The sequence below is a fragment of the Saccopteryx leptura genome, chromosome 11 (assembly GCF_036850995.1).
Source record: "Saccopteryx leptura isolate mSacLep1 chromosome 11, mSacLep1_pri_phased_curated, whole genome shotgun sequence".
NCBI classification, from domain to species: domain Eukaryota; kingdom Metazoa; phylum Chordata; class Mammalia; order Chiroptera; family Emballonuridae; genus Saccopteryx; species Saccopteryx leptura.
The window spans coordinates 35,885,002-36,025,659 of record NC_089513.1 but is presented as its reverse complement, the minus strand read 5'-3'; the positions used below and the strand labels follow the sequence as shown (position 1 = coordinate 36,025,659).

At 41.6% G+C, this 140,658-nt stretch overlaps 2 protein-coding genes and 1 pseudogene across 3 annotated transcripts; 2 read left to right on the top strand and 1 right to left on the bottom strand.

The window, feature by feature from the left end:
- Nucleotides 1–25,217: 25,217 nt before the first annotated feature.
- Nucleotides 25,218–26,383, top strand: LOC136383418 (ferritin light chain-like; annotated as a pseudogene).
- A 10,462-nt stretch (nucleotides 26,384–36,845) lies between these two features.
- Nucleotides 36,846–43,426, top strand: TTR (transthyretin). The gene is made up of 4 exons (XM_066352643.1): nucleotides 36,846–37,001; nucleotides 37,917–38,047; nucleotides 40,011–40,146; nucleotides 43,175–43,426. The coding sequence occupies exons 1-4, from the start codon at nucleotides 36,933–36,935 to the stop codon at nucleotides 43,280–43,282; spliced, it is 444 nt and encodes a 147-aa protein (XP_066208740.1). The 5' UTR covers nucleotides 36,846–36,932; the 3' UTR covers nucleotides 43,283–43,426.
- Nucleotides 43,427–67,193: 23,767 nt separating this feature from the next.
- On the bottom strand, nucleotides 67,194–138,603 carry B4GALT6 (beta-1,4-galactosyltransferase 6). Of its 2 annotated transcripts, XM_066352834.1 has the most exons (9): nucleotides 138,091–138,603; nucleotides 112,991–113,107; nucleotides 106,454–106,567; nucleotides 91,098–91,222; nucleotides 83,849–83,965; nucleotides 75,854–76,041; nucleotides 70,386–70,508; nucleotides 70,002–70,103; nucleotides 67,194–69,509 (listed from the first exon to the last, which is right to left on the bottom strand). In XM_066352834.1, exons 1-9 carry the CDS (start codon nucleotides 138,203–138,205, stop codon nucleotides 69,362–69,364), a joined length of 1,149 nt encoding a protein of 382 aa, XP_066208931.1. In that variant the 5' UTR covers nucleotides 138,206–138,603; the 3' UTR covers nucleotides 67,194–69,361. The 2 variants fall into 2 exon arrangements, with proteins under 2 accessions (XP_066208931.1, XP_066208932.1); XM_066352835.1 differs by lacking the exon at nucleotides 70,386–70,508.
- Between the last annotated feature and the right edge of the window lie 2,055 nt (nucleotides 138,604–140,658).

The following is a 140,658-nucleotide window of genomic DNA, read 5'->3' as shown; positions in this document are numbered from 1 at the left end:
CTTTATGGTTTCATGACTTACATTTAAGTCCTTTATCCATTTTGAGTTTATTTTTGTGCATGGTGTAAGTTGGTGGTCTAGTTTCATTTTTTTACAGGTAGCTGTCCAGTTTTCCCAACACCATTTGTTAAAGAGACTGTCTTTACTCCATTGTATGCTTTTACTTCCTTTGTCAAATATCAATTGTCCATAAAGATGTGGGTTTATTTCTGGGCTCTCTGTTCTGTTCCATTGATCTATATGCCTGTTCTTATGCCAGTACCAAGCTGTTTTGAGTATAATGGCCTTGCAGTATAACTTGATACCTCCCACTTTATTCTTCTTTTTCAAGATCGCTGAGGCTATTTAGGTTCTTTTTTGGTTCCATATAAATTTTTGGAATATGTGTTCTACATCTTTGAAGTATGTCATGGGTATTTTAATTGGTATTGCATTGAATTTATAAATTGCTTTGGGTAATATAGACATTTTAATAATGTTTATTCTTCCTAACCATGAACACAGTATATACTTCCACTTGTACATGTCTTCCTTAATTTCTTTTATCAATGTTTTATAATTTTCTGAGTATAAGTCTTTAACCTCCTTAGTTAAATTTACTCCGAGGTACTTTATTTTTTTGTTGTTCCAATAGTGAAGGGGGATTGTTTCCTTAATTTCTCTTTCTGACATTTCATTGTTTGTGTATAAAAATGCCTCTGATTTCTGTATATTAATTTTATATCCTGCCACCTTGCTGAATTCATTTATCAGGTCCAATAGTTTTTTGACTGAGACTTTAGGGTTTTCTATATACAGTATCATATCATCTGTAAATAATAATAGTTTTACTTCTTCTTTTCCAATTTGGATGCCTTTTATTTCTTCTTGTCTGATTGCTATAGCTAGGACTTCCAGTACTATGTTGAATAAGAGTGGTGAAAGGGGGCACCCCTGCCTTGTTCCTGATTTTAGGGGGATTGCTTCTAATTTTTGTCCATTAATTATGATGTTGGCTGTGGGTTTGTCATAGATGGCCTTTATCATGTTGAGGTATGTTCCCTGTATTCCCACTTTGCTAAGAGTTTTGATCATAAATGGGTGCTGGATTTTATCAAATATTTTTTCTGCATTTATTGAATATATCATGTGGTTTTTCTCCTTCCTTTTGTTTATGTGGTGAATCACATTGATTGATTTACGAATGTTTTACCATCCTTGCCTCCTCAGAATAAATCCCACTTGATCATGATGTGTGATTATTTCCATGTATTGCTGGATCCAGTTTGCTAATATTTTGTTGAGGATTTTAGCATCTAAATTCTTCAGGGATATTGACCTATAATTTTCTTTTTTTGTGTTGTCTTTGCCTGGTTTTGGAATCAGAATTATAGTCACCTCATAAAAGAAACTTGGAAGTGTTCCTTCCTCTTGAATTATTTGAAATAGCTTGAGAAGGATAGGAGTAAGTTTTTCTTTGAATATTTGGTAGAATTCACCAGTGAAGCCATCAGGCCCAGGGCTTTTGTTTTTTGGGAGCTTTTTGATAACTGTTTCGATCTCATTTGTTGTAATTGGTCTGTTTAGGTTTTCTGATTCTTCCAGATTGATTTTTGGAAGATTATATGTTTCAAGAAATTTGTCCATTTCACCTAGGTTGTTTAATTTTGGGGCATACAGTTCTTCATAGTATTTTCTTACCATATTTTGTATTTCTGTTATGTCAGTTGTTATTTCTCCACTCTCATTTCTAATTTTATTTATTTGAATCCTCTCTCCTTTTTTCTTGGTGAGTCTCATTAAAGGTTCATCGATCTTGTTTACCCTTTCAAAGAACCAGATCTTGGTTTCATTGATCCTCTATATTGTTTCTTTAGCCTCTTTGTCATTTATTTCCACTCTAATCTTTATTATTTCCTTCCTTCTACTACCTCTGGGCTTTACTTGGCTGTTCTTTTTCTAGTTCTTTTAGATGCAGGGTTAAGTTGTTTATTTGAGCTTTTCCAAGCTTCTTAAGGAATGGCTGTAGTGCTATGAACTTTTCTCTCAGGACTGCTTTTGCTGTGTTCCATAAATTTTGAATTGTTGTATGTTCATTATCATTCGTTTCTAGAAATTTTTTTAATTTCTTCTTTGATTTCATTGTTAACCCATTTGTTATTTAATAACATACTATTTAGTTTTCATGTGTTTGAGTATTTTTCAGCTTTTCTGTTGTGGTTAATTTCTAGTTTTATGTCATGGTGATCAGAGAAAATGCTTGATATGTTTTCAATCTTCTTAAATTTGTTGAGACCGCTTTTGTGTCCTAACATGTGGTGTATTCTAGAGAATGTACCATGAGCACTTGAAAAGAATGCATATTCTGTTGCTTTAGGGGAAAAGGTTCTAAAGATATCTATTAAATCGAGTTGATCTAGTGTGTTCTTTAAGTCTGCTGTTTCTTTGTTAATTTTCTTTCTTGAGGGTCTATCTAGTGATGTTAGTTGGGTATTAAAATTTTCTACTATTATAGTATTGCTGTTGATCTCATCTTTTATATCCATCAAAGTCTGCTTTATATATTTAGGTGCTCCTATTTTAGGTGCATAGATATTTGTGATGGTTATATATTACTGTTGGATTGCTCCCTTTATCATTATGTAGTGACCTTCTTTATCTCTTACTAGAGCCTTTGTTTTAAAGATTATTTTGTCTGATATAAGTATTGCTACCCTAGCTTTTTTTTTTAATTTCCATTTGCATGAAATATTTTTTTCCATCCTTTTACTTTTAGTCTATGTGTATCTTTTGTTTTGAGGTGTGTCTCTTGTAGACAGCATATGTATGGGTCCTGTTTTCTTATCCATGCAGCTACCCTATGTCTTTTGATTGGATCATGTAATCTATTTACATTTAAGGTTATTATTGATATGTAGTTTATTGCCATTTATTGTTATTATTGATATGTGTTTATTGCCATTTTGTTCTTGAAAGCTATATTCCTCTTTTGCTGTATTCTTTTCCCCCTTTGTTCTGTTTATAACAGGCCCGTTAACATTTCTTGCAGCCTTAGTTTGATTGTAATAAATTCCTTGAGTTGTTTTTTTGTTTTGTTTTGTTTTTTTGTGTTTTGTTTTGTCTGGGAAGCTTTTTATTTCTTCTTTGATTTTTTTTTCTCCTTCGATTTTAAACGATAGCCTTGCTGAATAAAATAGTCTTGGTTGGAGGTTCTTGTTCTGCATTTCTTTGAATATTTCTTGCCATTCCCTTCTGGCCTCAAGTGTTTCTGTTGAGAAGTCAGATGTCATCCTTATGGGGACTCCTTTGTAGGTGATAGCCTTTCTTTCTCTAGTAGCTTTTAATATTTTCTCTTTATCTCTTAGCTTTGCTATTTTAATTATGATGTGTCTTGGTGTGGATTTCTTTGTGTTTCTCTTTAATGGAGTTCTCTGTGCTTCTTGAACTTGTGTGACTTTTTCCTGAGTCAATTTAGGGAAGTTTTCAGCTTTTCAGCTATGATTTCATTGAACAAGGTTTCTAACCCTTGTTCTTTCTCTTCTTCTTCAGAAACTCCTAAGATGTGGATGTGGTTTCTCTTTAGATTGTCACAGAGCTCTCTTAGAGTTTTCTCAGATATTTTTATTCTCTTTTCTTTTTGCTGCTCCACTTCCATGTTTTCACTTATCTTGTCTTCTAAGTCGCTGATTTGATCCTCTGCTTCATCCAGCCTGCAATTAATTGCTTCTAGTTAGTCTTCATTTCAGATATTGTATTTGTCATTTTTGACTGGTTCTTCTTTATTATTTCAATGTCCTTTTTAATACTTCTTATTTCTTTATTTATGTGCTCACTGTGACCATCTATTGTTGTTCTAAGATCTTTCAGCATTCTAATAATCATTATTCTATACTCTGCCTCCAGTAGTTTGCTTATATCCATCTCATTCAGCTCTTTTTCTGAGGGTTTCTCTTGTTGAGTCATTTGGATTGCACTTCTCTGTCTTCTCATTTTGTCTTTGTTGCCCTGGACTTCCCTGGTTGGGGCCTGGCACAGATCAGTGGTGGTCACTGCCTGTGACTGGTTCTTATCCACTTTTTGGGAGCTACAGGTTATCCAGATCTTGTGGCTGCCTCTGCTGGGTCCAGGTGCCATTGTAAATATAAGCTGCACTCCTAGGCTTGCTTTTATCTATTCTTAGCCTGGGAGAAGTTACTTTAAAAGTTCAAGTTTCCCTAAAATCTGCTTTCTGTTGTCTTTTATTGCTGGCTACTTATGGGCTCAGTACTGTAATTCAGTGATTAGGTACGGTATTAGATGTGGCCTACTTCTTAGCCTCAGGTGTCTTTCTATCTAGACATTTTAGCTCCCACTGTGTGGTCCATCTACCAGGCCACTGCTGCTGTTGCTGTCCAGGGCTTTTGGGCTCAAGTGCTGCTGGCTCCAGCCCACCTCTGTGACAGTTGCTGCCCCGGTGGGGCTCGTGCATGCCCGCACACCTGTTTGGACTGCTTCCAGGACTGCCTCAATCAGCTCAGATCTCAGCGGCAGCCTCGGGGGTCATGCCCACCCTCTTGGATCTCTGCCAAGGTTGCCCATGCTGACATTACTGCTGAGGGCATGTCCACACCTTGAGCAGGTTTGCACACCTCCAGGGTTCCTGCAGTAGCTGGCGCAACTTCCACCGTCGCTGGTAGACTGGGGCACACACCTACACATCCCCACTCAGTTGCCACTGGGGCTCCGCCTCCGTTCGGATCACTACCAAGGGCATGCCCAGCCGGTTTGCGTGCCTGCCTGGCTCCCCGCGGCTGCCTTCACTGGCGTGCTTGTGCATGCCTGCACGTTACCCCTTTGTTGATTCTCAGGCCTCTGCATCCACCTAGGGCTGGCCACTCAGGGAGCAGGGGTGTGTGTGAGCCTAGGCTCCCCCAGCAGCAATGGTGGTCCTGGGCTTCATGGGCCAGTTTGAGCGTGCTAGCTCGAACCTCCACAGCCATGCCCTGGGAAAGCACTCAGCAGTGCTTTCCAGTGGTGGGTGGTGTAGCTGAAACCTCTGCACTCCCTATTTGTGTCCCTAACATGGCGCTGGCGCTAAGCACCTTTGTTCTAGCTAGGGTAGGAGCCTGTGGACAGAGCACTTTCTCTCCTTTGCTGGTGATGCTGGTTCACTTTAAATCTGGAGAGTGACTCAACCCAGGTGTTAGGGTGCCCTCCTGGAGCCCCAGGAAAGTGGCTGTGAGTGAGGTTCTCCACGCAGTTCCTTTAATACAAAGCTTGGGTCTGAGAGTCTTGCCTCCTTCTCTCAAACTGTGTCTAGGCTTTTTTCTCAGCCAAATATACTCCATCAGCCCCTTCCCGGCTCTAGGGAAGGTACTGGGAGCTGGGTAGCCTTCTATGTGTCTCTGCCTCTCCTACCATACTCATTGTGGGTTCTTTGGTGGTCCGTGGTTGTGGAATCCTCCTAGTTTAGTCCAAAATTTGTCTTTCATGATGAATGTCCTCAGATTTAAGTAGTAATCCACCTTGGCTCTGGGAAGTGGGAGTTGGTGTGTCTGCCTACTCCATGGCCATCTTGGCTCCCTCGCTTCGTATGACTTTTTAATTTCCTCAGATTTGCTGTTGCACACAAGACTCTTCAAGTAAGCTAAGGGAAGCATAATGATTCTCTACTTCAGAATTCAATATAAGGGTTCATTTTTTTTCTTACTTGCTTCTGAGGCTCCTATTCATACCACAATAGCACTTCCCAGCTTTCTTTTGTACTATACATTTAAGTCAGTATATTCTTCTTCTATCTTCCATTCTAGCTAAACAAAAAAATTTATTCAAAGACCTTAAAGTAAAATGTATTGATCTGCTACTTCATTATGACTTCTGTTATAATGTCTGTGAGGTAATTCACTTCAAAATTACTTCAATAGAAGGCATGTGATAAACAAATGTAGAAGTTAATTCTAATGTATTCCTCAGGAGTGGTTAGTGTATGAAGACTTCTAATCAGAAACTGACAGTCCAGGGATGGCTACTTAACCCTTCAAATATCATTATCAAATTTCATATCTAACAGTTTGCTACTTAGCATAAGGAATAGAAGTTAATTTTTCATTGGTGAATGAATGGTTTTGAGACTAGTGATCGCTTAGGCATTGGGTAGATCTCCTCCTGCACTTCCATGAATGAGGCATGAGAATGTGGCAGACCCAGTAGTCTAATAGCTCCTGGGGAGCACTTGCCATCAAGAATCTCATCAGTCAACTGCATGATTCTATACATAGGTGGGACATATAAACAAGACTAAGAGACATGGACAAGAGTGTGATGGTCACCGGGGTGAGGGGAGGAGGAAAGGGAGGAAGGGGGGAGGGGAGGGGCACAAAGAAACCCAGATAGAAGGTGACGGAGGACAATTTGACTTTGGGTGATTGGTATGCAACATAATTGAATGACAAGATAACCTGGAGATGTTTTCTTTGAACATATATACCCTGATTTATTAATGTCACACCATTAAAATTAATTAAAAAATAAATTTAAAAAAAGAATCTCATCAGTCCTGTGTCTTCCCACCTCCGGAGGCTCCTGCCACCTGACCAACCACAGGGCTGGCTCCTCTGTCATCTGAACATGACTCCATCTACCTGAGAAAGGATTGGGGCCAGAATGAAAATGCCCTGAGTTACAAAATCGGGTCATATGACTGTTTGGGAGCCTGTCTGCTAATAAATATTTGTACGTTCTGTGAAATTGGTTTAATATTTGCTTGTTTTGTAATAAACCACTAGTATAGACCCATCTGTAAATAGCAGAAGTCATCAATATTTAAATTTAAATTTTTTTAAAGTTATTTGCTTAATGGTCTTAGGAAAATTAGCAACGATTATCTATTTAATTTAATCATTTTTCATGTAATTTGTACTGCCTGGGTTCAACCCCCTCTTTGTTTCACTCTAATATCCTCATTTTTAAAGAGTTCTTTTTTAAGTGGTATTTTACCAAAACATTTTAGTTTTTTCCATTACGTGTATTTGATTGCGAAAGATGCAAATAATCTATATTAGATTATTTTCAGAGCAAATTTTTTTCTGTATTTCTCTAATTGCCTCATGTATATATATTTTTTCTTATTCCCACCTATACCAGGAATTGAGATGACTGAATGTAGGAGTGGGCTTTTAAATAAAATCTTTATATTTTTAAATTACAGTTGACATGCAATATTAGTTTCAGGTTTACAAGCTCATGACTAGACATTTATATAACTTACGGAATGATCATCCTGATAAATCTGGTACCCAGAGATGTACTCTTTTGAGTCTTATCATGATAACACTCAAACAAGACAATTTTGAGTTTTAAAAATCCAACAAAATTTTTAAAATGGATTCTCTAAACCTGGGTGTGATCAATGATGTCAGTGTCTTTACATAAATTACCACCTATGACTTGCTGCATCCCAAACCCAATAGTGTTCTCAGTGTAAGTCTTACTCAATAGACTCTGATAAGGGTCTGAGGAGCTCTGCTATGAAGAGAACTGTACAGGTTTTAGCACATAATGGAAGCTGGTGTGGCTCAAAGCCTCTTCTGCACATTTCAGAGTTTTGATATTCTGGTTGTGTGAATTATCAGAGCTTCTACCTACTGCATTAAAGATTGGCTTTATTGGCCCTGGCCGGTTGGCTCAGTGGTAGAGCGTCGGCCTGGCGTGCGGGGGACCCGGGTTCGATTCCCAGCCAGGGCACATAGGAGAAGCGCCCATTTGCTTCTCCACACCCCCCTCCTTCCTCTCTGTCTCTCTCTTCCCCTCCCGCAGCCAAGGCTCCATTGGAGCAAAGATGGCCCGGGCGCTGGGGATGGCTCCTTGGCCTCTGCCCCAGACACTAGAGTGGCCCTGGTCGCGGCAGAGCGACGCCCCCGAGGGGCAGAGCATCACCCCTGGTGGGCGTGCCGGGTGGATCCCGGTCGGGCGCATGCGGGAGTCTGTCTGACTGTCTCTCCCCGTTTCCAGCTTCAGAAAAATACAAAAAATACAAAAAAAAAAAAAGATTGGCTTTATTATCCCAACCTTTTACCCAAGGCTGACCTTAGAGTGGAAACCGGGTGCCCTGCTTCCCCTCACCTACTGCTTTCCGCTTCTTCTAGCAAGCTTTACAGTGCTCTTGAATTGCACCCTGCTGGAGAGATTATGAGTTTTGTCATTCCCAACCCCTTCAAAGACCACCCTTCAGATCACCTCAGTTTTATCTGGGCCTTTTCTCAGAGAAAAAGCACCATATTTTATGCAATATTCAAATATTATACTATATTAAATACAATACTACAGGGCAAATGAGGTTGGGAAGGTACAAACAGCCGTTGGGGGTAGAACTATGAAAAAATGAGGACATGCACAAAATACAAATATCATCAATGCTTCTAAATATACTCCTACTAGATGAAGCCCAAGTTGAGTTGGCTTAGCAGTAAACGATGTGAGCATTCACCTAGTAATAATTTATATTTCTACACTTGCAGATCCACTGGACTACAAAAATAGATGGAATAACAGAAGCACCATTATCTAAACCTGTTCACACTCAAAAAAACCATTGCCTCAAGAGCATTAGAGTAAACAAATGTTACATGCTCTCTGGCCACAAGATGGCACTATGCACGCAGCAAAGGGTGCAAAGTTCCCTGGTATCGAAACTAGGAGAGAAAAAAATTAAGCAATTTAAATAAGTTCATAAGCAAGGGAAACTCACAAAGGCCAATAACTGCTTTTGTTAACTGTAATTCTCCCAGATAAAGTGTGATATGCTTCAGGATTACCTGGGAAACAATGTCCAAATTATGGAAGTCTTATAAAACTAGTAGTGCTCCTCTCGTGGCAAAATACAAAACGTCTCTCTGAAGGTCAGTCACAAGCCTTTGGTTCATTTTAAAAAGCTGCATTTTGGAGGAAATGATCTTGGCCAATGGATTTACAAATATCACACTAAGCCTGGTGTAGGCTAATTTTAAGAATAGATGTTGACTTTTTCTGCCAAACTAGATTCAGTTAAGCAAACATTTGTGCAGAGCATAGTAGTGCCTTTACGTTTCAAAGATGAATAAACTTGCCCTCCAGGGACCTACATTGGAGTGGAAGTGGTAGTTACAAACTCTTTCCCTGAAAACCAATACAGCCTATAATAAGGCATCGAAGATAGAAAAATGTCAAGAAGGTTGATTGGAAGATTAATTTCTATGTGAGGTCGGGGATAGAGACTAAGTGTTACAAAAGTGGGCGTTTTTATGAAACGTGAAGATTAAGTCAACATGGATCAGCTTGATAGAGACCTCATGCAGGTGAAAGTCCCAGTATTTGGAAAATGACATGCCCTGGACACTTCCACAGTATTTGGAAGATGGGCGCAGACCACAGGCTAGTACTGTGGGATTAGGATCTAGTCAATGGAGTGCCACTGAAAATTTCTGAGCAGGACCGTGTTATGATCAGGATCTCAGAAAAAAACCCTCAAGCTTCAGTGAAGGATGGACTGCAGGTGGGAAATTCTGAAGGAGGAGAGTAGGGAAAAGTTGAAACTAACTCCATCCCCTGTGAATGTTAAATATTAACTTTTTAGTTTTTTTTCCTTTAGCTTTAAATTGATTTTTCTATGTGCCAGTGCCTTTTTTCTTGCTGTAAAGTAAATTTTAAATGTTATGTCAACAAGGACACCGAACCAACAGAAAAGTGGCTATAGTTAGGGCTAAAATGTTTCCCTAAACAAAATGGAACACAGCAGTTGACCAAAGACTCTTTTTCCCTGACTTGTGACTGTATTTATATAAAAAGGGTTACTAAGTTAAGCAATAAAAATAACATTGAGCCAGTTATTTAATCTTTTACATTTAAAAAAAACAATAAAAGAATTTGAAATTAGTGTCAGAAAACCATTGATATATGTTTGTTCCCATGAAAGATTGAGTCCACTTTGGTCTCCCTTAGGAAATTGTAAGCTTTCTGAACCAAGCACATTATCTTTAGTCAACCTGTGTTCTCAGTACATAAAAAAGTGACTTAGATGTGGCAGGTACTCAATTACTTTTTGTTGTTGTTGAATTGCCCTGAAATAAAGCAGAGCTATTGCAGTTAATAGAATGGCATACCTTGTATGTCACTGGACATTCCCCCAACATTCTGTTCAGAAACTTCACACACAGGGCAAATTTGAATGAACTGTCAGCGGACACCCATATTCCCATCACCAACATTCCACCGTGATCATTTTCCTACTATTGCTTTATCACATATCTGTCTACCCACCCACTTCTCTACCCATCCAGCAACCCATCTTATTTTTTATACACTTCAAATTCATTTATAGCAGTAAGCACACTCCCTCCTTCTAAATATGTCAGTGTGCATATCTTTAACTAGAGTTCAGGATTTGTTTACATTTTTTTCTGAATAAAATTATATACAATGAAATGAACAATAAATTTTAAGTGTGAATTTGCTGTTTTGACAAATGCATATAGCTATGTAACCCAAACTCCTTTCAAGATGTAGAAATTACTATCACACCAGAAAATACTAATGCCTCTTCTTCCTGAGGCCGCACTTGCAACGGCAGAGGCAACAAGTTTTGTATTTATTTATTTTTGTGTTTTACGTCTTCTAAAGCTTTATATAACTGGAATCATATACTGTGTGCTCTTTGGGATAAGCCTTCTTTCCCTCAGCCTAATAATGCCTTTGAGATTTACCTGTGTTGTATCTGTAATATCTTTCTTTTTGTTGGCAGTTGTATTGTATTGTATAATTGTGTCAAAGTTGCTTATCCAGTCTCATTTTGATGGACACTTGGGCTGTTTTCCAGTTTTGCATTATCAAGAATAAAGCTCCTATAAGCATTCTTGTTCAAGTCTTTGTGGCAATATGTTTTCTTTTCTCGTGAGAAATGATTAGGATTGAAATTGCTGGGGCATAGGGCAAATGTATGTTTAGAAATTTTTAGGAGCAGCTTTTTACAAAAAAGCTTGCCAAGCTTGATCTCTCCCAGTTTAATACATTAAGAGAAATCCCTGAGTAAGGGTAACCATGAGGACTCAGTGAATGTGACACGCCTCACTCAAAATTCTAGAGTGTCCAAGGGGTCTTTCAATTTCACATGATACACACCTGAATGTCTGTGTCCTCTCAAAAGGCATGTGTTGAAAATCACTCCCCTAATGTGATGGTATTAAGAGGTGGGTTCTTTGGGAGGTGTTTTGGTCATGAGGGTGAAGCCCCCATGAACGGGAGTAGTGCTCTTATAAAAGAGAGTCCAGAGAGGCGCGTTGCCCCTTCCACCATGTGCAAGCATAGAAGATTCAAGCTCTCACCAAACACCAAGTCTGCTGGCACCTCACTCTTGGACTTCTCATCCTCCAAAACTGTGAGAAATAAATTTCTGTTGTTTATAAGCCACTTGGTATGCGATATTCTGTTATAGCACCCAGAACAACTAAGACAACATGCACGCGCACACACACCTAACTGACAGCTAGGTAGATGAGGGAAGGATGGCTTCTCAAGAGTAGTCATCTGTAGGCTGTTGGGAAGCCCAAGAGACAGACTGGGTCAGAAATCTTCCCACAACATGATGATGGTGAATAACTGGTCCAGTTTATTCTTCTCTCTGAGCATCTTAGATGGAGACACTGGAAAGAGGCATTTAGTTAGAAGTAAATACAGGAGGGGAAAAAGATACACAAAGCATTCTTCATATTTCTTTGAGAGCATCTAAATCCACGGTTAAGAGATAGATGGAGATTCACACTTTCCTAAGAAATGAGCTTTTCCATCCAGGAGTTTCCCTTACAGATGAAGAGAAAAATAATGCCCATGTATTCAGGAACATTCCCAGACAGGGTAGTATAGTCTACGGTATTCTTGCTATTGCAAGATTTAAAGTCTTCAAAATTGGTTTAGAGATCCACAGTCCAAAGCTGGGATGACACAGAAATAAAGACAAACATAAAAAGGAATTTCCCCCTTTCTCCCTCTCTCTCATACTCCAATGATATCTGGTCATAAGTACAAATCAGGAGCTTAGGAAGGAGAAGCTCGGTGATCCAAGAAAAAACTGTAAAAGTAGAAGAAACAGAGAGAGACAAAATTTCCCCAACCTTGACATGGCCCTAGTAACGGGGGGAGAGGAACACCTTCTACCACATGCAGCCTGTAATCATTCTAGTGGTTTATCAAAAGATAACCAGATTTTGCAGCTCACCTTCTAAGATTGCACCTCAAGAGATAATATTACAATTATGACAAAATAGATGTTCATCAAGATGGATGTTCATCCCAGCATTGTTGATCCTGTAAAAATTGTAAGCAGCAGGTTACTGGTAGAGTTCATTAAACATCAACTCTGTGCAGTGCTATGTGTAGACTAATGGGGCACCTTCAAGTTACAAGACGGTGATACTTCTGAATTGTTTATAGTAGTTGCGTGGATACAAGGGAGCCTGGAAGAGGCATTTCTGCCACTCCATCTGCCCTTTCTGACTGTCTCAGGGACGGCTGGCTTACTGGCCCACTGTTCAGATGAGCAAAGGCGGAGCTCAGAGGTGTGTGGCCCAGATGCACAAACTGCTGGGTGAATCTTTCCAAGACGTGCCCTTCCCTACTTGGCATTCTCACCCCGTTCAGAAAAGGCTGTGACTGTAGTCCGTCGTGAAGAGAGGAAAATAAATGTGCATTTCCCTTTGGAATAATGCTCTGAAATGACAGGGAGACGCTGACCTACAATCATGGTGGTAGTAACAATAGCATGCAATGTATCCTGGGTACTTTCTGTGGCCAGGCATGATGCTAACTAAGCATTTCTCCTCCTATTATCTGTCTTTATCCTCAGGACAATCCTAGAAATACACCCTATTATTTTCTTCCATTCTGTGGATGAATAAGCTGTGGGTTGTAGCAGTTATACAATATGTACAGTTGGGTGATCTGTCTTGTGCCTGCGATGACATCAGACAATCAGCTCTAGCTGAAGAAATGATCGAGATGACAAAAAAAACACAAAACTTTTATTGCCTCTTCTAGTCTTTGGGTTTGCTGGGACAGAGAGGGGCTCTTTAAAAACAATTCAAGAACCAGAAACATAGAGGAGCATTGTTATTCTTCCCCCTCCCAGCCCCATCAAATACTCGAAACTATTTTTCATCAGTACAAACCAAAGCACAGGGCAGAAATTTCCATTCACCTATGATCTACGATGGGTTAATCTTCTTTAGCTATCACTTAGCAACAGGCAACAACAAATGGAGGTTGGCAAAGCCTGGCTGATTAGCATTCTTTTTTAGTCAAAAGATCAGAGTTATTATAAGATACAGCCAACAGCCGTCAGGCTTACTGGATTTTAAAGGTCAGATAAAGTTGTTGGTTTGTTTTTCTATGGGTTTTTTTTTTTTCCTTCAGTGCAAAACAAGTTTTCTTTGCTCTTTGGGTTGATGAAATTCAGATGGTCTTTGAAAGGGAGCAGAATGTGGGTGGTGGGAAAGGTCCTAGTCAGACTGTGTTCAGCAAAGTGGAGCTGCTGGGGGTACTGTGGGATCAGAGTTAGTAACAGACCTGAGACAAGCATGGGAGGTGCTTGGAAAACAGAAGGGGGAAGTGAGAGTGTCTGAAAATTTTTCACTGTCCAGAGTGTCGTGTGTGTGCACACACCCGTGTGTAGTGGGTGAGAAATTATTCTTTCTTGAGCCAGCGTTAGAAAAGAAACAATGCTAGTGGCACCCCAATAAAATTCAATCAAACATTTTTTAAAAGGAGGAGGGGCAATGGGATGGAAAGTCACTGAGAATCTTTCCCAAAATGCCATGGATGACCTGCAATGTGCCAGAACCTTCATGTCATAGCTTTCTTGGGGTGCAGGTTGCATGGTGGCTGACTGTCTGTGGGAGTGATTGGTTCCCCCAGTCTAATCAAGTCTGGGGGTCCAAGGGGACATTGCATGAACTTGGACCCTGAGAGGTCCCCAGCCCTAGAGGCATGCCAGTTGTATGATATGGATTGTTCCTCCATAAATAAGGGAGTATGCCCCTGGGGAACGGGGAAATCCCTATATGTGGTCAGTGAGGCAAACTAGATTATAATAATTAAGCATAAGTGGAAAGGGTGAGATTATTCTTAAAGTTGGCCCAGTCATTCTTGCTGCCAATCAAAACTCATTTCTACCACAAAAAAATAAAACAAAACAAAACAAAACAAAAAAAATCCCTGCACACATATGTTGATAGCACCTCTGTTTGTTACTGCCAAAACCTGAAAGCGACCAAGATGTCCTTCTACAAGTGAATGGATAAACAATGTGGTACATCCAGACAATGAAATATTGTTCAGCCATAAATAAAAATGAGCTATCAAGCCACAAAAAGACGTGGAGGAACTTTAAATATATCCTGCTAAGTGACAGAACCCAATCTGAAAAGGGTCCCTATTGTATGGCTCCAACTCTATGACATTCTAGAAAAAGAAAAACTACCGAAGTAGTAAAAGGATCAGTGGTGGTCAGGAGTTTCGGCGGGTGGACAGGTTGAACAGGCAGAGCACAGAGGGTATTCAGAGCGGTGAAACTGTATGTTGGATATGTATCATTATATAGTTATCAAACCATAGACTGTATAGCACCAAGAGTAAACCCCTGCCTGACCTGTGGTGGCGCAGTGGATAAAGCGTCAACCTGGAAATGCTGAGGTCGCCGGTTCAAAACCCTGGGCTTGCCTGGTCAAGGCACATATGGGAGTTGATGCTTCCAGCTCCTCCCCCTTCTCTCTCTCTGTCTCTCTCTCTCTCCCTCTCTCTCTCCTCTCTAAAAATGAATAAATAAAATAAAAAAATTAAAAAAAAAAAAGAGTAAACCCTAATATTAGATATGGACTTTAGTTAATAATAATGCATCAATTTTGGCTTATCAATTGTAATAAATGTACCATACTAATGCAAGATGTTAATTAATAATAGGGGAAATTGTGGGGTAGGGAGTTTCAGGGGTATATGAGATTTCTCTTTACTTCCCACTCATTTTTCTCTGAACCTAAAACTGCTCTAAAAAAATAAACTTCATTTTTTAAACCACTTTTTAAAATTCTAGATGTTTCTCTGTAAATGATGCTCTCATTGATTTAGTTAAGAAGCTTTCTATATCTCAAAGAATGTATATCTATATCTCAACTACCTTGAAGTAGTTCCATTGAGGGTGTTAGAAATGCACCCTTTAATAGAAAAAAAGGTTGAATTTGGAGAGAGTCTATGAATCTATTTTAGTCACAACTCTAGTTTCCTCACTGAAGATGTGTGTGACTTTGAGTGGTATAGTGTATAGGTCAATTGCCCAAATCTTTCTTTATTTCTCAGCTATAAAAAGTAGATAAAAAGAGGCCCTGGCCAGTTGGCTCAGTGGTAGAGCGTCAGCCTGGCGTGCAGAAGTCCCGGGTTCGATTCCCGGCCAGGGTACACAGGAGAAGCGCCCATCTGCTTCTCCACCCCTCCCCCTCTCCTTCCTCTCTGTCTCTCTCTTCCCCTCCTGCAGCCGAGGCTCCATTGGAGCAAAGATGGCCCGGGCGCTGGGGATGGCTCCTCCGCCTCTGCCCCAGGCGCTAGAGTGGCTCTGGTCGCAACAGAGCAATGCCCCGGAGGGGCAGAGCATCGCCCCCTGGTGGGCGTGCCGGGTGGATCCCGGTCGGGCGCATGCAGGATTCTGTCTGTCTCTCCCCATTTCTAGCTTCAGAAAAATACAAAAAAAAAAAAAAAGTAGATAAAAAGAGCAATATCCACAGGCTGCAGTAAGGATTAAATATAGAATGTCTAGCACATAGCAAACCCTCAGTCGATGCCTGCTGGACATTACTCTACGCAAGCTGCTGAATCTCAATTCTTTAACCGGTAAAGTGGGGGGCTTGTACTTGGGGGCTGCTAAGGTTCCTTCCTGGCCAGGCATTCTAGGTTTCTGTCATTCTGCAGCTGAAGAACAAAGCGTGGCTGAAAGTCAACACATTGAAATGAGGTGTCATGGAAAGCACTCAAGGGGAAAAAAAAAGGGAAGGGTGGACCTTCCCTGAGAGTTGGTTCCTGGGTAAGCCAGTGTGTCCCATACTTTGAGTCCTCCAATCTTCCAGATGCACGTGCCATCATCTCTCTGTGCCGAAGAGGAACTGGAAACTCCTCCACTCACCCCGAGGGCGGTCAGGGATGGTCTGAACGTGGGTCTGTCTGACCACAGCCCCTGTTCTCTCCTCTACTTCGTGCTACTCTTACCCACTCCCCCCACCCTTATATTCCACTTGGAATAGGAGAGAGGCATGGAAACACTGGAATTAATTTAACAATATGATGTTACTGCCAAAGGAGATTTTTTTTTTTCTACCAGAACAGAACATAATAAATCGTGTTAATGAATGAGAGAAATCCCAGAGGTAAACAGAGATACAAATATACAAAAAGGTTCACAGCCACAGTGAAGTACCAGCAAGACAGCAAGCACTGAGTGAGTCTCTTATGTCTTTTTTTTTTTTGAGGAGTGTTTTCTGAGAACCTCTCACCCCCAATTTCCTGCTGATCCAGCAGCCCCAGCCCTAGAGCTAAGAGGAAGCCAATTTTCCTGAGCTCTAATGGTGAGACACATCTCTTTCTGTGTGCCCCTCATTTCCCTTGTCCTCTCTGGCTTTCACCCCCTCCCATGGCTCCCTGCAGCCCAAGGGAGACTTGAAATTGCAATCCTCGTACATTCAAGTGCCAGATTATCCTTCTTAAAGGGAATCATCCATTGTTAAAATCTCCAGATAATCCCCGAACCACATTTGCACCATTTAAAAATAAATAAATACTGCTTTCCCAGAGAGTCCAAGCTTTAAATGGAAAGAACGAGAACGTTGAAGGTTTAAATGTCAAATCTCAGCCAAGAATCCAGCCAAACATAGTGCTTGGGCCCAAGGATGTCCCTGCTCTCCTTCCCTCATTCCCCACTGGCTCCTGACTCCCAATACCATTTCTCTTCCCACAGTCGTGGGCCTGTGCATACAGGCCCAGAAGCAAAAAGGCCACTTGTGGGCTGGAGGGCGTCTGGACAGGGGCTCGTGCAGCCCAGGGCAGAGAGCCCAGGGCAGGGCACAGGCGGGTGCCTCAGAGGTCTGCATCTTGACCATTGGTTTGGCTCTAAAAGCTGCCTGCGGAAATCACCCAGCACAATGACTGCAGGGCCCAGTAGGAAGAAGCAACAGAAAAGAGTCAGAGCAGTTTCTAGAGCAAATGTGCCCTTGAGGGCCCTAAACACTGAGTAGGTAGCCTGGGATGGTGGCAGAGCCCCTCTTCCCAGGATCCCACTTTAACATGGTGGCCCAGCTAAAGCCGAAGCACCTAGCAGCTGCCTCATATCTTTTGCGGAAGAGTTACCTGCCCTATGCTTCCCCTCATTTTCTGCTAAGCTCCTTATTACGTGCCTCTGTATAATCTTCACACACTCTCTCAGCAAGAGGTTTTAGTTGTTTGAGGACAAGTTTATCCTTAACATTTCCCTTGCCGCTATGACCTAGTAATGCCCTTCGCCATAAGATGTGATCTGACTCTGATTGAACCGCCTCCTGACATCCTGCTGTCATAGATGTGGGCATTGGCAGAAGAGCCCTCAAGAGCTCCCTCTAGAGGACCACCATCTGTGGCAGATACAGCAAAGGGCCTGCCAATCCTTGGCCCAGCCCCTGAAAGTGATCGAAATTGATATTTCATCCAGAAATCAATTACTATCTATTCATCATTTACTTGCCCAGTTACTATTTTTCAAACACACACACACACACACACACACACACACACACATTTGATATATAAAATACAAAATCATTTCCAGACATTGCTGACTTTTTATGAATATTTTGTCATAGCTATTTTTTCCTAAATAGGTAAATATTAGAAGTGCTGGTCAAGAAATAGTTTTACATTAAAAAAAATTCATCATATTAGAAAAGGTTGGAACCACGGAGTCATGCACCAAATGCTAAAGTCTCCCCCGAGTCAGTCAGGCAACATACTGCTAACTGGAGCCCAGGCTTTAGTCTCCATTTATGAACTCAGCCCGCCGCAGAGGGAGTTCCTTTGAACAGATATTTTCTGAGCCTGCCAAAAATGAGTTTCTGAAGTCACAAAAGCCTAGGGCAAAGTTTAAATGCTACTGATGCAACTATCACCTTGACCTATTTACTAGGAGCTGCAACCATATACAATCTGGAAATGTGATTTAAACAGGTGGTTCTATTTTAGCTTACAATACACAACAGGCCCAGTTTCAGCCCTCCCTTGTCCCCAATGCAGATTTTTCAAAGTCCCTTTGTCACATGGCTAGGAGGAGGAGACCACCAAGTTTCATGACAGTTCCTGGCATTAACAGAAGGAATAGGGTTCCTCTCCCTCTTTGACCTAATTCACTAACTACCTTCATTGCCACAGACCCTGGAGAGAGAGCCATTTGACATAGTGAGTCTCATTTAAGTAAATGGACATTGCTTGATTGCCCTGGTAATTACTTACCTTCCTACATGTTTCATAATCCAAGAGGCACCTACCAGGTTAACTAATAACTACCCAAATTCTAACAAGACTTCATATTTTATGGTGACATTTCTATTCAGGGCAAAAATAAAATACACATTAAACTGAAATGTAATGTAGTGATTCCTATCCAAAAAGCTGAGATGTGGAAAGAGACAGCCATGGCTTGGCAATTTTATTTGTCGAGTATCCACAACAAACAGAGCCAAAGATTAAATTGCTTAAACAAAAATCAAGGCGAGCTTGCCAACCTCCTCATCCACCTTTACCGACTAGACCAGCATTCATGAATTACTAAATGCCGAAAACAGCGCTGTGCTTCTTATCCATTATTGCATTCAATGCCCCCTAACAGGTAGATGCGACTCTCACTGCTGTTTAGCAGTAAGGATATTAAGCCTCCCAGGCTATGTAAGAAAACTCAGGTAAAATAGAGAGTGTGCAGCAAAGCTGGACTCAAACTGAGATTTTTCTGACTCCAAAGTCCATGCGTTTTCCACTATGCTACCTTATCTCTCAAGAGAAACAGACTATTTCTTTGCTTACGAGCCCTCATAGCCTGGGAGGGTGTGTAGCCGCTAGTAAAACAGAGTGGGAGATACTTAGAATGCTTAAAAAAAGGATGGCACCAAAAATTCAAACTCTCACCTTCACATAAGGCACCCAGCCTAAGGTTTTTAATCTACATTCCCTCAACCAGCCCTGCCAGCAAAGAGATTTCAAAATCCCAACATGAGCAGACATGTCCCACTGACTCATATGTGTAACGTTCTTTAAAAATGAGCAGCGAGCCGCCGATACAGAACTCTGAGTACAGATGTCCTGTCGACAGCCCTGAGGTAGCCTGCTGGAGGCTGTCAGTGGCAAGCTCTGGGGGGATGGGCATCATGCAAGATGAAGCAGTGTCCCAGTGTGGTGAGCTGCCTTCAGCCCCGCAGCTCCCACAAGAGTGGGGATTAGAGCCTGACCAGGCGGTGGCGCAGTGGATAGAGCGTTGGACTGGGATGCAGAGGACCCGAGTTCGAGACCCCAAGGTCGCCAGCTTGAGTGCGGGCTCATCGGGTTTGAGGAAAGGCCCACCAGCTTGAACCCAAGGTCACTGGCTCCAGCAAGGGGTTACTCGGTCTGCCGAAGGCCCGCGGTCAAGGCACATATGAGAAAGCAATCAATGAACAACCAAGGTGTTGCAACGTGCAATGAAAAAGTAATGATTGATGCTTCTCATCTCTCTCCATTCTTGTCTGTCTGTCCCTGTCTATCCCTCTCTCTGACTCACTCTCTGTCTCTGTAAAAAATAAATAAATACATACATACATACATACATACATACATACATAAAGAGTGGGGATTAGAAACTGCAAATGCTGTGTGCTGACAGTGCTGTTAGGAGCACTGCTAACCCAAACCAGCAGCAATGCCACCTATCCTCACGGTGACTTTGGAGCCGTTTCAGAACTGAACAGTGGGAAGAAGGCCCAGTGGGGTTGTGCACAACTCAAATAAAGCTGCAGAGATTTATTTTGCTTTTGATGTAAACATTTTTCCCAACTGAAGAATTATAGTGTTGGTATGAATGTGCATTAAAAGAACAGAAGCTGAGTTGTGTTCCAAGGGACTTGTATTGTCTAAACAGGCAGCTAATGACATGGTTTACTTCCCTGGAAGAATCAGCGCTCATTTTCAGAGTGACCTTGTAGTTTAAACTCTTTAAATTGAGAACACAATGAACAAGCTTCTCCACTGAATTCATAAGTAACTGAAACACAGCAGCACTGAGCCACTATTTGGGTAATTGTTTTGCCTGCTGACATCTGGGTTGATCATTAGTTGTGTATCAGTCTTTCTAAGCTGCTAATATCTGCAAACAGGTCTTCCTAGACAGGTTCAAGAGACCTTGATTCAATAGAACCGACAGGTCACAGATCATTCACTGCATCTCTCAACACAGAACTTTGACAAAGAGGTCAGGAGGTCCCTATATGCCCCACAGACACCTGGCCAAATGGATTGTTTCAAAGCAAGGTTAGTGGGACCTGAAAGTAGCCACGGACCTAGTCACCAGCTACCATAGCCTCTTAAAGTTCCTACTCAGCCCTGAAACTCTGCCCTGGAAATTTGTACTGTTCTTTGTAGGAGTTCGCAGAGCCATAGAATACTATGACTCCAATCTCTGATCAACTGGCTCAAAAAGTTTATCTTATGGAGAAAAAAGGAAGGTCCAGAGAGGTTAAGTAGCTTGGACTCCATGGCCCAGTCTCACATCTGAACATGGGTTGCATCTAAAACAACGGTTTTCAGACTTTCGAGCACATCAGAATCCTCTGGAGGCCTTGTTAAAACACAAATTATTGGGCTCACCACTGGAATTACAGATTTAGTTTTGCTTTTTTTTGGGGGGGTAGAATTTCATTTCTAACAAGCTCCTGAAGTCCAGGGCCCACACTGACCTAAGCTCTGAAATAAAGAAGAAGAAATCGTGCCTCTGACTCCAAAGGCACAAAACATTCATCTAAAAATACCAAATAAAACAGTTTGTTCCTGTTTCCCAATTTGTCCTGAGCCAAGTAAGCTAGGTGGAATTATCTTCTAGAATGCACATTTTGGAGACAATGGAATGTCAGGGGAAAAGGCTTCTCTGCCCGTTCTGCTGAATCACAGTTAGGGAGTTGTGGGTTTCAGTCTCAAATCACAGATGAAGGAATAAGCCCTCAGGCAAATACAGAAGCCAGATAGAAGCCCATGGAGAATAGCTCAGGCCAGTGGGCAGAAAAACAAAGGCGCTGGTGAGGGGGTGAACAAGCAGCATCGGAGTGCAGACTCCGGCTGGTTTAGTCTGACACGACATGTGTACCCGAGAACGTCGGGAAATGGCCATTAGACTGCTGAGCTGGGATCAGACACCCCACACGTGTGTGGAGGACGACACAGGGGTTCACTCACTGAGAAAAAGCACAACTGGGCTGCTAGTCCATGGAGGTGACTCTTCCACTCATTTATAAAATCACTCGGGAAATATTTATTGGGGCATTCCTCTGTACAAGGCCACTCACTAGGGACTGAGGATGCAAAGAGTCAGATGGCATCACCTCCATTCTCAGGGCTCTATAAACTGCTCCAGGAAAGACAGATTCTGAGTCCAAGCCACTCTGATGAACAGCATAGATGTGTAAGGGGCAGGGCAGGAGCTTGGGGGAGATACAAAGCTCTTCCAAAAAGAGAGGGTCGCTTCTGCCTGGGAGGTTGCTCTCTTTTCTCACCAATTAAATGTTAGTTTATCCCAGAGTTCTATTCTCGGACTTGTTGCTAGTGTCCGTTGGCGACCTCCAAATGCTCGAGTCCAACCGGCATACTCGTGACCTGGAATCCGCACCTCCAGCCAGGTTTCTCCCAGCTCCATCCTTTCCAACTGCCGGCCGACATGACACCTGGATACTATGTTTACTTTTGCTCACATTTCTCACTGTAAAAGTGAATTATTTTCTCATTTGGCAGCCTCCCAACCGGAAATGCTCAACTTCCTTCTCATTCACTTTCCCTTCCTGACGTCACCACGCTCTCATTTCTGCCTCCCAAACTGACTCTCACCTGGCCTCTTCTCTCTGCGACCACTGCCTTCATCATCACTTCGTTGGGTTAGTGAAACTCCTTCCTCTCTGAAACCTCTACCTAATCCTCACCCCTCCACAGGACGTTGTCTTTCTCACCCTACAAAGCTTTGTTAGAGGTAGGAAGGAGAATGGCTGAGGAAGCAGTAAGGGCTCAGGGGTGGCATGTCACAGGGTCTCTCCAAAATTCAGCTGCTGTTTGCAGGACCATAGCAATAAATGAAGATGGTGTCGAACCAAGTCTTGGCCATCTCTGAATGTCAGGTAGAGGACATTAGACTTTATTTGACTGGCCATGGAGAGGGAGGGAAAGCTTTTAAGAGAGATGTGAGGTAATCAGAGGTATGCATTAAGAAGATTACTTTGGCAGTAGCTTATTAAAAAGATTATATGGAAAAAAAGATTAACAATAAGGAGACCAGCTAGGACATACTTGCAAAAGGTTACATAATTAGAGCTGAAGTTTTGAATTTAGTTGGTAGCTGTGGAAACAAGAAAATAAAAAATGGGGGAAATGCTTTAGAAATAGAATTTATATTATTTTTTAAGTAACAGAATTATCTTAATCATGCCCTCAGAAAAATTAATTTAATTCTTATGTAACCCTCATTATAGCTTGAATATTCTTATATCCATATTCATACCTTACTGACTCCTTGTTCCATTTCTTACTTGTTCTTAAAGACCTAATTGAAATATTTAACTTTCATTTCTAATGTGAACTATTTATTCCTACCCCTCCTTCTGCTTTCATCTCCCTATTCAAAAAAGAGTTCAGTATTTCTTTCGGGTTACCCACCTATTTCCTATCTTCTTCTTTGAACTTGATCTTAGTTTGTCTTCTAAGATTTTTTACTAGGTACTCGTGATTGTACTTTCAGCGGTTTTCTCCCCACCTCTTTCCTCCCATTATGCTTGAAAATTAATTCACGTCACTCTAGTTGACACCTACCTCCCAACTTCGACTATAATTCTTCCTCTCTTGTCTCTATCACTGTTCAAGAGCAGTTGACCTTGCCCCTTCTCTTTCATCATGCATAGCAGTGATGACGTTCCTCTGGCATCCACCTAATTATCACTGCCTGTTGCATCTGATTGTCACTTCTAAACCAGCAACACCATACTAGCCCGTTGCTATTGCCGACATTGTAAGAGAGGCATTTGCTGAGGTCACTGTCTCCAGGTGGAGTCCAGCTGACCCTCACCCTAGGGATGTGCTCTAGATGAATTCTCCAATTCACATGGGCTGACCAGTGTCCAAAGTCAACCGTGGAGACTCAGAGCCATCGTTTCATCTAAAATCTCAGAGATGGACTCTCAGGAACCAAGCTCCAAACATTGAAATATAAATACAAATTTCAGTGTAGTAAAGAATTCCTTAAGAAATCCAATAGTCTCTCACAGGTCAGAGTAACTCATAGGTTCTCTGTCTTCACAGGAAGTCTTTGCAGCTCTCTTTCCTACTTCAGAGAAAGTCCTGTCCATAGGACTATAAATCTGGAATCCAAACAGCCAACTCTATAACTTTCTTTTTAACTCCTTCCACTGCGACCCAGTCTCAGGAATGGCTACTGTTATCTTTCTTTACGTATGCTAATAGATTCCATTACATGACCGCCAATCTGTGCTGGTTTAGAATCTATCTCTTTGCCCAGGTTCTTAACTTCATTGTGCACAAAATTAAATACAGAGGATTACAAAGATAATCACATTGAAATGACAGCTACTAAAACATTTCTCAAATTGTGATAGAGTAATATATGTACATCCTTATTAATTATAAAATCTAGCACCGGGTCGAATAACTACCATAATTTCAAAGTAGCAATGAGCCATGAACTCCCATCTCAAACCCACTGTGAAGCCCCATCCCAGGACTCCTGACTGATGGTCAGTGAGCTTTCACATGGACACCCTAGTGGCAGTGGGTTCCCCCACCTCGTGAGGCAGAGTACGCGTGAGTAGTAGCCATGACTTGCCAGAAAGGTGGACGTTCTTACTTATAGGAAAACACAAGCTTCTCAGAAGAGCATTAAAGAGCTGGCATGACCTCAGTCCAGACTGTGTTTGGCTCATCTGATACCCTAGACCCCTGGTCGGCAAACCGCGGCTCACGAGCCACATGCGGCTCTTTGGCCCCTTGAGTGTGGCTCTTCCACAAAATACCACATGAGGGCACTACCTCGATAAGGACCTATCTATACAGTTTAAGTTTAAAATTTTGGCTCTCAAAAGAAATTTCAATCGTTGTACTGTTGATATTTGGCTCTTTTGACTAACAAGTTTGCCGACCACTGCCCTAGACACTGCTCCACTCTGTTCTCAGGCCACGCTTGGTGCTCTTCCACCATCCCTCCCTCTGGGTCTCACAGTCTGTCAGGACAGATCATCCTGTCCTAACAGTTACTGCCCAGAGCAGCTCCCTTATTCCTTCACTGAGGAGGTTCCAAACACCAAATAAAATCAACAGTAGCGGCCCTGGCTGGTTGGCTCAGCAGTAGAGCGTCGGCCTGGTGTGCGGGGGACCCGGGTTCGATTCCCGGCCAGGGCACATAGGAGAAGCGCCCATTTGCTTCTCCACCCCACCCCCTCCTTCCTCTCTGTCTCTCTCTTCCCCTCCCGCAGCCAAGGCTCCATTGGAGCAAAGATGGCCCGGGCGCTGGGGATGGCTCCTTGGCCTCTGCCCCAGGCGCTAGAGGGGCTCTGGTCTCAGCAGAGCGACGCCCTGGAGGGGCAGAGCATCGCCCCCTGGTGGGCAGAGCGGTCGCCCCTGGTGGGCGTGCCGGGTGGATCCCGGTCGGGCGCATGCGGGAGTCTGTCTGACTGTCTCTCCCCGTTTCCAGCTTCAGAAAAATACAAAAAAAATAAAATAAAATAAATCAACAATAGCAACAGTAGGCAGTGCCCTGGGCAGTCCCCCAGATCTGCCTTTTGCTTAACAGTGCGGGACAGACCCAGGGACACCCCTTCTTCCAGCCTCCAACCACCCTCCAATCTCTTTTCCAGTCACCCTCTCGGAACATCTCAGCCACCCCAGCCTCCAACACCAACCAACACTGGTTTTTTACCCTAACTCCTTATTGCCGATCACCCATGAGCTCCCAAACTCGTCAGAATTATTATCCCACTGAGGTGGAAGCTGCTGTCAACTGCCCCGTGAGCTTGCATCTGTGGACCTCCCACACCTACCTCTCTCTGGGCTTTCATTTCCACCATGACGATGTGGCTCTGGGGGGCATGGGCCCCTTCTTCTATGAGTTGGCTAAAGAGAAGCACCAGGGTACCATGTGTCTCTTGAAGATGGAGAAGCAGAACGGTGGCTGCATTCTCTTCCAGGATGCGCTGAAGCCTTCCCAAGATGGGTGGGGTAAAACTCGGGACACCGTGGAAGCTGCCATAGCCGTGGAGAAGAGCCTGAACCAGCCCCTTTGATCTGCAGGCCCCGGCTTCTACCCACACAGACTCTCAGCTTTGTGACTTCTGGGAGAACCACTTCCTGGATGAGCAGGTGAAACTCATTAAGAAGATGGGCCACGCCTGATCAACCTCTAAAGCAGGGGTCGGGAACCTATGGCTCCTGAGCCAGATGTGGCTCTTTTGATGGCTGCATCTGGCTCGCAGACAAATCTTTAATAAAAAAAAATGTTAAAAATATAAAACATTCTCATGTATTACAATCCATTCATTTCCTACCGCTCATGTTCATGGTTGTGGGTGGCTGGAGCCAATCACAGCTGTCCTCTGGTGTGGACAAGTCCTGCCGGGGGTGAGGATGATGGAGACGTAAATCCTGACTCTGGAGACCAGGTTCAGTGACGCAGATCCACTTTATCCAGGAAATAAGCTAGCTTATATACATGGGTTCAGCCAATAGGGTGTTACAGCGTGTCCTTAGCCAATGGCTGAAAAGATCAGGGAGCTACGTGGTTGGCGCTAAGTCACTTCCTTATTGCGGGTGAGCTCCCTTCCTGGGTGTGCCCAGGAGGGTTCTGGGAACTGGAGTATTCTCACAGCATTGCATCAGCTAGGAATGCGCTCTGCGCTCCACCCACCCTCTGGGACAACACCAATTTTTTATTGGATAATGTGTAACGTACACAGGTCATTGTATGGGTCTCATGGAATTACATTTTAAAATATGTGGCGTTCATGGCTCTTTCAGCCAAAAAGGTTCCCAACCCCTGCTGTAAAGGCTGGCCAGCCCCCAGGCTGGGCTAGGCAAGTATCTCTTCAAAAGGCTCAGCCTCAAGCACGACTAGGAGCCTTTGGAGCCCAGAGGTCTTTGAGGGGCCCCTCTGTACTCCCCTGGTATCTGGCTTTTGCCTGAGCCTCTCCCAAAAACCACTAGGCACCCTTTTAACCACCCTGGAGCCCTCTCCCATGCATTGGACCAAATGAAAACCATAAAGCTTTTTGAAGAAAAATAAAAAGTAGCAACAACAAATATTATAAGTAAATACTTTTATCTGGGCCTCAGAGTGACATGGCTGAAACTCCCAATCCATGTGAAACAAATGGGATTATGTAGGGGTGGTCCCCTCTGCCCTTGGACTTGCCAGGTGGTGGGGCTATGAAAACTAGATTCCCTGGCTCATCACCTTCAAAGAGAGCAGCCTCTTCCATTTCACCTAAGTACTATTAGATATCTCATCCTTCTTACATGTGGGGAAGCAAAACATCTGGAACCTTGTAGGGTCCAGTTTCCATCAGACCTCGGGCTCTAGAATTTCTCTTACCCCTACTAACCTGTTTGCTGTAGTGTCTTGATTACTCTCTCTTTAATTCATGCCTGGCCTTAACCTCTCTTCCTAGCCTTTTTAAACTGATAACTCCTGTAGGATTCTATGTTTGGTTCCTAACCCTGGGTTTTGAATTTTCCTTTATTTGATGTACCACAGTAAGCACACCACTAACCTCTTCTCCCACCCGATTCAGCTGAGGCTCTCAAATGCCTCACTTAAAGAAATCTCACACATGGAGCCTTTTCTCCTATCTAGAGTATATTTATCCTTGGTGAGCAAGCTCAATCTTACCTCCTTACAGAAGTTTCCATGAGTCCAAAAGTGACTTCCTTCCTTCCTTCTCTGAATTAGTATCCATTTTAACTGTCTCCCACTGAATGGGAGAATATGTTTTAATAATTAAATTGTAAGAAACTTTAATACCTATGTTTCTTGATATCTCCCACGGCGATGGCTAATGTATTAGCTTACATTTGAAAGATGCCCGACAGTTGCTTGTTTTTTATTCAGTTGATAAATTTAAAATATCCCTTTATGAGTCATATTTCTGAGTTAAATGATATATATAAATGCCCCAAATATGGATCCTGAACCATGGATCCTCAATGATGGTTCTCAGCTGATTCTAAAAGAGATATAGGTATAGAGATAAAATCAATCAAGTAACTTTTCTCCCACTCTAAATGGTACAATGAACCCAAACCCCAGACCAGTCTCCCAGTAAACAGAACTAAGCTATGAAGCAATCACAGGATGTGTTTAGAGAGGAACACAGTCTGTTCCATATCACCTTTCCATCAGGCCCTCCCTTGGTTCGGGTCCATCCTTCACAGCTCATGGTCACATAGGCCCATCCAAGTGGGGCATGCAACTTTAGACCTGTTTTGCCATACAACTTGCATGACAGTGGCAGAGAGAAACGGACAAAAACCCAAAGAAAACCTGCCAATGAGGTAAGAGTCTTGAATCTCCTCTTCTGTCTGTATTTCTCCTCCTCATAAGTGAGTGAGGTGGGGTTGGGTAAGCTTTGTGTGACTCTAGAAGCAAAACTCTAACATCATTTAATGGCTAGTTCTAGATAAAAGTCCTTACCACACTTGTGATGGCTGAGAAAGATATTAATTCAGACCAAAGCATGGATCTACTGACTTGGAATCGTCTGTGCTACTGATGTAAGGCAAACTGAAGTCTCCCAGGAAGAGATAAGGTGGGTTCTAAGCTGAGGCGGAGCCAAGGTGGCTGCTCTTGATTATAAAGTCACCAAATATGGCAGCATGTAAGAAAAAGTTGTGAAAGATTTTTTTCTTCTTTTTTTAGTGCGAGAGAGAGAAAGAGGGAGAGAGAGAGAGAAACAGACAGGAAGAGAGAGAGTTGAGAAGCATCAATTTTTTGCTGTGATGCCTTAGTTGTTCATTGATTGTTTTCTCATATGTGCCTTGACTGGGGGGCTCCAGCCTATCTAGTGACCCCTTGCTCAAGCCAGCAACCTTGAAGTCAAATCAGCGACCTTGGGCTTCAAGCCAGTGACCATTGTGTCATATCTATGATCCCTTGCTCAAGCCAGCAACCCAGCGCTCAAGCTGGTGAGCCCACGCTCAAGCTAGATGAGCCCATGCTCAGGCCAGTGACCTCGGGGTTTCAAACGTGGGTCCTCAGCATCCCAGACCAATGCTCTATCCACTGTGCCACTGTTTGGTCAGGCAAGATTCCTCTACCAGGCAGTTCTCACCTGTTACTCCTAACTAGGTTGGCTACTAAGATTCAACTGTGGTAGGCAGTTAGACAGACACGAGCCAGGACAATGGGCCAGGTTGAGAAGATCACCAGGTTGGAAATCCCCAGTAGCCTAGCACTGGGCAAAACTAGAAAAACAAGGACCTCGGCCCCAGGGTAACCCTTCCTCCTCCTAGGCTATTGCTGGCCATGCGATGTAGAGCCCCTGACCTTTCATATTGCTGGTATTGTGGTTCAGACCCTTCCCTGACCTTTCCTCCCCTGGCGCGTTGCTAGTCATATGGGTGAGACCCCCTTAAAGAGGAACAAACAAGGGAGCCAGAGAATAGCCCTTAAGCACTAAGCCCTGAAGATGATGAGGTTCTGACCCACATCAAATAAACCTAGGCCTCAGTTGTGTTTCAGTTCCAGGCCCAGAAAAGTAGAAAAACCAGAGAAGTGATGCTACTGCCACAGCTGACCCAAGGACCAGCCACAATGACTAATGACCCTCTGACCTGCTGCCAATCAATTAGTGAAGATCGCAACCCTGAAAGGACACGCCTGAAAAGCTGATGAATATTCTATTAAGATCCTCCCCTGGGCCCTCCCCTAAACTCTCTGTGCTAAAAGCCCTTCCGAAGAGGACTCAGGGGCGCTCTTCCCAGACGCCCCTCGCCCTGTTCCCATATCTCCCTTCTCCTGCACCCCCACGTCCGTGCATTACCATTGCCTTTCTCTCTTTCTCCTAAGTTCCAAGGGTCCTTCTTTTGCCTCTGTAACTTATTTCTTGAGCCCATTTCTTATACTGCTCTTCTTCTACATCTGTGACTTTCTAAATAAACTTTCTCTTACAGTTTTAATCTTGGCTCTGAATTCTTTCTTAGCCAAAACTTAAGCACTGACATTGCTGAACAAAGGTCTGGTCTGACTCCACCAGTCTAACACCTGCTGATGTTTTCACACTGCCAACACAACCATGAAACTAAAATTACAATGAACAAAAAATAAAATGCAATCTAATTAACATATTCTACATAATATTTGCCTTTATTTGGATAGCTGTCTATATAGATAAGGAAAGAAGAGGAGACAAAATGAAACAGCCTTAGTGTTTCTTCAACAATTCCTGTGGGAAAGACGTGCTGATAGAGCAGACACAAGCATTCAAAGTGTTAGAAAAGCACACTTGGCCCTGGCTGGTTGACTCGGTTGATAGAGCATCAGCCTGTCATATGGATGTCCTGAGCTAGATTCCCTGTCAAGGCACACAAGAGGAGTGACCATTTGCTTCTCTCCCCCTTCATCTCCCCCTTCTGTGCCTCTTCCCCTCCCACAGCCTGTGGCTCGATTGGTTTGAGTGTTGGCCCTGGGTGCTGAGGATAGCTTAGCTGATTCAAGCATCAGACCCCTGATGGGGATTCCCAGGTGAATCTGGTCAGAACGTAGGCAAGAGTCTGTCTATTTCCCTTCTTCTCACCTAAAAAAAGAAAGAGAGAGAGAGAGAGAGAAGAGAAAAAGAAAAGCATACTCTACAGTGAAGTGAAAATTCAAAAAATTAGTCAATTCCCTTTGCTCGAATTCCTTGCTTACTCAGCAACCATCTGACTATTAATTAAATTGGTATTATGGCTTGAAAATGAGTCTTTTATGATTTGCTTAGCATTAATCAAACCCCCAGGGCTTATTAATTCTCAGGAGAGCTGACAAAATTAAATTCTTTAATGACAAAGGTTTAAGGCCCCAAAATACTGTTATTCCCCAAACCCCATGAGACCCGGTTCAAGCACCTGACCAGCCAACTCTCCACTCTGGCTAATCAGCTTACTCACAATAACATTAGGGCATGTCAAGGTGGACATGTCAAGACTAGGAGTTGACATGCACCCTCAGAAAATAAATGAAAGAAAAAAAAGTTCATCTATGATGTTACAAAGTTATTATTAAATAAACCTGTCCATTATAAGGGTGAGGGCAGAAGAACCATCAACTAAAAACAGGTCTGAGTTATTCATTAACCACTGCATATTCTGTAGCAGGAGGAAGAATGTTGTCATCAATTTAGTCTTTTTTTTTTTTTGTATTTTTCTGAAGCTGGAAACCGGGAGACAGTCAGACAGACTCCCGCATGCGCCTGACCAGGATCCACCCGGCACGCCCACCAGGGGGCGATGCTCTGCCCACCAGGGGGCGATGCTCTGCCCATCCGCGGCATCGCTCTGTTGCGACCAGAGCCACTCTAGAGCCTGGGGCAGAGGCCATAGAGCCATCCCCAGCGCCCGGGCCATCTCTGCTCCAATGGAGCCTTGGCTGCGGGAGGGGAAGAGAGAGACAGAGAGGAGGGAGAGGGGGAGGGGTGGAAAGCAGATGGGCACTTCTCCTGTGTGCCTGGCCGGGAATCGAACCCGGGACTCCTGCATGCCAGGCCGACGCTCTACCACTGAGCCAACCGGCCAGGGCCAATTTAGTCTTTTTTTTTTTTTTTAACTTCAATTAAGCATCTAGGCTATGCAAAGAAAACAGTACATGGCTAAGAAAGGACATAAATTTATTGCTTAAGTGTTTCACTGATGCTCCTTTTGTTTGCTGGCATTAGGCCCTTAGTGTTGCTGATACTCACTCTATAGAGGACACAGTTGCTATAGCAACCACTTAGGACTCCAGGAGTGTCATGATCCTTGACCTTCGTTGGTTGATCCCATGTAGCCATCTATCTAAGAGAGCTTTCACACACTCAAATAAATATCAGAAAGTCAGACCCCTTATCTTTGGGATCTATGTTTATCAACATAACCCTCTCTCATCACAAATTGCCTCTCAGGCAGGAAACATTGGACTTTTCTTGTATTTATGACTGCCATTTGTTGCACTCAAATGTTCCACCCACAAAGAATGTATTCATACTGTCTTTTCTGCTTTTTTTCCTGCCTATGTCAGCCTTCCCCTTTCACACCTAAAATACTGTCCACTTCTCCTGGGACTCTCTTACTTTTACTTTAACTGTACATCTGATCCTCAGGTCTCAGCCAAAATGTTCTCTTCTTTTCATGTTAAAAAGAATCTCTATCTCTGTTATCAGTGATTCAACAATCAGATTCAAGATGCTCCCTGTGCTCTGAATTGCCTCACTTTCCCTCCATTTCCTTGTCTTGTTCAAATTCAAATTTTATTCATGATTTCCAAATCAATGACAGTTCAGAAGACAAGCAAGTCAAAGTAGCCAAGGGCATGAGGCTTGGAAAGCATGCTAATGAAGTCAGTTACAGAATCAACTATTAACTGATGTCAGTAGCATGGAGCAGTGTGATAGAATAACAAGATAAGCCTGACCAGGCAGTGGCATAGTGGATAGAGCGTCAGACTGGGATGTGGAAGGACCCAGGTTCAAGACCCCAAGGTTGCCAGCTTGAGTGTGGGCTCATCTGGCTTGAGCAAAAAAAAAAAAAAATCACCAGCTTGGACCCAAGGTCGCTGGCTTGAGCAAGGGGTTACTCAGTCTGCTGAAGGCCCGTGGTCAAGGCACATATGAGAAAGCAATCAATGAACAACTAAGGTGTCACAACGAAAAACTGATGATTGATGCTTCTCATCTCTCTCCGTTTCTGTCTGTCTGCCCTTATCTGTCCCTCTCTCTGACTCTCTCTCTCTGTCCCTGTAAAATAAATAAATAAATAAACAAAATAAAGAATAACAAGATAAATGCATCAGGCTTAAACAAAGATTCTCATATTTAGGAAATTCATAAATGATGAATAACCACAATAAGATATCACCCTACAATTGTTAAAACGACTATTAAAAAGAAAAAAAAGAGTTAGTGAGGATATGGGGAAAGAAAGCCCTCATGCACTGTTGGTGGGAAAGTAAATTGGTGAAGCCATTATGGAAAACAGTATGGAGATATAAGGCCAGTAGTCACAGCCATTATGGCCATTCACACGCAGGTTCTCATTGGATTTGGGCAGATGGTAAAGAAACAATGGAGCCAAAAAATGGTGGACCATTCCTTTATTTAAGTCTCGCACCGGCTGATGAGCAAACACACAGGGAAAACACTTCACTTTCACTCATTCAGAGCTACCAAAACCCTGACACATTCTCCAGTTCCACAACCAGGACAATCTTCTTCAGTTTCTCCTAGAATCAAAGACCCCACCAGTCTTAGTGGAGCTCGCAAAGCCCCTCAGCTCTGGTCCCCCATCTGCACACCTTCTTTTTCCCTGCCAACATGGCTTCTTCCTCAGCACCCTGCATTGTCTCTGCTCTCTCTGCAAACATGGCTTCTTTCTGCCTTTTCTCCTTCTTCTCTCATTCTTTTCAAAATTTTCTGGCGTGAAAAACCTCTCCTTCAGCAAACATTAGCAAAACAATGGCTCTTCCCAAGCAGGAAGGTAATTTGCAATTTCACAGACCCAAGTATACCTGGCACTGCCCAGCCCCCAACGCAAACTATAAGTGAACAAACATAAAAATCACATTTTACAAACTTATTTGACCAACAGAAGACTTTTCAAAAAATTAAAAATAAAACTTCCCTGTGATCCAGCAATCCCACTTGTGGGCATTTACCCACAGGAAATTAAAAGATATTAAAAATATGTATATATCTGTACTCCCATATTCATTGCAAAATTACTCAAAGTAGCCCAGATATGGGGGGAAAAACCTATGTATTCATCAATGAATGAATGGATAACTAAGAGATTACTTATATATATTTATGTAATATATTATATATAAAGTGGAAATTACCCATGTATAAAACGCTCCCTTGTATAAGACACACCTTAATTTTGGGGCCCGAAATAATAAAAAATATATATTACATAGTTATTGAACTCAAGTTTTATTCATCATAAAATTCATACAACTCCTCATCACTGTCAAAACTCCCATCCCTTAGCTTGCCCTCATCTGTGTCTGATGACGAATCATTGTCTTCACATATTGCCTCGTCCTCAGTTCCATGTATGGCATTTGAAATGCTACGCTTCTTAAAATGCAAGTAAAAAAATCTACAACCACTATATAAGGCGCACCCAATTTTTAGACCCCAAATTTTTCGGAAAAAGGTGCATCTTATACATGGGGAAATACTGTACTCAGCCACGAGAAAGCAGGAACTCCTGCCATTTGTGACAGCATGGATAGATCTGGAGGGCATTATGCTAAAAGAAACATAAATATTGCATGGTATCACTTATATATGGGATCTTTAAAAGAAAAGGCAAAGAAAAATTCGTAGAAATATAAAGTTGAAAAGTGGTTACCAGGGACTGGGGAGTGGGGAAACAGGGAGAGGTTGATAAATGGGTACAAACTTCCAGCTATAAAATGAATCAATCCTGAGGACTTAACACGAAATGTGCCTGTAGTTGATAAGCCTGTGTGACATAATTGAAATCTGCTAAGAGTAGAACTTAAATACTTTACACACACAAAGATTAACATGTAAGGTGTCGCATGTGTTAGTTAACGAGATGATGGGAATCTTTTCCCAATGTATACATATATCAAATCTTAAAGCTGAAAAAAATAAAATAATATTCATAAATGGTAAAAGCTCAAGATGATATATTCATCACCATATTATCACCATATATCTATTAATATGGTGATTTATTACCCAGGTCACAACAAGTAGAGTTATGATCAAGTGGGGGAGGGGTCACAACTACTACAGTTACCAAGGTGCTTGGGGTACAACACTTCCAATAGAGTCCTTTTGCCAAGGGAAGTCTCAATGTCCTTTGTGCTGGCCTGATCCCATCTGGAGAAAGTGTCCCACTCAGAACATCCCATCTGAAGAGAGATATTAACCAGTGGTGTATATGAGGAGAAAGTTCTTGGTGGTAAGGATTCTAGGAACTGTATCTGAAGAGGAATCATTTAAGTGCCATATGATTTCACTTATATAAGGAATCTAAAAATAAAATAAAATAAAATAATTAAACAAAACCAAACAGAAACAGACACATAGATACAGGGAACAAGCTGATGGTTGTCAGAGGGGACTGATGTGAGGGAATAGGAATTTTTTAAATGATCTTTTAAAAGGATAGATAAATAATTGCAGAGCCTCTTGCTCTCAGAAATTTACAACCCAGAAAACTGTAGGACTAAGATGATGAGGGGTGAATAAAATAAAAAGAAAAAAAAAGAAGAATTGTTTGAAGAAGTGGGAATGTCTATTTGGCAAAGACAAAATAAGCTGTCATTCACTGTTTAAATGGCTATAAAAAGATCAGCAATTGCAAACTCAAATTTCCAAGAGGCCAAGTAAGGAAGAACATAGATGAGAGAAACCGGATATTTGAAGGGGAAAAAAATCTTGAACATGATAGTACCACTGGCAATGTTCCCTGGCCTCAAAGTTGGACAGGAAGCCCATGAGTTGTATCAACTGAGAGAGTGAGTCCACTGATTACCGTCATGTGTGAGTGTGGGCCTCATGCTGCCATCTTTTCTGATTTTTCAAGAAAAGCCAGAAATCCAAATTTCTGTGCAATGTGTCTCAATTTTTAACTGCAACAACCATTTCAAAACTTTTAAAGAAACATTCCACAGACCGAACATAACGTATCTACAGACTGGTGGCAGCCCAGGAGCTCCAGTCCACAATGTCTATGACGTTTCTAGGTTCCAACAGGACATCACGTTAAGATGCATGCATGAAACATTTACTTGAGATATGACAGAATTTGTAAATGTTTGGAATTCATACAGAAAACAAGTTCTCCCATTCAAGTTCTGAGCAATAAAAATAGGCAAATATTGGAAGACAATGGATGAGAGATGTTAGAGAAGGGACTTTCTCCTGAACACAGATGTTGAGTCAAATTATGTTATAAGTATACTCTACACCAGAGAAGTGTTTACAACTTACAAAGAGTTTTTAAATCAAATCACATTAAAAGTTATTAGAGCAATCCTTTACATAGGGAAGTTACAGGTTTTTATTTTACAGGTGAATAAGCTGAGTAACTGATGATTAATTAACCAGAGAGGGACTCTGGGAAACAAGACAGCAGAACTAGGAACTGGATGACCCAGGTCGTCTAACTCCAAATAGAACTCTTTCCAGGGCTACTTCAGTCTCTAAAGCTGGAAGATTCTAGTCCTGGCTATGCTCACCATTGCACTTTCCTGTGGTCAGCCCACTCTCCCCAAGTCTTCCTTGCACAGTTCCATATTCCTGAAGGCCTTCCTTTTTCTCCCACCATCTCTTTTCTTCATGATCTCTTGTTGAGTTTACTCCATCCAACCTGCGTCTGTCAGCTACAAAAATGTTTCTCCAAATCTCAGTGCTTCAAAATGGACTCACCTTTGACATGTATTCTTCCAAAATTTTTGTCTGTCTTCTTTATGTCTTCTACATACAGTATTTGTCTCTATTAGGCCAAAGCCTGTCTTAATGAATCCACGGACAGAGCCACATATGCATATGCAACACACACATACACACAAGAGTTGGCATTTCACCAATGCATCGTAAAATCATTATACCTCTTAGACTTCTAGGTTGGCCCGGAAGAAGAGAATCTGTTGTCAGCTGTGGCTTCTCCTTCTCACAGTCATCTCTACTTCCTGCCAGAAATTTTGATTCTGACAGAAGCCACCTGGGTGGCCTTGTTTCTGCATGTTCTATGCAGGAGAAGCTGTAAAGAATATTTGGGTCTCTGTACCTCAGGTTTGTCAGTGCCAGTTTGAAATATGTCATTGTTTTTTGGGTTGACATGAACCTTGTCAGGGGAGAACAATACAATTGTGGAGAAATTGCTGACTTAAAAATGTTTCCAAATAACTTAGTTTGGCTAAAACACAGATTTATTATTTTTTTAATGTAAGCATTGCCAAGGGTGTTTCCTTGATAACTAGTGGTCATATACCAGGTGCAATGATGCACTATCCCTGTGCAGCCAAATGTTCAATGTGAAATAAATTATCACAATGCGCATCTATCATCTAAAATGAAAAGTAAAATGTATAGAAAAGGAAAGACATGCTTAGAAATAAGTAAAGGAGAAAAAAATTCCAAGAATGTCTCTGCACTCAGCCAAGGAGGGAGCAGAATATTTTTGTTTTGCTTTGATTGTTTTGATTTTGGTCACCCAGCGGGTCAAATGACCTGTTAAGAATATTTCATAGTGCTAATGTCTGACGCTCTAATCTCTCTAGGCAAGGTTCATATTTGAGTGGGTTACTTATTCTCCCTTTGTTGACTAAGTCAATAATCAGAATCAGCAGGTTTGGAGCCAGGTTGGCAGGGATCCACAGCCTAGCTGGGGGAGAGTGAGTATAAAAGCCCCGGGCTTGGAGCGACCCTCATAGAGGCCCACTGGTTCTAGGCAGGATGGCTTCTCATCATCTACTGCTCCTCTGCCTCGCTGGCCTGGTACTTGTGTCTGAGGCTGGCCCTGCGGTGAGTGTTTGCTTCTGTTGAAGTCCCTCTCCTACATTTCTTCTGTACATTAAATGAAGTAGAAGTGACTTCCTCCAACTTTGCCAATCAGCTTTTGTTACTAAGGCAAGGGTTCCCAGCATCTATTTTTAAACATTATTGATTCAAACTTCCGAAAGAATGCGGTCCTGCAGAGCTCACTGGACTGGGGCTTGGGTTCTGGATGCTCTCCTGTCTTGCTCTGGGTCATGGGGGTTGCAATGCCTGCTGCCTTAATTTCCTCAGGTGGATGGTCAAAATTAAGAGAGGGTATGTATGAAGCTATTAATACTGAATTTTTAGAAAGACATCCTCTAATAAAGTTTATTTCCCTTTAGCTAATCAAAATATATGTATTTATTGATGAATCTCTGGAAGACTTGGCAGACACGATTGCAGTCAGATATGTAATTCTTAAGTCCTCCAGGAAATTACCTAATACTATAAAACGGGTCATAAAGTAGCCTGACATTAATTTAAAACAACTAGTAAGAGTGATTTACTACAGCAACAAATGACTAAAATGCTTCCAGAAAAAAAGTACTTGATTCTACGGCACCTTATACCTTTTCAGTCATTCTACAAAACGGCTGGCGAGGTTAAAGAGCTGGGCTCTGCGGCCTGTCTTCTCTCCTGAAATTCACTCTACATCCCCCCACCCCCCACGCCCAGCTGCTTGCAGAACTGCTGGAGGCAGACACCAATCTTGCTTTGGAAGCCATCGTGTCTGTGTTGTGCTGAGGAAGGGAAGCTCATTAACTGTCAACACTTATGTTGCTGGAAATGGGATTTGCATGGACTGCCTGCCTCGTTCCAGATTCCTGACACCACGAAGAACACAGATCCTTTCCCTCTGACCTGTTTTGTTGACTTCTCCCTTGTCCTCTTCATGCCCAGGGCACCGGTCAGTCCAAGTGTCCTCTGATGGTCAAGGTCCTAGATGCCGTCCGAGGCAGCCCGGCTGTCAACGTGGCCGTGAAAGTGTTCAAAAAGGCTGCGGATGAGACGTGGGAGCCGTTCGCCTCTGGGTAAGCCGCCCAGCGCACCCGGATGCGGGTCTTCGCCTTCTCTTCTCAGTCTCCTTCGCGGGTTGGAGAGAGGGCTCACATTATTCGCTGAAGAATCCACAGGAGATTGAAATTTTGTGCAGAGCTCAAGTGGACCCTGGGAGGGATGGGAGGGACGCCCTGCCTGATGCCCTCCACTTGTTTTGCTTAGTTGGGGGCGAGAAGGAACCTGAGCAGCAGGTAGGGTGGACGATGGGGAAGAGGAGCCAGCACTGCCTCTACCCCAGTGGTGGCTCCTCACCTTTCTGGGTCACAGACCACTTTAAGAAGGTGATGAAAACTATGAATTCCATGCCCGGAAAAATACACATATACACACGCATACCAAAGTGCATATAGAATTTCAGGAGCTTCCTTGGTCTGAAGTCTAAGTCCATATCTGGGAATTTTAGGGAAGACATACAATTTGTGTTCATTTATTAATGAAGAAAGGAATCAAGGGGCAGCATTGCCCAGGCAGCTATCTGTGGTTTATTTGGATTATCCAGAATCCAGGGCCTTCGTCTAGCAAACCCTTGTGGGGCACCTTGCTCTGCAATGCCGGGGGCTTCCTCACTCAGTAAGAAAGAACACAGAAGAGAAAGACATATCACGCAAAGCACAGCCACAGACTAACCTCAAGATTACCCAACTGTCGGGTGCAAAAATGACTTCTCATCCTCATCAACCGCTTTATAATTTTTAGGGAGTGTTTCCACCTCCACTGGCAAGAATTGCAAAGAAAATGCATATCAGTGACCCTAAGCCAACTAATTGAAAGAAGGGAACCCTCAGCAGAAAGTAATACTGCTAAATGTTTCTGTCCCCTGGGAGGAGAGTTTCTGTGGGTTTTAATTGAATCCCAAGGACCATTTCCTTTGGTGTAGTTTCAATTGAGTTTTTATTTCTGAATTAATTTACATTTTTTTAAAATGCCAAGCACAATGTGGAATGTAGTTAAGAGAATATTCTAAGTAAGAGATAAAATGGACACCAAAAATATTCTGATGTTCACGTGAATCTTTTTTTTATAACAAGACTAAGAAGGGACTTAAATATTTTTCTTCCTGGGAAAAAAGAAGGTGGAAGAGCAATGCTCAGAGTTAACAAAGACAACTTCCATTATTGTCTATCTTACATTTTGCAATCTAATGAAGAGTGATTTCAAACAACTGCTATTAAGCTGGAACTTATATGGAAATGAAAGGTGCCTAATTAAAAAGAAGTTGCCTAGTGTTTGTTTTTGGCAAAGAGTTACCAAAGAAATTAAATATATATATATATATATGAAATATATACTTAATTGATTTTAGAGAGAGGGGAAAGGAAAGAGAAAGAGAAACATTGATTTGTTGTTTCACTTATTTATGCATTCATTGACTGATACTTGTATGTGCCCTGATCAAACCCACAACCTTGGCATATCAAAAGGATGCTCTAACCAACTGAATCACTTGGCCATGGTATAAGAAATTAAATATATAAATGATAGAAGAGTCAGATATGGGTTTCTCATTGTTCTCTGGGGTTCCCATTGTGTGTAAAAATGATACCACCTCTGAAAAATACCCTCACATCACAAGTGAGACCCTGGTGTCATGGGGAACAAGAGTCAGAGTGACTTAGGGTCACATCCAATGGTTGCTATAAAACTTGACCCAAACACAAATACAGAATCACAATGACTCTTTTTGAAATGAAAAAGTATCTTGTTCTCTTAAGAGAAAGATACCTACAATGAGATTTTGAAACATTTCTGACAAATTTCCTGTCCATTAATTTCAGACATTTAGTAGCATTTTCTTTATCCTCACCTGGTAGAGAAAATATATATATTCACATATACAAACTGCTCGTGTGTGTGTGTGTGTGTGTGTGTGTGTGTGTGTGTGGTGTGTGCCTTGCCCTTAATGCCTAACTTAACTTAGACCTTTGCCTCTTTTAGGAAAACCAGTGAATTTGGAGAGGTCCATGGGCTCACAACTAATGATAAATTTGTCGAAGGGATATACAAAGTGGAATTAGACACCAAATCCTACTGGAAGGCACTTGGCATTTCCCCCTTCCATGAATATGCAGAGGTGAGTGTATAAACACTTAAGTTGGTTTGTATTTTTATTTTTTGTTGTTGTTTTCAATGCCCGGAGATGCACATTTTTGCACTTTGCATACCATGGTAATGCATACCATAAAAAAATGTTCTTGAACTAACATTGGTTCTTTTTCTCAGTTCTACAGTCAGAAATCCATAAAACTGAAAAGCAAACTTTCCCAGAAAGTTTAGTGAAAACTCATTTAGTAACGTGACCTAAACTTACATGATGCCCTTGATAGTCCTCATTCATTCTACTGAACATGAGGATGTGTTTGCTTGCTGAAGAAATATTAATATGCTGAAATATTAGGCAGCCCTCCAAACCTATTTAGAGTGTTATGTAATAAGAGATAGATGTATTATTATACTTCTCTAAAATCTGAAAAATTCTTCCTTCCAAAACACATTTGGAACCTAGAGGCTTGGTAAAGTGTTTTAGGGCAATGCATCCAGAGACAGTGAATTTAAAATAATAATGGCAATACAATAGATAACAGTCATTAAATGTGTATCACATGCCAGACACTGTTGCATTTTCTTCATTTAACCTATTTAATCTTCAGAAACAACCTAGTGGAGTCAGTCCTGCTTTTATGCCCACTGTACAGATGATGAAAACAAGGTTCTGGGAAGTTAGTTGACCTGTAAGGGTCACAGGACTAGTAAGGCGAGAATCAGTAATATTTACCAACAGGACCCAGGCTGAAACTAGCCTTGGGGTGCCTTGGCTTTCTTCTCGTGAGAAGCCGAGCTAGTAATAATAATAATAATAATAATAATGATAATAATAATAATAATACCAGCTTTGTAGCCTTTGGTTCGCACTCTTTTCCTCTACTTATGAGGTACTAAGATCCTAAAGTTATACATGGGCCCAATCTACCCGCCTTCTTTTCATCTGTAATTCTTTAAGTCACTTAAAACAGACGGCTGTCATGGAAATAGAATCCAGACATGTTGTTCAGAGTTAAAGATCAACTAATTGCATCAAAAATAGCTAAGCATGAAAGGGAACTATTCTCTCTGGCTTAGTCACGGAAGAGACTTTCAAAAGGCACAAAACAGTTATTTTAGTAAACAGTGTTGTCAGGGAAATTGGAGGGGCTTATTGAACTTCCCAGGCTCACAAGTCACCAAGGTGGCCCATCTACCAAAAGGCCTGTCTCTGGCTACTTCCCAGCCAGGCAGCGAGACCTGGAGCCTGGTTGCAGTGCGCACAGGGGTTCAGATGACGCCCACCACAAGACATGTGCCCCTAGCATCTTGGGCCCTATCTTAGAGCACCAGATCAGCCTCCCTGAGACCCTTGTCTGTCCTAGATCTCAGCCTGATGAGAAGATCAGAGGCGATTCCCTGCCATACTACCCAGGCCATGTTGCTCCTATTCATTGGACTGTTCCTCACTCTTTTAGTATTCATTCAACAAACATTTAAAAATAAAAACCTATGTGTTGAGCATTCTGCTAGATGCTAGAGATTCAAAAGTGAAAATACATCTCTGCTCTTGGAACATATTAGGCAAGACTGTGAGTCACCTTGGATCCTGAATGGATGTGGGGAATGAGAGAGAGCAGGTAGGCAAGCATGAGCCCCACTGTCACTCGGTGACCAGTGAGGGCAGCCAGGAGTTCCTTTCCTGCAAGCTTCCTCTGATGAGGACCTCCCCAAACATCGCTACCTCACAGCACTAGTCACCTCCTCCTTGGTCAGCGACCCAGGTAGCCATATTAGACTTACAGATTGAGTTAGGAATTTCCTTTGGAACTATTAGTCCTCTTCATTTCATATAATTTTGAGCACCAATTATGCCATTTACAATTTTTAGATAGAATAAAATGGGAATGCAGGCCAATGTCACTCTAAGAGATAAGTTTCCCTAGTTAATTCCAGACACTTGGCCTTTAAGGAGTGCCCCCTTCTCCTTTAGAGAGATTCTTAAGTGACTCTCACCTCCTTTTGCCCTGATGCTATTTTTGTTTTCAGTACAATTCAATCAGGTCTTTTTTTTTCTTCTGTTCTCAACTAATCAAGGTTTTCTTTTTCCATATTTAGAATAAAATGTACTTATCCAAGAGTTGTCCAAAGCTCAATCCGGGGCCTGTACACAAAATAAATAAAATCAAACACCTCTTCACTGTCCCCTATCTGTCTCCTGAGCTCAACTCTCCCTCCGTGCCTTAGACCAGGCACCTAACAATCCCAGCACCTGAGTCTCAGAACCTCTACTAAATTTGCCTAAAGTACATGACTAGCTGGAACAACACTTTGATTGAAAATTCACCCAATTAAAAAGTTTAAATGAGCTCCAACATACATATATATTTCAGAATTCCAACATGATCTTCCTATTCTGCTTGCATTGTGAATAGAACCCTATAATGCTTTTACCTTATATTTCATTGTTTGTTACATCTATAAAAATACACGTGATGCTCCCGGTAGAAAATGCAAAGGAATAATAGGAGAAAAGTCTCTGGCTTTGGACACAAGTGCCTTAACTTCTAGTCTAGTTCTGTCACTGTATGAACTCGGAGCAAGCACTCTGATTCAGAGCTTCTGCTTTCTTACCTGTAAAATGAGAAGAATGTTCCCTTCCAGCTCTAACATTCTAGGTCCCTTATGTTTGCGATAGGATTAGCAGAAATCATTCTCAAGACTTCAGGTTAGGAAATACCAGTTTCTACATTCTCCCTTCCTTTTTCTAAAACCAAGAAAATGGACAAGAGCATTTAGGCACTCTGATTTCCTTCGGTCAGGCTAGGGACACCCTGAATTTCAGTGTAAATTGTTTTGAGGGGGGGGAGACCCAGTCAGAGAGGCAGTAGAGAACTCTTGTCTAAGGATCGCACAAGGCTCCAGTGGTTAACTTTGCCTTTTGTTCTAACTGTTCCAAAAAGAACAAAATAATATAATAAAAAGAATTCGTCTGTCACTGGACAGCCAGTGTTGTCTCTGGCCGTGACTCACGTTGTTGACCTCTGTTAGAATCGCATCCTGTCTGTGTTCTCTCGCAGGTGGTGTTCACAGCCAACGACTCTGGCCAGCGCCAGTACACCATCGCTGCTCTGCTCAGTCCCTACTCGTACTCCACCACCGCCCTCGTCAGCACCCCCAAGGAGTGAGGGCCCCTCCTCTGCTCCGTTTGAAGGAGGGAATACAGGACTTCATGTTACCAATAGCATCCCGTTTTTATGAAAGCAGTGTTTTGACTTGATAAGCTATGTTACAAACGCAGGCAGAAGCAATAAAACATTCTTATTAAAGCACTTCCCATTTCATTTGAACTTGCTATTTTATTCCCTTATTGGCCTCTCAAATAAAATAAAAAAATCTAAATTTTACAAAGAAGCTCAAGAACTCAGAACAGTCACTGGCTAAACTCTGAGGGCTAAATTTTCATTGTCTTTCAAGCTAAGCACATATACAACATGGTCTGCAGCCATTGAAAACACACATTCTGAAAATGAGGAAGCTTCATTTTCCTTTATCCTTCAGTGAGTAGCAAAAGACAAATTCTAAGGGCCTACTTTTTTACTGTGTGCATTCCCTTGAAGTGCCTTGCTGATTGCAATAACAGCAAGTGCCACCTGGACAGACCTGCGGTGACTCAAGCCCTCTGATCCCGTTCAGACCAACCACAAGCCTCACCACCCCCACTCACGTACTGGGAGACGACTGTATGCGGAGCACTATTGTAGCTGCGCTGAACATAAAGAATAAGATTGAGTGCTTGCATTTAAAGAGCTCACATGCTTTTGAGACAGAAAACTATCTCAATGGGATTTGATAGTCTTTGGCACAAGACACAGCAAGGGTAGGAAAAGGAGTAGCAAACAGCTTGCAGAAGTCAGTGAGGACCCGGAATAAAGGTCGCATGATCTGAATCACTGCAGTTTATCAGGTAGAAAAGCCAGGAGGGGTTCTAGGTAGAGAGAGCGGGGATTGCAAGGCCAGACCAAGTGAAACAGCTTGGTAAGTCAAGGCAACAGATGGGAATTCAGAACGCTGAAGTGTAAGGGGACTAAGGTGTGCGGGGCTGTGCTACTGTAACAGACGACCCTGTATCAGTCTGGCTCAACCAATACAAAGCTCACTTCTCCCTCGTGCCAAGTCGAATGCGGAAGTTCTTGGTCTGGGTGGCCGTCAGAATGGCTTTTCTCCAGATGGTGACTCAGGGCCCCAGTTTGACTTACTTTGTAACTTCAAGGGACACCTAATCAGCAAACTAGAGGAAAAGAGAATGTATAGGATATTAGCCCCTTCTTTGAAGTAGCTTCACATGTGATTCCCAGTGGCATTTCCCCGACCAGAAACTGTTACACGGTCTCATTTTAGATTCACTGAAAACGTGGTTCCTGGGGTGGGTGGGGGGTGGGTGGTTACTTCTCAGAACAACCCTACAATCCCGGGGGAAAAAGGCACCATTGTGCTGGTCAACAGGTATCTCTGCCGCAGCAGCACTGGGAGTGGTGGGAAATGAGCCTGGAGTGGAGGGGGCTTTGGAAGCTGCCTGCTAGAGCTGTGGGTTGATTTTACAGCAATATGGACCCACAGATGGGAACCTCGTCATCAGCCATCCCCCGTTAATTCTTGTGCATCATTTCCGCTAGGATGGGGCAAGAAAACCGGGGTCAGACCCCATTAGGCCCAAACTTATGTAAACAAAACAAGCTTTCCATTTTCCTTCAGGTACAGATCTAATATTTTGCCGTGCTCTAGCTAGCTGTGTAGAGAGTAAGACTCGGGTTTGTTTGTTTGTTTGTTTGTTTGTTTGTTTGTTTGTTTGTTTTGAGAGAGAGAGGCAGGAGAGACAGATAGGAACATGGAGCTGCAACCAGGAAATCGAACTGGCAAACTCCATGCTCCAGGAAGACGCTTGACCAACTGAGCTATCTGGCCAGGGCTTAATTTTTATTGAAAGGGGAAAGAAGAGAGAGGGGAGAGGGAAGAGAAGCATTTGTTGTTCCACTCAGTCATGCATTTTTTGGTCACTTCCCTTGTGTGCCCTGACTGGGGGCCAAGTGCTCAGCCTTGTTGTTTTGGGCCAATAGTACAAGGTGTCAAAAGAGTGGAATGTAGGTTTGGACTTTTTAACATGTACCGAGTTTCCCCACAAATATATGTGATAAATATCAAAGCCTCTGATTCTGTTTAATGAGGTTAGCAAGTCTTTCTTCCATGTATATCGGGTTAATGCATATCAAGTTGCCATTTTTGTAAATTAAATGGTCAAATATTAGCAAATTTGTAAGATTTAATCTAATACCTACAATGATTATAATGGGCTCTGACCTGCCTGTTTATAAAATGCTACATTTCCATTTGGCTGCTATTAAATAGCTATGGATTTTTTATTCCCTAAGCAGTCTGAAAATGTGAATCTTCCATGAACACAAATCTCACTTTCCAGCCCCCACTTCTTCTTGTTATCAGCAAACTTAATCTTATCTGTTGAAATCAACTCAGTTTGATTTCCAGTTTAATGCTTGGCCTTTTCTTCCTTTCTCCATTTAATCTACGCCCTGGAAGCTGTGCAGCAGCACCTGGGCATAGGGTGGTCCGTGTTTTCTAGCCCCTGATAGTTCTCTGTCCATACTGCTTCCACTGAAATAATCCTTTTCTCCTTTTTCTCTGTTGTTATGTGTTAGTATCTTGGCTCATGACCTTTCATGGCCACTGTTCTGGGTGAATTGTATCCCCTAAAAAGGTATGTTGAAGTCTTAATACCCAGGACCTGTGATTGTGACATGATTTGAAAACAGGTTTTGCATATGTAATTAATAAACATGAGGTCATTAAGGTGGGCACTAATTCAATATGACGGGTATCCTTATAAGGAGAAAATTCAGACACAGACACACAGGATGAAAGCCATCTGATGACAGGCAAAGGATAGAGCAATGCAGCTACAGGCCAAGAACATCAACCATGGGCAGCTATCCACAGAGGATTCTCTTCTACAACTGTCAGAGGGAGTGTGGCCCTGTTGCCACCTTGGTTTTGGACTTCTGATCTCCAGAATGGTAAGACAAAGAATTCCTGTTACTGTAAGACACCTGACCTCTGGTACTTTGTTCCTGCAGCCCTAGGAAACAAATATAGCCTCCTATGGGAGTCTTCCAAATTTTATCTTGAGTTTGTATCATTAAAATCTTTGCCATTCTAGCCAAAGCAATCCTAAGGAAAAAGAATGAAACTGGGGGCATTACAATACCTGACTTCAAACTATATTATAGGGCCACGACAATCAAAACAGCATGGTATTGGCAGAAAAATAGACACTCAGACCAGTGGAACAGAATAGAAAGTCCAGAAATAAAACCACATATATATGGTCAAATAATTTTCAATAAAGGGGCCAACAACACACAATGGAGAAAAGAAAGCCTCTTCAACAAATGGTGCTGGGAAAACTGGAAAGCCACATGCAAAAGAATGAAACTCGACTACAGCTTGTCCCCTTGTACTAAAATTAATTCAAAATGGATCAAAGACCTAAATATAAGACCTGAAACAATAAAGTACAAAGAAGAAGACATAGGTACTAAACTCATGGGCCTGGGTTTTAAAGAGCATTTTATAAATTTGACTCCAAAGGCAAGAGAAGTGAAGGCAAAGATAATGAATGGGACTACATCAGACTAAGAAGTTTTTGCTCAGCAAGAGAAACTGACAACAAAATAAACAGACAGCCAACTAAATGGGAAATGATATTTTCAAACAACAGCTCAGATAAGGGCCTAATATCCAAAATATACAAAGAACTCATAAAACTCAACAACAAACAATCCAATAAAAAAATAGGAAGAGGACATGAACAGATACTTCTCCCAGGAAGAAATACAAATGGCCAACAGATATATGAAAAGATGCTCATCTTCATTAGCTATTAGAGAAATGCAAATCAAAACTACAATGAGATACCACCTCACACCTGTTAGATAAGCTATTATCAACAAGACAGGTAATAGCAAATGTTGGAGAGGCTATGGAGAAAAAGGAACCCTCATTCACTGTTGGTAGGAATGTAAAGTAGTACAACTATTATGGAAGAAAGTATGGTGGTTCCTCAAAAAACTGAAAATAGAACTACCTTATGACTCAGCAATACCTCTACTGGGTATATATCCCCAAAACTCAGAAACATTGCTACATAAAGACAGATGTAGCCCCATGCAGCATTGTTCACAGAGGCCAAGACATGAAACAGCCAAAAAGCCCTTCAATAGAAGACTGGATAAAGAAGATGTGGCACATATACACTATGGAATACTACTCAGCCATAAGAAATGATGACATCGGATCATTTACAACAAAATGGTGGGATCTTGACAACATTATACGGAGTGAAATAAGTAAATCAGAAAAAAACAAAAACTGCATTATTCCATACGTTTGTGGGACATAAAAACGAGACTAAGAGACATGGACAAGAGTGTGGTGGTTACCGGGGGAGGGGGGGGGGAGGGGGGAAGGAGGGAGAGGGGAAGGGGAAGGGGGAGGGGCACAAAGAAATCTAGATAGAAGGTGACTGAGGACAATTTGACTTTGGGTGATGGGTATGCAACATAACTGAATGACAAGATAACCTGGACATGTTTTCTTTGAATATATGTACCCTGATTTATTGATGTCACCCCATTAACATTAATAAAAATTTATTTATTTATAATAAATAAATAAATATATAAATAAATAAAACCTTTGCCATTCTGAGGTCAATGCTACATTTAATATTTGTTGTTCTTCCTTTTTTTTACTTAATGATGCTGAACATACTGTCTTATTATTATTATCAGTCATTTGAACCTCTTTTGTGAACTACATGCCCACATCATTTAGCCATATTATACAGGGTGGTTATCTATTAAATATTGATTTATAAAAGCTCTGTGTATATTAAGCATATTGCAACTGGTATTTGAAAAGTAGATGTGACAGAAGGAAGAATAGTTAAGTTGTAGAAAACCACATCAGCCAAGATACCTTGGTAGAAGTTAGTGTGATAATTGCAAAGAAGAGGGTGGGGACTACATTGTAAGAATCAGAGAGCTGATAAATCATGGGGGGATATTTTGGATGGGTACTTTAGGTCCAGGTAATAGAAGCAGTGAATTCTGGGTTTTGGAGGCATTGGGGGAATAAGAAAACCAAGATACAGAAGGTTAAGTAATTTGCTCAAAGTCGTGTGAACAGCTTTGCAAAGTCCCCAAAGGCAGAGAATAAACAGATTCATCACAGGAGTCCATGAGCTCCCAATTAATTCAGATAGTGAGGTACTGCTCACCAAAAGCCTTGAAATCATGATGGATGCTAATAAGAAAACACTGCCAATAAACCAATATCAACCTCAGTCAGCCTTACTCTCTTTGCCCAAGAGATAAATGTGTTAATCAAAACCATTAATGGCCTTACACACTAATCAGAAACATAGGTATCACATACTTCCCTAAAGCTAGAGGAATCTTCATCATGTTTTATCAATTTCCCTGTGACCTCAGGAATAAGGATGTGGCTAAAAGTTTTACCCTATAATGGATAAATTACAGGAGGGGAACTGTGATGATTAATTTAATGTGTCAACTTGGCTAGGCCATGGTACCCATGTTCCAACACCAGTCTAGATGTTGCTATAAAGGTATTTTTAGACATGATTACCATTTTCCCCCAGCATTGTTGAGACATACTTCACATATAACGTTGTGTAAATTTAAAGCAGTGGTAGTCAACCTGGTCCCTACCACCCACTAGTGGGCGTTCCAGCTTTCATGGTAGTGGAGCGAAAGTATAAATAAAAAGATAGATTTAACTATAGTAAATTGTTTTATAAAGATTTATTCTGCCAAACTTAGCAAAAATCTGACATAAAGTACTTGGTAAGTAATTATTATTATATGCTTTAAATTGCTGTAACTCTGCTTTATAAATTTTATAAAGTAAAGTTACTTTCCTTCTTTATAAATCACCATTACTATGGAACCAGTGGGCAGTTAGAAAATTTTACTACTAACAGAGATACAAAAGTGGGCGGTAAGTATAAAAAGGTTGACTACCCCTGGTTTAAGGTATAAAACTTGATGATTTGATTAGATATGTTGTGAAAAGATTATCACAATAACATTAGTTAAAACATTCATCACTGCCTGTCCAGACGGTGGCGCAGTGGATAGAGCATCGGACTGGGATGTGGAGGACCCAGGTTCGAGACCCCGAGGTCACCAGCCTGCGCGCGGGCTTATTGGTTTGAGCAAAGCTCAACAGCTTGGACTCAAGGTCGCTGGCTCGAGCAAGGGCTTACTCAGTCTGCTGAAGGCCCACGGTCAAGGCACATATGAGAAAGCAATCAATGAACAGCTAAGGCAGGAGTTGAGAACCTATGGCTCATGAGCCAGACGTGGCTCTTTTGATGGCTGCATCTGGCTCACAGACAAATCTTTAATAAAAAAATAATAATAACGTTAAAAATATAAAACATTCTCATGTATTACAATCCATTCATTTCCTACCGCTCATGTTCATGGTTGCGGGTGGCTGGAGCCAATCACAGCTGTCCTCCGGGACAACACCAAATTTTTATTGGATAATGCGTAACATACACGGGTCGTTGTATGGCTCTCACAAAATTACACTTTAAAATATGTGGCATTCATGGCTCTCTCAGCCAGAAAGTTTCCTGACCCCTGAGCTAAGGTGTTGCAAAGAAAAACTAATGATTGATGCTTCTCATCTCTCTCCATTCCTGTCTGTCTGTCCCTATCTATCCCCCTCTCTGACTCTCTGTCTCTGTAAAAACAAAAACAACAAAAAAAATAAAATAAAACATTCATCACCATGATCTGGTTACTTTATTTTTCTTTTTTGGTTTCAGATACAAACATTGCATAGAAATGGAATGCTCACCTTGTTCATACCTCTAAATGTATTTACATCTTTAGCCTTCCTCTCCTCCCTTCTTTAGAGTCCTGTGCTGTGCTTTGGGAGCCTCCGAGAATATGTTTTGGGGTTGATGCTGCCAGAGGACAAGAGGGAAAGTATCAGAGAAGAGATTATGAATGAATGGAGTCATATAAATTCCCACGGCAAGAAAGGAAAGCATGGAGATGGGCATGTGTGGTCAGCATTGCCGGAGGACGCGGGTCAGAGCAGGGAGGCCAGTGGATGGAGCAGTGACGGGCAGTAGACACAGTTCATGGGAGTATCTCTGGCAATGAGAGAGAGGAAGCACCCTGGCATCAGGAAAAGCACATAGAGTGCCATGGCTGCAGCGTTAGAGGCTGGTGATGATAAAGAACAGGACTCGATCAGAATCAAGAGAAAAGAATGGTGTCAGGGCTCTCCAGCCAAAGACCACTGGGAACACATCCATGTAGTTGGACAGGTTGAATGTGTTACTCATTCCAGCCAGAGAGAACATGTTCAGCAGTAAAATGCTAGAAATAGTCTATTTCAGGATCTGAGCTTTGGTTGGGTAATTTGGAGGAGACTCTAAGGAAGCAGGACTTCCCTTTGGATTGGATGCTATCAGGAAGTGGGAACGATTCTGTGGTTGAGTATCTCCAGGGTTTATCTGTAGGGAGGGCCGACAGGAACAGAGATAAAACTGTAATTGTTGAAGTAAAAGCAGTTACTCCTTCTAGTGAGAGGGGAAGTTTGGCATTTTTTTAAAGACTTTATTTATTCCATTTTTAGAGAGGAGAGAGATAGAGAGAGAGAGAAAGAGAGAGAGAGAGGAGGATTAGGAAGCATCAACTCCAATATGTGCCTTGACCAGGCAAGCCCAGGGTTTCAAACCGGCAACCTCAGCATTCTAGGTTGATGCTTTATCCCATTGCGCCACCACAGGTCAGGCAGGAAGTTTGGCATTTTGTGGGTATCACGGTGATTTTGTGTTTGTCTTACTTTGCTGTGGTCCCAGAGCAATCTGTTTGATATTGGTATTCTGTGAAGTTGTCATGTCTGCTGAAAAACACATGTCCCAGATGGGCTTGTTCAACACTGAGGCCAGGTCCCCGATGTCAAGAGCTGCCTCTTCGACCTTTTCCCTCGATGTCTATAGGTGAACTTAGAGCAGAAATCAGCAGATAGCAGTGGTAGCTTTGGTGTGGGCTGGGAGAGAGTTAGAGGAGGCCATAAAGTCGCAGGCATTCATCCTGGCTAGCAGACTGCATGTATGAGGCAGCAACTGAGCCCAGGAATATGGGCAGAAGAGCACATTTGGAGTCAGAGACAGTGAGTTCAATTCCAGCCATCCTGAGCTTGAAGTAGTCAAACCAGTTTTCAATTTCATACCTTGGAAGGTAGCATTGTGTGTACATATATAGGCAGAAAACAAAACTCACTAATAGTAAACTACTTTCTGGTATTGACATAGCACCTGTCAAACAATGAAATTTAGGGCATTTATGCCTCAAACTGCATTTTTCCCACAGAGGCAACCCTTCCTAGGAATTTGTATTTCTCACCCTCAGTTTTACAACCTGTCCCTTCCTTTTACCTCATTGTCCATAGAACATCAACTTCCCTTAGCACCATTACTTCTTACTGCCTCTCAAGATGGAAAGAAGCTTAAAATCAATTCCATCTTCCCAGCTCTCCATTCTCTGTGAGTCAGACCTGCCCCAGTTAATTTAAAGCCAAGGTAGATAATAATTCGTCTTTGGCAATCAATGCAAATGCTGGATGTCTGTTCCGGAACCACTGTCAGCCAGTGAGGAGAGAGGGCTTGCATGCAACCTGCTTAAATAAACACCGGAGATGTGGAGTTCCCTCCCAGCTCAGCAGTCACCCACCTTCTGTCACTGCCACTAATGTCACTCCCCAGGAGGTCAAAGGTTGTGGAGCTGGGTCTAAGACATGATGTGGAAATGCAGACGGCTGAGGCTCACATCTAAGTCCTGGGCAGCTGCCTAGAGGAAGACTCAAGCTGAGCTGAATGAACTGGACTCGACAGCCTTCCCCGAGAAAGTGCACTTGGGAAATACAGTGGAATGGATCTCCAAGTATCTGGAAGACAGTGTCTAGCACACAACACAGTAGAGCTCAATAAATAGTTTCTTAATAGATGGTTGAAAGGCTTGGCTCCGGGTAGGAAAACAGTTTTCATCTGAGCCCTTACAAGCCCCTTGGGTTTTACCAGAATGGTGTTTGCCCCTCATACAGACACGTGAGAAATGGCACCATGACCCACCAATACGCAAGAAATGGGCCAGTTTGTCGGGAAACACTCAAAGACTACCAGCTCCCGAGAATAACCCAGTTCAAATAGTGAGTGCCAGCTTCTGCATCCTTGGATTGATTTCAAGAACCTAGTTGCTGAGGATGTTTAAAAATAGAAAGTCTATTTAAAATGTCCTGCTGCCTAGGGCTAGGGCCAAAAGAACAAAAGGGACCTGTCATTCAAAATGACAACAAACCTACCGAGTGGGGTTTTTTCAGCGTCCTGGAAGGCAGAGACCCTCAGCTAGTCCAGGCCCCGCCCCACAGAAGCAGGGTGGAATGGGAGCCTTGTCCGGGGGGAGCACTGTGGGGGCGGGGTCCTACACAGGAAATCGAGGTCCCCCATGCGAAGTGAAGGCCTTGTCAGGAGCCACAGCCCTTCCTGAGTGGGGTTTCTAGAGGCAAACACACAGTAAAATCCAGGAAAGCTCTGTACAAATATTCTAACCACATTGCCAGCATCCTCCTCGTTTGCTCCTCGTACACTGAGTGCAAACACTCTCATCCTGGTTTCCAGGAGGAGGGGAGTGAGGAGCTCATTGGTCTAAACCAGGGGTAGTCAGCCTTTATATACCTACCACCCACTTTTGTATCTCTGTTAGTAGTAACATTTTCTAACCGCCCACCAGTTCCACAGTAATGGTGATTTATAAAGTAGGGAAGTAACTTCACTTTATAAAATTTATAAAGCAGAGTTACAGCAAGTTAAAGCATATAATAATGATTACTTATCAAGTACTTTATTTTGGATTTTCACCAAGTCTGGCAAAATAAATCTTTATAGAACAACTTACTATAGTTAAATCTTTTCATTTATACTTTGGTTGCTCTGCTACCACCCACCATGAAAGCTGGAACGCCCACTAGTGGGTGGTAGGGACCAGGTTGACTACCACTGGTAAATGGTGCTTAGTTTAGTTTAGAAATCTACTTAGTTAGTTTAGGGAGGCTCAGGGGATCTAAAATGGCCCAATCAGAGGGAAGCCCAGGACTTCCCTTTTGTGGTGAGATAAAACTGCAGTGCCTCCTGAAGAAATCAGCATTACGTTAGGTCACTCAGATAACCCAGGATAATTTCTTCAGCTCAAGATCCTTAATGTAATCACATTTCCAAAGTTTCTTGCATAGGTTCTGGGAATTAGCACTTGGACAGCTTTTTTTTTGGGGGGGGGCATTATTTATTCCATGACAGCATACATGTATTTGTTTTATTCTAGACATGTGTTGAGCCCCTATTCTGCACCAGGTGCTGGAGCTATAAGAATGAATTAGGCACAAGGTCCTGTTTCAAGGAAATGTTCTTATTGGAAACAGACATGAAAGAAAGAAAGAAAAGAACAGATGAAGGAAGGAAGGAAGGAAGGAAGGAAGGAAGGAAGGAAGGAAGGAAGGAAGGAAGGAAGGAAGGAAGGAAGGAAGGAAGGAGGAAAGGAAGGGAGAGAGAGAGGGACGGATGGAGGGACGGATGGAGGGACGGAGGGAGGGATGGAGGGAGGGAGGAAAGAAGGAAGGAACGAAGGGAGAAAGGAAAGCATTACCATAAAAATATTTAAAATGCTATGGCAGCATAATAAAAAAAGAAAAAACAACAACTTGTTCTGATTCCTGGAGGGCTGGAGGCCTCACGAAGGAGGGACAACCGAGCCTGCCCTTAGAAGCGAAACAGGAGGCACCAGGCAAATGAGTAGGAAAAAGCCGTTTCTGGAGAGAAGCACGAGTTACACAGGGACAAAAATGAAAGTACATTAAATATTCAGAGAAAGGCAAGCAATTTGATTCAGTTCGTGACTGGAATATTTCATATTGAGTGACAGAAGCTTGAAGGGTGATGCTAAGTTAAAGAGCCCACGGTAATGGGGAAGCTGGTGACGGTAAAGAAGGTAATGATCCGATCTGATCACTGTTCTCTAAAGCCCCGTCTTGTGGCTGAGGCGGGGTGGATAAAGAGGAACCTAAAGGCTGTTACAGTTTCCAGGGAAGGGGCAGGAATGCCCATTTATATTTCTCTTTGTTTTAATAGAGATCTAATAATATAAATAGAAAGGAATGAACTACATAAGTTTCTGTGGTTTCATGATTTTGTTCAATATGTTCTCCCAATGGGATTGGTAATTATAATACTTTAGCTTCTAGGCTTAGAGTAAAAAAAAAAAATTACATTACCCAAAACACTAATTCAAAAGAATATATACACCCCTATGTTCATTGCAGCATTGTTTACAATAGCCAAGATTTGGAAGCAGCCCAAGTGTCCATCAGTAGATGAGTGAATAAAAAAACTGTGGTACATTTACACAGTGGAATACTCCGTGGCTATAAAAAAAAAAAAAAAAAAAAAGGAAATCTTACCTTTTGCAACAGCACGAATGGACCTGGCAAGTATTATGCCAGGTGAAATAAGCTAGTTAGAAAAAGACATTTATGTGGACTCTAATGATCAAAATAAACAAAATAGAAACAGACTCATAGATACAGAGAATAGACTGACAGCTCTCAGAGAGAAAGGGGGTTGCGACTGCGTTAAAAAGGTGAAGGGATTAAAGAAAGAAGAAAAAAAACTCATGGACATAGACAACAGTATGGTGATCACCAGAAGGAAAGGGCGGTGGTGAGGTAGAAGAGCGTAACAGTGACAGAAGGAGACTTGCCTTGGGGTGAACACACAATACAATATACAGATGATGTATTATAGAACTGTACACTTGAAACCTATATAATTTTATTAACTAATGTCACCCCAGCAAATTCAATATTTAAAATTACATTTATTTCCAGGAAGTAATTTTTAAAGATGTTTTTAGATAAGTAGCTACTAAAAATTGTTATTTAAAAATTATTCAATTATTTCCTCCAATGTATCCTAATAAGCTGTTGGATAGCTTTAATTTCTTTACAAAAGTACAGTGTGAAAGCATTGCCATATTATTTGCAAATTAGAAGCAGCAAAAACCCTTCAGACTAGTCTTTAGAAAAACGCTTGCTGTTCCATTCTTTTTATCTTCTCCTTTTCCAAGTGAAAGGAGGAGAGAGAGAGAGGGAGGTACTCCCAAATGCTCCCTGACTGGGATCCCAACAACCCCCATCAGGGGCAATGCTCTGTTCATCTGGGGCCATGCTTGTAACTGAGCTATTCTGAGCGCCTGAGGCAGAGGCTTGACAGAGCTTTACTCAGTATCCAGGGCCAATGCTCTCCAATCAAGCCATGGCTGTGGGAGCAGAAGAAAGAGAAAGAAGGGGGAGGAGAGGGATGGAGAAACAGATGGTGGCTTCTCTTGTGTGCCCTCCCTGGGAATTGAACCTCGGACATTCACATGCCAGGCCGATGCTCTACCACTGAGTCAACTGGCCAGGGCTTGTTGTTCCTTTTTTTTTTAAACTTTAATATATTGTTAAACTTCTTTGAGATTAAAGCCTAAAGTCAAGAATTCCTTCCTAGAAAGTGTTTATATGATCTGTAAATTTCTAGGGTTTTCTAAAATTTCTCTTTTTACTGCTCCTTATCCCACTTCCTCTGACCTTCCAATTTTCCTTCCTCACCTCCACTTCCTGGTGTATCTCTAATGGGCAGCAGTACCTAGCATTTAACTTTTTCTCTTTTTCCAGTGGATGTCTTCCTCTGACTTCTCAATCGATCCTTACTTTCACTCCTTCAGTATCAAATGAGGTATACACTGAAAGGCTTGGAATGTGCTTGGTCCACTGTGAGCATGTAACAGGGGAAATATTTTTATCTATGCGAAACTCTTTATAGATGGACCACATTGCCCTACAAAATATTCTAAAAACTTGTCCAGATAACTGACTGAGTAATCTATTATTAGTCTTCAGCACTTTTTTTTTTCTGAAACAACAATTAATGACTCAACAAGTGGAGGACAGGGACAGGAACAAAGGCCAACTCCACAGGTTCCATTTGAGCCTGATTGGACCGCAAGCAGTGGGTACCAAACTTTAGTACATGTCAGGGTCACCTGGAGAGCTGTGGAAATACAGATCACTGGGCCACACACACAAGACTTTCTGATACAGTTGGCCTGGCTGGGGCCTGGGAATTGGCATTTCTAGCAAGGTCCCTGGATATACTGCTACTACTAGTCCAACACACTTTGAATAGCATGATCTCAAATCATCAGGCCCGGACCAAGATCCAGGGGTGGGATTCAGCTGGTTCGCATCAGTTCAGCAGAACCAATACCTAATTTTTTGTTGATTTTGGCAAACCAGTTATTAAAATAGCACTTGTAATCAGAGTTCTCTCTAAGGTTGGGTGCCTGGGCAGCTGCCCAATGTGGAAATCACAAATTTACATTCCTTACTCTTTTTTAACATTCATCTGCACAACAGCATATTCTAAGTGCCCATAGTAATGCTCATTCCGTCCATAGGTGAAAAGAATTGCAAGTGAGGATGCCAATCAAGAAGCAATATTGAGATATCTTAAATCACAGTTTTATTGTTTATCATGTATTATTTAATACTTTTTCGTTAATATTTTAAAATTTTCTTATAATATAATCTAGTTTTGTGTGCCTCTTTTATTGTTCTTATTTAAGTATTAAATGCATGAAATAATAAAACTACCTTTCAGTGTATCGGTTTTTTTACTTACAATGGTCATTAGGGCAGAGAACTGGTTGTTAAAGTATTTGAATCCTACCACTGCCAAGATTTACTTCTGTTTGAAAAGTCCCATGAATTTGCATCAGCTTCAAGGTCACATGAATGACATAGGTAGTATCTACCACCATGGTTTTGGATCTTAGCTGCATTTTAGAGTTGGTTGGAAATATTTTGAAGAATACCAATACCCAGGTCCCAACCCAGATCAGTTAATTCAGTTGGCTGGAGGTGTAGCCGAACTGGGATTACAACTTAAAAAGCTCCCCAAGTGATTCGAATGTCAGCACTGAGCCCCACTAGCTGAGAGTATCATGCATTTAACAGTTCCCAAACCCTGAACAGCCTGTGAATCAGTTCACCAGGACTCCCTGGCCAAAGGCTAATGAGGACCAGATCTCTGGGAAATTTTTCCAGAATATCTATAGTTCTTCATTTCGAATTCAAATTGTAACTGTATCCCCTGAGATTCTACGTTCTATTGTCTCAGAGAAAAACAATTAAAAGAAAAAAATGCATATACTGAGTTACAACTGAAAAAAAAAAAAGCTTCATTTAAGAAATAGAACTCCCATTTTGAAGTCCCATTAAGAAGTCCCCTTAAAGATAGAAAAGAAATGGTTCTTGTCCTCAAAGACATCTCACCCCAATAGGGCTATTTTTATGTATGCTTGAATATGCTTGCTTATAAATAGGTTGTAACTTTGATCGACAGAATTAAAATTGTTTTTTTTGTTTTTTTGTTCGTTTGTTTTTTATTTAATTTTTCTTTCTAATTTTTTTTTTTCCGAAGCTGGAAACGGAGAGACAGTCAGACAGACTCCCGCATGCACCCGACCGGGATCCACCCAGCATGCCCATCAGGGGGCGATGCTCTGCCCCTCTGGGGTGTCGCTCTGTTGCATCCAGAGCCATCCTAGCACCTGAGGCAGAGCCACAGAGCCATCTTCAGCGCTGGGGCCATCTTTGCTCCAATGGAGCCTCGGCTGCGGGAGGGGAAGAGAGAGACAGAGAGGAAGGAGAGGGGGAGGGGTGGAGAAGCATATGGGCGCCTCTCCTGTGTGCCCTGGCTGGGAATCAAACCCGGGACTGCTGCACACTAGGCCGACGCTCTACCACTGAGCCAACCAGCCAGGTTTTAATGAGGTCAAAAACCTTTCTAAAAAAGCAATAGAGTGTCTCAAGCAGGGGTCCAGTGAATTAAGATTACATACTCAGTCCAGCTAACTTGAATGATAAGGGATCCATTCAAGGGTTCATATGTGTCTCACAGAACACCCCTGGCGGGGATACCACAGGCCACCCGGGGACCAGGTCTGGAAGCAACAGGACTGGCGTGACTGCGTCTTTCTCTGTCTCTGGGCTGCATGATTCCCAATGTCAGTCCTCTTCACTCCCTTCGCAGACCAGCTTCTCTGCTCACTTAACCGTAAGGAAGATTTGGGTTTACCTCTTCCCACCACAAGTGAACTGCCCAGTCCCTGTGTCCCTTCAAATTGTTGAGAATCTAGTGGGCTCTGTTTGCCCACTATTGTGCTTTCTCTGGTCCACCCCTTGTCCAGTGAGCTGTGGCCAGGAAAGCTAGGTGCGTGGAGCTTCACCTCTAAGGAGGTAGTTAAGGCAGGTTCCTTGGGAAAGGACCAGGGGCAGGGCTCCCACAAAAGAGTAGCTATGACCTTCCCCACATTAACAATACAAAGTAAACTGTGTACAAACAAACAAACAAAAAAACAAAAAAACAGTAAAAGTAGGAAGAAGGACCCAGTAAAACATGAAATCACAGAATTAGTAACATTTATACAATTTAGCAAGAACAATAACCAAATAGGAATTGTTTTCTTTCTACTTGCTAAAGTTAATCATTGGTTAATGAAGAACAAACTCACTAAATATTGGTTCTCTTTTGTCCAAATAATTTTAAAAATGTGTTTCTGTTTAACATTGATATTAGAGTATGGTTTCATATTTTAATTTTTGGATTATATTAAAACATTGACATGGCTCCTGTTTCTAACTACGGCCACCCTCCCCACCACAGGCCACCATTTGCATTTGTTTCTGGTTTGTCCTGCTAGTCACCCTTTTGTAAAAAAACAAGGGAATACACACAGTTTTATTTCCCCTTCTTTCCTTCACAAAAAGCAGCACTATATATATATAATGCATCAATCTTATTTTATCTCATGGGACACCATCAGCCGGGAAAGCAGTATGGACCAGGGTACAAATTTCATGTCTCCTTTTTACATGGCCACAGGGCTCTGGTGTGGGGGTGACCAGAGCCTGTTCAACCAGCTCCCTCTAGATCAGGGGTCAGGAAACTTTTTGGCTGAGAGAGCCATGAACGCCACATATTATAAAATGTAATTCCGTGAGAGCCATACAACAACTCGTGTATGTATGTTACACATCATCCAATAAAAATTTGGTGGTGTCCCGGAGGACAGCTGTGATTGGCTCCAGCCACCCGCAACCATGAACATGAGCGGTAGGAAATGAATGGATTGTAATACATGAGAATGTTTTATACTTTTAACATTATTATTTTTTTTATGAAAGATTTGTCTGCGAGCCAGATGCAGCCATCAAAAAGCCACATCTGGCTCGTGAGCCATAGGTTCCTGACCCCTGGTCTAGATACTCAGCTGCTTCCATTGTTTTGCTCCTTTAAATAACCTCTGAATAAACATGTACATATGTGGTTTCAAACCTGGAGAGATGTGTCTGTAGGGTAGAAGCCTAAAAAAGGATTCGGGGAACAAAGCGTATATGCTCTAGGGATTTTGTGAGACATACCTCCATTTCCCTCCATAGACGTTGTGGCGTTTTGCATCCTGTGTAGGACAGAGCCTGCTGCTGTGCCACCTAACCAATCGTGGTGGTAAAGTTTCTGGGTTTGGGCTAATCTGATAAATCAGAATTGGTACTTCAATGTCATTTTAATCTATATGTCTCCTACTTGAGTGTTGATCATCTTTCATATAGAATTCTTTGCCTCTTTTTAAATTACATGTTTCAGTGTGAAGTAATTGCAGACTCATGTGCTGTTGTAAGAAGTAATACAGGGACCCCCGTACCCTTTCCCCAGCCCTCCTCCCCATGGTAACATCCTGCAGATACAGTGCGATGTCACAACCACCACCTGGACATCGATTATGAACATGCAGCACAGTTCCTTCCCTTTCTTTTTATGTGACATTCTGATGTGAGGTGGGGTAAACTCATTCTGTCTTCTCCCACTAACAACCAAAAATCAACAAAAAAACAAAAGCCCCCCCCCCCCAGGAAAAGTCTGTTCTCTGGAGCCTAGGAACCTAGAAATCTCACGTCTGCTGGCAGACACCTAAGTCAATATATTCAAATCAATACCTTCTTAAAAATATCCTTTTGGCCCTGGCCGGTTGGCTCAGCGGTAGAGCGTCGGCCTGGCGTGCAGGGGACCCAGGTTCGATTCCCGGCCAGGGCACACAGGAGAAGCGCCCATTTGCTTCTCCACCACCCCCCCCCCCTTCCTCTCTGTCTCTCTCTTCCCCTCCTGCAGCCAAGGCTCCATTGGAGCAAAGATGGCCCGGGCGCTGGGGATGGCTCCTTGGCCTCTGGCCCAGGCGCTAGAGTGGCTCTGGTCGCAGCAGAGCGACGCCCCGGAGGGGCAGAGCATCGCCCCCTGGTGGGCAGAGCATCGCCCCTGGTGGGCGTGCCGGGTGGATCCCGGTCGGGCGCATGCGGGAGTCTGACTGTCTCTCCCCGTTTCCAGCTTTTAAAAAGAAAAAAAAAAAAAAAAAAAAATATCCTTTCTTCCAGGAAAAAATGACTCCTCTATTATTTCTGGCAAATACAAGGTGGGACAAAAGTAGGCATATAGTTGTGAGTACATAAAATACATTTTATTCTTGTATTATTTATTAATGACTGTATTATTTTCCGTACTCACAACTGTAAACCTACTTTGCCCCACCCTATAGATTGGTGTAAAAAAATGAATAACCTAGTATTTCTTAAACAATAAAGGTTTTGATAAATATATGAAAAAATATATACTCGTCTCTTCTCCAAAAGGGAACCTTGAAAAAAACAAGGATGAACGCTATCCCCTCTCCCCCACCCCCTCCATGGTAACAAGGTGGTACCCTCTCCCACAGAGCCTGTGTGGGGAACCCTGTGTCAACTTCCCTCTTACGTGTCTACACTCTTACTCACTTTTCTATTGGTTATGAACTATCCTGTGTAGGACAGCGGTTATGAACTATTTAGAAGAACATGGAGTTTGCCCCTGGAGAAGCCCTTGGCAAGCATCCCCCTTACCTGGCTGAAGCCTGCTTAGAAGGGAGCAGCTTTTTCACCCTCATGACCCTAACAGTCAGCACAGTGCCTGAGACACAATAGGTGCTTAATAAATGCCCCCAAATTTTGAGTTTGAAGAAATTGGAGACAAGGCTGCCAGAGTTGCTAGACTGGTTAAAAGGCTACATAATTACCCTGTGCAAAATGACATTTATACAAGGTCAAGGGGTAAGAGTCTGATGAAGAAGTCTGGTTTCCATAGCGATCCTGTTCTGCTTGAACAAAAGCACTCACAGGATTTCTGAAAGTCCAGGAAAGCTAACAGCCACCAAGATCTTCCCCAATTCTAACCACGTGGTGGTGGAAGAGAAAAAGAGAAGACAGGGAAGAACAGGAGAAGGAAGGGCGGGGCAGGGGGAGGGCCATGTAAAAGGAAGTCGGAATCATCCTTGGAGATAGCTAGACGTATATTTTTAAACTAGCTCAGATGTAAATTATGTTCCAGGGGTAAATTAACACCTTCACTTATTTTGATAAGCCCAACAGATATTTTCAGCATCTGCTCTCAAACTTTTTTCTCATATTTGTGACATTTATTTTGCAGGATGACTTTCACTTTCCACGTTTGATTTTTTATTTAATAAAAGTTACCCTGGCCATGAATTCTTAGCTATGCTGTTTTTCCTTTTACACACCAATCTATAATTAATTTCTTAAAGCTTAGTAAATATTTTTTAAAAAATTTTAAATACGTTGAATAAAAATGATGAGCCTGGCCCTGACCGGTTGGCTCAGTGGTTGAGCGTTGACCTGGCGTGCAGGAGTCCCGGGTTCGATTCCCAGCCAGGGCACACAGGAGAAGTGTTCATCTGCTTCTCCACCCCTCCCCCTCTCCTTCCTCTCTGTCTCTCTCTTCCCCTCCCGCAGCCAAGGCTCCACTGGAGCAAAGTTGGCCCGGGCACTGAGGATGGCTCTGTGGCCTCTGCCTCAGGCACTAGAATGGCTCTGGTTGCAACAGAGCAACGCCCCAGATGGGCAGAGCATCACCTCCTGGTGGGCGTGCTGGGTGGATCCTGGTTGGGCGCATGCAGAGTCTGTCTGACTGCCTCCCCATTTCCAACTTCAGAAAAATACAAAAAAAATAAAATAAATAAAAAAATGATGAGCCTGGCTCTCTTTTCAGATATATTTGTAGGTCGGTCCAGATGATTTTGATGATGATCCTTAATAGTCATAATTAAGTTACTGATCCTACGTCTCATGGATCAATAAGTAGGTGTGCAAATTTTCACTAATGGAACAATTTGCTGTGGATTATTCTTTCCTACTAGATGGCCAACAGTGTTCCCAACAGGATTGTTCACTCACTGAGCACCGTGTTAGATGCTGGAGAACAAAACTGAATGACAGACACCACTACTGTCAAAGAGCTAACAATTTGGGGGAGGAAAAAAAAGTGCAAACAAATAAATGTAATAGTGTGACATATGCTTTAAAAAATTTTATGTATGGGCCCTGGCTGGTTGGCTCAGTGGTAGTGATGGCCCGACGTGTAGAAGTCCTGGGTTCAATTCCCAGCCAGGGCACACAGAAGCGTCCATCTGCTTCTCTACCCTTCCTCCTCTCCTTTCTCTCTCTTCCCCTCCCATAGCCAAGGCTTCATTGGAGCAAAGTTGGCCCGGGCACTGAGGACAGCTTCATGGCCTCTGGCTCAGGCGCTAGAATGGCTCCAGTTGCAGCAGAGCAACGCCCCAGATGAGCCGACCATCGACCCCTGGTGGGCACTCCTGGTGGATCCCAGTTGGGCACCTGCGGGAGTCTGCCGCCCCCTTGCTTCTCACTTTGGAAAAATACAAAAAAAAATTATGTATGGTAGGCAGGAGTGTAAAAGAGAAGCAAATCTTACTTGGGTTGGCCAGAAAAGGCTTCCAGAAGAGCTTATTGAGTCTTAAGAGACACGTAGTAGATCCCTTGGTCAACAAGGACAGAAAAGCTGGTGTGCAGAGGCAAAGGGGCATGATGCTGCCCACTGCGAGCAGTTCACAGGTGGCTAGAGAATTCGAAGGGTGCAGTATGGATGAAGGGTGAGGTATTGGTCTTGAGCAGGAAAGCATAAGTCAGGTCATTAAGGAGCTAGTATGACAAGCAGAAATACACGCACCTCATCCCATAGGTAAAGGGAGCCACTGAAAAATGGGAAGCATGGTAGTATTTTAAAAGACACAACTTTCTTGACAAAATGGAAGATGGATTTAAAGAAGACAACACACCTTTATAGTAAGAAAAGAGTGGGAGGATCCAGGTAGTTGTAAAAGACTAGATCAACTGAAGACTTGAGAGGTAGAGTGAATGTTGACTGGACAGAGAAGAGAGATTTGCCCTCGAGTATTAGTGCATAGTAAAAGATGAGAAAGATTAGGTTTTGGATATATAAATTCAGCTTAGGACAAACTGAGTTTTAAGTTCTGTGAACAAGAAGGAGATGACCAATAAGTTGATAGTGTTGTTCAGGAACTGAAGCTGGAGGCACATTTTGGGAGTCTCCTGCATATAAACAGAGGGACCATGTTGTCAAAGCTTTGCAAATACAAGAAGTCACCTTCTGTGTCTATTTAAATTTATTTAAAAGTCAAAAAAATTAAAAATCCAGTTCTTTACTTGCCCTAGTCACATTTCAAATTTATAATAGCCACATGTAGCTAGTGACTATCCTATTGGGTAGCATTGTCATACAGCATTTCCATCATCGTAGAACATTCTACTGGACAGAGCTAGAAAGTGGTCCTAGAAAATGAGTTATTGATCAGAAGAGAGGAAGAATGGTCTCCCAAGAAAATCAAGAATAGGTGAAAGAGCCAAACCCAAAAGCCAAGGTAAGAGAGGAAAAAGCAGGTGCTTAGGACATTAACCACTTCAGCTTCATACTGGGAAGGACTGAATGACCTCCACGAGCCAAGTGGTGTAGGTGCTTTCCACGTCATCTACTTAAAAATTGCACAACCCTCTGAGGAAACAGAGCCTGGTTCCCATTTACTACACTTCTTCTCATGACTATGACTGATAATTGCGCGCTTCTGCCATCTTTACTAATTGTTTGCATACCTTATCACGTATATAGGGTAATCACTGACTTCATGTCCTAATAGAGTTAAAGAATGTGATATCATTCTTTATGATCCAGGACAACTTGCACGAGAGAAGGTGGTTACTCTAAAGCTGAAAACTGACTTTAGTCTGAGACAAGTTTTTGCAAAGGGTGTCAGGCCCTTATTAGGATTAGCTTATTCAATCATTTCAGCAATCCTTGGGTCATTCCTATCATCCCCAACTGAGAGATCAGGAAACTGAGGTCCACAGAGGTTTACGACTTTGCTAAAATTTCACAAATAATGGTAGTGGATCCCTGAATTCAAACTCAGAACAGGCTAATTCCTGAGTCTTTGTTTATAACCACCACTTTCCACACAGCCCTCCTAAATGTTAACTGTAAATCCTCAGTGTCCACTGCAGACCTTTACCAATGATCTCAACTATCCTTCTGAAGTATAATGCTTATGCTAAGAAATATGCAGTTCCTGGGGGGGGGGGGAGCTGTTGGAGCTGCTCTATTAGCCTAGCACTGCATTAGTGAAATATAAAATCAATGTTTGCAGAGGCTAGCACTGAGCACCTCACCTTAGAGTATGTGGGTTTTCAGTTTCCGCTGCATCAGTTTTACATACAGAAGACAGGCAACTCCTTGAGGGCAGGTAATGTCTGATCCCTCTTGGAGAGAGCCTCTCAAGCACAGACTAATGGTATTGAGGAAAATATTTAAATACTACTGTGGTTTTCGTTTTCTTTTCTTTATCTTTTGAGGAAAAAGCTGAGTGATCTCTAAATGCATTTAAACAAAGCTGTTGCAAAGACAGAGGCTGTGGTTATCTTATGCTTAGGTTGCAATCCCAGTGCAACAAAGGTATTCATCAACCATTCACTTGAAATTTAGAAAAACAAACACAGAACAACAATGAAAAACCCACATAACCCCAAAAAGGTTCCTCAGGAAAAATAATTACACCATCACACGAAGTCTTTAGAACATTATATTTCATAAAAGACAATGATAAAAAAGTACAAACATTTCCATGAGAAGCAAAAAAAAAAAAAAATGAGAATACAAGAAATTACTAGCATTTATTTCAGTGCATTTATGCAAAAGCCTTTCAGATCTTAATAAATAAACTAATCTTAAGTACACTTCCTCTTTCTGATAAACACCTCTATGGCCACTTTAATTCTCTCAGTTGGCATACTTGTAAATACAAGGCAACAAATCTAGTGCACTAATATTTGTCTGAAAAAAACACATAAAAAAATAGCACAAAGACAGGCAAACATCAAATAAAATGGCACAAAATCTGTTTTCATTCATTGGAGGCTGCAAAATATGGAGAATATTGTATTGTATATTTTTCCATTTTCTTTTAAAATGGATATCAATCTCTTGGCTGGGAAAGAAGTATAAACAAATTTTAAATATGTAATCTTGTACTTACATAATATTGTTAGCAAGGTTTTCTTACTAAACACCTTTTAGCAAAGTACAAACAGAAATTTAAATTTAGGTTTTAAAAAATATATATTCATTAAACCCTAGTTTTTGGCAAATATTTAAATGACTATGTCCACTATGGATTAGACAGAATGTTATAGCAAGTGTCAACACTTTCTTTTTCTACAAATAGGCCCATTAATGATTATTATTTTCTCTAGTTGAAAAGTTCTATATAACTTTCCCACTAATGCCATGGGGACCTTGTAATAACTTTATGTCCACATATATATATTTTTTATTTTGGGACTAAGAAATACAATGAATAAGTTATCAGAGGATGTCTTCATAATTTTAGAAATTTTGCTTTACTTGATTTGTTTAGAAATGAAGTAATACTTTTTCTGTAGACATAACTAGCTAGCATTGCACTTGATAGAGTAGGCAAGAATACATGTTCACTAATATACCCACCAAACAACACTATAGAAAAGGTAGTTTGCATTTGCAATATATTTTTTAATTTTTATGGAATAAATTATTTTCACACAGTAAGATAACTGGGCAAAACTCTGTCACTTTTATTGAAACATATTAAGTCACTATAGACAATAATTAATTTTAAGTCTATAGTTTAAAAGCAAAACAAACAAAATGCAAAAGACAAAAAGCAAACTAATAAGACAATTTTCATAGAATGACACACCATATTCAAAACTGCAAAAAGCAAAATATTCATGGCCCACTCTGAAAACAAAAATTACTATTAGAGTTAATCCAATAAAATAAGGCCGATACTAGTAGAACTGAGTTCTCTTGAAATTGTAAAATACATATCAGAATGAAAAGATTCCAAAATGTGAGCAGCTCCACATTAAAAAAAAAAAAAAGTTTTTTTAATAAGACTCAGAAACAGCCCTAATTTTTCCCAAAACTGAAATACATAATTATTTAATTATTTTATGGATTAATTACGCTCCTATGCCTCTACTATCTTGTTAGTGATCAACAAATGGTAACTTTCCCAATTTACTTTCTTTAATTGCATTGAATTAAAAAAAAACTACATTGACTATGAGAGACAGAAAATGAACAGACAAATTAAGAACAAATTTACTTTTCAGAAGGTTTGATTTTCATTATTTTCAGTATGAACAAAAAAAATTAAAGACAAATATTTTGGAAATGTTTCTAAGAAAAAAATGTGGAGAAATTCTGTTTGGTATCATAGTAAAGAGCTATTAGTTTTCTCAAAGTACAGGCAGTCCCCAGGTTATGAATAAGATAGGTTAGAGGTTTGTTCTTAAGTTGAATTTGTATGTAAGTTGGAACAGGTACATTTACCTTTCTTTACATTTACCTATTAAATGCAACTTAGAAAGATGTTTGTCTTTTTTTTTTTTTTTTTTGACAGAGACAAAAAGAGAGTCAGAGAGAGGGACAGACAGACAGGAAGGGAGAGAGATGAGAAGCATCAATTCTTCATTGCGACACCTTAGTTGTTCTTTGATTGCTTTCTCATATGTGCCTTGACCAGGGGGCTACAGCAAAGCAAGTGACTCCTTCTCAAGCCGGCAACCATGGGGTCATGTCTATGATCCCATGCTCAAGCCAGTGACCCTGCGCTCAAGCTGGATGAGCCCACACTCAAGCCGGATGAGTCCATGCTCAAGCTGGTGACCTCGGGGCTTCGAACTTGGGTCCTCCACATCCCAGTCCAAAGCTCTATCCACTGCACCACCGCCTGGTCAGGCAGAAAGATGTTTGTCTTAAAATAGTATTTATTTCTACCTCTCTGTGCATATAAACACTTAAATATTTTCAAACCTACAGAAACTATCTTGTTTACAACCCAGAGACTGCCTGTACAAGAATTTCAATTATTTTACAATTTGGCTTGTGATCCTTTGTGTTACTAATATTGCCATAGAAAATACCAACCTCAAAAATTAAATGTACAACCTGAGATAAACAACCATATTTCTATTTTAGGTGAATAATCCATGAGGCAAATATTATCCAAATATCTCTCAAATACAGATTTTTATTGTTCTTCGTTGTTGTTGAAGATTCACTGTATAGATATACAATTTTTTGTTTTAAATTTGTGAAAATACCCTAAGATATTTTAAAGAATCTTTGGTTAACAATAACTGATAATTTTCAAAGTAAAAACATTGTTTGGTTTTCCCATAAAAACTTCATCCAAATTCAAATAATGTAATATTGATGTTAGGTAGTAAGACCTGTTTTCTGAGAAGTGCTTTATAACATCAATGTTTTTAAATAACTGATTATGTATTATAATTGTATTAAATTATGCTTTTAGTGAGGAAATTTTAATAATTAACATTAGAGATTTAATTTCTTAAAAGTGAAAAAAAAATGCAATTTGAATGAAATTGGCCAACATTAAAAAGAATCCCTCCAAGCTTAAAATTCTATGAGTCTGAGATTAAACCTAAAATTTATTTTTTATCTACTAAGTCTTTATCTTCATAAAAATAGAATATTTAATTTCTTATCTAAGAGTATAATTCATTTGTATATTATAAGTACTATTGGGTTTTCCATATAACTCATTCTTTTTAAAAATTGTCTTGATTTCTTTTTAAATAAAAAAAATTTTTGGCTCTTCTGAACTGGAACTAATCAAAGTGCTGTTTGCTATTAACTAAAACAAACAAACAGTGTACAAACACACGTAATCTTGGGAACATTTTTTGAGGCACAAAATCCCTGACACCAGAGGCACATGAAAAACAACATAAAGAGGTCCTTTAGGTCACGTCACATCACAACTTTTAAGATTTTCTTGGTAAGACTCATGCAATATGCATAAACATTATGGTTGTGACTTAGCAAAATCTGATGAGATTGCAAGCAAGGAAAAATATAAGTGATCCTGGCAGGAAGAAAAGCTGTTGAAGCCATTTCTTCTTACCCTTTAGGACCCTAAGTAAGCTGTGACTTCTCCCACACAGAAGGCTAAAGTTCTAAAGCTCAAAACTAGTATAACAGTTTACTGTATTAGTCAGCTGTCAATTATTGACAGTTCCTTCATTTCACACAAGGGTTAACCTTTGTTTAGTGACATAAATTTATTTTTTCCATGCAAATAAAAATTGTCTATAAAAGTCCAATAAAGGCATAACCAATTACATGCAAAACTGCAACACATGTTGTTTTTCAACATTTAAACACATTATTTTATATCACATATGTACAAAATATGTTTAAACAGAAATAAAGCATTCTCTTGAATTAAATTATAGATTTCAGTATAAAAATTTTTTCTTTGCAGGGAGCTCTTAACTTCCAGTCTTAAGCAATGGCATCTGGTCTCCACAGTGCTCGCCATGGGGGTGAGTCAGAGCCGAGGACGGGAGGAAGAAGGCTGACTGTGGGTAACCCCACACTGTAATCACGGAGGACTGCTGGCTCTTCTACAGAACTGGGCACTGTGACACCCCCATTCATTGACCTCCATTAAGAGTGCACTCTAAGTTTATGATCCAGCATTGTGGTCTATCCTGCCATGACAGCGACTTCTTTAATAGTCTTCAACTGGTGCTAACTCTGGCATGAGGTTTACAGATATGTTTGTATACAACCTATCAATGAGTATTTTTGGCATGTATGCTAAATTGTTCAATCCATCGATGTACTGGCGCTCTTTTGAATACCTTAGCAATTTGTACCTATAGTGTGAGAGAGAAACAATAAAAAGTGACAGAAACACATTCAAAAAGAAAAATTGGTGGGGAATATGCTCTTACATATTAAAGCATTCAGAGCTCTTTACAATTTTGGGTTCTCAAACATAATTAAGAACCTTTCTAAACCATTTTTTTAAACCATTGTTCTAAATTAGCATTTTTATGAGTCTTAAAATACACATGAAAAAATTATTCTGTACCCTTATGACTTAGACATCCTTAAGAAATAAAATGTATTTTATGTTTAGAAAACACTTTTTATATAAATAATTAGGCTCTTTAATATATTAACATAAATATGTATGTATGCAAACATATGTATATATCTTCAACACAAGCACAAAAATGCTTTCCTTCTATAAAAAATGCTATTGATAGAAAATTTTCTTTAGAATATGTTTTCGGGTGCAATGTATATTTTCAGTCTTTCATACATGAATAAACCTTGTTATCTGAAGACAATACTAAACTTACCGTCCTAAAAACTGGACTTCACCTCGATGATGATGAGGAATGGATTTGTACTTTCCCAGGTCTCCCTCTGGTCTTGTTATATTATATCCAGCATAGTGAACTCTATAAGACAAGGAAATAAAAATATAAAGAAATAAAATCTGACATAAACATTGATGATATGAGTTCAATTTTAAAAGCAAAAGAATGCGCTAATGTGTATGCTGTCAATTTCAGAAGACCCTCTTAGTGGACAAAAAAAAAGAGAAACACAAAGTAGGATTTAGGAATCTCAAAAATTTTCCATCCCAAAGAATCTTTTCTTGGAATAGCAAAGGACAATTTACCTAACAGGAAGAAAATTTAGAGAAATTCTGTTATTAAGCAATTTGTATCTCAACATACCTATTCCAAAGGTCATCATCTTCTCCTCCCCAGCCCCAGAAGGCATTAGGAAAACCATTGATTTTTCTAAATTGTTCCACTGTCAGTCCACTTACACCACCAAAAAACTCTTTATATGGGAGACTAAAAAGAAAGCAGAATATAGCATCCTAAAAATAAAATCAAAACAGTTTGCCGCATGAAATCAAGTTTTCAGTCTTTTATGTGGCTTGCAAAATATACCCCTACTTTCCAAATAAATAATTATGTTGATTAAATCACATTCTGGGAAATGTGAAGTACCCCAAGAAACAAAACATTTTTATATTCTAGTGAGAAAAAGTACATCTATATGTGTTACATAAAACACAAAATAAAATAGATGGTAATTGAATTTAATATATACTATTGCTACTTTATATAATACTCAAACCCAATGTTCAAAAATTGTTAATTTTTATAGCAAAGTAAACATGATTAAATTCATCAATAGCTGTACATGCAATGCTAGATGTTGCTAAGCTAATAAAATTTTCTAAGTTAATAGAACTTAATTATAAATGCATTATTTACAGACCAGGATAAATGTATATTAGTAAAGACAAGTCTGGTATTTAATTTTAAAATGACAAGCTTCCTGTTTCTATAATATATCTGTTTGGATTGTATTCCCAAAATATGCATGAATGTTTACAAATATATTTATTTCAATGTACTAATATTCAGGAGAAATGACTTTTTCTATTGAGATATAAATGAGATAAAACATTGTATTAGTTTTAGTTGTACAACACAGTGGTTTGATATATACTGCAGAATAATTACCAAAATAAGTCTAGTTAACAGTCATCACCATACACAACCAGAAAATTTATTTTTTTTGTGCTGAGAAGTTTCAGTATCTACTCTCTTAGCCACTTGCAAATATACAACAGAGTATACATTACATCCCAGAACTTACTTATCTCATAACTGGAAGCTTGTATCTTGAACTGCTTTTACATTTCACTCATCTCTTAACCTGTTCTCTGTATCTATGAGTTCGGTTTTTTGGGCTGTTTCTTTTTAGATTCCACATATAAGTGTAATCATACAGTATCTGTCTTTCTCTGACAAATGACTATATATATTCTTTTAATTTTGATTTTATTTCCTTAACTTTCCCTAACTCATACTCCAAGGACTTTATCAAACAGTTATTCATTTAGGTGCAGATTGGACTTCTGATATTGAAGTAGCATCCCTAGACTTGTCGACTTGAGTAATTCTTATGGCCCCAAGTGTGTGCTATTGGGAAGTAGTACGCTAGGGCCCCTTAAAGGGCCAGGCCACTTGGAGGGCCAGGAGAGAAAGCACAACCGTGCACAGCATCCGAAAACCCAGCTGAAGAAAATCTGGCCAGGGCCACAGCACAGTTGCCTCAGAGAAAGGGAGGAAGCAGATTCCACTTTTTTGCTGAAGAAATTCTCGCCTCATTCCCTGTGGGGAAGAGGTGCTGTCTGCCAGCTGGGATCTTTTTTTTTTTTTTTTGTATTTTTCTGAAGCTGGAAACGGGGAGAGACAGTCAGACAGACTCCCGCATGCGCCCGACGGGGATCCACCCGGCATGCCCACCAGGGGCGATGCTCTGCCCCTCCGGGCGTCGCTCTGCCGCGACCAGAGCCACTCTAGCGCCTGGGGCAGAGGCCAAGGAGCCATCCCCAGCGCCCGGGCCATCTTTGCTCCAATGGAGCCTTGGCTGCGGGAGGGGAAGAGAGAGACAGAGAGGAAAGAGGGGGGCAGTGGAGAAGCAAATGGGCGCTTCTCCTATGTGCCCTGGCCGGGAATCGAACCCGAGTCCCCCGCACGCCAGGCCGACGTGCCAGCTGGGATCTTGTGTGGCCACAAAAGGTGGAATAGGCCGCTCCTGCATGGAATGCGAGGGCTGCAGGAGCAAGCGATCTTGGCCCCATCCCGGGCCAAGACAGTAACAGCAACACGGCCCCAAAGACAGCCCTTGTGTTCCAGGAGACCTCACGAGGCTCACACCTGGGGAGTTAGCATTCTAGTAATAACACTGGTTGGGATTCAAGAGGGTCGATAAGCATTCCTGGCACAGTTGTTTCCCACACCAGCTGCATCATTCCTGCCCAAGCTAGTGGTTTGGAAGAATCCTGAGATCAGTAGATATGTATAACTGTATGTGTGTGTGTATATATTGACATTTGTACATCGGCAAGCCCATTAATTCCATTTATTGTTCTGCTTAAGTGGAAACAATCAATTGGACTATAACCAGAATGGAACGATATTAGATAAAATGAAGGCACAATAGATAAATTAAAGAATAAAAACATTAGGTCAACAAGCAAAAACCTAGTGGTGTTTATCTTGCACTGTCCACAAAGGAAAAGACACTAATATGGGACTTGAGCTTTCTGGTCAGCAGCCACGAGAGCGTGGGCATGACTGCTGGGCAGAGATGCTGCGTCAGGCTTCGGCCCATGGCTAAAGTTGGCACCACCCAGCCATTCCCTGACCCGCTACCATCTCCCCAGGCTAGCATTCTAATTTCTGTCCGAGATACCTTACTAACCCTAGGACTAGTCTACGTAGATATAAATATTTTATTCATTAGAAATTAATGTTTTCAAGTTAAAAAGATAATTAAGAATTCTTAAGTTTATATAACCTTTATGATATTTTTTAAGTGAAAATCAATCCAATTTGATTTCAGCCGGCTGACCAAAATCATTTCCAGAAGTGCTAAGAACCGGATCCTGAACCTGAATGACCTTCCCACGGTAATGCCAGACTTGAAGCTCAGATACTGTGATGTTAAGGAAAAGGTTTCTAATGATGACAACAACCAGCAAAACAAGATAAAGCCATTCTTTTCCTGTTTCAGTGCTGATTCACCTGGCCACAGCACTGCCTCTCTCTACTCTGTAGGTCGGGGAGCAGGCAAAACTGTCACAGGGGAATAACCTCCCCTGCTCCGGGCTGTTTTCTTTGCTCCCCACTTCCATTAGCAAATGAAAACTGTGATCTCTTTCCTAGATTAGACATGCATGCTTGAATGTCAATTTAGGTCACTGTCACAGCATCCCACCGAATGGGAGAACTATTTGTCAATGATACATCTGATAAGGAGTTAATATTCAGAATTTATAAAGAACTCATATAATTCAACATCAAAAAACAAACAATCCAATTTAAAAATGGGCAGAGACCTAAATAGACACTTCTCCAAAAAGGGCATAAAGATGGCTAATAAACACATGAAAAGATGTTCAATGTCACTAATCATCTGAGAAAGGCAAATCAAAACCAGTGAGATACCATCTCACACCTGTCAGAATGGCTGTCATCAATAAAACAGTAAACAGTAAGTGTTGGCCAGGATGTGAAGAAAAGGGAACCATCATACACTATTGGTGGGAATGCAGACTGGTGCAGCCACTGTGGAAAATAGTATAGAAGTTCCTCAAAAAGTTAAAAATGGCCTGACCAGGCGGTGGTGCAGTGGATGGAGCGTCGGACTGGGATGCAAGAGGACCCAGGTTCGAGACCCCGAGGTCGCCAGCTTGAGCGCGGGCTCATCTGGTTTGAGCAAAAAGCCCACCAGCCTGAACCCAAGGTCGCTGGCTCGAGCAAGGGGTTACTTGGTCTGCTGAAGGCCCACGGTCAAGGCACATATGAGAAAGCAATCAATGAACAACTAAGGTGTTGCAACGTGCAATGAAAAAGTAATGATTGATGCTTCTCATCTCTCTCCATTCCTGTCTATCTGTCCTTGTCTATCCCTCTCTCTGACTCACTCTCTGTCTCTGTAAAAAAAAACAACAACAAAAAGTTAAAAATGGAACTCCCAAAACAGAAAAAAGAAACTGCCATATGACCCAGTGATTCTACTTCTGGATATATATCCAGAACAACCCAAACAGTAATTCAAAAGGATACACAGGGGGTCCTCAGGTTACAACAGTCTCGATCTATGACATTTCAAGTTTATGATGCTCACTCCCATAAAGACTTAAAAATATTGAGACGTGAGTGTTTCAGCTTACGCCGTTAGCATCGTCCTTACAGACTACGTGGCGAACTAGCTGGGCTGTGCCCTGCAGAAGAATATGTGGTAACGGTGCATGAGTGAGGGAGTTGGCGTCCCAGTACACTTACCTAAACCTTTTGAACTGTTAAAAGCGCAAGTGTTCCATTGTGTGCTTTGGTTGGCTTAGTTGTGTTTTTATGTTCTAGTTTATGATTTTACAACTGTATTAGGATAGGTAAGCGACTTAGGCTAGGATGTGTTTCGATTTACATCACTGTCGTAGGAATGGAACTGTGTCATAACCTAAAGACCCCTAGAATGCACCTCTATGTTCATTGCAGCATTATTTGCAATAGTCAAAATATGAAAGCAACACAAGTACCCATCAATAGACGAGTGGATAAAAAAGCTGTGGTACATTTATACAATAGAATATTCCTCAGCTATGGAAAAGAATGAAATCTTATCATTTGTGATAGCATGAATGAACACAGAGGGTATTATGCTAAGTGAAATAAGTCAGGCAGAGAAAGACAAATACTTTATGATGTCACTTACATGTGGAATCTAAAGAATAAAATAAACAAATAAACAAAACAAAACAGACTCATAGAGACAGAGAATAGACTGATGGGTGCCAGCAAGGAGGGTGGTCGAGGGACTGGTTGAAAAAGTTGAAGGGATCAGGAAGTACAGACTGGCAGTTACAAAATAGTCCCAGAGATGTAAGGTACAGTATATGGAATATAGCCCATAACAGTGTAACATCTATGTGTTGTGCCAGGTAGGCACAGGAAATTCAGGGGGAACACTTTGTAAAGTATATGATTATCTAACCACTATGCTGTACACCTGAAACTAATACAGATTTTAAATGTAAACAGTAATTGAAAAAATAAAAATAAAAAAGGTACTGTCACAGCTCTGATGACTTTTTACATTACAATGTATCACCAGAGAATGAAAACATTTGTTTCTTATTATTGAAAGCATGTCAAGAATCCATAGCTTAGAAAGATGATACTCTGCAGAAGGTGAAGCAGAAGGGAGACACACAGGTGCTGTGATCTACACAGGGCAGACCCAGCATATGTGATCACACAGCAGTCCTGTACATGGGCTCTATACTCCAATGAATGAGGAAACCAATGTTCAGAGATACAAGTAACTGATCAAATCCTACAACTTAAGTGTGGAAATCAGAAGTTAAAGCCACATTTGCTTGACTCTAGAAGCCAGGCTTTTTCCCATCACCCCACACGAAACTCTGCAGGAGGAAGAACCTAGATGGTCCTACAGCCTGCCTTTCTCTGAGGACAGGTTGGAGTTAAACATACTCTTCAGGCTATCAACAATCTCAGATGCTGACACAGAATGATGATACTGTTCTGATGATATGGTTTTGCATACATATATACACTATTACATAATTTCAGGAGGACTGCACATTACTTACATATACATGTATTTATCCAGCTTTGCTGCAAAATGACGTGGCATTTCTCCACATCCATAATAGTTCCGATCGTTTTCGGGTAGATGATCCACGTCATGGAAGATGACACAGTCCCACACACTGTCTTTCATGGCTTCTTTGAAGCCCACATTGAAAAGCATTGCACGGTTAAACGGCTGTGTACCGGTCTTCACAGGGAGGAAAACAGAAATGCTACTTAGGCTTTGTCATCTGATTGTTTTCCAAATTTTCTTAAGTTGTTAAATCATTGTCAAATAATAAATACATCTGAATCAAATAGATAAAATAATAAACCTACTTATGGATGTTCAACTATACCATTTAAATTTACTTACATTATTTTATACTTGGTAAATTCTAAGAAAACAATGTCATTATTCTAGTCCATTGGTTGATCACCACATTTATATAATGATAGCATATATGTTTCTATTTTACTTCTAATATATCAGAATATAGATTATTTATAACCAGAAAAAAATAAAGCCATTAAAAATCATAGAGGCTGTGCCTGCCCTGTGGTGGCACAGTGGATAAAGTGTCAACCTGGAAAGCGGAGGTCACCTGTTCAAAACCCTGGGCTTGCCAGGTCAAAGCACATACCACAAGCAACCAATGAACAGCTAAGAGTGAAGCAATAACTTTGCGTTCCCCCCCCAGCTCCTTTCTATGTAAAATCAATAAATAAAATATTTTGGAAAAAAAAATCATAGAGGCTGCATTTTTTTTAAGCTTCCCACATGCTATCAAAACTAAGAGAAGCAAATGGTCCCTCCTCTTATATAACAAGGCCAGGGAGAGCTAAATTTGATTACTAATACTTATAATAAAGACAAAGACAGTTTCAGAGACCAAAACAATTGGAACTTATCACAGAAAATCTAACTTCTTTTACTAGAACCATTTTCTCTTATTACTAGGGAAAATACATTAAAATGCATGGAGAACAGATAGTTCCTATTTTTATTATTCTTGCTCATAGCAAATACCAAGAATATTTATGAAACAAAAAATGGAAACTTATGGCATAGATCCCAACTTTCTATATTATAACCACTTACCTTTTTTTATAACAGAAATTATATTAAGGTACATTGACAATAAAAAAGTTTCATTCTGTATCTAAAGAAAATTAAACAGCAATCACCTAGGCTTTAGCTACAGTTCTCAACATAATTTCCAAAGCATAAAACAAGAAAGGACTATGACAGAAGCGAAGGAGACATATGATGCAGTTAGCACCGGAGTGTTGCTCAAGGGTGAAAAACTAATTTTCAAATCCTGGATCCTGCACTAACAGCAGGTAATAAAAACCACTTTACTTTTCACAGTTTCTTTCTTCGCTAATGAAATGGAGAGAATAAAAGAGAAAGGCGATTAAATTATAATGTTATTACTGGTACATCAACATCAGTTTGAACTATTTTCCTTTAAAATTTTGAAATTTGTTTTTATTACTCCTTCTCCGAGGAAACACCAAGTGGCCATGATGCTGTCGGAGGGTGCAGAGGCCAGGGACCCTGGAATGAGAGGCTGTGGTGGCTTCTCTGGAGGATTTGGCACCAGCATCCAGGACTGAGGTCGTGGCCAGAGCCAGGGTCGAGGCTGAGGCCCCAGAGCTCATGGAGGCAAGGCCAAGGACGGGAGTGGATCCCTGCAGCACGCTGGACTGCTTGGGAAAGAATATGAAGAGCAGGTCCCTGGCGTAGACCTCTCTCTTCTCCCTGCCCATCAAGGAATTTGAAATCACTGACACTTCCCTTGGGGCATCCTCGAAGGCTGAGGTTTTGAAGATTAGGCTGGTGCAAAAACAGACACAGACTAGCCAGAGGACCCCGTGCAAGGCATTTGTCACTATCGGGAACTACAATGGACATGTTGGTCTGGGTGTCAGAGTTCAAAGGAAGCAGCAGTGGCATCATTGAGGCCATCATCCTGGCCAAGCTCTTTGTCCAGATGGGGCGAGGTTACTGGGGAACAAGATCAGCAAGCCCCACACCATCCCCTGCAAGGTGACCGGCCCTGTGGCTCTGTGATGATGTGTCTCATCCCGGCCCCAGGGGCAATGGCGTCACCTCAGCCCGTGTCCAAGAAGCTGCTGCTGATGGCCGGTATTGACGATTGCTACGCCTCGGCCAGCAGCGGCATTGCCACCCTGGGCACTTTGCCAAGGACACTTTTGATGCCAACCCTAAGACCTACAGCTATCTCATCCCTGACCTCTAGGACGAGACTGTTCCCTATCAAGAATTTACTGGCCATTTGTAGAGACCCACACCAGAGTTTCTGTGCAGATGACCCAGACTCCAGCTGTGGACACTACATAATTTTATATCATACAAGAAAAGCAAAGTGAATTAAGCCTGCTAAAAGTTTGTTTTTATTAAATGTATACATAATGGCTTATAATGAAAATAAAAAGTGATATTTCTTACCCATCTTCATGCTCCAAATCAATACATTTCTGCTCCTCTAACAGTTTATTCTAGTACTTAACTGCATATTTCAACATAATGAGAGTTCTGATATGTCCTTGCTTCATTAGACATTCATTAGACTTTTGGTATTGTCTATTGACTTCCTATGGTTTTTTTTTTTTGGTTTTTTTTTGCATTTTTCTGAAGCTGGAAACAGGGAGAGACAGTCAGACAGACTCCCGCATGCGCCTGACCGGGATCCACCCGGCACGCCCACCAGGGGGCGATGCTCTGCCCATCCTGGGCGTCGCCATGTTGCGACCAGAGCCACTCTAGCGCCTGAGGCAGAGGCCACAGAGCCATCCCCAGCGCCCAGGCCATCTTTGCTCCAATGGAGCCTTGGCTGCAGGAGGGGAAGAGAGAGACAGAGAGGAAGGCGCGGCGGAGGGGTGGAGAAGCAAATGGGCACTTCTCCTGTGTGCCCTGGCCGGGAATCGAACCCGGGTCCTCCGCACACTAGGCCGACGCTCTACCGCTGAGCCAACCGGCCAGGGCGACTTCTTATGGTTTTGAAGGATCTACACTATCACACTCACTGCCTCTCCATCCATTCTCCCAAAATATATAGTTATATCATAAGTTTTGGTTAAGTCAATAGTGTTTCTATTATTAGGATAATGGAAATATTTCTTGAGGGCTAAGTGAATTATTAGTTTTCTTTCTCAAACTGGAATTAAGAACTGTCTTTTGTTTTCTTAGTTTTCTATTACTTTGCATAAAATCCCAAATAAATATGCCCTATATCTATTAATAATTGATGTAATCATTCAAACACATCAAATCCACTATTAGTTCTTTCCTCACCCACCAAACCCAGCTCTAGCTCCTACTGCCCACAGTTCTTGCTCCAGTCTGGATTGGTCTGACCATGTACGACTTATCATCCTGGGAGTTCTTCATTCTCTAGATTTTTCTGTACCTTTTACTTAGCTTCCTCAGTCTGCTAAGGCACATCCCTCAGCAGCTTCTTAAGGGTCCATGGAAAAAATTTTGTAGTCCATGAATAATTGAAAATGCCATAAGTCTATCCTCACACTTGATTGATATTTTGGCTGGGTAAAAAAGTTCTACGTTGGAAATTACTTTCCCCTAGATTTTAAAGGCACGACTCCATAGTCTTCTAGCTATCATCATTGCTGTGCAGGTTTATATAATAATGATATAAATCATCAGTAATTTTTCCTACAGAATATTTTTGATATCTCCCCTTTTAAATTTGTATTCTAAAGTTTCAAAATAATATGTTCCATAGTGGATCTCTATTTTACTCGGGTATACATGTGGGCCTCTTTAATCTGAAGACTCATGGCTTTGTTTCTGGGAAATTTTCTTATATTATTTTTTTGGTTATTTTCCCCATTATCCTACAGTTTTTTGCTGATATATTTTCCCAGAATCCTAATTAGTGAATGCATTCATTATCTATCGATGTGTAACAAATCACAGTAAAACTAAGTGGCTAAAAATATAATAGTCATTTATTATGCTCACAGCATTTGTGGAGAGGAACTGCTGACAGCATAGCAGAGATGCCTTAACTCTGCTTCACGATCTGGGCCCCCAATGGAAGATCCATTTCCAAGGTGGCTCAGCCCCATGGCCAGTGAGATGATACTGGCAAGTCAGTTCCTCTCCACAGGGCTGCTTGAGCATCCTAACGACATGGCAGCTGGCTTCCCTGAGAGTGAGTGATCCAAGAAACTAAGCAGAAGCAGCAATGTCGTTTATGACCCAGCCTCCAAAGTCACATGCTGCCACTCCAGTTCGCTTGCCCACACTCCACCTCTTATTCACTGCAGGAGATCACACACGGGCCTGGCTGTAAGGAGCTGAGGCTGCTTGGGGCCAGTGAGAGGCTGGTCACCCTGTGACGTACTGGAACTCTTAGGATGATTTCCTATGTTTTCATTCTATTTCTGGGAGTTGTTTTCTCAAGTTTATCTTCCAGCCATTCTATTGAAAGTTCTCTTCTAGTTCTCACATTTTCATCTTCAATTATTTTCTTGTTCTGATTATTCTCTCCTTAGAGTATCCTGTTTTTTGTTTCACAGATTCATTTATTCTCTGTGGATAAGGATTATGAGCATCTATTGTTCAGCTCTTTCCTTTTCATAGATTTCCTCTATTCCCTCCAAAGTCTCTATTTTTTATTTCTTACTCTACCTTTTGTTTGACTGGTTTTGTCTCCTCTTGTGGAGGCTTTCTTCAAAATTGAGGACCCTCAACTGCTCATTTATGTTTGAGAATAAGGCACTAAAAAGCTGAGGGAAATGGCCACATATGTGTGTGAGGATGATGGCATACCACTCTAAACTCAAACACATACACACACACATACACAAGAAAACCTGGCATCACTGGTCTGCATTGTTCACGCTTCACATCCAACTCATCAGCAAATAACATCACTTCAAAACCCAATATAGGCCCTGACTAGTTGGCTCAGCAGCAGAGTGTCAGCCCGGCGTGTGGAAATCCCAGGTACAATTCCCGGTCAGGGCACACAGAAGAAGCGACCATCTGCTTCTCCATCTCTTCTTCCCCTCACCCCTCCCACTGCCATGGCTCAAATGAGCAAGCTGGCCCTGGGTGCTGAGGATGGTTCCATGGCCTCACCTTTAGGTGCTAAAATAGTCAGTTGCCAAGCTACCGAGTAATGGCCACAGATGGGCAGAACATCAGCCAAAGGAGGGTTGCTGGGTGGATCCTGGTCAGGGCACAGGCAAGAGTCTGTCTCTCCGCCTGCCTGCCTCTCACTTGATTAAAAAAATAATGTAGCCCTAACCCAACCAGTGCTCACTTCCTCCCATAGCAGCCCAACTCAGCATCCCTCCTACCTGGGCAATTGTAAAAGCTTTCTAACTGTTCTTGTTTTAGCACTTGTTCCCCTCTGTCTATTCTCTGCACAATCATCTTGTTAACACAACAGTTAGATCATGTCATTCCTCTACTCAAAACCTTCTAGAGTCTTCCAATCTCATGTGGGATTGTCCAAGTCTCACCCTGGCCTTTTAGGTCTTTCATTATCTGCTTCTCATCCCTCTCTGGTTTTCTCTCTCACAATCTCTTCCATTCATCACTCCAGCTAGACCTCATTGCCCACACACACCGTGTATCCCCTGCTAAATGCACATCCCCAGACATCAGACCAGCTTGCTGCTTTACATTATTCAGGGCTGCTCCAACCTCACGTCCACCAAGAGGTCTTCTATGAATACTCTGTATAAAAGAATACAACTCCCTCTCCTTTGCCCTGACTCTTAGCTCTGAGCACCGGCTGACATACTACACAATTACTTACCGCTTGTCTCTCCACAGAAAAATAGCATTACCTGGTTTGTTCTCTTTTGTATCTGCTCTGTTGAATGAATGAAAATGGGTTTTGTTGAGGTGATAAAGTGATAAACTGGTCTTTTCCTATAGAAACTTCCAAATACAAGGTTGGGCATCTTTTTCCTGAGGCTAATCTATTTCTCTAATGAAGAAATCACTTACACCCTACCTCAGCTGAAAAGGTTGGGCAGATTCATACAAAAATTCTGTCTTCAAGAAGCCAAACAGGAAAAAGGCCTGAGGGTCCCTCAGGTCAGCATACAAGCTTACTTAACCCTTCTGTTTTGAGGCCCCAAAGGACAGCGCTGTCAGCACAGTCAGGACCTTCTCTAGCATTGTTACTCCAGAGAATAAATTCTCGTTCTCCACAGGACACAACAGAGCATTCCACCTGGCAACACAAGCAAAACCGGGGAACTAGGGAGTTGATGGTTTTGTGATCACACTTTCAAATAATCCCCTTCCTTCAGCCCACTGCTGCAGTCCAACTTCTGTGACAACTTTCAAGTGCTGAGAATGACAGGGTTTGTCCCGTAGATTGATTCAACCTTGTCACAATCACCCTTACCACGCACTTGGGCTGGAAGAGCCTCGCTCTGCTAAGGGAGTTGCCAGTGGTCCGCCTGCTTCTCAACTTCCAGAAATGTGCTAAAGTCTCCAAACTACTTCTACTTCTTTGCCCTTGTGGCTTAATATGTTTTTTAAATATTTTTTCTTCATTCTCATTTCAGGAGTTTAAAAAGACGAAGAGGTAAACATGTGTACAGTCTGCCATATTTAACTAGCACTTGTGAGCTGCCCCCATTGCTTAGCTCTTCTGGCCACCAGTCCAGCAGAAAGATTACTCTTCTATTTCATCTGTGGTAAAGATGCTACTCCTCAAAGTGACACACTGTCAAATACACCGGCCTGAATTAATATTGATCGAGGCTGAGATTCCAACTTAAGAACTTTGTAAAATATGGATCACAGTTGCTTTGCAGAGATTTCTTAGTTGCATACACAAAATAATTCAATGGTGCTGGACTCTCAGGAGAATATGCCTTTAAAAGCACAGGCAGATAGCTCATTTCCCAACACATTATGGAAATTGAAGTTTTCAAAAAGGAAACTAACAGTTGATAAAACTGACCTAGAAGTTCACACGTGTGGCTATCACATAAGCAGCTAAACTTTTTATTTGTTATCAGATTTCAAAAAGCCTATTCTCATGGTATAGGTTGTTATATAAAATAGTATATATGCACTCTGTACTATATCATCATTATATGCACAGAGAACAAGTCTTAAAGGGTGATATACATACAGAGAAGTATAAATTGTATTAAAAACTATACCCAGGAGAATAAATAAGAGACAAGACGCTAAGAGCAAGAAATTAAAAAATTAAATTAAAAAAGGATTCCTTAAAATAAATTACACAGGAGTAGTCAGAACACACAATATTACAATCCTGGGAATAAAATTTGAATATTTTTTACCTCAAAGAAAACCCATCATCTAATAATATAAAATAGGTCACTTTCTGTCTACTGATATATAAGGAAATACATTTTTAGTCAGGTTTAGTGTAAGTAAAGAAGAAAAAGGAAAGATCAGGATAAAATGAGTTCATCAATGTAAAAACCAGAAGTACCCAAATCATATGTATTTGAAACACAAACAAATTGTACAGTGATAGAAATTATAAATAGAATTCAGTGATAAAATTCAGTAAATGCCCTAATGTTTGAGAACTGGAGTGGGGGAAAGACCAAGAAAAAAAATCAAAGATGACATTTTAAGTATAAAACTAGGTAATGGCAGAAGTAGAAATAACAGAAGTGTGGAAACTATCTCTAAGAATGAAAGAAATTGTGTGCATGAAATACCAAGACAAGAAAAATATTCAGAGAGAAAAAAATTAGCTGCAAAAACAAAGAATAAAGAAAAAAATTTACTTTATCAGGTAAGCTATAAGATGATTAAAAATGATAGGAGCACATCAACTGACAAATGGATTCACAAAATGTGTTATATAGCACTAACAGTTCAACCTAAAATTCAATTATACCCAAATATAAAACTAAGGATTTGAGTTACCTGATTAACCTTAAGCTAAAGATTTTTAATCAAACACATATGCTCTAGTAGACTTGATTACCATTTTGAAAAATATCCTCACCTGTTCAATGACATAAAAGGCAAATTCCAGCCGCTGTTTCTGGAGCATTGGAATCAGGTGCAAGAAAAAAATTGGAAGATGTTCATGGCGATTACGGAAAGGAATGAGGATTGCCACCTTTAAAGCAAAATAGTCACATAGGTAAATAACACAGCAACAAGCCCAAGAGGTAAAGAGGAATATCAATCCTTAAAAACTTATAATGGTTTTAAAGTTACACTCTTAAGACTTTCCTCATCAAAGAGCTAACAGTGAGCAGAAACTGACATGGCCCTGCCTTCGTGCCACTTATGGTCTTCTGTACCTGGGGGGGGGGGGTAGGTACAAATGGGCTCCTAGGGCCATTTTAAGGATTCTGGTCTTTATCCTATGAACACCATGAGAAGTTGTGGAAAGATTGAAAACAAGGAATAAAATCAGATTTGGTGATGGCAGCGACAACAATGGAGAGTTGACTGTAGAAAGCCAAAAAATGGACTCGGGGAGGTGGTGTGAAAATGAATGCAATAGCTGAGACAAGAGGGTGAAGAAGAGAGGTGCATGTTGTTCTGAAACATGTAAGACAGGGGTCCCCAAACTATGGCCCGCGGGCCACATGTGGCCCCCTGAGGCCATTTATCCGGCCCCCGCTGCACTTCCGGAAGGGGCACCTCTTTCATTGGTGGTCAGTGAGAGGAGCATAGTTCCCACTGAAATACTGGTCAGTTTGTTGATTTAAATTTACTTGTTCTTTATTTTAAATATTGTATTTGTTCCCGTTTTGTTTTTTACTTTAAAATAAGATATGTGCAGTGTGCATAGGGATTTGTTCAGTTTTTTTTTTATAGTCTGGCCCTCCAACGGTCTGAGGGACAGTGAACTGGCCCCCTGTGTAAAAAGTTTGGAGACCCCTGATGTAAGAGGTAAACAGGATTTGTTTATGGGTGAGATATGAGAAGTGAAAGAGAGGGAGGTGTCAAAAGTAACTTCTAGGTTTTAAGGGAGATCATAAATAATAACACTATGGTGCTTTCATTGGATTTAAAACAGATGCCACATAAGTATCTATTATCCTACACATGGCTTATCTGACTAGAGGTGTTTTGAAGAAATATAACCAATGTGTCATGGAATATACATAAAGTTTGATAATTATATTAATGTCTTTCATTTAATAAAAATGCACAATTAATGTTTTGCTATATTTTATGTTCATTTCAGTGGTAGAATAATATTCAGGTTAAAATAAAATTAACAATAAAACTATGTTAAAAATGTTGAGCTTAACAAGCAGCAAAGAGTAATATATCCTTGATAAGTCAAAGAAATATGTTCATAAATACCTCCCAAAAGAAAAACAACATATCTGGAAATAAGAACAGTTTCTGAGTAAATCGATCTATTGTCTAACAGAAAAAAAAATTTATTGGAACTATCAAAATCAAGACTAAGAAAACATCATCTATATAAAATGTGTCAATGAGACATGAGAATAAATGAATAATTATTGATCATCACTTACATCCTCTATTTTCTGGACCTAAAATTTCTCATACAAGCCAAGTCACCCTGTAATTCAGTGTGCCTTTGAAATAGCTTAAATGATGTTTACTCTAAACATTACTTTCTTGGCAATTTTTGAGCTAAGCTGGCTTTAGTATAATTGTAAATTTTCTAATAAAAAACTAAAATTAAAATAAGTTTTCCACACATTATAAATTGCCAAATCATTAGATTTTCAAAGAACATTAATTAAAATATATCTAATTAAAATATGTGTCACTCTACATTCTGTATTTTTAAACACAATCTAAAGTGGCTATTACAAAAAAAAATTATTGAAGAACTTAATTCTGGGATTTATTAGAATTTCACATCCACCAAATAAATTTTACCACTGAACAAATAACTGTGAATGACAGAGTACACAGGCTGAGGACCTGATGCTACTTGTAAAGTCAGGACATGGCATTAGATACAGCAAGTAAAAAGCAGTAACATTTATCATGTATTTTATATTACCAGGATCATAAATGAGAGAAACTTTTAAATTCTTAAAATAGTTTTATTTCGTGTGAACAAAGGATGACTTAGTAAACTTAAAGATGTCTATACAAAAACTCCCCACTCATGTTCCCTTAATGCTGAGGGGATAGCAGAAAAATGGCTGCAATGAGGCTGATATTTTCATGTTTACTTTGTTTTATATTTGCTCAGTGGTAGGTTCTAAAGAGGTCTGGGACCCCTGCCAGCCCCACTTTGGATCCCATTACCCTTTGCTTTGCCCCATATAGTACCTCCTCTTGGTTTACGAACCTCAGGCCACAAAGCTGCCAGAGCAACCCCCTCCAAGAGTCCTTTCCACACACCCAGGGCGGCTCCAGCTGGGGCTGGGCACTCCCTCCTGACTGGGAACTGGCGGAGGGCTTCAGTATCAATCAATTTAAGAAATTCCCAAAAGAATACAATTCCCAAAGCAGTTCAGAGACCCTGGGTTTTCTCTTAGGGTAGGAAAATTCTATGAGAAGTAAAAAGGAGAGAAAGGGGCTCTGGCAGGTTGGCTCAGTGGTAGAGCGTTGGCCTGGCGTGCGGGGGGACCCGGGTTCGATTCCCGGCCAGGGCACATAGGAGAAGCGCCCATTTGCTTCTCCACCCCCACCCTCCTTCCTCTCTGTCTCTCTCTTCCCCTCCCGCAGCCAAGGCTCCATTGGAGCAAAGATGGCCCAGGCGCTGGGGATGGCTCCTTGGCCTCTGCCCCAGGCGCTAGAGTGGCTCTGGTCATGGCAGAGTGACGCCCCGGAGGGGCAGAGCATCGCCCCCTGGTGGCAGAGCTTCGCCCCTGGTGGGCGTGCCGGGTGGATCCCGGTCGGGCGCATGCGGGAGTCTGTCTGACTGTCTCTCCCCGTTTCCAGCTTCAGAAAAATACAAAAAGAAAAAAAAAAAAAAAAAACAAGGAGAGAAAGGAATTATATGGTCAGTGAGGAACTAGCCACAAGCTGGTTGCCTCAAACATAACGTAAACGGGCTAGGAAAGCAATTAAGGAGAGTTACAGATTGACGGGAAGAAGCTATTAAAGAGTTCCGGAGTCCATACATTTCAAAGTTTGTATTATTCAAATATAATTAGGCTGAGTGATGAGTTAAACATATAAGAATAAACAAAGGCAAAGTCATAGCCCTTAATATAATAATTTCTTCAACGAAGCATTTAAATTATTAAGAGATGTTTTTGTATTTGATCTTATAAGGAAACTGAGAATGTCATAAGAGGGAAAAAATGCCAGTGTCTTGGCAAATTCAAATAAGCAAAACTGTTGTTTTAATAGCGGATCAATGTCCACATTTAAGTTACCAAAAATTTTGAATGGTATGCGTAAAGCAAAGTTTTTATTCAAATAAAGCTGAACAATGTCTTAAATTTTCACTCCATACATCCCATCTTGCAGCTGTGAGATGACATTCTCAATAGTTTACAATTTGTTGTCTAAAAAAAGAAGACCTCAGTGTTCTGTGATAATTTATTTCAAGGTTTAATAGCCTTTGTTTCAGGACATACTTTTTCATATGTGCCCTAATTTGCTGTCCAAGCCACTCGCCTGCTGATGCATCGCCGGTGGCAATAAAGAACGTCTGGTCGTCACCTTCTGAAAAACACACTTCATCTTCAGGCATCTCCCCTCACCTCTTCTTGTTCAGGCAAACTGATCCCATTCAGTCTGCTCTTGCTTGAAAACCACTAACCTTACTGAGTGTCTGCATCTATTTTTCTTCCTTGCTTATTTTCTCCTGTACTCACCAAGAGGAGATAAGCGAGAAAAATGTTTCCTACATAAATTTCCCCCACCAAGTCTTTGTCCTACTTGCAAACTTCAACCACACCACCAGCTACAGTGTCCCTAGATGACATGGCTTCAGACTTGCCTGCTGGAAGGGTGCACTAGCTATTCGCCACTAAGGCACAGTGAAAGAGAAGCCACGAAGCTCGTTCTCCTGTGCTATTTTCAGGTCCATCTTCCCCTTCCTCCTCATTTCCAGTACCGACAGGAGCTTTGCCAACAGGAGGCACTCGATAAAAAACACAGGTTCTTGGTCCTTGCCACCAACAGAATCAGAATGTTTCGGGACAGAGTTTCTCAATGTTCCTTTTGGCCAGGCACCCCATGTAGTTCTGAGACAGGTGGCTAAGGCCCATCTTTGAGGAACCATGGCCTAGAGCTGCAACTCCAGGCCTCTGAGTAGGTAACACCTTCAAGCAGCTGCCTGGTTCTTTGAGCTTTTAGGGTCCAGGGGTCTCAAACTTGCACCCGCGGGCCGCATGCGGCCCGCCGAACAATTTTGTGCGGCCCGCAGACTAATCCACGGGCCGAACAATTTTGTGCGGCCCGCAGACTAATCCATGGGCCGAACAATTTTGTGCGGCCCGCAGGCCGCAAGTTTGAGACCCCTGGTTTAGACCAAAGTTGTTCAGGCTGCTACCGGAACCCTGAATGGAAAGGCAATGTCACAGGTACAGTGGTACCTTGAGATACGAACAGACCAACATACGAAATTTTTTTAAGATACAAGCTGCGACTCGGTTCGTATTTTTGTATGAGATCCGAGCGAAATTCTGAGATACAAGTCGTGATTTGGGAAACTGCCGCTAGTTGGCGCATTGGCGCACGGGTCCAGTATTGGCAGTGTGATATACTACGAGTTGACTGACTTACAAGCTCGGTTACAGAACGAATTAAATTCGTATCTCAAGGTACCACTGTCTAGACTTCCATCTCTTATTTCCTTTAGAAACAAGCATCCAACCTGGACTAAATCTTCCACTTGAGACTGCAGTGTTCGGAAACACCGAGGAACCGCTGGATCACTTGCTTTAGAAGATCTCAGTTCCAGTTAGCTAGCCATCAATTAATTGATTTTTTAACTTCTTTTTTTTAAAGAACCTCAAATATTAAAATCAAGTTGGTAGCAGATGTTTAACATAAATCTAGTTATTTCTTCTTTCCCTCCGTGGTCCAAGATTAGAATGGGACACTGTTAAAATGTAAACAGGTAGGGAGGAGGGGGTTATCTAGTTAATTAAGTATGGCAACGGCAGGTCACCTCTGAATGATCTCTGAATTTCCTCGCATATCTTTAGGTGCATAGCTCAGAACTAGAGTGTATTCTCAGCAGAGTTTGTGCAAAGCTGAGATAAAAGAAGCATTACCATAGAGTTCCTAATTAAAATAAGTTAATTTTTAGATCTCTGAATTAGCTTGGTTTTAGAAACTCTACTTTCTTTTTTATTTTTATTTTTTTGTGACAGAGACAGAAAGAGATAGAGAGAGGGACAGATAGGAACAGACAGACAGGAAGGGAGAGAGATGAGAAGCATCAATTCTTCGTAACACCTCTTTAGTTGTTCATTGATCACCTTCTCATATGTGCCTTGACCAGGGGGCTCCAGCAGACCGAGTGACCCCTTGCTCAAGCTGGCGACCTCAGGGCTTTGAACCTGAGTCCTTCACGTCCCAGTTCAACGCTCAATCTACTGTGCCACTGCCTGGTCAGGCAAGAATTCTACTTTCAATACTGTCGTCCACTGATTCACATGGAGTTGATAGTCCACTAAAACCTCTTAGTAGGAACTACATATGTGTGATATACCTGTCTGACACAGAGCACTAGAGAAAGGACAAGAATACTTCATTTTTTAATCCCAAATTATTGTGCACCAGAGCCACCCAGCGCACACCTGAGGGGTACAGTACCCGGCGTGAATACCTGTCTGAGGACCCGCCCCCATGCTAACCCACAGCCTCCAGGACTGAGTACGCCTCTCTTCCTCTAGCATCCCAAATACATACTCAGCTACCAAAAAGGAAAACTAATTGTTTTGTCCAGGACATTTTTAAAAAATGGAATAATATAAATTGGGTCACATTATATAAACAAATGTGAGAAAAATCAATCATGAAATATGAAATGATTCACTTATTAACCGAATCTGATCTGGAAAACAGCATAAGACAGTTGTAAAATAGAATGCTTCACCAAAATGTGTACCGGAATTCATTTAAGCATCTTTACAACTTAACAGGGCGTTTGTCATATAAACTCAATTCCACACTAATGGGCTCAGTGCTTACCTTATATGGCATGGACAAAGGTAGATCTACAGTTGTAATACAAATAATACAATAATTAATAAATAAAAATACAAGAATAAACTGTTTCACATACTCACAACTATAAACCTACTTTTGCCCACACCTATACATGACAACATGCTCCGCATCAGGTGTGCAGATATAAATAATACACATCCCCAAGTACAAACATTCAAGTTGAACTAAGTAAAACACTTTTATCATAATCTCAACAGCATCAGACTTCTTTCCAGCAGTATTTCTTTTTTTTGTACCAAAAATAAAGCCACAAATATTTCAGCAGAATACTAAGATGTTAAAAGACACTGAAAACCATTCCTAGATTAAGGTTATGTCACAATTCTTTAGGAGACATAACATTTAACTTAATCATACATAGTTTTCATTTGAATGATGTCAATACTGCTTCCAACCCAACCATAAAAACATTTCATGAATATGCACTTACTCAATTTCATAGTATTGAGAGCAAGTCAAATCTAACCCATCGTTTCAGTTATAAGCAGCAGATGCAGGCCCTCTCCCTTATAGTTTTTCAAAATAAAACATTAAGTAGAATTCTGACATGACCAAAAGATAAAAAGTTAGTGCTCTGCCTTCTGCAACAGAGGTGAAGAGCCCCAAGTTCCCCTTTCTGTCTCACAGTGACCTCTGAGCCTCCTGAGACGTCTGGGCTCTGGGGAACAGAGCTTGAAAACTCTAATGCTAGACCCACCTGGAAATCAGGATATTAATATCTCCCCATGAGCTCTCCCAGGCTGCAGGACTTGGTGGGGCTACGGCCGCAGGTATCAGTCACCACTAGGGACAGCTGCAGGATGCAGAGAAATCATAGCCTCTCCTCCACACAGAACAGAACTGAAGAAAATCTGTTACCAGGATCTCTCAGACTAGTCATAACACATGAGCCTATACTCTGTATATGCAGAGATGCAGTTACAGTCTTCAGCAGTACCACTATTAAATCACGGTTGAACTGTGAATACCTTTACATTAAATACAAAAATGTTGATGTCTGAAATTGATCAACACTTAAAGGTGTTTCACTATATATTTTGAATCAAGCACACTTTTCCTCAAATGCAGAGTAATGTCACAATTACTTATGAGAAAATTGACCTCACCTTCCATCTGGGTTTACAGTCTTTAGGTCTCCAGTGACCTCCTGGTTCAATGTCTAAATCCTTGGAGAAGAGTTGATGAATTTCATCAAAACTGACTTCACTTACATTGACATTGAGAAATCCCCCTAGAAGGTCAAAAGCATAAAGAACCGTATTAATACATTTCCCCTCAAAGATGAAATCAGCAAAGCAACAATCAGTAGGTTAATTGGCATAACTTACTACCAGTTCAGTATGGTTTACTCCTGTTATCACCATGTAATTGTTTGTATCACCCCCTCTCAATTTTAGTTTGGATAAATTATATAGTCACACTATTATTACCTTTAGTAAATCAACAACAAAAAAAATCAAATTGTTTAAACATTTTGGTTTTGAGTAATAATATTTTAATATTCTTTGGAAAATGTCTGCATGTCATTACTACTTAGCACATCACTGCAATTTAACAAACATTCACGTATTTTAAAACTATTTTTAATTTCAACATAGTTAACATAAGGGATACAATAGCACAGTACAAAAGAGTTAATTAAGCAGTTAGATTGATTGGGAACTGAATCCTAGCTTCTGTACACTGGGGAAATTTTTTAACTTCTTTGTGCCCCAGTTTCACGATCAGTTAAAGGCAATGGTAATGCCTGCCTCCCAAAATGAGTGTGCCGATTAGATGAAATAGTGTGTGTGAAGGATCAAGTACAGTGTCAGCACAAAGGTATACACACTCAATAAACATCAACGACTATAACTGTCCTAGTCTACTTTACTGACATTTCTTTTTACAGAGACAGAGAGAAAGTCAGAGAGAAGGATAGATAGGGACAGACAGGAATGGAGAGAAATGAGAAGCATCAATCATTAGTTTTTCATTGCGATATCTTAGTTGTTCATTGATTGCTTTCTCATATGTGCCTTGACCGCAGGCCTTCAGCAGACCGAGTAACCCCTTGCTTGAGCCAGAGACCTTGGGTCCAAGCTGGTGAGCTTCTGCTCAAACCAGATGAGCCCGCACTCAAGCTAGCGACCTCAGGGTCTCGAACCTGGGTCCTCCGCATCCCAGTCGGATGCTCTATTCACTGCGCCACCGCCTGGTCAGGCCTGACATTTCTTAAGAGAGAAAAATCTGCAAATACAATTCTGCAAATTTATTTTCAGCCACTATCTCAATGCCCTTGAGATGCAAAACAGAAAAGCCACACACTTCTAAGATATTCCTGGTCCTCTAGGCACTTGTTCTCCAAATTAACAAGTAAGGATATGATATTACTGAAGGTGTTTTTACTAATAGGTTTTCCAATGTATACCATAGAAAGAGGAATGAATCTTGGATAGAAAATCATTTCCATCAACTTAATTAAAAACAAAATAAAGAACTAAGAGAACTAAATTCTTTCTAGCTTCTGTATCTCATAAAACAGAAATCAACCAATGTTGAGGTTTCCCATTTCAAGCATGCTGAGCCTCAGTGGCCTTGATTTCGCAACATTCAACACTCGGTTCCTCTCCAGGGAGCCCCTTTCCTCGCTTCTGCTATTCTGTATTCTATGAGGCTGCCACAGCTGCCTCTCCTCCCTTCCCTTTCCTCATCAGTAGCTTCCACTAAGCACTGAGGCATGCTAGAAAGAAGTATTTTAAAATGCAAATACCCATTAAAAAAATGCAAATGCCTAAGTTTCACAGAGTAAGCCAGGAAAAAAAATTTGCAATCTTCTGTCTGCCTGTTCTGCTGACAATGTTTGTGGTCTTTTATAACCAAATACCCTCCCTTGAGTAGGACAAGTTATACAAAATAGCTAATCTTAAAAAGATCAACTCTACCTATGAACTTGCAGAGAAATGATAGGTCAAATGTAAGAATGATCAGTCAGGGTAGGTACAGACTCTCATGACTCGGCTGACAGAAACAAAACCTAGCACTGTAATCAAATGAAATCCACACAAATAAATCTGACGCATTTAACGCTAGGCATGATTGCTAAAATTAATTAGGCTAAATAGTAGCAGTCCATATAAGTGACTGAAGTTGCTATTCTTTATGCACTCTTACATCAATCTTTGCCTTTTTCCCAGCTTTATGGCTTCAACAGCTGCAAACATCATTATTATTAGGAGTTTCTCCAGTATCATTTGCAGTTTAATTTTCATCTTGAACACCCATGTGCCGGCAAAGGGAAAGACAGGCCTTATAGCCTTCTCCTCAACCAACAGGGCCTCCCATGTCCACCACTCCTCCTCAGGGTCCCTCCACCCACATTCCGCAGCGGCCCTTAGCAGCCTTTCTATCTGCTACGACTCTTTGCTCTGAAATCCTAATAATCTGCTGCTGAATGCCCAAAATGACCCAGTGGCATGAGGCGGTCATGCCAGAAGTAAGAACAATGTCACTGTTTTTTCCCAGAGGGGGAGTGGATGTTCAGGACAGACACTGCCCCTCCCCTAACGGTGAAAGTGCGGTCAGAAAGAGAGAGAGAAAGAATAAACACTGATCATTGTGCGTGGAGGGGGGGTGATAAGGTGAAGATCCTGCTCACAGGATGGGCAGGGAAAGAACCTATTATAGCACGAGGCCAGGAAGAGACTCTGAGCAGCTGATCTAGTGGTGATGTGATTCCCAAGCTGTTCCCACTGCACCACTGGGGCTCCTTCCACCTCCTCCACACGCGGGGCTCCCCCTGCAGGTGTCACTTCAGAAAGTGCTCCAGTGCTTCAGAGCCAGGAGAGGACGCGGCCTGGACTGCAAGGAAGTAAGCAGTCAACCAGGCCAGACGCATCTGATGCAACTCGCCAAGATTTCAAGGGCACCTGAAGGGCAGGGATGCGAGAGCTCCACAGGAACTCCCAGCCTGCACTCTGCCTGGGCTAAGGCTGAGGGTTTCCAGTGAGGACATGAGCACTCTTTCTGCAATGGGAGATTAAAAGATTGGAAAATAAACAGATTGGCCTGAATCCATTTATCCGGCAGTGTAATCAATCAGCACAAAAATGTAAATACTGTAAGGTATGAAATCCTGACTCACTATTTGGAAGGTGGGAATGAGATAGAAAGGGGAGAGCAGGAGAACTGGGAGCCTGGAGAAAAGAGGGGTTACCAGTTAGCTAGAGGGTAGAGCGGAAGTGCAAGGGTCACCTGTAAACTACCTGGCCACCCGGCAACAAAGCCCAGGCCTCACCACTTCTGTTCTGCACAAAATAACTAACCGGGTTGCGCCCCTGGTCGGCCAGGACGTTTGCTGTAATTTCCTAATACGGAATGTTTTAGAAGTATATAAATTATATTTTTCATTAAAGAATATTAAAATAGCTGCAAGTAACAGTTAAAATGGCTATATATACATGGATATTTATAGATGAGATTATGTATAAATGTATAAACTTACTGCTAGATATACGAGACATGCACCAATGCCTCCCACTTTGGGAGGTGGGACCTAAACGGGCCAGGGGTCTGTGAGGGATGTGTAGGCCCAAACCTTAGGCTAATGGTAGTGTGGATGTATTATAGTACCTATCTATATTTACATTTTTTTTCTTATATTTCAAGTAAAATTTAAGGCACATACTCTCCAGGCAGAAAGCTGTTTTCTCTATATGTCAACAGTTTTAAATGACTATTTCATTCAGTTTGAGGCCTATATCTTTTTTTTTTTTTTATCTAAAGCTTAATTCTGGATACTTGGGCTTTTGTCACTGTTTCATCCCCAGGATTTCACATGTACACAGTTCAAAGGGCTGAGACAGTGGCAAGAGAAAGACTGGAACTTCCTCTAGAAATAATATCCCTTTGGGTAAATTCCTCTCCACCATGAGAAAACAATTTTTATGATAAGATGCCACCTTCGGAGAGGGAAAATGGTGACAGAGTAGGCAGATGTTAAAACTCCCATTTCCCAGAACCAAAGTGGATTGCAACTTAGGAATAATCATCTTGAAAAACCAACTTTGGACTAAACTAAGAGGAATCTATAACCAATCATCACTGAAAAAGCCACACTGAGACTGGTAGGGAGGGCGGACATGGAAAGGGCTGCCCCGCTCCCAGGAGCTAGAGGCAGCCTGGAGGGTCTCTCATGGCAGGGAAGGGTTGCCCGGAGAGTTGTGGGTCCTCAGCACCAGGACCGGAACCCCAGCCTGGAGCCCCAGAGACTGGAGGAGGTGTACGGACAGTATTTAACTGAAAGAAAAAGAGCTGGGTTACTGTTTGTGAGAGGGAGACAGAATTCTCAGACCCAGGCTCCATCTTAAAGGGACCGAGCACAAACCTAGTTCACAGCCACTTAACCAGGGCTCCGAGAGCAGAGAGCGCCAAGAGAACTAAAGTAGTGAAAGGAAAGTGTAGTTTCAGGGGCACAGAGAGAGATTGTGGGGGACAGCCACCCTGATCGCTGTGCTGGGTCGCTCCTCAAACCTAAAGTGACCATTTTTCCTGGGAGAACCAAGCCAGCAAAGGGAAGCAATTACCCCGCCCACCAGAGGCTTTCCTGTTCCAGTCAGTGCAAAGAGATGCTTAGAAGCAGGGGGGTCATCAGGGACACAGGTTTTGAGTGCTGAGGTCTGGGCTACACCGCCCCCCCAATAGCTGAGTACCCTCTGGAGGGTGGGAGGGCCCAGCTGCAGCGGCGGCTGCAGCGCTTAGCGCACGCAGCAGTGGAAGGTGGAGCCCAGCAAGGCAGCCCATGCTGCAGTGGCCGCAGGCAGAGCCCAGCGCAAAGCACAGCGACGGCAAGGGGCGGAACCCGGAGAGGAAGCCTGCACGCCCTGTGGGAGGTGGAACCCAGAGAAGCATCCCACATACCCGGGGGGACAAAGCCTGGCGGGGCAAGGAGTCCCCTGCACCCATGGGGAAACCTGAGCTGCAGCCCAGAAGCCCATGCGCCCAGAAGTGTCAGTGCTCAAGTGCCCAAGGAGGCAGTGGAAAGACAACACTTTGGGAATAGAGAGACCACACACACTGGCTAAGAGTAGATAAAAGCCAGCCTAGGAGTACAGCTAATATTTACAAGGGCATCAGGGCCCAGCAGAGGCAGCCACAAATTCTGGAGCATCTCTAGCTCCAAGAAAGTTGCTAAGGGCCAGACATAAAGAGTGACCCCCACAGGTCTGTGCCAGGTTCCAGCCAGGGAGGTCCAAGGCCAGATATGGAGAGCATCAGCTCAGGACCTAACAACACTAGTTAGAGTGGTATCTTAGGAAAGGCTCCTCACATATGACCCAGCTAAGGCATAAAAAACGCTGAAAGCAAAAAGAGCAGTAGCAGCAGACAAGTAGCCCACAGCAATTACAAACAACAGCTGAGGCATACCCAAGAAGATCTAGAAACAACACAACTGAAAGCTGGAGACAGACAACACCAACCCTATACTCAGCTAGCTATACAAACAACACATCCAAAGGAGCAGTCTATACAGAGACAAAATGGGAAGACAGAGAAATGCAATTCAAATGAATCAATAAGAGAAATCCCCAGAAGAGGAACTGAATGAGATGGAAATAACCAAGATATCAAATGCAGAGTTTAGAATAATGATTGTTAGGATGCCTGAGGATCTTAGAGCAAAAATAGATGGACATAATGAGCACTTAAACAAAGAGATAGCAGGCATAAAAAAAGGACATTAAAATCATTAAAAAGAATCAGACAGAAATGACAAACACAATAGCAGAAATGAAGACTACATTAGAAAGATTAAAAGCAGGCTGGATGAAGCAGAGGATCGAATCGGCAATATAGAGAACAAGATAAGCGAAAGCACAGAAGCAGAATAGCAAAAAAAAAAGATGATCAAAAAGTCTGAAAAACTCTAAGAGAGCTCTGTGGCAACATGAAGAGAAACAACATCCGTATAATAAAGATTCCTGAAGGAGAAGAGAAAGAATAAGGGATAGAGAACCTGATTGAAGAAAACCATAGCTGAAAACTTCCATAAATTGATGAAGGAAAAAGTCACACAAGTTCAAGAAGCAAAGAGAATCCCATTAAAGAGGAACCCAAAGAGACCTACACCAAGACACATCATAATTAAAATACCAGAGATAAGAGATAAAGAAAGAATACTAAAAGCTGCAAGAGAAAAGAAATCACCTATAAAGGAACCCCCATAAGGATGACATCTGACTTTTCAACAGAAACACATGAGGCTAGAAGAAAATTGCAAGAAATATTCAAAGTAATGAAAAACAAGAGCCTAAAAGAAGACCTCTTTATCCAGCAAGGCTATTGTTTAAAATTGAAGAGAAATAAAAATCTTCCCAGACAAAAAAAAAAAAAAACTCAAAGAATTTATTACAACCAAACCAATGCTGCAAGAAATGTTAAGGGGCTGACCAGGTGGTGGCTCAGTGGATAGAGCATTAGACTGGGATGCAGAGGACCCAAGGTTGAGAATCCTAGGTCTCTAGCTTGAGCGCAAGCTCACCTGGTTTAAACAAGGCTCACCAGCTTGAGCACAAGGTCGCTGGCTCGAGCAAGGGGTCACTTGGTCTGCTGTAGCCCCCCAGTCAAGGCTCATATGAGAAAGCAATCAATGAACAACTAAAGTGCCACAATGAAGAATTGATGCTTCTCATCGCTCCCCCTTCCTGTCTGTCTGTCCCTCTCTCTTTCACAAAAAAAAATAAAAATAAAAAAAGAGAAATGTTAAGGGGCCTGTTGTAAACAGATCAAAGAGGAAAAATATCTAGTAAAAGAGGAATGTAGATTTAAAGAATAAAATGGCAATAAACAACTACATATCAATAATAACCTTAAATGTAAATAGATTAAATGCTCCAATCAAAAGACATAGGGTAGCTGCATGGATAAGAAAACAAAGAACCTGTACATATACTGTCTATAAGAGACTCACCTCAAAACAGAAGATACACATAGACTAAAAGTAAAGGGATGAAAAAAGTATTTCATGCAAATGGAAATAAAAAAAGCTGGGGTAGTAATACTTATATCTGACAAAATATACTTTAAAACAAAGGGATAAAGAAGGTTACTACATAATGATAAAGGGAACAATCCAACAGGAAGATATAACCATTATAAATATCTATGCACCTAATATAGGAGCACCTAAATATATAAAGCAGATTTTGATGAACATAAAGGGAGAGATCAGCAGCAATACTATAATAGTAGGGGATTTCAATACCCCACTAACATCACTGGATAGATCCTCAAGAAAGAAAATTAACAAAGAAATAACAGCCTTAAAGGACACACTAGATCAACTGAATTTAATAGATCTCTTCAGAACATTTCACCCTAAAGCAGCAGAATATACATTCTTTTCAAGTGCTTATGGTACATTCTCTAGGATAGACTACATGTTAGAATGCAAAATGAGTCTCAATAAATGTAAGAAGATTGAAATCATATCAAGCATCTTCTCTGATCACAATGGCATGAAACCAGAAATCAATTACAATAGAAAAAATGAAAAACATTCAAACACTAGGAAACTAAAGAGCATGTTATTAAATAATAAAAGGGTTAACAATGAAATCAAGGAAGAAGTAAAAAATTTTCATGAAACAAATGAAAATGAACATACAACAACTCAAAATTTGTGGGACACAGAAAGCAGTCCTGAGAAGGAAGTTCATAGCATTGCAGGCATACCTTCAGAAGCAAGAAAAAAGTTCAAATAAACAACTTAACCCTGCATCTAAAGAACTAGAAAAAGAACAGCAATTAAAGCCCAGAGGAAGTAGAAGGAAGGAAATAATAAAGATCAGAGTGGAAATAAATGACATAGAGGCTAAAAAAACAATACAGAGGATCAATGAAACCAAGAGCTGGTTCTTTGAAAAGGTAAACAAGATTGATGAACCTTTAACCTGACTCACCAGGGAAAAAAGAGAGAGAACTCAAATAAATAAAATTAGAAATGAGAGTGGAGAAGTAACAACTCACACAGCAGAAATAGAAAGGATTGTAAGAAAATACTATGCAGAACTGTATGCCAAAAAATTAGACAACCTAGGTGAAATGGACAAATTCCTTGAAACATATAATTTTTCAAAAATCAATCTGGAAGAATTAGAAAACCTAAACAGACCGATTACAACAAATGAGATAGAAACAGTTATCAACTCCCAACAAACAAAAGCCCTGGACCAGATGGCTTCACAGGCGAATTCTACCAAATATTTAAAGAAGAACCAACTCCTATCCTTCTCAAGCTATTTCAAAAAATTCAAGATAAGGGAAGACTTCCAAGCTCCTTTGAGGTGAGCATAATCCTCATTCCAAACCCAGGCAAAAACACTACAAAGAAAGAAAACTAGAAGCCAATATCCTGATGAATTTAGATGCTAAAATTCTCAACAAAATATTAGTAAACCAGATCCAGCAACACATCAAAAAAATTATACATCATGTTCAAGTGAGATTTATTCTGGGGAGGCAAAGCTGGTACAATATTCACAAATCAATCAATGTGATTCATCATTTAAACAAAAGAAGAAAAACACACAATATCAATAGATAGAGAAAAAGTATTTGATAAAATCCAGCACCCATTTATGATCAAAACTCTCAGCAAAGTGAGAATACAGGGAACATACCTCAACTTGATAAAGGCCATCTATGACAAACCCACAGCCAACATCATACTCAATGGGCAAAAATTAAAAGCAATCCTTTAAGATCAGGAACTAGGCAGGGGTGCTCCCTTTCACTACTCTTATTCAACATAGTTCTGGAAGTCATAGCCACAGCAATCAGACAAGAAGAAGAGATAAAAGGCATCCAAATTGGAAAAGAAGAAGTAAAACTATCATTATTTGCTGATGATATGATACTGTACACAGAAAACCCTAAAGTCTCAGTCAAAAAACTACTTGACCTGATAAATGAATTCAGCAAGGTGGCAGGATATAAATTAGTATTCAAAAATCAAAGGCATTTTTATACACCAACAGTGAACTCGCTGAAAGAGCAATTAAGAAAACAATCCCTTTCACTATTGTAACAACAACAAAAAAATAAAGTACCTAGGAGTACATTTAACCAAGGAAGTTAAAGACCTGTACTCAGAAAATTATAAAACATTGATAAAAGAAATCAAGGAAGATACAAACAAGTGGAAGCATATATGGTTTTCATGGATAGGAAGAATAAACATCATTAAAATGTCTATATTACCCAAAGAAATTTATAAATTCAATGCAGCTCCTATTAAAATACCAATGACATACTTCAAAGATATAGAACAAATATTCCAAAAATTTATATGGAACTAAAATGAACATGAATAGCCTCAGCAATCTTGAAAATGAAGAATAAAGTGGGTGGTATCACACTTCCTGATATCAAGTTATATTACAAGGCCATCATACTCAAAACAGCTTGGTACTGGCATAAGAACAGGCATATAGATCAATGGAACAGAACTGAGAACCCAGAAATAAACCCACACCTTTAGGGACAATTGATATTTGACAAAGGAGGTAAGAGCATACAATGGAGTAAAGACAGCCTCTTTAACAAACGGTGTTGGGAAAATTGGACAGCTACCTGCAAAATTAAACTAGACCACCAACTTACACCATTCACAAAAATAAACTTAATATGGATAAAAGACTTAAATGTAAATCATGAAACCATAAATATCTTAGAGGAAAACATAGGCAGTAAGCTCTCTGACATCCCTCACAGCAATATATTTGCTGATTTCTCTCCACAGGCAAGTGAAATAAAGGACAGGATGAATAAATGGGACTATATCAAACTAAAAAGGTTTTGCACAGCTAAAAATAATATGAATAAAATAAAAAGACAAACCACACAATGGGAGAACATATTCACCAATACATCTGATAAGGGGTTAATAACCAACATTTATAAAGAACTTGTAAAACAATACCAAGAAGATAAACAAGCCAATCAAAAATGGAAAAAAGAAATGAATAGACATTTCTCCAAAAAGAACATACAGAGATGGTCAATAAGCACATGAAAAAATTTTCAACATCAATAATCATTACAGAAATGCAAATTAAAACCACAATGAGATATCACCTCACACCAGTCAGAATGGCGCTCATCAACAAAACAACACAGAATAAGTGCTGGTGAGGATGTGGAGAAAAGGGAACCCTCCTGCACTGCTGGTGGGAATGCAGACTGGTGCAGCCACTGTGGAAAACAGTATGGAGATTCTCCCCAAAATTAAAAATGGAACTGCTTTTAGACCCAGCCATCCCACTTTTAAGAATATATCCCAAAAGCACCACATCACTGATTCAATAAAAGAAAAGCACCCCCATGTTTATGGCAGCATTGTTTACAATAGCCAAGATCTGGAAACAGCCCAAGTGTCCGTCAGAGGACAAGTGAATTGAAAACCTGTGGTATATATACAAAATGAAATACTATGCAGTCATAAAAAAGAGGGAAATCTAACTTTTTGTGACAACATGGATGGACCTGGTAACTATTATGTTAAGTGAAATAAGAGAAAGAAAAATATCATATGATCTCACTCATTTGAGAAATCCAATGAACAATGTGAACTGAGGAATGGAATAGAGGCAGAGGAGGGATCAAAGGGACCAGTGGGAAAGCAGACAGAGGGAAAGGGGATGGGAGGATGGGATCAGAGAAGGGAAAGAGATTGGTGAAATTATGTATACATAACACAGCATTATAGAGAACAGAAAAGCAAATCCTGGAGGGAAGTGGGGAGGGCTCTGGGGCAGGGGGGCAAGGGAGATATTGAGGGGAACACAGGGGTGGCAAGATGTATTCGGTGGGACACTTGAATGTATGTAAACACAATAAATTAAAATCAGTAATGTAACAGATGCCACCTTCTCTCCCCTCCCTCTGGACTGCCGCTAAATGCGGCTCTAAGGCTGTCCACTCCCCTGCTGGCCTCTCTGAAGCCAACACTAGAAACGGCCCTTTTACAATGCCGTACTTAGGCTTCTCTATTCGTGGAATTTTATAACCTCTACTTACACAAATGATTTCCTATTTATTCTTGAAGTAACCAAATCCAAGTATTCTAAGTACAGACAGGGTGGTTTTAAGTCACACATCCCCAATGCCAAGTGCAATGGCTGGACAATGAATGAATGAATGAACGAATGGGGATGGCAAAGCTGGCCAGGTCCAGTCCTGCTTCACACTTCCCTCTCTGCTTCCTTCCTACCTGCCTTTCCACTCCTTGGCTCCACCAGGTGCTAAAATAGCCTTCTAGACATTTGTGCAAAAGGGACTCCACAGGTAGATGACCTAAAAGAACAGCCCCCTGTATAGTCTAAATGATGGTTTGTTACATTATCATTATTTGAGCTTCCCTAAAGTTTATTTGCTTACCTTTTCCCTCTTTGCTGATTTTCATCTGAATTATTTAAACTCATCTCAAAAAGAAAAGCCCCTGTTGCTTTTGTTAAATTCAAAAGGCTAGCCACTATAGACTTTATCAGGGTTAATCCATAAAAGGAGCTATTCCACACACAGTAACGACAGAATACGTAATATCAACTGCAAATGTATACGTTTGAACACAAATTACAAAATAGAAAAACTACAGGTAAGTCTATCTTCATTTTAATGCAAAGTGCACACACAACTGACATTTTCCATGTCTACCTTAACCAGAAAAAGCAAAATATCCATGCCAAGCAGTCACTGCTTTTTAGTTCTAAATAAAGTAAAATTTGTATTTCACTCTGTGAATACAGGGAGTCTCATATAAATGTAATAAAACTGAAAGCATGTCTTCCCTCTGGAGAACCTGTAAGCACTAACAGCAACAAAAAGAAGCATTCACTCGTATTATATAAATAATCACGCTAAAACAGACTGCATGGTGTAACCAACTGAACATAAACTATTGCCGAAATCCATGCAATCAACTGTATCTGGATTCCAATTGGAAGTTTCAAATTTTATCTTTATGGTAATCTAGTGCCAGTAGTCTCGTTGCTACACTAGAGAAAAATAAAAAAGAAGTTACAGCTAGGTTATCAAACACACCAACTGTAAGCTTTAACTTTCATTTTTGGTGATTATAAGAAAATTAAGTATCATTTACACTTGAATGGTTTTCATCCAACGAAAGCTTATTCTTACACAGAACTTCTTTTAACTATTATTTGGGGAGGTATTGTATTCAGTTATTTTGTGTGATATTATTAATAGATTTTACATTTAGGAATTTTATTAGGCTGGCTCTATCACGATGGGAAATAACCTTTATAATTTTAAAAAAACTAAGGATGCATAGCTAACTTTAAAACTTTTTAACCCTATACATTTCTCCTTGGTTTCTCCTTCCCTGAACACTGTAAAGCCTGACTATATCACTCAAAGATGTGAAAAGAAGGCAAGGAAATATCAAATTAACTTCTGTTAGGCTCCAAGCACTGTGCTTCTATTTATCCTTGCAATACTCTGAAGTTGATATGATAATCCCAGATTTTCCACATAGGGAACCTGAGACTCCACTTTGCAAAGATTCACAGACTAGTGAAGGGGCTCTCTTGGCAGAAGCCTCATTACGTTGGCTGTGCCCACGCCCCTTTTCTAAGGAGTTATCAGTGTGTGGCTGTATCTTCCACAAAATAACCCCAGCACTCCAGCCACGGCTAACTAAACAAGGGATTGGTGCTAGACTCAAAGCTGGCTGCCTGTGAGAAGGCCTTCTGTAAAAAGATGGCTCGCCAATGGGTGGGACCCTCTCTTGTAGAAGAATACAAAGCCGAGAAAGGCAGAGACAAATGGCAGCCGCACCAACACACGCAGTGAACAGGCAGAGAGAGCAGCCGTGGCACAATCTCTCCAGCACCCTAACGGTATTTGTAAGTGGCAGGACTGGAGGGGAGGAGTGCTAGTAGGAAGGTCTGGCAGGCAGACGTTCCCAAAAAGAGTTTAATTAGTACTCATAAAGTGCTAATTAAGAAAATGGCAACTAAACCAAGAATGGAAAGATTTCCTAGAAACTACAAATCCTTTAATATGCAAATTATGAGAGTGAAATTATTATAATCAATATTTCAACACTACTCAATGGTTGCAGTTCTACACAGACAAAAATATTCAGTTTTAGAAAACCATGGCTGCAATAACAAAGTAAGGAAACAACAAGATTAGAACCAACTAAGGATTTCTGTTTTTAAATAGAAATAACCAGGCCCCATCTCAGATTTGGGGCCCCTAGGCTGGCCTTGGAACTATAAAAGTTCCTCAGGCTATTGTGCGGCCAGAAATGAGATCGGTGGCTCTGGACTAGTGGGTCTCAAAGTGTGGCTCGGGGTCACTATATCAAGGTCACCTGGGAACCTCTCAGAAACTGCAGATCTTCTGAATCTGAAACTCTGAAGGTGGGACTTTGTAGTCTGTGGTTTCTAAGATCATCCAGGTGATTCTGACACATGCCAGAGTTTGAGAACCATGGCCTTAGACATTAAAAGGCAAATCTTTCTCTTTATTATAGATATACAATATCTATGAGCTACAAATTGAAAAGAATCCTACAAATATGGCAGGCAAAGGCTAATTTCCTCAGTAAAGAAAACTCAGGCAAAGACATAAAAAACACACTTAGATACTGAGGACATCAGAACACAATGATTAACAAGCAATCCAAAAAGATGTTTGTATTTTTAATTATATAAGAATCAAGATATAAGCTTAGATGTATAAAGTATATTTAATATGGGGAGACAGAAAAAGAAAAAATGCCAAATAATAGCCATGTGGCATCTATCTGAGAGATTTTTTAATAATTATAATATTTTATCTCCACAATTTTGGAAAAAATATATATAACTGTATTTAAAACACAATATCTTGATCCCTAGCTCATACTGTACACAAAAATTAGAAAAAAATTGTAAAATTATTAGAAGGAAATAGAGTATTTGTATTGCATTGGGGTACAGAAAGCTTTCCTAAGACAAAAAAGCAAAAACCTTAAAGCAATTTGATAACACTTGCAAGTATCATAATTTTAAACTGCTGTAAAAGAAAAGACCCCATACCCTGACCAGGTGGTGGCACAGTGGATAGAGCGTTGGACTGGGACACAGAGGACCCAGGTTTGAAACCTTGAAGTCACCTTCAGCTTAAGCACGGGCTCACCCGGCTTGAGTGTGGGCTCACTTGCTTGAGTGTGGAATCATAGACATGACCCATGGTCGCTAGCTTGAGCCCAAAGGTCACTGGCTTGAAGCCCAAGGTCACTGGCTTGAGCCCAAGGTTGCTGGCTTGAGCAAGGGGTCATTCGCTCTGCTGTAGCCCCCTGGTCAAGGCACATATGAGAAAGCAATCAGTGAACAACTAAGGTGCCTCAACGAAGAACTGATGCTTCTCATCGCTCTCCCTTCCTTTTGTTCCTATCTGTCCCTCTCTCTGGCTCTCTTTCTGTTTCTGTCAAAAAAAAAAAAAATCCCATAAACTAAATGAAAAAAGCCAGGGACTGTGAAAAGATATTACCACACATATAGTAGAGAACAGGTCACTCCCAGAACATATATAAAAAACTGTTGCCAATCAATACAAAAGTCTAATTAGCCAATAAGGAACTGATAAAGCACGTGACTGGGAGAAAACTCAAAACCACTCATAAACACATGAAAAGTTATTTCAACTCACTAGTAATGAGAAAAATAAAAGCTAAAACAACGACATATAATTTTTATCTATCAGATTGGCAATAATGAAAAAGTCCATCAATATCAAAGTGGCACGCGCGTGCTTTGGTGCTGGGGACATAAACTCCAGCACACAGCCACGCCAGCCGAGCCACAGCTCCACTTCCAGATCCGAGCCCTCACGCGCATCCACACATGCGCACAGAGAAGCACACACTCCGTCATTCCTTCCAGCACTGCTTTGTGCTGGCGAAAAAGCAGAAACCACCCAAATTTTCATCGGCAGGGAGAAAAAAGTAAACAAAAGTGGCACATTTATTCAAAAACGCACTACATAACAGTTAAGGGAAATAAATAGATCTGTATGTAGCCATATGAAAAGTTCTCAAACATTATTAAGTATATACAAAGCAATTTATACAATGAAATGTCATTTGAGAGCATCTATATAAATCCTTAAACCCTTTGAAACATTTTAATTTTCTATCCAGCCCTCTCTATAAAATGTAATTTTAAAGTAAGCTGTGAGAATGCACATCAAACTCACAATAGAAGTTACTTCTGCATAAGGGATAAGCTTTTTCTTGAGCTTTTCAATACCCTGCCCTCTCAAAAAAAAGAAACTGAATAACGTGCTACATAATATAAGCATTAGTACCCACAGTGATAATCTGAGCCTGGTATGCTCAAGTCATGTGATTTTTATTATTTTATGATAATACAGGCAAAAAAAAAAAGTTAGGTCAAAATGAGATGACACTTACGCATATAAGGCAGTTTTTCTGGGCACGGGAGGTATGGCAAATATGTAAAGTTTTCCGGAAGATATGTTGTCGTTTGAACAAGATAATCACTTGAATTACTGCCTTCAGGATAATCTTGGAGAGAGAGAAAAAAAGTTACAACCGAAACACTGGCTTTTGCTTTGCTCCTAGTATGAAATACGTCACTGTCACTGTGGGAAGATCTGCGATGCACAATCTACAGAAGTACTTAAAAGGAATTACCTATGAAGAACTAGTGAAAAGCAAACTGCAGTTGCCATGGCTACTCTCTCATTTATCATTCACTACTGCCAGAAGGGACCTCTTAGCAAGATTTCCCAAGGGAGCGCTGGGACAAGCCCAGAGAGCAGCCTGGCCCCATCCGTGCAAACACACATAGCAGGCCCAGCTGCGACCACATGAGAACTCCCATCCCTCCGCTGGCTGACCCAGAACGCAAAGGGAATGTGACAGTACACTAGGGACTCGAGGAATCCTCCCCACTACCAATCAGCCGAGAGTGTTCAGGACAACCACACAGACACAGTACTGCGTCTAGCACCCACAGAGCCCAGGGGTGGGAGGAATGTTTTCTCCCCACCCCCACACTTGGAAACTAAAATTTACCCACTCAACTTCCTTCTGTAACACAGCTCATTTTAAATCTTTAAATTAGTCATTTCCAACCCGTAGGCTGTACTCCCTGGGGAGCCCTGAAACTATTATTACATTAGGTCCATTATATCTTTAAATTCTGGCAAGCTACGAAACATAAGAGAGCACCGGTTCAGAGCCCCAAAGTCAAATGCTGAGTACAAATCCTTGCTTCCAACACACACTGTTCTTATGGTACAGGGCAAGATAATGTGTTTTCTCATCTGTGCCCACCGCACCTGTCGTTTTCCGATTGCAATAAATGTATCAAGTGCTCAGAGCAATCCCTGTCCCATATACGTATTCAATAACTATAGCAATGAGCACTTGGTTTAGAGACGAGCATCTGACCCAATCTGGGACAGTTGGAGCCTTAGGAGTTTTGTACATGGAGCCAAAGAGATCACATTTCATTCTCTATCTGGAACCAAGTTCTGACCTGCCAGTTTCCCACTCTGTAAGAGGAAGCCGGTCTAAAAGAATGAGACTAATATGCAGAGGGGAGAAGATGAGAGACAGAAACGGCTGATTAAACTGCTTTCTGTCTCCTGGACCCAGAGAAAATGCAGCTCTAGCTGACACGTCTGGAAAATGTGAAGGCGTTCTTTCAATCTTCAGTAACCTGCTCTGAGGAGAGTGAGACCCCTCTCTGAACTGGCTTGCAGGGGGAAAGATGGGACGAGAACAGGATTCTGACTTAAAAGAGAGACCTGTCTGTCAGCGACCAGCAAGCCAAAAAAGACTGAAGGTCAAAACCACATATCTTACTGAAGAGTAAAAGCCAACCCCTTGCCCTGTGGGAAAAAGGTAAAATCCTGGAAATTGAATGTGAAGTGTGGGAGAAGACTCCACGAACACTGAACACCTCTCGGTATACCAGGGGTCCCCAAACTTTTTACACAGGGGGCCAGTTCACTGTCCCTCAGACCATTGGAGGGCCGGACTATAAAAAAAAACTATGAACAAATCCCTATGCACACTGCACATATCTTATTTTAAAGTAAAAAAACAAAACGGGAACAAATACAATATTTACAATAAAGAAAAGTAAATTTAAATCAACAAACTGACCAGTATTTCAATGGGAACTATGGGCCTGCTTTTGGCTAATGAGATGGTCAATGTGCTCCTCTCACCACCAATGAAAGAGGTGCTCCTTCCGGTGCGGCGGGGGCCAGATAAATGGCCTCAGGGGGCCGCATGTGACCCGCGGGCCGTAGTTTGGGGACCCCTGCTGTATACCTTCGCCTACACAATATTCCCGTGTCATCACAATGGAATTAACGGATGCAGCCTGGGAGCCAGGACGGCCCTCAGAGCGGAGACGCTCAGCCCGCCTCCAGGCCCACCTACTACTCAGAGACTGCTCAGCTGAGGTCTGTAGGGGTCCGGTACCAAGGAAGGGACAGAACCTGGAAGAAGAAGTCCAATTCCAAAGGACTGCATGGAAATCTCAGTTGGGAATTTGGCAGGACATCAGTAACAGCGCTGCCAGAACACCCCACCAGGCAAACAGGGACAAATGAGGTGGTGAAATGGCGAGGGCTACTCCACCAGGAAGGGGCAGAGCCCAGTGCGAGGACCCTCCCAAGCCCCTTTCTTCTGCGAAGCCCTGGAAAGCACTTGAGGAAAATCCTCCAACCGAAAGGGGTGGCTGATTCAGTGGGCAGTCATTGCTTTGGATGCCCAGGGACAGACTGACACCGCAGAAGCCCCTCTAGTAGCCTATAATCCATATTGCACCCGTAGAAATCTGAAAATTCCAAAGATACTAAACATAAATAAGTGTAAGGAAGTCAATAAAGTTCAGATTCATTCCTAAGGATGCTTTAAAAAATATTTATCTAGATAGACATCAAATTTAAAGTTATATTCCAAAAACATTTTCTCCTCTGCTGGGGATTCTCAATCTGCTAGCTAAGCATCTGCTACGCACTACGCATTTGCCGGAGCTGAAAACAGAAGATAAATAAGGTTGCCCCTGGAGTCCACTGCCTTTATATGCTCTGAAGACTCATTTTCTTATCATCCTGAGGCCGATAAATATTGCCATTCTTATGCAATCCTTAGTGTCATTAGTTAACTTCCAATAAGGGTATTTTCTTACTCTGCATAATTTATTAATTCTCATCATTAATAGTTGGGCCCCTTCCTGTAGTCACACACTCTGATTCTGTAAATCTACATTTGACTCACTGAAAATGTAAGACATCCCTGCAAGACAAATTGTTCATGATAGCTGCCCTTGGGAATCTGGTGGCAGAAGGAAGGCCAGAGAATCATCTCACTTTTATTTCAGTGCAAGAATGACTGATTCTTTCACAAAAGAAGCCATGCATCACTTACCAGTTTTTAAAGAACCACATTTAAAAAAAGAAACCTTGAAGATATTCAATACCAATATATGCACATCCCTTAAATACAAAATTTTGGAGCTGAAAGTGTTATTCGTGGCCACACCATTATCAATTATCATAAGGCTCTCAATGCTCCTCCAGCACTGTAGCCAGTGTCGTTTATGTCATCCCTATGTGTAATGTATGTAACTCTACCCATCCTTTTCTGAAATCAAATTGCCTCTGATTTAAAGTATCTGATAAAGTACCTACAACATAGTAAAAACTTACTGCAAAGGAACATTTCACAACTGATACTAGAGCCAACAGTGATTTAAGGTTTGGGGGACTATACTGTAATAAACCTACAAAATCATTATTCCTACAAAGTGGTTAGGTCCATCAAGCATAACCACTGCTTTCAAAATCAGGAGCAGTTTTAAAAGGGCTATGCATGATAGATGCATTTGAGACTGATCCACCACAACTGCTCTAAAGTGTAGACATTATTTCATCTAATGAATGGATGAACACACACACACACAGTGACTCCAGGGCCCTCGGCCTTCTTCCTCCCTTCCCGAGCCACACCCAAAGGAAAGGGAAACACAGACTTAAACCACCAGCTCTCACTGGACCTCAGCACTTAACAGAAAAGAAGAGGACCAAAGGACAACTTTCGAGAGCTTTGTTTTTCCTGTGAAAGGGCAGATTAAACCAGTAACAGAAACTCAGTGAGAGTTCCAATCTGTTTACCCCGAGCTTGTCGTGTCAGTCTGGCAGGGCCTGAGGGTCTCAGCACACAGCCGAGAAAGGAGGAAGTGTGCTGCTAGGTCACTCCTAACAAATCTACCAGCTCTAGCACTGCACCACCCTTATCCTCTGCTTTGGTAATTATTCACTGAGTGCATCTTGTTTTTTAATTTTACTGACTCCACAGCTACAAGGCAAGGCACCATTTAATTATGAGAGTATGTGATTTCTTCACAGAAATACTTTATATATAATCTATTTACATTTGGTGTTTCAGAAAGGCAGGTACAGGGTGAAAAGCCCCTTTTTGAAATCAAATGTACTTATAAATATCACAACCTATTTGCCATTGAATGTTAAGTTTTATTTCTATAAGATATTCTCATTAACATGCAACACTGTATTACTTTAAGATGTACAACATAATGACTTGACATATGTATACGCTGCAAAATGATTACCACATATTTAGCTGCTACGCATCACCTCACATAGTTACAAATTTCTGTCTTGTGATGAGACCTTTTAAGATCTAATCTAAATATTGAATTTTACATGAACCAGTACATATTGATCAATTCTCCCCTAGAATTCGGGTAGCTCTCCGAACCTCTGAACGGCAATTGCTTCCTTTTGGCAGATCATATTTGTGTAACTTCATATTGAAATAAGTGATTGCATTATAAAGACATCGCCATCTCTTCCAGAAGCCTCATATGGGATGGGAGGATGTTTTCGTTAATGTTGTATCGCCAATATCGTAGTAAGTACATGAACTATACTAATTGTTCAATATAAATGAAAATGGCTGAACCTCATAGTTGCCTACTCACACTCCCTTTTCCCTTTCTCCCGAGGTAGCAGAGCCTCAATTTCACGCAGAGCACCAGTGAGCCAGCTCAAGGCTGAATTCCCAGGGCCCTATGACTAAGTTCTGGCCAGTGAGCTGTAAGCACACATATTATGTGGACTTCCTGGACAGCTCCTTAAAAGGGGCCCTCTATTTGTTCTTCCCTCATCCTTTCTCTTACTCACTGACCCAAGCATCAGGACACACACTGGTGCCCTGGCAGCCACCTGGGACTGTGAAGCTACATGACAGAGCCAAAGATGGAAAGCACGTGAAGACCTGCTCCACAGAGCCCTGGATACCCAACTTCTAAACTTCTCTGACCTGAAACCATAATCTTCATGTGTTGAAGCATCATAGTTGGGTCTCTCTTATAAGCAAACTCAGTCTCTAACTGATACAATGACTGTCTCCTAAGGACAGTTTACTGCTATAAAGGAACCATACAAAAGGTTTTCAAAGGTTCATAAAAGTAAGCAAACTTTAATCAAAGTATGCACTGGCTATTTGGTCTTTATTAAAACTGACTTGGTGAGGATAGAATTTTCTCTTTTTATCCAATTGTAGGGGATTGAAAGGAAAGTTCATCTTGCCCAAGGAATCGTTTCTCCTAACTATGCACAAATTCATACATATAACTTACTCATATCCCAGAGGAAAAACTTGATTATACACCATTTTTAGTATTCACTTATACAAATACAGTAATCTAAATATGCTTAATATCTCTGTTAATGAACACCTTCACAGTCAACTTATTCACCAGGATAAGTCCTAAGGAAGTTTTTTAAACGTACGAACTTCTCTGAAAATTGGCCTACTACTCAGAAGACCAATTAATGAAGACCAGTTAATGAGACTTTCATTGTACTACTAAAATATCAACTACAATAAGATGGTCTTTCTAAAAGTAATTCAAGAGAAAATAAGAGTGAAAATTTTACAACACAAATTTTGCCAAGACTAGAACAGATTTTATAGAAGCATGTTTGAAATTAAGAATCTATGTTACAGTCTTGAATTTTTAGAAGGGTCGAAAACTACTATTATCCATGTTAACATGCCCTTTAAGAAAAAACTCTGTTGGGTTGGGAGATAAGCATGTCTTCCTGTTAGTGAAGTGTGTGTGTATATTGTTTACAGAGGCACAACGAAGAACAGTCGACACAAACCAAATCTTTAATTTTAACTGTTTAAAATGAGAATATAGAGGATGCAACTACTGACCATCAGCCACTGAACCCTTTAAAGTAACAGCTCACAATATTCAGGAGACGATGCAGAAACACCGCCCTAGAGGAACATCATCAGCATTCTTCCACAATAGCTAAACCTACTTATGTCAATCTTAGCATCATTAATTTGGCCTATTATGTAAATTTTAATCTTATGTGGTTCTAATGGACATTCTTCTTCCAGATAATATTTTTAAAAGAAAAGAGCAGCTACTGATTCCCATTTTGTATCATTTCTCCTCTAGCCCTTAAAAAGTCTATAAAATTATTAAGAACAATCTATCATTTAGAATAGTAAGTATTTTGTAGACATAGTTGAAAAAACATTTTAGGTATTAAAAAGAGGGCAGAATAGCTACTATGAATAAATTATTCTTCTCGTAATTTCCCTGAAATACAATAGAATTGAAAACAAGCTGCTTCTCTATTTTGTTTGTTTGCAAGAATTAACTTAAGTATCTTTGTACAAAACCCTCACCACCTTTACATAGGTATGTGATCACATCGTAATAGATCCGAGACAAGCATACCTGAGAGTCCTGGTTTGAGCAATAAAAGAATCTTCCAGTGGACTTAATAGGACATACCCTCTTCGTTAACAGGGAGTTACGTGGATTTAATACCAGAGCCTGAGAGGTTTGGTTACCGCTTTATAACTACAGAGATAAGAAGCAAAAGCAAAGCAAGATTAAGCAGGAAGCAATCTTACCTGTACCATTGAGCGTACTGTTTTTATTGGTGTATAGCCTGATCATATGTCCTATTGTTTTCACATTTTCTCTCAACATTATTCCTCGAGCTTGTACCATAAAGAGATATGTGTTGGCTATAAAATAAAAAGAGAGATAATGTCACAATTTGGTAACCTTTATTTTTAATTTAATAAAATATTCAAAATTGGGGAACTGCCCAGTAAATCCAAACTGACTAAATTAGCATGTCCAGAAGAGAAACAGAAATATAAAAACTATTTGTCATCGTCAAAATCTTACCAAAAACCTGATTTTTAAAAATAAAAATGAAAAGAATTCAAGTAGTAATAGCCATCAAATGGAATAACACTAAATGAGCAAACTTATATACCATAATGAATTCCTTTATCCATAAATTATTTTCTACCAAAAATATACTTATAAATTTCAAAGAAGCATTTTATTACCAGTATACAACCATATAGTTGCAAAATGTACTTTTTCTAATTCTATATTAATTCCTTCAAACAAAAAACTCTACAAAGGTGAAGATTCCTCATCTATTCATAACTATATCATAATCATCATAATATCTAGTATGGAAATGGATCTTGCAAATTCTCAGTGTGTTGAGGCTGCATACGGCAGGATTCTCTAGAATCAATATCTATTCTGGTAATTTCTATCTAGTCACTTAAACTTTTATAACTCACTGTGAATCACAAATCTACCTACCAGGACCATAAAAGCAGACAAAGTCAAACTCAATGTACCATTTTCAAAGTTGATCAGTTTAATTCTTTGTGTTAAGTGCTTTAAAAATAGGACCTTAATTTCTTTCTTTGGGAGAAACTGGTAAATTGACAAAGATTATAAAAGATCTCTGCCTTTTGAGATGCTACATCTCCTCAGAGAGGTACGGGACTGAAGTCAAAAGATCCTTTCTCGCCTGACCAGGCGGTGGCGCAGTGGATAGAGCGTCAGACTGGGATGCGGAGGACCCAGGTTCAAGACCCCGACGTTGTCAGTTTGAGCGCAGGCTCATCTGGCTTGCGCAAAAAGCTCACCAGCTTGGACCCAAGATCGCTGGCTCAAGCAAGGGGTTACTCGGTCTGCTGTAGTCCCACGGTCAAGGCATATATAAGCAATGAATAAGGTGTTGCAACAAAAAACTGATGATTGATGCTTCTCATCTCTCTCCGTTCCTGTCTGTCCCTGTCTATCCCTCTCTCTGACTCTCTCTGTCCCTGTAAAAAATTTAAAAAAAAAAAAAAGGATGAAAAAAAAATACATTAAAAAAAAAAAAGATCCTTTCTCTCCTGATCTTGGTTCTGTTAGTGCAGCTCATGACTGAACAGCTCACCGGGTATCAGGTCCGCATCTAAAAAAGGCAGTGTTGCCCTTGATGCTCTCGAACACCCCTCCTATTCTAGATGTTCCAAGCATAAAGCCCTAAAATCATAAGCTCCAATCAGACAAGAGAAGGAGGGTCATTATCATGGAAGAACCAAGAAAGTGCAAAGCTCAGTTAATGACTTTCAACTTTGAGATAAGCTGTCTCTGAACACAGTCACAACAGTCTAAAAAAAGTGAACGCAGCCTGACCTATGGTGGCGCAGTGGATAAAGCGTCGTCGACCTGGAACACTGAGGTTGTTGGTTCAAAACCCTGGGCTTGCCTGGTCAAGGCACATATGGGAGTTGATGCTTCCTGCTCCTCCCCACTTCTCTCTCTCTCTCTTTCTCTCTCCTCTTCAAAATAAATAAAATCTTAAGAAAAAAAATATTTAAAAAAATAAAATAAAATAAAAATAAAAAATAAAAAAAGTGAACGCCAAACAAAAAAATTGCAAATTCCAATGACTTTCCTGGGCCCTGTTCTACTTCATTAAGATAGTAGTACAGAGAGGCCCTGGCCAGCTGGCTCAGTGGTAGAGTGCCAACCCAGCGTGTGGATGTCCTGTGTTCAATTCTCAGCCAGGGCACACAGGAGAAGCACCCATCTGCTTCTCCACCCCTCCCCCTCTCCCTTCTCTTTATCTCTCTCTTCCCCTCCCGCAGCCAAGGCTCCACTGGAGCAAGTTGGCCCAGGCGCTGAGGATGGCTCCATGGCCTCCACCTCAGGCACTAGAATGGCTCCGGTTGCAATGGAGCAGCACCCCAGATGGGCAGAGCATCACCCCCTAGTGGGCTTGCCAGGTGGATCCCCGTCAGGCACATGTGGGAATCTGTCTCTCTGCCTCCCCACTTCTCACTTAAGAAAAATATAAAAAAACAAACAAAAAATGTACAGACAGATGAACTAAATGTATTGTTTGCTACCTCCTTTCCCATTTTTTCATATAAATTTGAACTTGTTCAAAGTACAAATGAGTACATAGAGTAAATAAAATTAGTACAGAAACAGAGTAAAATAATTTTCCTTTCACCATGCATTCATAAAAGAGAAACAGAAACCCAGTTTCACATACACTTTACCTCAATGATTTTTAAGAACATGTCTGCATCCTCTCTAAAAAGCAGTCCTATAATTAGATTAACTTGTTTAGGCTTGAATTTATTACCCTGGTTTACAAACACCACACGTATTTATTACGTTTTTGCTTTTGAGTGGACTTAAAAAGAAAAAAGAAAAGAGACAAAGTGAAAAACAAAAACAAGGAACAGCCAACCAAAAATGTGAGGAAATGTTCAATAAAGGCCAAACCAACGTTTGCGATTCTACCTAAGTTCCAATGCGATGACGGAGAATAAAAACATCACACAGGTGACTAACACCAATTGGTTTACACCTCGGATCATTTACTCCTAAAGGTATACAAGAAATCTGCTCTCAGTGAAGTAAATATCTTATAGTCTTTGTTCTGCACCAAAATGTAAAAAGAAGACCAGTCACAGAATAGCAGAACTAAGCCAAGAGTTAAGCCAAGACCATTAAGACCAATATTGTTTCACAGACTTCAGAAGACAGTACAGGCCTAAGCAAGGAGATGCTAGGTGAGAATAGATGTGCATGATTTTGTGTCCTGAAAACGGAATTCTAAACATCTACATCTACAGAGCTTTTACTTTTAATTAACATATCTATTCATATAAAGAAAACTGTTTGACATCCTGAAACCCAGTCAAATTTAAGTAGCAAGGAAAAGATCTAGGATAGAGAAGAATAATCAATGTCAAATCTTCCTAAAAACTTTCACAGTACCAGGCAACAAAACTATTAAGAAGAAAGAAACGATCACTGAAGATTCCTGTGACAAACGTGAGCCATTTACAAAAGGAATGCATTTATTATTCATTAGATCATGAGAAAAAAATAAAGCAAGACACCAACCTCTCCAAGTGGAAAATCTATTAGTTTATTTTAAATGGTGAGCAGCTAATTGAGTTACATTCCTTAGGTTAATGGTCCCCATGGGTTTAATCCCTAAAGAACAAAACCCATTAGGAAATGAAGCCGTGGTTAAATAGAGAGTCTTGCTAATAGGAAGAAAGTGCTGTGTCAGAGTGCTGCTAGTCACGCCAAGCCATCGGGAAAATGGTTTAAATTGTCTGACTTCCAAACATCAGAAAACTGGGTTAACTCACACTCCAGTAACTATATACCTAATTATCATTAACATAAAAGGTAATGTCCTACTGGGAAACCAGTGAGTTAGAGGAAATCCTTGTCTAAAATTTCTATTCCAACGTACAAGAAACTACATCACGAAAACAAATAGGCAAATCTTTCCCAGCCTTGCTCTTTGGCCTCAACATAACCAGAACTACACCAAAATCTCCTATTGCTTAATTAAAGTCATGCCAGGTTCTCTAATTTAGTTCATTTGCTATTTGCATGGTTAGAAGGAAATTTAACTTATTTACCAGTTTTGCTTTCCAAGGGAAGAAAAACTATGACAACTAAAAAAAAAAAAAAAAAGACTTCAATAAATCAACAGTTTACAACAGCGTCTAGGCATCCTACCCTGGGTTTGTGAGGAAAGAGATTTATGAACTTGCCTCCCTCTCAGCCTAAGAAAGCAGAGGAACACATTTGCTATGACTGTCTCCCCACCCCTTTCCACACCCAGCTTTGCTCAGTGAAAGCACGGTAAGTGCTCACGACAAAGAGAATATGCCCGTCTACAGGGATCTGGAAAGGGTTCCTGAGCTCTAAAGGGTTCACACCCAACATCCCCCCGATCCTGACACCCATGTTCCTAACCACTGTGACACATGGCCGCAGGTCCCTTAACGGAAGTAAGTCAAGTGAAGAGCTGATTTTGAGGGAGGCCACACTGGTTAGGCATTCTGGCAAGCATGCATAAATGCAAGACTAGAAATAAGAAAGAGGGGGCTAGAAATCCAATTTGGGGAGACAGTCGTCTAAAAGTAAATGTGGGAACCATGGTGGTGAATTACTACAGGAAAAATTATCTTGAAAGGAGATAAGATGGTAAAGTTCAGATACAGATGTGGAGACAGACCACAGATCGGAGGCACAGAATGAAAGGCCCCCAGATAAATCAGTCTGAAGTTGAACACAGTAAATAAGGGGAATAGTCCCCCCTGTCAAATGCCACAGAGGCAAAGAAGAAAGACTAAAATCAATAACTCAGAAAAAGAACAATTAATATTCTGTGCATACTCTGCCAAGCATCCTTAGAAAAACTTTACATAGACCAGCCTACTTAAATCTCACAAGCAACCTTGTGAGGTGGGTACTGGCATTATTCCCATTTTATCGATTTAAAAAATTGAAGTATGTAGTTCGGTAACTTGTCCAAAGTCACAGAGTTATTAGCAAGTGGTGGAGCTAGGCTTCAGATTCCAGCTCCACCTCCAGCAATCTGGCTTTTTAGCGCCCTATCAGTTAGCCTCTTACAAAGCTGTTAGGAGATCACTGTCAATCTTTAAGTGAGCAGTTTCAGCAAAGTAATGGAAACAAAAGGAAAATAGGTAAGAGTGGATAATAACAAAGTGAAAGCAGTTAAGTTTCAGAAAAGATAAGTGAGAGCAAGTTCAGGGGAAGTTTTTCTGGAACAGGAGACTCGAGCCTGACTGGCCTGAGGAAGGGAGGAAAGAAAAAATCTAAATTTAAGGTACCAAACGTAGTAAGAAGAAAGAGGGGGGAATTTTTCCATTATTGGGGCAGTATAAGCAGAGGCACTGAGGGGCACAGAACCGAGCATACTCGAGGATTGACAACCCAGCAGAGGGGGTAGCAACGGAAAATGAGTTGCAGACATCCAAGTGGATGGGTGGTGTGGAAAACAGGAAGGAGGGGGGCAGGACGAAAGGTCATTGTGAAGACGAGAAGTAATGGTAACAGAGGTCACAAAGTGCCGGCAATGGAGGGCTGGGAAGACTGATCTGGACAGGTGCAAGGAGAGCAGGCCACAGCTAGGAGGACACCAGGGCCTCGCCAAGCAGAAGAAGAGGAACATGTGGCCCAGACCTCCTGATGGTCGCAGGGACATGGGTAGGGGACAGGGTGGAGCGGAAATGTTCTGAATTGAGTACTAACCTAAGATCATCCAGGATGCAGAACATTGAAGGGCACAGGTTTCTAAAGAAAAGTAAATGAATGAACATTTACTGAGTACCTATATTGTCCAGGCACTAAGCTGAATGCCATATGTAAGTATATAAATAATCATATTTCATTTAATTTCTGTAACAGCTTACATGCCGCCAGCTGAATGGGTACCCTCAAAAAGATGTGTGCACATTCTAATTCCCAGAACCTGTGAATGTCATCTTATTTGGAAAAGGAGGTTTTTTTGTTGTTGGTTTTTTTGGTTTTTTTGTATTTTTCTGAAGCTGGAAACGGGAAAGCAGTCAGACAGACTCCCGCATGCGCCCGACCAGGATCCATCCGGCATGCCCACCAGGGGGTGTTGCTTTGTTGCATCCAGAGCCATTCTAGCGCCTGAGGCAGAGGCCATGGAGCCATCCTCAGCACCCGGGCCATCTTTGCTCCAATAAAGCCTTGTCTGTGGGAGGGGAAGAGAGAGACAAAGAGGAAGGAGAGGGGGAGGGGTGGAAAAGCAGATGGGCGCTTCTCCTGTGTGCCCTGGCCGGGAATCGAACCCGGGACTTCCGCACGCCAGGCCGACGCTCTACCACTGAGCCAACCGGCCAGGGTGGAAAAGGAGTTTTTGTAACTGTAATTAAGTTAAAGATCTTGAGATGAGAAGATGATCCGGATTATCTGGGTGGGCCCCAAATCCAATGACGAGTGCTCAGACAAGAAAAAGGCAGAGGGCGAGTTCAAAGGCGTGCGCAGACACAGGAGAAAGCAGTAAGAAGATGCCGGCAGCCACTGGCATGATGTGGCCACCAGCCCAGGAAACCAAGAAATGTCAACAGGTACCCTGAAGCTGGAGGCAAGAAAAGATTCTCCCCCCGAGAGAGCCTTCAGATGGAGCAGGGCCCTACCAGCACCGTGACCTTGGACTTGTGGCTTCCAGAACTGGGATGATGACCTTCTGTTGTTCTAAGCCACTCAGTGTGTGGCAATGTGTGGCAGCCCTAAGAAACGAACAGCACTCCAGGATACAGGTACAACTTTCCCCATTATAAGATCAAAAGAGTGACACAGGTAGAATGAACAAATCAGGAGCCCAGCACAGGTCTGAAGGACTCTGAGGAGCAGCAAGCTGGAAGAAGCCAAGGCTGAAAGTCAAAGAGGAGAGGGAGGGACTAAGAAAAAGAAAAAACTTCAATGTAAAAAGTTATGAGGGAAGTGACAAGGGGAGGGATAAAACAGAGGCCAGCAATGCAAGGAGGTGGAGGAAGTCAGAGGGGGCGCTTAAAATTACAGGACAGAAAATGGTTTCCCCATATTACCTACAGAACATATCATATAAGAAAATAAACAATATGGAAAAAGGCAAAACACCGCTTACATATGCCCTTTGATATTACCTACAAATATCCAAGTCAGGTATCTCTGAATTCCTACGAACTCACAAAAATCTTTTGAATATCTATTTCAGATGCTTAAAGGAGTTTTTCTTTTCCACATCTAGTCCCTTTTCAACAAATTTCCAGAAATTACTCATCTAAGTTGGTGAAGCTAAATATATTATCTCAAATAATAATGCTATAAACCCCAGGGTTAAGCCAGACTCTATATGTGAAATACAGTTCATAGTTGGCCCGGGACCAAAGTACTGCTTAGGTTAAAAACAAAAAATAAATAAAAAACTCTCTAGGCTGTGCCGGGCTATAAAACAATTTACTTTATGTCAAAGTGCTATTTAAACAGTAAACTTACTATGGTAATAATAATTCAAAGCCAAGTATGGGCTGAAGAAAATCTGCAGTAAAAGTAATTACCAACCTATAATCTCCTCCGCATCTTTCAAGTAAATCATGGGCTGGCTAATGGAAAGAGGATGAAAGAATCCTGTGCTCATAGTCTCATTTTTTCGGTGATCATATATGGTACATATCTAGGTCAGATCTTTGCCAACAGCTCAAGCTTTGATCATGCAGACACTAAAAATTAACAAGACATCCTTTACAACAGGTGTTCTGCCAACTCCACTCCACAGTTTTAACAGTTTTAAATTATTCCGAAAGATTATTTGGGTTTGAATATGGATCAAGATGAAAAGAAGATTTTGACTTTTCTAATGATCTTATTCAAGATATTCAGGGTAAATATGTTCTTACTCAACAAATAGTTATTTGAATGCCTACCATTTGCCAAGTAGTACCAAAAACAAAGGGGCCATGGGAGTTCCTCTATAAAAACCAAAACCCGCCCTGGCCGGTTGGCTCAGTGGTAGAGCGTCAGCCTGGCGTGCAGAAGTCCCGGGTTCGATTCCCAGCCAGGGCACACAGGAGAAGCGCCCATCTGCTTCTCCACCCCTCCCCCTCTCCTTCCTCTCTGTCTCTCTCTTCCCCTCCTGCAGCCGAGGCTCCATTGGAGCAAAGATGGCCGGGGCGCTGGGGATGGCTCCTTGGCCTCTGCCCCAGGCGCTAGAGTGGCTCTGGTCGCAACAGAGCGACGCCCCGGAGGGGCAGAGCATCACCCCCTGGTGGGCAGAGCATCGCCCCTGGTGGGCGTGCCGGGCAGATCCCGGTCGGGCACATGCAGGAGTGTGTCTGACTGTCTCTCCCCGTTTCCAGCTTTGGAAAAATACAAAAAAAAAATAAAAAATAAAAAATAAAAAAACCCTGGAGCAGCATAAATCACCTAAAACATTGGAGCATTTTTGCAACAACCAGATCATCAGTTCAAGATAGTTTAAACCGGGCTAGTCATTCAAAAAATAGATTCTTAACCAAGAAATCTGAAAACAACTAACACAAGACAGCTGTCTGTACTGTCATTTATGAGTTCACTGTTAGTCACTTAAAATAAATGCATAGCTTCTTTAAAGCATGACAGGAGCCCAAAGAGTTAAAAGTTATAAACCACATTGGAGAAAAGCAGAATCTAAAGGAAATGAGGAAATCGGGGAAGGAAGAATGCAGTTAATTAGATAGACTTTTAAAATCAAATCAGTAGGGAATTGTATTCAATAAAATTACAGAGTAAAAGATCAAACTGTAAATAAACACTCCCAAAAAACATTATATAATTATGGAAAGTTAATAATTTCAGAGTGCCTAAGGTAAATGTGAAATGAATCTAGATCTACTTTCGAATTCCACCACAAGAAAAAAATATAAGTGAGATCAATCTGAACTATATACTTTAAAATCAGCCCCAACTTCCTTGTGTTCATAGTTAAATACCTTTCACAATTTCAACTTACTTACTCATGAAAAGAAGATGACTGTAGAACAAGCAGGAGAGAAAAGAACAACACATGGGAAATGAATTTCAAAGATTTCCAAAGCTAAAGAATATTTTCAAATCAATAAACAAGGCAACTTATAATTCTTTACTGTAGCTCTCTTGATTCAAATGAAAATAAAGTCCAGTATTTCCTTCTCTGAGTCAAACTGGAAATTGCACTATAATTAGAAGTCATAATTTCTGAGTAATTAACTTAATTATCAGGAAGGCAATATATATAACATGGTTTCAGTAAAGTCATATTAACACTAGCAAGCCTCAAATATCATGAGATAATATTTCAATCAAGATATGCTAGAGTAACAAACTGCATATTATTACTTAACTGTAAAGATATTATCAAGACTTTTCTAGCCAAATACTAATTGAAATTTGTTTTATTTTGCTTTTCAATTAAAGTACAATTGACATACAATATTATTATTAGGTTCAGATGTACAACATGATTTGACATTTGTACACATCACAGAATGATCACCATAAATCTGTCACTATACAATTATAGTTTTATTTCTTGTGATAAAAACCTTTAAGATTTACTGTTCTAGTAAATTTAAGTTTTGCAATACATGCTCCTGGATTTCAAACCCTATTGCAAAGTTAAAATAATCAAAGCCCAGAGCCCAGAAATAAATCCAGGCACAAGTGATCAATTAATTTATGACAAAAGATGTAAGAATAAACAATAGGGAAACCATAGTCTCTTTAATAAATGGTGTGGGAGAAAACTGGACAGTCACATGCAAAGAATGAAACTGGACCACTATCTTACACCATAGACAAAAATTAACTCAAAGTGAATTAAAGGCTTGAATGTAAGACCTGAGCTATGATTTTATGGAACCGACTTCAAAGGCAAGAGCAACAAAAGCAAAAATAAACAAATGGAGGTGCATCAATTTCAAAAGCCTCTGCATAGCAAAGGAAATCATCAGATGAAAAGTCAAGCATCTGAATGGGAGATTTTTGCAAATCATATATCTGATAAGGGGTTAATATCTAAAATATATAAAGAACTTCTACAACTCAATAACAAAAACCAAACAAATTTATTTAAAAATGGGCAGAGGATCTGAACAGACATCTTTACAAAAAAGGTAAATAGGGCCTACAGGTAGTTGAAAAGATGTTCAACATCACCCATTATCAGGTGAATGTAAAGCAAAACCACAATGAGATAATCCCCACACACCTGTCAGAATGGCAATTATCAAAAAAAAAAAAAAAAGAGATGTTTTGGTGAGGATGTGAACAAAAAGGAACTCTCGTGTATGACTGGTCAGAATGCAAACTGGTGCAGTCACTATGGAAAACAGCATAGAGGTTCCTCAAAAAACTAAAAATAGAACTTGCATATGATTCAGCATTTCCATTTCTGGGTACTTATCCCCCCCAAAAAAGAAAAACCTAATAAAAAATATATGCACCCCATGTTCATTGCAGTAATATTTATAACAGCCAAAATATGAAAACAACCTAAATGCTTATTGATAGGTGAGTGGATAAAAAAGATGTGGCATGCAAATACAATGGAATACTACTCAGCCATAAAAAAGAATGAAATCTTACTACTTGCAACATGAATGAACTTAGAGGGTTTTATGCTAAGTGAAATAAGTCGGGCAGAGAAAGACAAATATTGTATGATTTCACTTGTGTGAGGAATCAAAAAAAAAAAAGAAGAAACAAAAGAAAACAAAACCAATCCCATAGATACAAACAACAGATTGGTGGTTGCCAGAGGAGGAGAGGGTTTGGGGTTAAGGGAAATGGGTGAAAGAGATCAAGAGGTCCGAATACGCCTCCAGCTTTGCTCTTCTTTCTCAAGATTGCTTTTGCTGGTCGGGATTCAGACAAAGTTTAGGATTGTTTGTTTTCTATGAAAAAATGCCATTGGAATTTTGACAGGGGTCGCACTGAATTTGCTTTGGTAGATTGCTTTGGGTAGCATGTTTAACAGTATTAATTTTTCCATCCATGAGCACAAACTATCTTTCCATTTATTTGTGCCTTCTTTATGTTCTGTCATCAGTGTCTTAGAGTTTTCAGTTTACAGGTCTTTTATCTTCTTGATTAAATTTATACCTAGGTATTTCTTTCTGATGCAATTGTGAATAATATTTTCCTCAATTTCTACTTTTGATGGTTCATTACTAGTGTGTAAAAATGCAATAGATTTTTGCATTTTGATTTTGCACCCTGCAAGTTTACTGAATTTGTTGATTAATTCTAACAGTTTGTCAGTAGTCTTTACACTTTTCTATATATGAAACCATATCATCTACAATTTTACATCTTCCTTTCCAATTTGGAAGATTTTTTTTCTTTCTCCTATCTAATTCCTCGGCTAAGACTTCCAATACTATGTTGAATAAAAGTAGAGTGGGCTTCCTTGTCTCGTTCCTGATTTTAAAGGGAAAGCTTTTAGCTTTTCACTGTTGAGTGTGTTAGCTGTCAGATTATTACATATGGCTTTTATTATGTTGAGATATGTTCAGTCTATACCCACTGTGTTGAGAGCTTTTTATCATAAATAGATGTTAAATTTTATCAAATGTTTTTTCTGCATCTCTTGAAATGATATGTTAGTAATGTAGTATATCATGTTGATTTCAAGCACTGAACAAATCTATCTTGATCATGGTATATGATCCTTATGATGTACTGTTCAATTTGGTTTGTTAATATTTTGCTGAGAATCTTTGTATCTACGTTCATTAGGAATATTAGCCTATAATTTTCTTTGTTGTGTGATCTCCTTGTCTAGTTTTGGTGTAAGGGTAACACTACCTTCATAAAATTTGAAAGTATTCCCCCCTCTTCAACCATTTGGAAGACTGTGTGAAGGAGAGGTATTATTAATCTTCTTTGATATTTGGTAGAATTTACCAGTGAGGCTATCTCATCTTTGATTTTTGTTTGGGAGGGGTTTATTATTATTATTGATTTAATTTCATTATTTTTAACAAATCTGTTCAGATTCTCTATTTCTTCATGAGTCAGACCTAGAAGGTTACATATTTCTAAGAAACTATCCATTTCTTCTTAATTGTACAATTTGCTGGGGTGTACCTGTTCACCATAGTCTCTTATGATCCTTCCTATTTCTTTGGCATCAGTTGTAATTTCTCCTCTCTCATGTCTGATTTTATTTACTTGAGTCCTCTCTCTTTTCTTTCTCGGCGAGTCTAGATAAAGGTCTGTCAATTTTGTTTATCTTTTCAAAGGACACCCTTTATGCTAACTTTCCTATTTTAATTGAGGAGGGTTTTAGCTGTAGCTTAATCCAAACTCTGCCATGTTCTGCTATGACCAAAAAAAAATACTCCCATGAAACATTACAAATCAAGTTGGCCCAATGTAGAACTTAAATGGGAAAGAAGAGATAAAATAGGGGTGCTGTGTGAAATTCTCCAGTGGTCCCAAGACATGACATAAAAATACTTAGTGATAACTGGAACTCCTAAATTTTTTTTCTTTAAAATTTTTTATTTATTTATTCATTTTAGAGAGGAGAGAGAGAGAAACAGGGGGAGGAGCTAGAAGCATCAACTCCCATAAGTGCCTTGACCAGGCAAGCCCAGGGTTTCGAACCGGCGACCTCAGCATTTCCAGGTCGACGCTTTATCCACTGTGCCACCACAGGTCAGGCTGGAACTCCTAATTTTGAAATGGCGTGTTATTGCCATTCTAGGTATACTCGGAAAATCTATTTTCAACCTTCAATGGACCTGATCTTCAACTGAAATCAAAATGTCACTCATATATTATTCACTCTGTTATTATCCTGACAAAAAACAGAAGTGGGAAGAAAAGGTTTTTTAAATGTTAAATCACTGTGTCCTTCAAAAATAAAGAAAAAAAAATAACCGATTCAGAGGGAAACTGAAGAGAGAGAGGAGGAAAGAAAGGACAGGGACAGGCTGCTCTGACTGAAGTGGTAAATTACAATCTGAGGCAGTGGTGGCAATAGTCAGCTGGTAAGGGGGCCAGATAAATTGACCGAAAGAAGACAGTAAACACACAAAGCCCCAGCCACTCTCAACTCTCTAAGGACTCCCAAACATAAGCTAGGAAATCCAGCCTCTACAACAATCACTCTGCAATGCTCCTCCTTCCTCTCGGCTAGGTTCACCTGCCCACCCACGTCCACACTGTTACTTAGGTTAAGACAAACATGAAAGGCAAGCCTGAAAGGGAAAACAAGTCACAAGTGGTAGTGGGTGGAAGAAGGGACAGGCGGAGGAGCAGGTCTGCCCCTCGGCTGGGTGAGAAAAGTGGCCAGAGTCTATCACAGCACAGAGTGGCTGGGTTTGAAGGGCTCTCATAAGCCTGGCCAGTCTCCTAAGCAAGACACCTTCTCCAGCCTTAACAGGTAGTAAATCCGAGGCTTGAAAACATAAAAGGACAGTTTACAAGGCCACTTGTTTTATTGTTTACAAATCAATTAGAATGATTTGATTTGGTTTCTTTACAATGAGCCAAAAATCTTCCTTGTAATTACCTTCAATACTATCTAAGCTATGCAAAAAAAAAAAAAGTCCCCCCCCCCCTTTTATACAGTATCCCTTTAGGTTGAAGAAGATTTCTCCCAAATCTTCCGTTTTCTAGGGCAGCAATGATCCGTTCAACTCAGGCACAGTGGAAAGAGTCAGATATCCCAAGGTGTACATTTCAGCTCTTCCAAAACTTGTCTACTTCAGCTCTTCCAGCAATGATGTGAGACTCTGGGCAAGTGAAATCTTTGGGAGCCTGTCTTTCCTTCTCTTTCTTTATAGCAAGGCTATCCCACTAGTATGCGGTTGGGAGTAGGTAGGGACACCTCCACGGAAAAACAGTGGCCTAACTTTGGGAATTTGCTCCTGGGGCTTCTTTGTACACAGCTTTGGCTCCAGAGACACAGGCTTCTGTGTCCAGTGCGCTCATGGTGCTGGGCCATTGGTCACAGGAGCAAATATTGGGACTGCGTGGGGAAATGTAGCCGCAGCTACAACCACCAAAACCCAAGGCCTACAGGACAAGTGCCTTGAGAAACATTCTAATTCATCCTATAATAAACAGGCTGGTGCCAGGATGGGTTAGACAACCGCCCGCCCTTTATAACACTCAAGAGGCAAATGCATTCTGTTCCCAACCAAATTCCAAATAGTGTTTGGAATACCTACCACAGGAAGAGACTACAAATCTAGATTAGGCGTTTTTCATTTAAAAATATCCACAGACCTGGCTATTTTTACCTTTAATAAACATTAAAAGGCAGTGATGCTAAACACTGCTAAAGAATAAATACATCACTATATCATTCTGCCACATTATTGAACAGACCTCAAATTTATTCGTAAGAAAATAACACGGAGAATGGTATTTGGCATTGTCAGATTTCAGTGAATCAATTTTCCCTTCAAATACGCCTCATTTCCCACAAGGCCACAGAATTTAAATTCACTAATGCTGAAACAACATAGCTCAGTTACATATACTGCTCAAAAATGGCAATCTGACTGGGGTAGGCCATCTCTAAGAACGCCTCCCCCGGCACTCCTTGAGCAGAGACTGAACGTAGTGACTCTACTAAAAGAGAAAATATGGAGAGGCCCATGTGTCAAGGAACTGAGCAAGGCCTCCAGCCAACACCCTGCGAAGAACTGAGGTCCCCAGTGCAACAACGCTCAAATCCACGTAGGCGAACCTGGAAGCAGAACCTCCCCCAGTGGAGCCCTCAACCACAGCCCTGATCACCACTCTGCAGCCCAGTGAGACCTTGATCCAGGGGCACCCAACCAAACCATGTCCAGATTCCTGGCCCATAGAAACTCTGCAACAACACATGTTGTTTTAAGCCCCTAAATTTTGGGGTAATTTGTCAGAAAATAAATGATATCTAATACACTGATAGATCCTGGCATTTTTCTCCTCTGTTTCTAACCCCTCCATATTTATTCTCCCAAGATGCCTAACATCCAACATCAGAATGGCATTGATGAGTCAGCTGGTGACAGAATGAACTGGAGCTGCCGTACTAAGAGAAGCGATTTAATCAGGAACCGCTCAGTCCATCAGCAATTCTCTACTAAGCCTTTTACAGGCTTCCCCAAACTACGGCCCGCGGGCCACATGCAGCCCCCTGAGGCCATTTATCCGGCCCCCCACCACACTTCCAGAAGGGGCACCTCTTTCATTGGTGGTCAGTGAGAGGAGCACTGTATGTGGCGGCCCTCCAATGGTCTGAGGGACAGTGAATTGGTCCCCTGTGTAAAAAGTTTGGGGACCCCTGCAAGTTCAGATGTGCCAAGACAGAAACAAAATCTCTTAACCGCATCTAGGAAACAGCTCACTCTATACTAGGATTTGTTCACATAAACAGAGCCCCTCACTCTGAGCAGGTAAATCAGGCACCCAACTAATCAGATAGGAACTCCCTCAACTTCCCTCTCCACACGCATCTAATTTTTGCTATCACAAACACCTTTATCTCCTCCCATTTCCAAAATTAATCTACCTATGCACTTGATCCCACCCCCTCCACCTGGTCTCCCTGATTCCAATCTTGCTCCCTTTAATGCATCAAAACCAGTACAGCCAAAATATTTCTAGAATGCAAATCTAGCCATTTCTCTCTCCTACTTAAAATTTAAGCCCAGTGGTTTGACACTGTTCTCAGGCTAAAGTCCAAGTTCTCAAACCCAGCTCACAAGGATCTGTAGGACGGGTGTCATATTGACCTTTTCAGCCCACACTCCCCTCTATGCCCTATGCTTTGGCCCCTGTCTTTTCTTTTTAAACTTTCTATTACTCTCTCACCTCTTAGCCTTCATTCAAATACTCCATTCCTGCCTGAAGTATTCTTCCCCAAGTCAACCCTTTAATTACACTGTGGAACAACTTTTTTTTTTTTTCATTTTCTGTTGCATGAGGTTTTAGAACTGTGTCTATATATTTGTGCACCACTGATTCCAAATCTGAAATCTGTTTTTTGGTGTATGCTCTAGTTTTCATGCAATTTTAATTTCATTTGTTACAGTTAATGGCATGCATTGATTTTTAAATTGGAGTTAAAGGGCAACAACTCTTGGATTGAACATAACACAAGGCAATGTTTTACAAATATCACTTTTACATAATTGTAGTCATTTTTAAATGTAAAAAATTATCTGATAAAAACACCCTCTTATTTTTTTTAAGATTAAATATGGCTTCTTCGAGTAGGTATAAATGTAATAGTCCTGACACCTTCTGTTATATATGTGGCTGTTACACACTTCAACGTCAAAGGCGCAATATTTCATCATTTGTGACACGTGCATTTATTGCCTATTTTCAAGTTCCCTTAGGCGATCAAGACAAGAATTGGGCTCCTCATATTGTGTGCCATAATTGTGAGGAAATGCTTCATGACTGGACAAAAGGAAAATGCAAAGGAATGCCTTTCGGTATTTCTATGGTTTGGCATGAATCTAAGGACCACAGCGGTGACTGTTACTTCTGTCTGATCCATACAAAGGGCATCGGCAAGAAAAAATGGCATATGATCACATATCCTAATATTCCTTCAGCAATACGACCTATCCCACACTCTGAGACACTCCTGGTTCCAGTTTTCAATGGTTTTATTTCTGCTAAGGACGAAGAAAGTGAACATAGTGATCAAGTGTATATTGATAAGATGCATGAGGAAATGGTTGTAAAATCTGAAGGGTCTTCTTCTGATGCCAAGCAGTCATTAACCCCTCAGCAGTTTAGCCAACCTGAATTGAATGACTTAGTAAGAGATTTGGGCCTCTCAAAGAAAGCAGCTGAGTTATTAGCCTCCAGGCTTCAAGAAAAGAATGTACTTCACCGGTCAGCTAAAGTATCCCATTTCAGGAAGCATGAACAAATTTTTGTGGACTTTTTTTCTGAAGACAAACACTTTGTTTACTGTCATGATATCAGTAGTCTTCTCAGCCAGCTAGGTGTTACCACTTATAGTCCAACAGAATGGCAGCTGTTTCTTGACAGCTCTAAACAGAGTCTGAAATGTGTTCTCCTATACAACGGTAATGTTTATGCAACGGTTCCAATTGGTTATTCAACTGATCAGCGAGAAGATTATAATGACATAAAAATTGTCATTAACTTACTAAAGTATGAGAAGCATAACTGGATCATTTGTGTGGATCTTAAAATGGTAAATTTCTTGCTAGGACAACAGAGAGGTTTCACGAAGTATCCTTGCTTTCTGTGTTTGTGGAACAGCCGAGCTCAGGACAAACACTGGACACAGAAGGAGTGGCTGAAACGTGAAGCTCTGGAAGTAGGGATGCAAAATATTGTGAAGGAACCTGTAGTTAATCGAGACAGGATCATTTTTCCCCCACTTTACATCAAACTTGGCTTAATGAAGCAGTTTGTTCAGGCTTTGAATAGAGAAAGTGAATCCTTTCAACATATTATTTCTGCTTTTCCTGTCTTGTCTTTCAAGAAGATAAAAGCAGGTATATTCGATGGACCTCAAATTCGACCCCTCATACGTGACGAAGAATTTGCCAGGAAGATGAATAAGGAGGAGAAAGCAGCATGGCAGTCTTTTGTGGCAGTTACAAAGAACTTCCTTGGCAACAAAAAAGCAGAAAACTATGAATTTCTGGTCCAAAGGATGCTGTTAGCTTTCTGCGACACTGGATGTAGCATGAGCGTTAAGATTCACTTCCTGAATAGTCGCCTTGATAAGTTTCCTGAAAATCGTGGAGCTGTTAGTGATGAGCAGACTACTGCTGGAACATCAAATGAGATTGTCCTCAACAAGTACACAAACGCAAGAGCTACAAACGCAAATTTTATAATTAAAATAAGTGTTTTAATATGTACTATTTTGAAATTGTAGACAAATTCTGATGCAATCATATATTTTAGTATATTATTGTATTTACTGCACTATATAAATTATTATATTTTCACAAAGATGATGCCCAAGAAGACATTCTACTTCATTCTGTTAAACTAAATGTTGAAAATTACAATAAGATGAAAACCTAAAATCTTGAATTGCAAAAAAACTGTAGCTAACAGAGAAAAACTAATGTCAGATTTGAGATCAGCACACTTGAATTAGGTAAGACCAAGTGTTTTTTGTGGATGCAACAAAAATTATGTTCCCCAGTGTTATAAGCTTCTGACCTCAGCTTAATCCTCCTCTTCTCCCCAATACCTAAACCACTTCAGTGCCCCCAACCACAAACTGGCACATCCATAACTGTATTTCACACCATTTTCTAGAACAGTTACTCTAATTGTGTGAGCTTCTCACTGGCTATGTGCTCTGTGAAGACAGGGACCTGTGAGAGCTGTTCAACACAGAACCACAGAGCCTTGGACAGACTAACATTTGCTACACGAATAAGTAAAAATGAAGTCTTCCTAGATCACATGTCATAAATTGTGCCCCTTCCCACATCTTCCAACCTGACCTTTCCTCCCTAAGTCTCCACAAAAGCTCAGGCCTTCCCATCTTGTAAAGCTCCTCTGACCCTACAGGCTCACACTTAACCACCTCCTTTCCACTAAATGAGTCACTGTCATGATTGACTCCCCAGCTCAAGGCAATCTGGTTGGTGCCTCAGGACACCAAAAAAACTCTCGCAGTGGCTGTCACAGACCTCCTTCCTACGTACCAAGTCAACAATTCTCCTTCCAGACACTACACCACTGAACTTGACCCCATCTAGCATACTTGTCCTGCTGATCATCATTTTATTTACTTACTTTTGCAAAGACCTCTCTTCACTTTCATGATCTCTCTCTCTCTCCCTTTATTTTCTCGTTCCTGTATCTCCACTTGTTCTGTGGGACTTGATCTGTAGCGACCTTCTCTTCTGCCTCCACAAGCTCTCCTTGGGCAGCCGGTCATCTAAACTCTCCAGGGTGTCAACCACAGACTCTCAAGCAACGCCTCAAGGGAAACTTTTCAAATTACACGTGGGCTACCTTCACATTCCAATTGAACCTCATCATTCCAGTGGGAGAGTAACTAACTCATACAGTCACTTCTGCTTGCAGGAGTTAGTTTTATCTCAGGTATGTCGTCAGGTGAGAAGTACAATAGATAAGTATCATTAACCTTTGGAGGCCCTGGCTGATTGGCTCAGTGGTACAGCGTAGCCCTGGCGTGCAGGAGTCCCGGGTTCGATGCCCCGCCAGGGCACACAGGAGAAGAGCCCATCTGCTTCTCCACCCCTCCCCCTCTCCTTCTTCTCTGTCTCTCTCTTCCCCTCCCGCAGCCAAGTCTCCATTGGAGCAAAGATGGCCCAGGCGCTGAGGATGGCTCCACAGCCTCTGCTTAAGGTGCTAGAATGGCTCTGGTCACAACAGAGAGACGCCCCAGATGGGCAGAGCATCGCCCCCTGGTGGGCATGCTCGGTGAATCCCGGCCGGGCGCATGCGGGAGTCTGTCTGACTGCCTCCCCATTTCCAACTTCAGAAAAATACAAAAAAAAAAAAAAAAAAAACCTTGGGGGTGAAGACACTCAATGGCTTTCCTGTATTTCACACTGTATTTCTCCTGGGCTCTAAGCCCTTACTTCCATCTGCCTCCCTACTGACAAGTTCTTCTTGGATATCCTACAGGCATCCCAATTCAATTTCTCTACAAGCAAAGAGCCCCCTTAAGGCATGTGCCTGTCTTTAGCCCCTATTACCCACAGCCTAGGTGTCCAGGATAGAATGCGAGCATTGTCTCCCTTCCATCCAGCTACTCACATCTTCTCAACTCTGCCCTGATCCAACTGCAGCCTTGATTAGGTTCCAATCTTCCAATGCCTGAGCTGCTGAAATAATTTCCTCCTTCCCACTGGCTGTCCTCCATAACCCATACTCCATGCTAAAAGCAGAGGCGGATTTAACAGCAGGCACACCGGGCACACGCCCTGGACCCCAACTTCTAAGGGGCCCCACAAAACCCCAACTTTACACTTTTTTCTAATGTAAGGGGCCCAATATTTTCTTCTGCGTCCAGGGCCTCAACCGACCTTAATCCAACTCTGGCTAAAAGAACTGCTCTAAAACAGAGGACTGCATCATTTCCCTTTTCAAAACTTCTGGTGTTCTCTGCAACATACAGGACAAAAATTTCAGCATGGGATGCATGGCTAGTAAGAAAGAGTCAGAGAAAAGAAATGACCAACACCATGGCCTAAATCAAAAGAATCCCTGAAATGTGCATGCCGATGAAAGCACTTTTTGAGTAGAAAGCCAAAAGGACCTTTGAAACACAAAGCAGACGGTATCAGATAAAAAGATCACAACCAGGCTCACCCAGCCAGGGTCAGCAGGCTAAAGGGTTGCAGAAAGCTGTGAGGCAACTAGCTCCCTTCTGCACTAGCCAAGGAACACCAACACAAAGGCCAGGGGGCTCTGAGCAAGGACCTAACTAAGCCACCCTCTCCCACAACGCATGTGCTTGCACATAACTCCCTGGGTCCTGACCATCGCCAATTCCACTGCCAGGGCACAAAACCCCTGGAGGCCCAAATAACAAAGCACTCAGACAGCTAATTCCTTCAAAAGGAATTCAGACCAAAGAGGCCCAGCCGGATTCCACCTTTACACAGAGAATGCAGCAGCCCGTCAGGGGTCTGGGAAAGGTCAGGGATTCTCTGGTGAGTCAAAACAAGAGGGACATCCCCACTTCCAGGGGAGTTGTACACTCTTCCCCTGGATATTACCCCATTGATGATGGGCACATAAACTTTTCTTAATCATAGACAGTGCTGAGAAAGTTGTAGGAGCCAAGACCTGTCTTTCTCTGCCAGGAATTTAGGGACCTCCAGCGCCTGAACACTAGGCTGGGCAGGAGAGCCCAAGCAAGACCTTCTCCATCTGGCCCATCCACCACCTCGCGCCTTCAGTGGTAGCCAGATGGAAATACTCCTGTTTTGTGGAACCCTATGCTGTTCCCTCTGACTAGAATCCCTTACTCAGCCCAGAGAAATCCTGTCCATCCTCAAAGACCCACTCCAAACCACCCCCACCTCCGGAAATCCTTACCCACTCCTCACTTACTCCCACCTGCCTTCCAAGGACTTGCTACAGCCCTTCCTCAGGGCTCATCCCACTGCAGTGCAAGGGAAGGAACCATGACTTACTCACTTATCTTCCATGCCTCCAGCAATGTCTAGCCTACCTGCGGTTCTCTAATCGCGTTTGCTGAATGAACCCGCAAGTCAGCTCATCTACTCCTTTAATACTGTAGCAGGAAAATTACTATGTTGTGTTCGGAATTTTATACTGGAAACTGTTTCATACTAAGTGAAACTCCAATCTCAATCCAGCCAGTTACCTTGGAAGGAAACTGCGCTCATCCTTCTGCAATCACACACAAAGGCAGTAATATGCCTGACCAGGCGGTGGCGCAGTGGATAGAGCGTCAGACTGGGATGCAGAGGACCCGGGTTCAAGACCCCGAGCTCGCCAGCTTGAGTGCGGGCTCATCTGGTTTGAGGAAAAGCCCACCAGCTTGAACCCAAGGTCACTGGCTCCAGCAAGGGGTTACTTGGTCTGCCGAAGGCCCGCTGTCAAGGCACATATGAGAAAGCAATCAATGAACAACTAAGGTGTTGCAACGCGCAATGAAAAACTAATGATTGATGCTTCTCATCTCTCTCCGTTCCTGTCTGTCTGTCCCTGTCTATCCCTCTCTTTGACTCACTCTCTGTCTCTGTAAAAAAAAAAAAAAAGGCAGAAATAGAATGAGAGCCAGTCCATGGCTCCTGACTCTACTGGGTGGGCTAGGGCAGTGGTCGGCAAACCGCAGCTCGAGAGCCACGTGCGGCTCTTTGGCCCCTTGAGTGTGGCTCTTCCACAAAATACCACATGTGGGTGCTACCTCGATAAGGAATGTACCTACCTATATAGTTTAAGCTTAAAAAATTTGGCTCTCAAAAGAAATTTCAATCGTTGTACTGTTGATATTTGGCTCTGTTGACTAATGAGGTTGCCGACCACTGGTAGGGCAATCTGTCCATGGACTTTGGGGAGTATGGGGTGGAGGAAACATCTGCAGACCAATTTCCCTCGGTACTGAAGTCACACTATAAAGACTATCCCTGTGTTTCCAGCATGGATTATAATTTCAAGCAAAATGTTTCAAGTTATTTTCAAAATCATGAGCTTTGAGTTTGGTGGAACTCATTGCAGATTAAGACCCAAATAGCCAAAAGTATTGTTGAGCAACATGGGAAAACATGAGAAACTAAACAGATCATGTGATCTACAACTGAATGGTACTATCTGCTCATAAAGAGAGAAAGGGAGCCCTGGCCAGTTGGCTCAGCGGTAGAGCGTAGGCCTGGCATGCGGGGGACCCGGGTTCGATTCCCGGCCAGGGCACATAGGAGAAGCGCCCATTTGCTTCTCCACCCCCCCCTCCTTCCTCTCTGTCTCTCTCTTCCCCTCCCGCAGCCGAGGCTCCATTGGAGCAAAGATGGCCCGGGCGCTGGGGATGGCTCCTTGGCCTCTGCCCCAGGCGCTGGAGTGGCTCTGGTCGCGGCAGAGCGACGCCCCGGAGGGGCAGAGCATCACCCCCTGGTGGGCAGAGTGTTGCCCCTGGTGGGCATGCCGGGTGGATCCCAGTCGGGCGCATGCAGGAGTCTGTCTGACTGTCTCTCCCCGTTTCCAGCTTCAAAAAAATATTAAAAAAAAGAGAGAAAGGGAAGGCCTGACCAGGCGGTAGCAGAGTGGACAGAGCGTCGGACTGGGATGTGGAAGGACCTAGGTTCGAGACCCCGGGGTTGCCAGCTTGAGCGCGGGCTCATCTGGCTTGAGCAAAAAAGCTCACTAGCATGGACCCAAGGTCACTGGCTCGAGGGGGGGGAGGGGGTTACTCAGTCTGCTGAAGGCCCGCGGTCATGGCACATATGAGAAAGCAATCAATGAACAACTACGGTGTCGCAATGAAAAACTGATGATTAATGCTTCTCATCTCTCTCCGTTCCTGTCTGTCTGTCCCTATCTATCCCTCTATCTGACTCTCTCTCTGTCCCTGTAAAAAAAAAAATTAAAAATAAAAATTTAAAAAAAAAAGAGAGAGAAAGGGAAGGAAGAACATAGGTGGAGACTACGGAAGAGAAATGAAAATGAGAGGAAGCCTGGGGAAGGCATAGGCCCAAAGTAGGTCTCTGGATGGGAAACACAGGAAAAATATAATTGATGTCTACTGAACAGGTGGATGTGGGTAGCATTAATATAAACTTTTCAACAGAGGAGATGCAAAACATTTACTTAAATTAAGAACAAGTGCTCTCTTATACAACATATTTTAGTCATTAGAAAATTCTAGCCCTGGCCAGTTGGCTCAGCTGAAGAGCGTCAGCCCAGCGTGTGAAAGTCCCAGGTTTAATTCCCAGCCAGGGCACACAGGAGAAGCGCCCATTTGCTTCTCACCCTTCCCCCTCTCTTTCCTCTCTTATCTCTCTCTTCCCCTCCGGTAGCCAAGGCTCCACTGGAGCAAAGTTGGCCCCCCACATGCTGAGGATGGTTCCATGGACTCAGCCTCAGGCTCTAGAATGGCTCCAGTTGCAACGGGGCAACAGCCCAGATGGGCAGAACATCGCCCTCCGGTGGGCATGCCAGGTGGATCCTGGTCCAGCACATGCAGAGTCTGTCTTCCTCCCTGCTTCTCACTTCAGAAAAATACAAAAAAAAAAAAAAAAATTCTGCCTCAACATGTAATTCAGGCAAAAATAAGAATTCGTTCAAAAGAGTCTATGTGCCTATAATGTAAACTAGTTATAAGAACCTAATTAGTTTTGGGCACATCTCTTTAATAAGATATCTACAATGAGCCCTGGCCAGTTGGCTCAGGGGAAGAGCGTCGGCCTGGCATGTGGAAGTCCTGGGTTCGACTCCCGACCAGGGTACACAGGAGAAGCGCCCATCTGCTTCTCCACCCTTCCCCCTCTCCTTTCTCTCTTTCTCCCTCTCTCTTCCCCTCCCGCAGTCAAGGCTCCACTGGAGCAAAGTTGGCTCGGGCACTGAGGATGGCTCCATGGCCTCCGCCTCAGGTGCTACAATGGCTCCAATTACAAGGGAGCAACGCCCTGGATGGACAGAGCATCGCCCCCTAGTAGGCATGCCTGGTAGATCCCAGTCATGCACATGCAGGAGTATGTCTCTGCCTCCTGGCTTCTCACTTCTGAAAAATAAAAATAAAAAAAAATTTAAAAAGGAACAGGTGTGATAGTAATTTTAGGAAATTAAACAGGTATCAATACGGTTTGCTTCTCCTCCCTACCCCCACAATTCATTACAATAATCCAAACAAGACAATGCCCTGAACAATTCCATCTCAAAATTCTTCAGGTATAAGAAGCCATCCATTTTTAGCTAAGTCAAAGGGAGAAATGACACTGATTTAAAAGACTACTAGTGTTTAACAATAGGAGATGCCACAGTGTTACTAAGTAATTTAACACTAAATACATAAGAACCAGAAAAATTCAGAAAAGCTTTGGAAACACAATGCGTTTTAACATCCATATGAAGTTGCTATTTCTCATCCATTAGAATGCCACACTGGCATCTTTTTAACCAAAAGGGGCTGAGGAATTAAGATTTTTGATAAAGAAGCCAATTCAAATAGATTATACAAGTGTGTTTTTGCCCAAAGGCCAAAAAATTTTAAATAGATTAAAACGTTAAACTGCGAACTATCTTACATAATTATTTCAATTATCATTTTATCTCAGAAGTTATCTTAACAGGTAAGAGAGGTTAGCTACCCTTGAAAAGCAGACTAGAGCAGACTAAATAATGCAGCATTTTTACAAGACAATTCATTGCCTAAAAATTTCTCAAGTACAGCACAAAATAAATGTTCCCTGACCCCATTCTCGTAAAGTGACCTAGAACGCTAGAATACATACATACTTGAACTCAATCACATTTCCTGCCCTTGGTTTCTCCATAATATTTTTATAGCCAATCATTATATCTGTGAGTGTTTGAATTAAACTATGACTAAGTCCTGAGTTTAAGCTTAAAGACTTTATATTCAATGGACAGAGCTGTCATGAATACTCAGGAAAGCGACCAGGGCATCTGGGGCCGTCATGCCTAATTTTGCTGTGTCCTTTAATACAGTTCTTTAAGATATTTAAACGTGCATTAACAAAACTCACATACCAAAGACATGCCCTGAAGCAGTTTATTTGACTCGTCTGAAATAACATTTCAAATAAAACGCTTTCTGCCCGGCCTCTGTTTGTACAGCTTGCGAATCCCATAAGTATATCCTGCGTTTCCTCCAGCGTGACCGTGGGAAGTGAGGGTGTGTCTCGGTGCTTACCGATGCCCGGAGCCACATAGATGAAGTAGAGACAAGATGAGGACAGGGAGAAGAAGAAGATGAAGGCGAGGAGGGAGCGATTGGAGACCCGCATCATCCGCCTGAGCACAGACATCTTCCTCTTCCCGCCCGGGAGCTCGGGCTGCGCTCTGCGGCCGGCCTTGCGGGCAGCGTCCAGGCCCTAAACTTCCATGAAATGTGCTAAGAACCCCGAGACCGCAACGGGGTCCGCGCGGGGCGGCTCTGGGGGACAGGCCGGAGCGGGAGGGAGGCAAGGGAGGGCGCGGACGGAATGAATGAGAGGCCGGAGAGCTGGGGGAGGGGAAGCGCGGGAGGACAACGGGGAAGGGGTGAGGGGGAGAGGGGACGCAAGGACCTGCGGAGGCCGAGGAGCGCGTTTAACCGCCTCTCAGCGGCGGGGAGAGGGACCCCGGCTGGGTAGAGACGCGGGTGCGCGCCGCGGCGCCCCTGCGGAGACGGGCAGCAAACCGCAGTGCTACCTGCGGCCCCGGCAGCCGCGCCCGAGTGCAGGACGCGAGTCCCCGGCGCGCAGGGTCTGGGCCGCCGCGCTCCGCAGGCCTGGGCCGCCGCCCGCTCCGCCTCCGGACCTCCGCGTCTGGTGCCGGCGCGGGGCTAGCGCTGGAGCCGGAGCCGGAGCGCGCGGCACGCGGGGGCCTGCGGGGGCCCTGGGGGCCGAGCAGCTGGGCGCTCGCCGGCGTGCAGCCTCCTCCTCATGCCGCACCGGGCCCCGGCGCCCCGCGGCGGCCGCGGAAAACCTGGGGTGGAGGAGGCGGCGTCCCGGGCAACCACGAGCGCGCTGCGGCTCCGGCTCCTGCTTCTGCTGCTGCCGCTGCCGCTGCCAGCTGCCAGCCCGGCCTCAAAGGCGAAGATCGCAGCAGCATTACCGCCGCCGGCCCGGGTGAGGCGCCCCCGCCGGCACCGCCCCCGGACGGCCCGCCGACACCAGGCGGAGAGCGGCCCGGCGACTGGCGCTGCGGGCAGAGCCGAGGGGCCGGGAGAGGAGGCGGCCGGGCGCCGTCGGAGCCGTGTCCAGGTCGTAGAGGGAGCGGCTCTGAAAGGGCGCTGAAGCCGCGCAGGAAAAGCGGGACAGCGGGCACACCCGGGAACCCCCGGGGGCTCCACGCGTTCGCTGGAAACTGGAGGCGGCGCTGCGTCCGCACCCCCTACCCTCCCCGCTCCCGAAACACCGCGCCTCCTGATTGGCCAGCACCGCGGGGAAACCTGCCCCCTCTCCGGGCGTGGGGACCTCGGCCCCCACCACCGCCTGCGTCACCGCCGCCCCCGCTCGCCTAGGGACCCCAGCGCTCGCCGCGCTGCCTCGGGCTGAGGGCCGGGTCCTGCGCCTAGGATAGGTTCCACCCTAAGAATCAATAATGAAGGATGATGGACCTGAAGGGGAAGGGGTATCTCCAGGTTACTTCTGTGGGGTAATTTCCTCCCAAAATACACGCTCGGGCGCAAGGTGTTCTTCCTGTCCTGGATAAAGAAACTTCCCATCCCGCACTTCTATGGAAATGTGCTAGCAGGATGTGATATGGATCTATGTATATCCCTGAAAATAGGACTTGCCTTCCCAGCTGAAGGTGAGCGTTGGGAAGTCCTACTGTAGCTATTGTATACTATTCAGCGGGCGGAAGGGACTCCTGTGCAGCCCATAGGCCTTTGAGCACAGCAGCACCAACCAGCTTTCAATGAGCAAATCGTTTTAATTTACCTCCAAGGCCGTACGTAGCCTACCCTTTGTTCAAAAGCTGCTTCTTGCTAGCTAAATTAGGCCGGATCCTTGGCTATATCACATTTTTCCAACGTGTGTGCAGGTGTTCTTTCTCAACTAATCAGTAGGAAGTGGATGGATGTCCCCTACTGCCATTATTTGCTTGGTATTTTCAGATGCAGCGGTTTTGAAGCAAATTTGGTTTACTTCAAACCAAATGAAAAGGCAAATTTTGATTGCCAGCAAATGTGGTACCTTCTTAGTGTGACATTCGAATAAAAACTATAAAATACATTAATAGGCTTGGTAAAATAACTTAAAAAGAACTGGTCCAGTAAGTACAGCACATTCCCGGAATAGATGAGACCAGACTCCCAGGATGAATAAGACAGATGAGTCCTAGAGATAGGGAAGTCGCTAGACTCCCAGGATGACTAGGAGCTGATAAGTCCTTGAGATAAGGAAGTTGTAAAAACTCCTAAGATAGTTAATGTGACCACATCCTAAGGGATAGACAGGGACATTTCCAGCTGGGGGCTTTCAACTGTATGACTGGTTACTAAGGCACATGACTAAAATTTGATTTGGAGGAGCCAATTGCTAAATGCCAAATTCGCTTCTGTATGAACTGCTTGCTTGCTACGCTATAAAAACCCCTAGATTGTAGGCGCTCGGTGTGGCTCTTGTGACTACCACTTGAGGGTCCACCCCTGCGCAGGTTAATTTTGCTTTGTTTTGTTCTTTTTTTCTCTTGGCCATAAAACTTTGTCTGAAACTCTCCAAACGTCTCCAGTGTCTGTTTTACCCGGCGAGTGTAACATTTTATGGGGGCT

What these genes read in the sequence shown, in the direction of transcription:
- TTR (XM_066352643.1), top strand. Translation starts at nt 36,933, where the DNA reads ATGGCTTCTCATCATCTACTGCTCCTCTGCCTCGCTGGCCTGGTACTT. An exon ending in TGGGAGCCGTTCGCCTCTGG is followed by an intron (nt 38,048 to 40,010) that starts GTAAGCCGCCCA and finishes TGCCTCTTTTAG; the next exon opens with GAAAACCAGTGAATTTGGAG. An exon ending in CCTTCCATGAATATGCAGAG is followed by an intron (nt 40,147 to 43,174) that starts GTGAGTGTATAA and finishes GTTCTCTCGCAG; the next exon opens with GTGGTGTTCACAGCCAACGA.
- B4GALT6 (XM_066352834.1), bottom strand. Translation starts at nt 138,205, where the DNA reads ATGTCTGTGCTCAGGCGGATGATGCGGGTCTCCAATCGCTCCCTCCTC. An exon ending in GATGATGACCTTTGGAATAG is followed by an intron (nt 70,104 to 70,385) that starts GTATGTTGAGAT and finishes CTTGTCTTATAG; the next exon opens with AGTTCACTATGCTGGATATA. An exon ending in GAAGTCCAGTTTTTAGGACG is followed by an intron (nt 69,510 to 70,001) that starts GTAAGTTTAGTA and finishes CTCACACTATAG; the next exon opens with GTACAAATTGCTAAGGTATT.